Consider the following 127175-nt stretch of genomic DNA (forward strand, 5'->3'; position numbering starts at 1 on the left):
CCCCATGCATCAGGCCTGAATGGCTAGAGAATCCCTGTAACTACTTTGAGAAAGTTAACAGTGAATGACTTACCCAGAAAAAGAAGTATCACAAGGTCCATCATTGTCCAATATGACTGAGACCGCTATGTATAGATTATATCTTATTCTAGGAAAGAAAAAAAGAAAATGTTGTTATTATCAATATTTACTATTTTTACTTGTTCAATGATTTGTATTTGTCCCCGACTTACAGACGGCCCCTAGTTACAAATGGACCTTTCATCCAACTGTGACTTTCGGTTGAAGCTCTCTGGATCCTTTACTTTAGTCCCAGGCTGCAATGATCAGCCAGACCCCAGTATATAGACAGCCTCTAACCCAGTATATAGCTACCCAGCCAATGTCCCAAGTATATTGGTGTCTGTAATTAAGTATAATTCATCATTTCTGTTCCCATGCCAGCAAGAAAATTTGAAAATCCAATTGTCACTGGGACAAAAAAAAGTTTTTGAGCTACAATTATAAAATATACCTGTTACGACTATCAGTATGTACAACTTGTATCTTGTATGTAACTTGGGGACTGCCTGTTCTTTAATTTTTATGTGAATAAACCTATTACCGGTATTATTCATAAAACATTGATATTCTGGAAAAGAAAAATCAGCGATTAAGGTTACAGAAAATCTACCATCAATATGATTAACCCGGGGCAGTTACTTAACCCCTTATCACCGACACTAGTTTTCAGCTCAATGACCAGACTCGATTTTTCAAATCTGACATGTCTCACGATAATTGGTTATAACTTCGGAACGCTTTAATATATCCAGGTGCTTTTGAGAATGTTTTCTCGTGATAAATTTTATAACTAACATGAAGTACAATGTAAGTGATAAGTTTTGCGTTTCGTTCTGAAAAAAAGTGAAAATTTGGCCAAAGTTTGTAAAAATTCTTCATTTTCCAAGTTTGAAATGTTCTGATTTCCAGACAAGATGTAAAACTACCCAAAAAGTTTGATAATTAACATTTACGGAATGTCTGCTTTATGTTGGGATGATATTTTATGCTTCCGGTCATTTTTCTAGGATGTTATGAGGTGCAGAACTTTAGGTGCGATTTTTCTTATTTTCATGAAAATTGCCAAAACTCACATTTTGAGGGACAACTCAGCTTTCAAGTGACTTTGAGAGGCCTAAATAATAGTAAAACCCCATAAATTACCCCACTATAGAAAGTTCACCCCTCAACCTATGTAAAACAACTTCTATTAAGTCTATTAACCCTTTAAGTGTTTCACATGGGTTAAAAAATATGGACCTGCGATTTAGAAACTAGAATTTTTTTGGAAAATACATTCATTTAGGCCAAACTGACAGTTTCAGAATAAATTAAATGATGAAATGCACTGCAACGTTTGACCCTGGTTTATCATGATGATTTATTTTGATGGTAGATTTTCTTGAAAGGTCAAATTTCCAATGGTAATGGATATGACTATTGACAAAAGATAAGGATTACAGAGGAAGCACTCAGGTGTCGTTGACCTTCCATGATACTTTATATTCAGATTTGATTTGGTGGTAAGATTCGTACCAAATCAAGAAGTTGATGAATAGATTTGCTCTTTTCTAGATTTAATTTGGGCTTTTAAAACGATTTTAAAACTCAACTCTGGGGATGGACTTGTAGTCTCCTCTCATTCTTCAACGGTTTCGTTGATTTAAAAAAAAAACAAACAAAAAAACGCATATACTCGAGTATAAGCCAACCCAAGTATAAACTGAGGCCCCCTAATTTTACCACAAAAACCTGGGAAAACCTATTGACTCGAGTATAAGCCAAGGGTGGGAAATGCATTGGTCACAGAATCCCCAGTATATAGCCTGCCGGACCCTGTCCCATAGTATATAGTCTGCCCCATTATATAGCCAGCAGCGTGGGAAGCCGGAACGGTGAGTTTTGATATATTTTTTTCACTCAAGTATAAGCCGAGTTTGGGGTTTCAGCACATTTTTTTGATCTGAAAAACTAGACTTATACTCGAGTATATATGGTAATTCTATTGCAAGTAAAAATAGCCATTTGTATTTTCTCCAAGAATTTTAACTTGATATTTTTTATTTTTTTTGTAATCAAACCTAGGCATCCAAAAAATATCAATAATTTAAATAAAAAAAAGAAGAATCAATAACTTGCCTTGTCTTTCTAGATACCTCTAGATCAGCGGTTCTCAACCTGTGGCTCATGACCCCGGCGGGGGTCGGTCGACCAAAACACAGGGGTCGCGATTCTATTACTATTATTATTATTTTATTATTATTATTATATTATTATTATTATTTGCTGCGATTCGCGGCAAAAACGCAATGATAAAACGTGTAATAAGAACTCACTGCTTGAGGACTCGTTGGTTGCTGTATACAGGGAAGGCTGGAGGACCTGGGGTGATGTTATCATCACCTGACCCTCTGACTTCTCTATACAGACTCCCGCGGAACAGGACTGCTCTGCTCACAGTTAGTAGAAACTAAAACTTGAAGCAGCAGGGGGGACACACCAAAACTGGGAGCAGGAAGGGGGGAACTAGAACTGGGGGGCAGGAATGGGGGCACTAGAACTGGAGGCAAAATTGGGGGCACTACAACTGGGGCAACAAATGGAGGAACTAAAACTGGGGGCAGCGGGGGGAACTAGAACTGGTGCCAGTTATGTACAAGAATATAACTACTATAATACTGCCCCCTATGTACAAGAATATAACTACTATAATACTGCCCCCTATGTACAAGAATATAACTACTATAATACTGCCCCTATGTACAAGAATATAACTACTATAATACTGCCCCCTATGTACAAGAATATAACTACTAATAACTAGAGATGAGCGAGCACTAAAATGCTCGAGTGCTCGTTATTCGAGACGAACTTTTCCAGATGCTCGAGTGCTCGTCTCGAAAAACGAGCCCCATTGAAGTCAATGGGAGACTCGAGCATTTTTCAAAGGGACCATGGTTCGGGAATAAAATGTGTTAATTAATTGAAAAAGAATGACTTCTGATAAGTTAGCAGATGTATGCAAACATCTGCAATCTATTCTTCACTGCTCCGCGCGTATATTATCTCCCGACAAGTTAGCAGATGTGAAGAACAGTGAAGAATAGAATAAAAACAGTGAACACAGGATCATTTAAGTGAAAAACACAGTGAAGAATAGATTACAGATGTTCTGCACATCTGCTTACTTGTCGGGAGATACGCTGTCCCGGGATCCGCTGCTCTTCTTCCACTGAAGTCTCCCCGATGTCTCCGTGCCCCTCGATGTCTCCGTGCCCCTCGATATCTCCGTGCCCCTCGATGTCTCCGTGCCCCTCGATGTCTCCGTGCCCCTCGATGTCTCCGTGCCCCTCGATGTCTCCGTGCCCCTCGATGTCTCCGTGCCCCTCGATGTCTCCGTGCCCCTCGATGTCTCCGTGCCCCGATGTCTCCGTGCCCCGATGTCTCCGTGCCCCTCGATGTCTCCGTGCCCCGATGTCTCCGTGCCCCGATGTCTCCGTGCCGCTCCCTGATGTCTCCGTGCCGCTGCCCGATGTCTCTGTGCTGCCGCTGCCCCATGTCTCCGTGCCCCGCTGCTCTCCGTGCCCCGCTGCTCTCCGTGCCCATGTCTCCGTGCCCCATGTCTCCGTGCCCCGCTGCTCTCCGTGCCCATGTCTCCGTGCCCCATGTCTCCGTGCCCCGCTGCTCTCCGTGCCCCGCTGCTCTCCGTGCCCCATGTCTCCGTGCCCCGCTGCTCTCCGTGCCCATGTCTCCGTGCCCCATGTCTCCGTGCCCCATGTCTCCGTGCTGCCGCTGCCCCATGTCTCCGTGCTGCCGCTGCCCCATGTCTCCGTGCTGCTCCCCGGTGTCTCTGTGCTGCTCCCTTGTGTCTCCGTCCTGCTCACCGTGTTCTGCAATGTCTTCTTCACACATATATATTGTTCTTCACATGCTATTTTGTTCGCACCGTTCCGCGCGTATCTTCCGACAAGTAAGCAGATGTGCCGAACATCTGTAATCTATTCTTCACTGTGTTCTTCACTGTGTTTTTCACTTAAATGATCCTGTGTTCACTGTGTTCACTGTTTTTATTCTATTCTTCATTGTTCTTCACTGTGTATTTTTAATTAAATGCTCGATCTCGAGCAGGGGAAATACTCGTCCGAGCAACGAGCCGTCTCGAGTACCTTAATGCTCGAACGAGCATCAAGCTCGGACGAGCATGTTCGCTCATCTCTACTAATAACTACTATAATACTGCCCCCTATGTACAAGAATATAACTGCTATAATACTGCCCCTATGTACAAGAATATAACTACTATAATACTGCTCCCTATGTACAAGAATATAACTACTATAATACTGCGCCTATTTACAAGAATCTAACTACTATAATACTGCCGCCTATGTACAAGAATAGAGTAGTTATATCCTTGTACGTAGGGGGCAGTATTATAGTAGTTATATTCCTGTACATAGGGGACAGTATTATAGTAGTTATATTTTTGTACATAGGGGACAGTATTATAGTAGTTATATTCTTATACATAGGGGGCAGTAGTATAGCAGTTAAATTCTTATACATAGGGGGCAGTATTATAGTAGTCATATTCTTGTACATAGGGGGTAGTATTATAGTAGTTATATTCTTGTACATAGGGGGCAGTATTATAGTAGTTATATTCTTGTACATAAGGGCAGTATTATAGTAGTTATATTCTTGTACATAGGAGGCAGTATTATAGTAGTTATATTCTTGTACATAGGGGGCACTATTATAGTAGTTATATTCTTATACATAGAGGGCAGTATTATAGCAGTTATATTCCTGTACATAGGGGGCAGTATTATAGTAGTTATATTCCTGTACATAGGGGGCAGTATTATATTAGTTATATTCTTGTACATAGGGGGCAGTATTATAGTAGATATATTCTAGTACATAGGGGGCAGTATTATAGTAGTTATATTCCTGTACATAGGGGGCAGTATTATAGTAGTTATATTCCTGTACATAGGGGGCAGTATTATAGTAGTTATATTCTTGTACATAGGGGGCAGTATTATAGCAGTTATATTCTTGTACAAAGGGGGCAGTATTATAGTAGTTATATTCTTGTACATAGGAGGCAGTATTATAGTAGTTATATTATTGTACATAGGGGGCAGTATTATAGTAGTTATATTCTTGTACATAGGGGACAGTATTATAGTAGTTATATTCCTGTACATAGGGGGCAGTATTATAGTAGTTATATTCTTGTACATAGGGGGCAGTATTATAGCAGTTATATTCTTGTACATAGGGGGCAGTATTATAGTAGTTATATTCTTGTACATAGGAGGCAGTATTATAGTAGTTATATTATTGAACATAGGGGGCAGTATTATAGTAGTTATATTCTTGTACATAAGGGACAGTATTATACTCGTTATATTCTAGTACATAGGTGGCAGTATTATAGTAGTTATATTCTTGTACATAGGTGGCAGTATTATACTCGTTATATTCTAGTACATAGGTGGCAGTATTATACTCGTTATTTTCTTGTACATGGTTTGGGGTCACCGCAACATGAGGAACTGTATTGCGGGGTCACAGCATTAGAAAGGTTGAGAACCACTGCTCTAGATACAACAAACAAACCTTTATGAATATAATACAATATAATTGTTGAAGTCTACCAAAACTGCACTTTTACATTGAAAAATCACATAATGTAGAAACAAAAAACATAACTGCTCCTGCCGCATCTATTACAATTTGTACAATAAATCTTCATGGTGAATTGCTACAAAAATATACAGGAAAAACTTCCCTGTCGTAGGATTGTGCAAGCACGCAGCTGGATCTATCAGGAGGCCTAAGACTCTTGGGAGGGGCATACCAGTATATGATTAATCCCCCTCCCCCCCTTACAAGTATTATTTTTAGGATATGTGGTGAATGGTAAAAACAAATTATAACAATCCATTGATGATTTTCTTTTCCTAGACCTATAAAGAGTTAATACAATCTCCACAATAAGCTATAGACACAGCGACGTGAAGCATCTGTAATGTACATCTCTTCCTGACCTCATATTACTGCATTAAAGAAAAATTTTAGTGCCCTTCTGTTTGTACCCATGCAGCCGTTTGCTCAGGAGAAATCGGGTATCAAACTTTGCAGATTCATTTTAGCATTTAATCCATTGTGAATGTATCATTTTTAGGGCTCTATGAATGGATTCTCCCCAAAAAAAAAAATCACAATTTCTCAATCGCACCTCCATTTCTTTTAACCATGCAATGCACTTAAAATGTTAACAAACGTCTCAAGTTGTTTTAAATACTTTGAGGAGTTCAGTTTCTTAACTTGAATAATTTAGGGATTTTTCTATTATATAGTCACTCGAACAAATCCCTCAAAATGTATGTTTGTAAATTTTTTTTATAAAAATGTGAAAAATTGCTTCAAAAGTTAGAAGCCATATACTGTAATTACAGTTATTATTATTTGTATTAAAATTTTGTGGTTATTATTGGTAGTGTTAATATTACTATCACTTCTAAAAATCAGAAATATTTAATATGGTTATCAAATGCTGGATTAGTCTTTCAATCCAGACTCTACACATAGTTTCAGTCTGTGTCAGTCACTGTGCTGGTTGCCCTTCACCTTCCACATCTACGGTAATTCACACTAATCCCAATCATCCACAAACCTCTGCACACCCCCTAACTCTGCTCCTTATCTCATTCTATGTCCAGCCATGTTCTTCAAACCTCCAGATCCTTAGATCAATCCTGATCTAAGATTATTCTCCTCTTTTATTCAAATGTCCCAGTCAGATCTCCAGGACTTCTCCAGAGCTGCACCAATTCTCTGGAATGCTGCACCTTGGACTATCATACTAATATACAACTAGAGAGATTTCAAACATGCCCGAAAAACATTTCATGCAGGACTATACCTTACTACATGTAACTATTTCTCTAACCAACCCTTATTTATTCAGCAATTGTCACCTACATGTTATAATTACAACAGTGGCGTATGATATGGTGGAATTTACTCAATCCCTGCAGTTTGTAAAATCTTAATGTTTAGAATCACCCACAGTTAAAATCATAAAATACAATCCTTAAATTATCTGAAGAGGGTCTTGCACTTGTTCTCTTACCAGTTATCCAAAAACAAAGTGCTAGATGTTAGTATTCATGTAGGAATATTTTCTATTTGGTTCGGGTTCTATAAGTGTATCTTCAAATGAGAAAGTAAGAAAAAATCTCACAAGTGATAAAAGCTGAAAGTAGTTGAAAAGTGAGAAAAAATGAATAAATAAATATAGCTAAAAATTAAGTACGTAGAGAAGACGCCTAAAGCTCAGCCAAAAATTCTCATCCCAGTAAAAGCCCCTTTAACTCATAATTTTCTAGCTCGGTGGCTCAGTGGTTATCACTACAGCCTTGCAGTGCTGGGGTCCTGGGTTAAGTCCCATCCAGGCCAACATCTGCAAAGAGTTTGCATGTTCTCTCCGTGTTTGTGAGGGTTTCCTCTGGGTCCTCTGGTTTCCTCCCACACTCAAAAACATACTGGTAGGTTGATTAGATTGTGAGCCCCATTGGGGACAGTGAATAATTTGGCACAACTCTTTGTAGCACTGCGTAATCTGTGTGCGCTATATAAATAAAGAAAAGGAATTATCCAGGTTAATATTCTCAGCACTGATATTAAACCTGGGATGACTATGAACAAATAATATAATCAATTAAATTTTCTCCCACATGATCCTATTACAATATGGAATTGGGTTATGTTGGAATTTAGTAAATCCCCGCAGTTTTCCAAATTCAGTTGTTTAGAATATCCCAAAGATTATTAAAAATATAAAGTATAATACTTACACAATCTGAAGAAGGTCCTGGTTTTGTTCTCTCCCCAGTCATCCAAGGAACAAAATGCTAAGCGTTAGGTTAACGTTCATTGTCCACTTGGTGTTGTAGGTGTGTCTTAACATGCATATCTAAAATATTTCAAAAAAGCTGAAGTGTATTTAGAAAATAGCCAGTATAGTAGTAAGAAAAGGTCTCAAGGCAAAAATATGTAAGAACTTGTGTTATCCGGATGCAGGAAGCTGGAGGCTACGAGGGGGCGGCAGAAGTCCGGAGTTAGATAACCTGTCTACAACTTTAAATAAAATCTGCCTTTCTCATTCTCTCATAATGGTTCTCCTTCTAGAGGTGAACAAAAAGGGTAACAAAGAAGAAACAATACAAATTTGTTAAATTTGTTTGTAAAGATGTTCTAAGACCTCAAAGATATTTCTTATAAGATTGCTTACACATTTTTCTCTAGTCATTAAAGAGGTCGTCCACTTTCAGTAATGAATGGATATGGTTTATGCACGGAAAAGTTATACAATTTCCCATTATACTTTCTGTATCGATCCCTCACAGTTTTCTAGATCTTTGCTTGCCGTCCTCCTATAGGAAGCTTCTATGTTTACTTCCAGTGCATAGAAATCTGTCCAGTGATGGTACCGACCCAAAGAATAAAGAAAGAGGTGTCATTTGAAGCTTAAATTCAATTCCATAAATACAAGAACACGTCGACAAGAAAAGCTGAAAAGAAAATCTTTTTTCCTGCATTTGGAATTATTTTCCTACTTTCCAGTACATGGCATGGAATAATAAATATCATCACCAGGAAGTACATTTTTTTTAGGCAGAAATCCAACCCTTATTCTGAACAATGAAAAAAGAAGTTATGAATTTTTTGAAGGTGGGGAATGAAAAATTGGAAACACAAATTCGAATACATGTATAGACATAGCTGAATAATTAAGCAAATTTTAACGAGATTTAAACCTAGAAAAATTGCGAATTATTTTTAGAAGCCTCTCATCATTATCATCACTATTATCAATTTTCAAGTTTTGGATGCCACAATTAAAGAAAAGTGGTCAAATGGAATAACCATTGTTATTAATTTTAATGATAATAATAGTTGTGATAGTAATAGTTGTAGACAATACACAGATACCTCCAGTCTTTGTCAGTGACTTCACTGCACTGGTTGCCCGTCATCTTCTCAATTCAGTTTGAACTAATAACCCTCACCCACAAAGCTCTGCACAGTGCTGCACCCCTTAACTCTCCTCCCTCATCTCATCAACCTGTGTTCTTCGATATTCCAGTGAGCTTTAATTCAAACCTTCTACTCAAGTCTCCAGGACTTCTCCCGAGCTGCACTAATTCTCTGGAATGCTGTACTCTGGACAATCATACTAATATACAATCACTGAGGTTTCAAAAACCATCCTAAAACCATCCTAAAATACCATCTTATCAGGCAGGACTATTACACTCCCATACTGGATGTAAATTTTACTCCCATTTCTCAAACCAACCCTAATTCCTTCAGCAGTTGTCACGCCCAGTTTTACATTACTATTATAGTACCAATTTTTTTTTCCACAAAAAATTAATGTCTCTGTCTCGTTATTTAATTCTGTGGGGATTATACCATTTAAATTGTAAATCCATTTACTTTCAACCCATGACATCTTGTGTACAATATTTCCTCCCCTCCAGTCCGGTGTAACCTTTTTAATGCTGTAAACGCTTGTACCTACAATGGAACCCGCATGTTTTTCTAAGAAATGCAGTGATAACGGATGTACTTTTTTTTCCTATTTTTTTTTCTATTTCATAGATGTTCATAATTCCTACATACCATGGGGCGTTTAATTCTGCCAAGGTACATTTTATTTCAGGAACCTTTTTATGCCACATATAACTATCACTATCACTGGTACAAAACTGTAGGAATTAAATCATACAGATATTGTATCCCCTCAAACGGTTGAATCTGTCAAAAATGTTTGTAAAAACACCCTTTTATTAGGTGTATATAAACACACACACATATATATATATATATATATATATATATATATATATATATACCATATATACCCAAGTATAAGCCTAGTTTTTTCAGCATATACTTGGCTTATACTCGAGTTAAAAAATATAGGTTTTACCAGGTTTTTGTGGGCCTCGGCTTATACTTGGGTTTGGCTTATACTCGTGTATATACGGTATATATATATATATATATATATATATATATATATATATATAAAATACTAGAGCACGTCAAATATTATTAGACAATGATAGATAAACAATGATAAAAACTGTAAAAAACTAAGATATAACAATGATAGAACAATATGATGAATATCAATGCTATTGATATATTGATATAGATGATTGCCATTGAGAACATTTTCAGCACTTCTACTATCGCTGTGGACTCGCAGAAGTTCATGACCGGTTGGTCATAAAAAAGCAAGTATAAAGCAATCACAGTCTTTACCTAACTCTGAAAATAGGAGAAGATAAAGTTTTACAACCGTTGCCACTAACCATTACAGCTTTTATGGTGCTGTCCGACACCATTTGTCACTAATTAGCAGTGCGGACTGCTATTGGATTTCCACGACTTTTGTGGTGCGCCGAAAATTGGTAGTGCGCAGGTGTGGAACCAGTGATTGTTGCACTAGAAACCACAGAACACAGTGAGACACGAGGGGCAAAAACTAAACTCATTAGTGAGTAAATACCTTTTTTATGGCATCCATAGCTACACTGCTAGGTTGTGAATTTACTGCGAATTATTTTTGACTTGTTCTAGTATTATATATATATTTCTAATAAAAGGGTTTTTACAAACATTTTTGCCATAAACCCATTTGAGGTGCTGAATATCTTTATCGTTTCTTCGCGATCTCATACCGCAATAGTGTTAATGGGTTTTTGTGACTTTTTTTGGTAGTTGGTGCTATTAAATTAGGGATATTTCTTGTTCCCCTAAATACAATTTTAGGATTTTGTAATAAAAGGTCACCGCTAATTTTATCTTTCTTCAAAATATACTGATGTTTTTTTTTTATAATTTTCTTAAAAAGCCCCCAGTTTATAATAAAATTAACTGTGAACTGTCCCCTTGGAATACTGCTTAGCAGAATCGGATAGTGACAACTACCTTATGGGATAAAGCTATTACAGGCGGTCCCCTACTTAAGGACACCCGACTTACAGACAACCCATAGTTACAGACGGACCCCTCTGCCCACTGTGACCTCTGGTGAAGCTCTCTGGATGCTTTATTATAGTCCCAGACTGCAATGATCAGCTGTAAGATGTCTGTAATGAAGCTTTATTGATAATTCTTGGTCCAATTACACCAAAAATTTTGAAACTCCAATTGTCACTGGGGCAAAAGAAAATTTTTTTTCTAGAACTTCCATTATAAAATATACAGTTTCGACTTACATACAAATTCAACTTAAGAACAAACCTCCAGACCCTATCTTGTATGTAACCCGGGGACTGCCTGTACTGTCTGTTGGTTTGTTGAATGTTTATGTTAAAATCTGATTTTCAATTAAAATAGTCAAATCCAAATGTATTGGAATGTGTCAATTGGAAATAAAACTAATGTTAGTAATATCTTTAAAAACTCCATTAATGTTTTTTCACTTTCCTTCCAAATAAATATAATATCATCGATAAAGAAACACCAGAGGACTAAATTTGTCCGTCCCCACTCGTTCACAAAAATGGTAGGCTCCTCCACAGGGCCGGTTCCAGTTCCGGGGCCCTGGGCAAAACTAAAAGTGGAGATCGAAAATAAAACTATTTTATGAGCAGTCACAGTCAATAAGAGGCTCCTTTAGTATAGTAAAACAAACTGTAATATGGGACAATTTTATAGGAGATAGATGATAGAGAGATTGATGGGCAGCAAGGAGCCTCAATGGTTAGCACTACAACCTTGCAGCACTGGTGAACATCTGCAAAGAGTTTGTATGTTCTCTCCGTGTTTGCGTGGGTTTCCTCCAGTTACTGGTAGGTTGATTAGATTGTGAGCCCCATGGGGACAGGGACTGGTCTTGCAAGCACAGTGCAGAGCTGGGTTATCTGTGTGCACTGCATAAATAAAGGAATTTAACCAGTTCGCAACCGCCCGCCGTGTATTCACGGCGGTGGTCGGGTCGCGCTGCATGGAGAGGGCTCACAGGCTGAGCCCTCTCCATAGCTGGTAAGTCTTTGCTGCATATTGCAGCAAAGGCTTACGGGTAACACCCGCGATCAGTGCTAGCACCGATCGCGGGTGTTATCACAGCGATGGCTGCCGGCAACGCTGCCGGCAGCCTCAAAAAGATAACGGCGCATGGGCGGCGCCATCTTGCCTGGGATTGCCGCTCCCCGGAACGTCATCAGTGAGCGGCAATCCATTTCCATGGTAGCCTCGGGTCTTCAGATAGCACATTATAATGAATGAGGAGGAAAATCCCCATATACTGCCATACTGTAGTATGGCAGTATATGATAGGATTGATCAGACAATCTAGGGTTAAAGTACCCTAGGGAGTCTGAAAAATAGTAAAAATAAAAATAAAAAAAAGTAAAAAAATTATAATAAAAAAACCTAAAATTTCAAATCACCCCCCTTTCCCTAGAACTGACATAAATAGAAATAAACAGTAAAAATCATAAACATATTAGGTATCGACGCGTCCGAAAATGCCCGATCTATCAAAATATGATAACGGTTTTTCAATGTGTTTAACCCCATAACGGAAAAATATAAAAAAATCTATAAAAAGTGATCAAAAGGTCATAGAGTCCTAAAAATGATATCATTGAAAATATTATCAAAGTTCGCAAAAAATGACACCACCCAAAGCTCCGTACACCAAAGTATAAAAAAGTTATTAGCGCCAGGATTTGGCAAAATCAAAAAAATAATTTTTGTACAGGGGGTTTTAATTTTTGTAAATGTATGAAAACATTATAAAACCTATACAAATTTGGTATCCACTTAATCGTACCAACCCAAAGAATAAAGTAGATCTGTCATTTGGGGCGCTCAGTGAAAGGCGTAATATCCAAGCCCACAAGAAAATGGCGCAAATGCGTTTTTTCACCATTTTCACTGCATTTGGAAATTTTTTCCCCGCTTCCGAGTACATGGCATGGAATATTTAATACCATCAGTATGAAGTGCAATTTTGTTATGCAGAAAACAAGCCGTCACACAGCTCTTTACGTGTAAAAATAAAAAAGTTATAGATTTTTGAAGGTGGGGAGTGAAAAATGGACATGAAAAAACAGGAAAGGGCCCGAAACACACGAAAGAAACACAACTGGATGAGATAAGGAAGGAGAGGTAGGGGGTGCAGCACGGTGCAGAGCTTTGTGGATGAAGGTGATTAGTTCAAATGGAATTTAGAAGATGACGGTCAAACAGTGCAGTCACTGACAGACTGGAGCCATCCGAGTAGTTCCTAGACTGAAAGACGAGTGTGGCTGCTAATAACTACGGTAAATAGTTATGACTAGAGATGAGCGAGTATACTCGTCCGAGCTTGATGCTCGTTCGAGTATTAAGGTACTCGAAACGGCTCGTTGCTTGGACGAGTATTTCCCCTGCTCGAGATCGAGCATTTAATTAAAAAACACAGTGAAGAACAATGAAGAATAGAATAAAAACAGTGAACACAGGGAACACAGGATCATTGAAGAATAGGAACACAGGAACACAGTGAAGAATAGATTACAGATGTTCGGCACATCTGCTTACTTGTCGGAAGATACGCGCGGAACAGTGCAAACAAAATAGTATGTGAAGAACAATATATATGTGTGAAGAACACATTGAAGAACAGGGTGAGCAGGACGGAGACACCAGGGAGCAGCACAGAAACATCGGGGAACAGGACAGAGACATCGGGGAACAGGACAGAGACATCGGGGAACAGGACAGAAACATCGGGGAGCAGCACAGAGACACCGGGGAAGCGGCAGCACGGAGACATCGGGACAGCGGCAGCACGGAGACATCGGGACAGCGGCAGCACGGAGACATGGGGCAGCGGCAGCACGGAGACATGGGGCAGCAGGGAGGCATCGGGCAGCAGGGAGGCATCGGGCAGCAGGGAGGCATCGGGCAGCAGGGAGACATCGGGCAGCATGGAGACATCCGGCAGCACGGAGACATCGGGCAGCATGGAGACATGGGGCAGCAGCAGCACGGAAAGATCGGGCAGCAGGGAGACATCGGGCAGCACGGAGACATCGGGCAGCAGGGAGACATTGGGCAGCAGGGAGACATCGGGCAGCACGGAGAGATCGGGCAGCACGGAGACATCGGGCAGCACGGAGACATCGGGCAGCAGGGAGACATCGGACAGCAGGCAGCACGGAGAGATCGGGCAGCACGGAGACATCGGGCAGCAGGGAGACATCGGACAGCAGGCAGCACGGAGAGATCGGGCAGCACGGAGAGATCGGGCAGCACGGAGACATCGGGCAGCACGGAGACATCGGGCAGCACGGAGACATGGGGCAGCACGGAGACATGGGGCAGCACGGAGACATCGAGCAGCAGGGAGACATCGAGCAGCAGGGAGACATCGGGCAGCAAGGAGAGATTGGGGAGACTTCAGTGGAAGAAGAGCAGCGGATCCCGGGACAGCGTATCTCCAGGCAAGTAAGCAGATGTGCCGAACATCTGCAATCTATTCTTCACTGTGTTTTTCACTTAAATGATCCTGTGGTCACTGTTTTTATTCTATTCTTCACTGTTCTTCACATCTGCTAACTTGTCGGGAGATAATATACGCGCGGGACATTGAAGAATAGATTGTAGATGTTTGCATACATCTGCTAACTTATCAGAAGACATTCTTTTTCAATTAATTAACACATTTTATTCCCGAACCATGGTCCCTTTGAAAAATGCTCGGGTCTCCCATTGACTTCAATGGGGCTCGTTATTCGAAACGAGCACTCGAGCATCTGGAAAAGTTCGTCTCGAATAACGAGCACTCGAGCATTTTAGTGCTCGCTCATCTCTAGTTATGACAATAACTTCTTATAATAATAATATTAAGCTAATATATTGTATATTATGGTTACCGGTATATTATAATTATACATTTGTTCAGCATGAACTTTGGCAGCAAAATCTTGGAAATTGAGGATGATAAAGACGAGAGCTTTAAAAACTTTATCCTGATGATCATTATTACCATTATTATCATTAGTAGCAGTGGTTGTTAAAAAAAATAACAACTATGAGTAGGTATAATAATAATAGAGGTCAATTTTTAAAAAAAAAAATACTACATTTATTTAATTGTGGCATCAAAAACTTGAAAACTAATAAAAGTGATGATAATGTTGATAATTGTTGATAATTCTTTTAGATTAAAATCATGTTAAAAATAAAAAAAATAGCTAAATGATTCTGGTGTGTCTATACATGTATTGAAATGATTTGATTGTCACAAATGCAAATATTTATATTAGCATCTATTGCTATTTTTGGTGCCTTTTGACTTGATTTATTCCCGTGATCACACTCACGCAAGGAATAAAGTAGACTTGTCATTTGTGGCGCACAGTGAAAGCCGTAATATCCAAGCCCACAAGAAAACGTTGGAAATGCGTTTTTTCACCATTTTCACTGCATTTGGAATTTTTTTCCTGCTTCCCAGTACATGGCATGGAATATTAAATACAGTCACTATGAAGAGCAATTTATTACTCAGAGAACAGAGCTTTTTACATGTAAAAATAAAAAAAAGTTATAGATTTTTGAAGGTGGGGAGTGAAAAATGGAAATGAAAAGGGCAAGGTCGTTAAGGGGTTGCAAGAGGAAAATCGCACAGATGAGTAATGTCCTCACATACATATCTACACATTCCAACACATTCTAAAAAGGACTGTCATGTTTTGACGAAAATACCAACATGTTTAACTCTATACGTGCACAAATGGACCCCTGCACAACCAATGGAGAATGCCAACACACTAACTATTACTATCCAAAATCCAAAAAAAAGATGTGTCTCAGTAGGGAAGCAGGTAAATAAACAAACAATGACTTTATTAGAATAGCAATCTTGACACAAAATACATGGACATGTAAAATCACTTAAAAAAATAACAAGCAACTAGTTGAACTGGCTAGGTAGGGCCAATCAACAAAACACCCCCTCAAAAGAAATTGTGAACATCTACCCCTCCTAGTGGAAGGCATGTAAACATGTATACCATACAACATCAGCCATCTAGAGCAGTGATGGCGAACCTTTGAGAGACCGAGTGCCCAAAGCCAATGTTTCTATCGCGAGGTGCCAACACAGAAATTTAGCCCAATGGTGCCACAATACCACCTAACAATAAGACAAATAATACTGCCATATGATGCTGCCACCTTTACAACCACATAAATAGCATCATTCTTTTAATAAAGACTATAGAAAGGCCAATGTTACCCATAGTACTGCTATACTATGCTATACAAATATAGCAATGAATATCATATTACTGCCATTCAGTAAGGTATATTACCGCCATATACTGAGTAACATTACCCCCATACAGTGACAGCAGTCCTGAGTAGATGCAGGGACTAGGGGACTGTGATAAGGGGACCAAATACTGCCATCTTTACCCCCTTTTTGTTTTTGCATTTCCATTTTTTACTCCCCACCGTGAAAGAGCTGTGCGTAAAAAATTGCACTTCATAGTGATGGTATTTAACATCTAATTCCCTGTTTTGGGAAGTGGTAACAAATTCCAAATGCAGTAAAATTGGTTAAAAAAATGCCTTTGTGACATATTCTTGTGGGCTTGGATTTTACAGATTCCACTGTGCACCCCAAACGACATGTTCTGTGGGTCGGTATGATCACAGGGATAATATATTTACATGGGTTTAATAATGTTTGTATACATTTACAAAAATTAAATCCTCCTGTACTAAAAAAAAAGTCATTTTGCCATCTTCTGGTGCTAATTATTTGGGCGCTTTTTTCATACTTTGGTGTACGGAGCTGTGTGTGGTGTAATTTTTTGTGATATGAGATGCGCTTTCAGTGCTACCATTTTGAGGACTGTACAACCATTTGACCACTTTTCATAACATTTTATTACATGTTGCAAAATGACAAAAAAGTAGCATTTTGGGAGGTGGTTTGTAGGACAAAGTGGTTGTTGTGGGGTGGAGGCACAGGTAGATCTGTGGCCACATATACACTTGCCTCTGTCCACAGCGCTCATCACCTGCACGACCCGGCCAGTGATGCAGCTTAGCACCTGCTTACATTGTACATAGGGTGGTTTCTGTGGGGTTGTCCTGGCTTCACTGGCCGCCTTGTGCAGGTGATGAGCACTTCAGATACAGGCAAGGTGGCCACAGACAGCTGTCATACAGGGGGATTTGGGACACTAAACCACAAGTATGTATAGTTGGTTTAGTGTCACCTGCCAGAACCTCTGTAAGTGAGCAGCCCCAGCAGATCCTGACCTCATATCTCTGCTCTGCTGCTGTCAGCTCCATTCTGTGAGCTGCCTCACTCCGTTCTCTTCCCACTGTGTCCCGGGCTGAAGAGGAGGAGGGACAGGCACTGATCAGCTGCTCTTGTCTCACTAAGGCATCACTAGTGAGAGCAGAGCCGATCAGCTTCAGGAGCTCCGACTTTGATGAGAATGGAGAGATGGTACGCGTGCCTGCAGAGAGGGCTCTGGGTGCCCTCTCTGGCACGTGTGCCATAGGTTCGCCACCGCTGATCTAGAGTATTCTCTAAGATATGTATAAGTATTAGGTCTCCGTGATACATTACTGGTTCAGGTGAGTCTAATGGCGATGTGCCCCATCGTTAGAAGTAAAATAGGTCAAAAGAGGCAGGTAGGGAATAGGTAAAGAGAGGGTGGAGGGCTCCCCACGCGTCCCGTCCCTTCTCGGGGACTTCTTCAGGGGTAAAGATGCCCCCATTGTGTGTGGCTCCCATAAATACCACTCACCCCCAGATGCAGCAATCAAGTGGGTCAGCATGGAAGAACTCCAGCGGACCAAGTGCTTCACGTGTGTGTCACTGGAAGTGACACGGCGCAACAAGAAACTAGATGTGTCACATGATACATGGTAACCGTGCAACGCTATAAACAATGCAAGTATAAGGACATTTGCTCGGAACCAAGACACTGCCGGATTTAATCTTCTATATGTATAAGGAAGATATGTATCCTGGTCAAATCAACAAGTAGTACAAAGAATCAGGAAAGACTTAAACAGATCAAGTGCTTGTTTCCAAGTCAAGCAACAAATGAAAACTTCATGGTTTAATAAGAATATAGCCCTCTATATATATAAAACCAAATATTGATGCACAGTTGATCCAAATAATAATAAATAGAGATGAGCGAGCACTAAAATGCTCGGGTACTCGTTATTCGAGACAAACTTTTCCCGATGCTCGAGTGCTCGTTTCGAGTAACGAGCCCCATTGAAGTCAATGGGAGACTCGAGCATTTTTCAAGGGGACCAAGGCTCTGCACAGGGAAGCTTGGCCAAACACCTGGGAACCTCAGAAAAGGATGGAAACACCACGGAAATGGACAGGAAACAGCAGGGGCAGCATGCATGGATGCCTCTGAGGCTGCTTAAATGCACCATTATGCCAAAATTATGGGCAACAGCATGGCCATGACAGAGTGACAGAATGAAGCTAGATAGCATCTAAAACATCCAATAATTGACCCTGACACTATAGGGGACGGCATGCAGAGGCAGCGGCAGCAGCGGCAGGCTAGAGAGTGGCATGGCGACATACCCTAAATGGACTCAGGCTTCAAACCAATGGGTGGCAGAGAGGAACCAAAGGAGGTGAGCAAGAAGCGCTCAAATAATATCGGTAAATGATAAAAGTTTGCCAGTATATTTTGTGGATTACACAGCAGGGTGGCGACAAAGTTAACATGGAAGCCATGAAAACAATCCAAAATTCTGCCTGACACAGCTCGTTTGATAAGGGGACCATGTATGGAGGCAGTGAACTAGTAGTAGATTAAAGGTGCTGCAGTTAAAACTATGTTAGTTGGTTCTTGGCATGGAGCTGGCGCTCCGCTGCCAGGCGAGCTTTCGCCAATCCAAGCCCCTGTCTGTAGGCTACTCCCCAAACAGCACTTCTAAGAACCTTTTGTATAAGATCAAGTGTAGTAGCGTTCTTATAAGTTTAGGATATGGCGGGTGAGGGGAATGTAAACAGATGCGCAAGAAGCGCTGAAATAATATCCGTAAATGGTAAAAGTTTGCCAGTATATTTTGTGGATAACACAGCAGGGTGGCGACAAAGTTAACAACTTTGATGTGGAATCCATGAAAACAACCCAAATTTCGGCCTGACACACCTCGTTTGATAAAGGGACGATGTATAGAGGCAGCTATATGGACGACTTTTGGAGGTAGCAATGGAGACAACGTGTGGAGGCTGCTATGGAGACAATTCAATTTGGATAGTGCCTGTATGTGGCAGTCCAAAAAAGTTTTCAAACCAGAGGAGCAGGTAGGTGGCCCTCCAGAAAAATGGAATAGATTGTGTGCCTGTATGTGGCAGTCCAAAAAAGTTTTCAAACCAGAGGAGCAGGTAGGTGGCCCTCCAGAAAAATTGAATCGATTGAGTGCCTGTATGTGGCAGTCCAAAAAAGTTTTCAAACCAGAGGAGCAGGTAGGTGGCCCTCCAGAAAAATGGAATAGATTGAGTGCCTGTATGTGGCAGTCCAAAAAAGTTTTCAAACCAGAGGAGCAGGTAGGTGGCCCTCCAGAAAAATGGAATAGATTGAGTGCCTGTATGTGGCAGTCCAAAAAAGTTTTCAAACCAGAGGAGCAGGTAGGTGGCCCTCCAGAAAAATTGAATAGATTGAGTGCCTGTATGTGGCAGTCCAAAAAAGTTTTCAAACCAGAGGAGCAGGTAGGTGGCCCTCCAGAAAAATTGAATCGATTGAGTGCCTGTATGTGGCAGTCCAAAAAAGTTTTCAAACCAGAGGAGCAGGTAGGTGGCCCTCCAGAAAAATGGAATAGATTGAGTGCCTGTATGTGGCAGTCCAAAAAAGTTTTCAAACCAGAGGAGCAGGTAGGTGGCCCTCCAGAAAAATTGAATAGATTGAGTGCCTGTATGTGGCAGTCCAAAAAAGTTTTCAAACCAGAGGAGCAGGTAGGTGGCCCTCCAGAAAAATGGAATAGATTGAGTGCCTGTATGTGGCAGTCCAAAAAAGTTTTCAAACCAGAGGAGCAGGTAGGTGGCCCTCCAGAAAAATTGAATAGATTGAGTGCCTGTATGTGGCACTCCCAAAAATTGTTTAAAACAGAGGACCGGGTCGGTGGCCCTCCAGAAAAATTAAATGCATAAAGTACTATAGCTAGAGCCAGTGGGCCCTGTCAAAAAATAGCCAGTTTCCTCTGCTTTACTGTACAAAGAGGAGGAGAAGGAGGAAAATGAGGAGGAGGAGGAGTGGATAAATTATTCAGGTTGAGCTTCCTTCACCTGGTGGAGATTGGAAATTAGGAGAAATCCAGGCTTTATTCATCTGGATAAGCGTCAGCCTGTCAGCGCTGTCAGTCGACAGGCGTGTACGCTTATCGGTGATGATGCCACCAGCTGCACTGAAAACCCGCTCGGACAAGACGCTAGCGGCAGGGCAGGCAAGAACCTCCAAGGCGTACAGCGCCAGTTCGTGCCACATGTCCAGCTTTGAAACCCAGTAGTTGTAGGGAGCTGTGTGATCATTTAGGACGATGGTATGGTCAGCTACGTACTCCCTCACCATCTTTCTGTAAAGATCAGCCCTACTCTGCCGAGACTGGGGACAGGTGACAGTGTCTTGCTGGGGTGACATAAAGCTGGCAAAAGCCTTGTAAAGCGTACCCTTGCCAGTGCTGGACAAGCTGCCTGCTCGCCTACTCTCCCTCGCTACTTGTCCCGCAGAACTACGCACTCTGCCGCTAGCGCTGTCAGAAGGGAAATACTGTTTCAGCTTGTGCACCAGGGCCTGCTGGTATTCATGCATTCTCACACTCCTTTCCTCTCCAGGGATGAGAGTGGAAAGATTTTGCTTGTACCGTGGGTCCAGGAGAGTGAACACCCAGTAATCGGTGCTGGAATAAATTCTTTGAACGCGAGGGTCACGGGATAGGCAGCCTAGCATGAAATCTGCCATATGCGCCAGAGTACCAACGCGTAAGAATTCACTCCCCTCACTGGCCTGACTGTCCATTTCCTCCTCCTCCAACTCCTCCAACTCCTCTTCTTCTGCCCATACACGCTCAACAGTGAAGGACTCAACAATGGTCCCCTCTTGTGTCTCGCCAACATTCTCCTCCTCTTCCTCCTCATCCTCCTCCACCTCCACCTCCTCCGATATGCGCTGAGAAACAGACCTAAGGGTGCTTTGGCTATCAACAAGGGAATCTTCTTCCCCCGTCTCTTGTGACGAGCGCAAAGCTTCCGACTTCATGCTGATCAGAGAGTTTTTCAACAGGCCAAGCAGCGGGATGGTGAGGCTGATGATGGCGGCATCGCCACTGACCATCTGTGTTGACTCCTCAAAGTTACTCAGCACCTGACAGATATCAGACATCCACGTCCACTCCTCATTGTAGACTTGAGGAAGCTGACTGACCTGACTACCAGTTCTGGTGGAAGTTGACATCTGGCAGTCTACAATCGCTCGGCGCTGCTGGTAAACTCTGGATAACATGGTCAGTGTTGAATTCCACCTCGTGGGCACGTCGCACAACAGTCGGTGAGCGGGCAGTTGGAGGCGGCGCTGCGCTGCCCTGAGAGTGGCAGCATCTGTGCTGGACTTCCTGAAATGCGCACAGATGCGGCGCACCTTCGTGAGCAAATCAGACAGATTGGGGTATGTCTTGAGGAAACGCTGAACTATCAGATTTAACACATGGGCCAGGCATGGCACATGTGTCAGTCTGCCGAGTTGCAGAGCCGCCACCAGGTTACGGCCGTTGTCACACACAACCATGCCTGGCTTCAGGTTCAGCGGTGCCAGCCACAGATCATTCTGCGCCGTGATGCCCTGTAATAGTTCTTGGGCGGTGTGCCTTTTATCGCCTAGGCTCAGCAGTTTGAGCACCGCCTGCTGTCGCTTAGCGACGGCACTGCTGCTGTGCCTAGAGCTACCGACTGATGGCGCCATGCCCACGGATGGTCGTTCGGAGGAGGAGGTGGAGGAGGGGTGGGAGGAGGAGGAGGCATAGTAGGCCTGAAACACCTGGACCGAGGTAGGCCCCGCAATCCTCGGCGTCGGCAGTATATGACCAGCCGCAGGGTCAGACTCGGTCCCAGCCTCCACCAAGTTAACCCAATGTGCCGTCAGAGATATATAGTGGCCCTGCCCGGCAGCACTCGTCCACGTGTCCGTGGTCAGGTGGACCTTGTCAGAAACGGCGTTGGTCAGGGCACGGATGATGTTGTCTGACACGTGCTGGTGCAGGGCTGGGACGGCACATCGGGAAAAGTAGTGGCGGCTGGGGACCGAATACCGAGGGGCGGCCGCCGCCATGAGGTTGCGAAAGGCCTCGGTCTCTACTAGCCTATAGGGCAGCATCTCCAGGCTTAGCAATCTGGAGATGTGCACATTAAGGGCTTGGGCGTGCGGGTGGGTTGCACTATATTTGCGTTTCCGCTCCAGCGTCTGGGGTATGGAGAGCTGAACGCTGGTGGATGCTGTGGAGGATTGTGGAGGCGACGATGGGGTTTTTGTGGCAGGGTCCTGGGCAGGGGGCTGACTATCAGCTGACACAGCGGAAGAAGCAGTGGTGTGCACGGCCGGAGGTGAACGGGCTTGTTGCCACTGAGTGGGGTGTTTAGCATTCATATGCCTGCGCATACTGGTGGTAGTTAAGCTATTAGTGGTGGAACCCCTGCTGATCCTGGTTTGGCAAATGTTGCACACCTCAGTCCGTCGGTCATCCGGTGTTTCCTTAAAGAACCTCCAGACTTCTGAAAATCTAGCCCTCGCCGCAGGAGCCCTCGCCACGGGAGCTTCACTAGTTGACACATTTGGCGCTGATGCACCAGCTCTGGCCCTGCCTCTCCGTCTGGCCCCACCACTGCCTCTTACAACCTGTTCTGGTCGAGGACTCTCCTCCGTCTCAGAAGCACTGTGTTCACCCGGCCTATCAACCCAGCTTGGGTCTGTCACCTCATCATCCTCCGATCCCTCAGTCTGCTCCCCCCTCCGACTTCCTGCCCTGACAACAACTTCCCCACTGTCTGACAACCGTGTCTCCTCATCGTCGGACACCTCTTTACACACTTCTTCCAGTACGTCAACAAGGTCATCATCACCCACAGACTGCGACTGGTGGAAAACTTGGGCATCGGAAAATTGCTCAGCAGCAACCGGACAAGTGGTTTGTGACTGTGGGAAGGGTCCAGAAAACAGTTCCTCAGAGTATGCCGGTTCAAATGCCAAATTTTCCTGGGAGGGGGCAGACTGGGGGGGAGGAGGCTGAGGTGCAGGAGCTGGAGGAGTGCCGATTTCGGTGACATGGGTGGACTGCGTGGAAGACTGACTGGTGGACAAATTGCTCGAAGCATTGTCGGCAATCCACGACATCACCTGTTCGCACTGTTCTGGCCTCAACAGTGCTCTACCACGAGTCCCAGTAACTTCAGACATGAACCTAGGGAGTGTAGCTCTGCGGCGTTCCCCTGCTCCCTCATAAGCAGGTGGTGTCTCACCCCGCCCAGGACCACGGCCTCTGACCCCTGCAGTAGTTGGACGCCCACGTCCCCGCCCTCGTCCTCTACCCCTAGCCCTCGGGTTAAACATTTTGAAAATGAGAGTTATAACTTGAATTTTTTTTTTAACTTTTTTTTGTTTTTTTTGTTTTTTTTTGTGTTTTTTAGTTTTTAAAACCAAACAATGCTATCCTATTGCTATGGCTATTTTCTAGCCAAGTATGAAAGCACACTGCTATGCCAGATGAGATGACGCTGAGTTATGAAAAAAATAAACGTAAAATAAAAAAGGAAATGGCAGACTGTGCCTAATTGAAATACAACCCCGGGCCCTAATAAATTTTCCCACTTCGGTCTTTGAGATGGATATGTGCGTCACTAAGCGCAAAACACAGTGGTTGCAAGTCTCACTCCAAATTGCTCACAATTTGCTAGTAGATGCACTGCAGCAAGTACAGCCACCAGCAGATCAACCAGAAATCAAATATATAAAACGCTACTGTAGGCGTAAGTAAGCCGTTTGGATTCTCCTATGGCTATTTTCTAGCCAAGTATGAAAGCACACTACTATGCCAGATGAGATGACGCTGAGTTATTAAAAAAATAAACGTAAAATAAAAAAGGAAATGGCAGACTGTGCCTAATTGAAATCCAACCCCTAATAAATTTTCCCACTTCGGTCTTTGCGATGGATATGTGCGTCACTAAGCGCAAAACACAGCGGTCGCAAGTCTCACTACAAATTCCTCACAATTTGCTAGTAGATGCACTGCAGCAAGTACAGCCACCAGCAGATCAACCAGAAATCAAATATATATAACGCTACTGTAGGCGTAAGTAAGCCGTTTGGATTCTCCTATGGCTATTTTCTAGCCAAGTATGAAAGCACACTACTATGCCAGATGAGATGACGCTGAGTTATTAAAAAAATAAACGTAAAATAAAAAAAGAAATGGCAGACAGTGCCTAATTGAAATCCAACCCCTAATAAATTTTCCCACTTCGGTCTTTGCGATGGATATGTGCGTCACTAAGCGCAAAACACAGCGGTCGCAAGTCTCACTCCAAATTGCTCACAATTTGCTAGTAGATGCACTGCAGCAACTACAGCCACCAGCAGATCAACCAGAAATCAAATATATATAACGCTACTGTAGGCGTAAGTAAGCCGTTTGGATTCTCCTATGGCTATTTTCTAGCCAAGTATGAAAGCACACTGCTATGCAAGATGAGATGACACTGAGTTATTAAAAAAATAAACGTAAAATAAAAAGAAACTGGCAGACTGTGCCTAATTGAAATCAAACCCCTAATAAATTTTCCCACTTTGGTGTTTGAGGTGGATATGTGTGTCACTAAGAGCTAAACACAATGGTAGCAAGTCCCCCTGCTAATTCCTCACAATATGGTACTAGCTGCACTACTAGTGCCAGCAAGCCCAGCCACAAGCAAATAAAAAAAAAAAGTATAACGTTATTGTAGCCCTAAGAAGGGCTGTTGGGTTCTTGTAGAATCACTCCTGCCTAACACTATTCTAATAGAACACCCTAACGCTTTCCCTGACCAGCAGCAGCTCTCTCCCTAGCGGCATCCAGACAGAGAATGATCCGAGCAGCGCGGGCAGCGGCTAGTCTATCCCAGGGTCACCTGATCTGGCCAGCCAACCACTGCTATCTACGTGTAAGGGTACCACGTCATGCTGGGTGGAGTGCAGAGTCTCCTGGCTTGTGATTGGCTCTGTTTCTGGCCGCCAAAAAGCAAAACGGCGGGAGCTGCCATTTTCTCGAGCGGGCGAAGTATTCGTTCGAGCAACGAGCAGTTACGAGTACGCTAATGCTCGATCGAGCATCAAGCTCGGACGAGTATGTTCGCTCATCTCTAATAATAAATTATTGAGAAAAAACCCCCCAAAAAAGCTATCTACATAAAAATAAATCAAGTGGTAAAAAGAATCCTATATAAATAAGGTGTAAATTACCACAATTACCAACCCTCAGTTATTACATAAAAATACTAGTGCAAAATAATTAGTGGGATTAGAATTTTTAATCAGCATAATTGATGGTGTAGGATTTAGAAAAAACGTGTCAAATACTTGTTTCTAAATCAAGCTGCCAATGAAGATTTCATAATTCAAAATGGATATGACCATGTGTGTCCAAACAAATTATTGGTGCTTACTTAAAGCATGCTTGAGAATGGCTGCATAGAGTCAGCCGAAACGTAGCTCTTACCACTGGTGGAATAAACATTCACTATTTATCTTGGAGTGCTGCTTCCTTCCTTGGAGTTTGTATGTATATGGAATCCTGAGTCAGTTCTTGAAGCCTGCACCCACATTGGATTTAATCCGGTTATCCACAGTGCTGCTCCTTCTACCTATTTATTTGATATATAGTAATCGAGTAGCATGATTAGTGAGGTACATGGTATGATACTGGATAGATACAGATACTACACATAATAATTGAACAGGTTACGATCGAATACAAGATGTCCAAGACAACGGCGACGTCCATGATATATGATGCTAGATAGATTCAGATACTACACATAATAATTGAGCAGATTGCAGTCCAATACAAGATGTCCAAGACAACGGCGACGTACATATGTAAAGGTCAGCAGTGGTTGACGAGTGATAACATAAAAAATAGCACATGTCTGTACTGAAAGGAAAATGAGAAGAAGATAACGGACACAAAAGTTCAACCCATGGGTAAGTGGGAAATGCCACTCATCCTTAGTATAGCAGAGAGTAAATATGGCACAATTACAAAAAGCGACCAATGCAAGTCACGCCCGGTCCTTGGTGAAGATCAGTATCATGACAAAAAGGAGTCTCTAAGACTGAAGTACTTCAAAATAATGAGTAGCAAAGATGTGCATAGACCCTTCCAAGAAGGAAATAGTCAGAGCCACTCAGGACATATATGAAACCCCAAATATATCAATCTAAGTAATTGTAAAAAAAAAATATATATATATATCTGTAAGATATAATGCACAAAACGACTGCTAGGCAAATGGAAATGAAGGACAACACGCCGCGGGATCGCGACGGGACCGGGTAAGTAAATCTGCCTCAATTGTGTCAAGCTCAATCAGGCCTATAATAGGTATAGTTCACTTGCTTCAATATATTATTATTACATCTCTAGAAAAAATAAATAAAACGTGAGTCACTTAAGGTCCACTCCATGTGGGAGGTAAGTCCAATGTTGTATAACAAGAGTTCAAATATGGGAATAACTCATATGTTAAAATAATTGGGTGTTTGAAAAAGTTCACAATTCAGCCATTAGATGCCTCAAGGGCTAAAAACTTGAATTTCCAGGGACAGCGGTTTAACCCTTGGACACAACAACCTTATTTGTTTCCATTTTATATTTTGATAGATCGGACATTTTGGGGCTGCGGCGTTAACTAACGTGTTTATGATTTTTTACTGTTTATTTATATCAGTTCTTTTATTGGATTATCAAAATCAATCAAATCCAATATTGGAGGGTGTGTGCTGGAATATGCAGCAAACACCCACCTAGTGTAGAGAGGGCTTAGCCCGTAAGCTAACGTCACACATCAGTAAGGGGTTAATATTCCAGGTTGTGTACTGAGAAATGAGCTTGAATGGATCAAGAAACGCATTTGCAACATTTTTTTGTGGATTCTGTATTTATGGTAATCAATTTGAACTTCAAATGACAATCTTTCAGAGAGGAACGCTGGCTGGTGGATATACCCCTGCAACTGCAGCTCTGACAAGGACCCACTTTCCCAGATGAGTCACAGCTCCAGGAAGGCAGATTTGCTAATTTTTAATAACAATCACTAGAGATGGGCGAATTTGTTGAAATTCAGTTCGACCCGATTGGCTGAATTTTTCGATAAAATTCGATTCAACCCAAATCAAACATGATGACTCACATTAAAAAACATTGTTTGGGCTTCAAACAATGCTGTGTTTTAGTATGACACGCACATGACAGCCGCCGCTCTTAGAATCGTTTCACTGTTCAATTCCATGGGCACTTACATAGGCTAACTTGACCAAATAAGTGCGCTTCAGGAACGCAGCCTGACAAGGTAACGTCTGTGCCAGCTCGAAAGGACTGAGTGTGGGGGTGGCAGCAGCAGTAGGAGGTCAGAAAGTGGCACAATGAAAGAATGGAGGTGCCGGCAACATGGTAGGCCACAGAGTGGCACAAGGACATAGTGTGGAGGTGGCAGCAACCTGGTAGGCCACAGAGTGGCACAATGACAGAGTTTGAAGGTGGTAGCAACCTAGTAGGCCACAGAGTGGCACAATGACAGAGTGTGGACATGGCAGCAGCAGGAGGTTAGAAAGTGGCATAATGACAGAGTGGAGGTGGCAGAAACCTGGTAGGCCAAAGAGTGGCACAATGACAGAGTGTGGAGGTGGCGGCGGCAGCAGCAGGAGGCCACAGAGTGGCACAATGACAGTGTTGAGATGACAGCAACCTGGTAGGCCACAGAGTGGATCAATGACAGAATGTGGAGGTGGCAGCAGCAGCATAAGGTCAGAGAGTGGCACGATGACAAATTCTTTAGCTAGCAACAACAGGGGAGGCCACATTGTGGGTCCTACCCTCCCTTGGGTTTTGTATAGAGGACCTTTGTTTCCTTTTTAAATGCTTTTATTGGTTTTTTGGTTTGGTGTGTAATATTTATGTTGTGTTTATATTAAATAAAGATTGTGCAAATGGCATTAGGCATCAGTTTCGTGTGTTTTCCCTTTTTTTTTTTTTTTTTTTTTTTTTTCTTTCTCTCCTGCTGTGGGGTTGGGGAGGGAGGGTGTGGGGAGGTTAGAGGAGTTGCTGCTGCACAAGGCAAGGCCCTCAGCTATTGATAACTCGGGGACCATGCCGGTTTAAGTGTTTTTTGATTTATAACATAGGTAAAAATATAGGGAAGCAATGCAAAATGTTTGTATGATTAACATTTCTGTATAAGTATTGGGTTAATAGCCAACTCAAGATGTAATGTACGGCTGTTTTATATAATATGTTAAACACTGTTAAATATTGAATAAATGTTCATCTTGTATCATTGTGCATTTAGTTTTTCATGTGCCCAGTTTGCTACCATTTTGTGTAGTTCCTCCTCATTAATTTTCACATTGTGGCAAAATGACAAAGTGTGAAAAGAGTTTGTCGTTGAAATGTTCCATTAAAATTTGAATTTGAAGATTAAAGATCCCACACGTATCATACATTACAGCTTTCCTGAAAATATCATACCTTTGCCAAAAAAGATCTGCAAAGGTGGCACCAGCATTAGCATGAGGTCAGAGAGTGGCACAATGACCAATTCTGGAGCTGGCAGCAACATGGTAGGCCCCAGAGTGACACAATGACAGAGTGTTGAGGTGGCAGCAGCAGCAGGAGGTCAGAGAGTGACACAATGACAGAGTGTGTAAGTGGCGGAAACATGTCTTAGCCACAGAGTGGCACAATGACAGAGTGTGGAGGTCGCAGAAGCATGGTAAGCCACAGAGTGGCACAATGATAGAATGTGGACATGGCAGCAGCAACAGCAGAAGGTCAGAGATTGGCACAATGATAGAGTGTGGAGCTGGTAGCAACATGACAAAGTTCGGAGCTGTAGCAGCAGGAGGTCAAAGAGTGGCACAATTGGAAATTCTTTAGCTGGCAGCAACATGATGGACCACCGAGTGGAAAAATGACAGAGTGTGGAGGTGGGTGACAATTCCAGTCCCTGGTAAAGATGGTGGGAGTTAGATTGAGCAACTGGCAGCAGATGTGTGGCATCAGGCGGGTGGCAGCATCAGAATAGTGGCTAAGGCAGGTCGTTAGAATCCAGACTCATTTCTTTTGGGGGAGGCGTCATGGCTGAACTAATCTGATGCATAAGGCATTGGTGTGTTGAAATCCTGGCCGATCCACACCTGATTCATCTTGACAACGGTCAGTCTCTCCACATTATGGGTGGATAAGCAGGATCTCCTTGGGGTAATGATGGCTCCTGCCGCACTGAACACACGCTCTGATGCCACACTACTGGCCGGGCAGGACAGCTTCGCTAATTCAAACTCTCCAAGTTGCATCCACGCATCAAGTTTGGCTGCCCAGTAGTCCATGGAATCCTCTACCTGGGGTGGTAAAGTGCTGTCCAACTAGGCCACCACCTCCTGGTGCAGGGTCTGTTCCATGTTCTGATTCTGCTGGTGTCAGCTACACTCCTCACTAGGCGCGTGAAGGAAGCTGCTCATTAAGGACTCCAGACTTAAGCTGCTGCTGATGGAGCTGCTACTGTTCCTACCCCCCATCTCCCCACATCAGCCATGGCAGTAGTACGCGAACGTTGACTGCCAGGAATCCACCGGTCAGACCTGACAGAGGATGGACAATGTCACACATAGGCAGCGGCCAACTTTGTGCACAGTATTTCTCTATAGTATGCCAGTTGTTCCTCCCTCTCTGCAGCTGGAAAAAAGTCACCCCTTTTTGACCTGTAGCGAGGGTACAAGAGGGTAGAGAGCCAAAACTCAGTGCTTGTGCTTGGCTTTGTAAGAATGGATGTATTGCATGCACAGTTTCCTGGCCATTTTAGAATGTCTTGCAGATGGGTGGAAGATTTGAGGAACCTGTTGATAATCAGATTGAACACGTGTGCCATGCAGGGAGCATGGCCAATCCCTCATCAATGCAGTGTGGACACCATTTTCCTGTCACCATGGTTCCGATTGGCATGTGTGCCACTAGGTGTTGCTGCTGTTGCTGCAGCGGCAGGATCTCTACATCTGTTCCACATTTCTCCCAGGCCAATGGATGTGTTCACGCAGGACCGTGGTGCCAACATTAGCTCCCTGGCCACGCTTCAATTTATGCCAGCAGATTCTACATATACGCACCTCTGGTGTCTTAACAAAAAACTGCCACAATGCCGAGGTGGTGATTTTACTGCCAACACTCTGCACTGAGAGACTACTAACGCCAATGTCTCGCTGAGCCCCTGTGCCACTGCTAACTTGGACCTGCAAAGCGGGGTGGACTCTACAGGCAGCACATACAGTGTGAAGTGCAGAGATTGAAAATAGCTGCTAGTTTTTATAGGGGTGTGTAACATCGCATAAGCCAGCCGCTCACTGATTGGCTTACAGGTCTGCACATGTGATTGAGGGTGTTCTATTCTCCTTCCCAGAGTTCTCTGCCCCATGTAACACATTGGGGCAGATTTACTTACCCCGTCCTGTCGTGATCCCGCCGTGCGTTGTCCCACGAGGATTCAGGTCTGCCGCGATTCACTAACATTCTGCGCCCGAGTTCACCTGCTTCTTCCTGGTGTATGTGAGTGCTTGATCTTGCGACACAATTCTTTTTTTAAATTCCGCGGTTTGTCTGAATCAGTCAGGTTGACTGCCGGCCACGCCCTCCATTTTCTGTCGCATGCAAGCCGCCGCCGATGCACCACAATCCAATCACGTGCCAAAATCCCAGGGCAATTTGGCGTAAAACTGAAATATTCGGGAAACCCGGTGAAAGTGTGGCGTTCAGACCCTTAGTAAACGTGCTCGTGCCCATTTTGGTAATAAAGGAGAAAAAAAAAGTTTATTCTCAAGAATCACAATAAACTTCAGATTCGTGGCAAACCAAAGTTTTCCCGAAATTCTAAACGAATTTCAGTTTGTTAGAATCAATTCGCCCATCTCTAATAATCACCATTATCATAAAAAAATTAATATATAATTAAAATATATCATTGAGAAAATCATATAAACATAATGCTTCCAAGATACATCACTGGTCTCTAATCGCTGTCAATATTGATTACAGACATGTGACCACTACAGGCAAATTTTTTGGCTTTTAGGTTTATTTTTATAGACATCAGCATAACCTTCACTCATAAATATGTTTCAAAATTTGTTTCCTGGTTGTTAAGGTTTGCTCTCAAATAAAGATTAGGTTAATTTTCTACTCTCTCGGCTTTGGTCTAAGACAGGGGTACTCAACCTTTATTACTCCAAGAGTCACATTGTCAGACCACTCAACTTCAAAGGGTCGCAACAGTACCCTAGATACGTCAACAACCACGGTACAGCACAAATGCCACCTCAGAAACCAAATACTGCATTTGTAGAATAACTAATAAAGACCCCAGAGCAGATTACATACACATTGCACAAACCAGATAATAATGATGGAGAACCCAACCCCAGGACGGCTGTTACACTGTCTCATTCTCCCTGATGTAATCTCAAGCAGGACGGGGAGGTGCTGCTGCACATTGTAGGAGTCTGTGAGTCTACAGCATGGAGGAACTGTGGAAAAACCCTAGGACCCTTCAGGCTTAGTAAAAGGGCATCCTCATTTCAGCAAACATTGAATATTGGTTAAATAATAAAAAGTTCTACAATTTTCAATATACTTTCTGTATCAATTTGACTTTGTTTATTTAGGAAGTTTCTATATATACTTCCTGTGGATAGAAATCAGACCATAGTCACACAGGTATCATAGTATCACAGAATATAAGGAAAATGATGCAAGTCCATCAATACCAACCTTTAAGAATTTAATTAATGTTTTTCCCCATAACCAATGATATTTTTTCTCTCCAGAAAGTCATCCAGGCCTTTCTTGAACATGTACATAGAGTTCGATGTCTATGGTTATGGTAGAACCTTCTCTCCTCTAGGTGTAGAGGATGTCCCCTGTCTATGGTGATGGTAGAATCCCCGCTCCTCTAGGTGTAGAGGATGCCCCCTGTCTATGGTGGTGGTGGTAGAGCAGTCTCTCCTCTAGGCGTAGATGATGCCCCCTGTCTATGGCAATGGTAGAATCACCTCTACTTTAGGCGTAGAGGATGCCCCCTGTCTATGGTGATGGTAGAATCGCCTCTCCTCTAGGTGTAGAGGATGTCCCCTGTCTATGGCGATGGTAGAATCGCCTCTCCTCTAGGTGTAGAGGATGTCCCCTGTCTATGGTGATGGTAGAATCGCCTCTCCTCTAGGTGTAGAGGATGTCCCCTGTCTATGGCGATGGTAGAATCGCCTTTCCTCTAGGTGTAGAGGATGCCCCCTGTCTATGGTGATGGTAGAACCTCCTCCCCTCTAGGTGTAGAAGATACCCCCTGTCTATGGTGATAGTAGAACCGCCTCTCCTCTAGGTGTAGAGGATGCCCCCTGTCTATGGTGATGGTAGAACCTCCTCTCCTCTAGGTGTAGAGGATGCCCCTGTCTATGGTGATGGTAGAACCTCCTCTCCTATAAAAAGATCTTTGGAGAGATCCTTGTACTGTCCGTTCAGGTATTTGCACATTATAATGAGGTCTCCCCTCAGTTATCTTTTTTCTAAACTGAATAATCCCAAATTTTGTAATCTGTCTTTGTATTCTAGTCCCCCATTCCCCTAATAATCTTGGTTGCTCTCCCCTGCACCCGTTCCAACTCTACTTTGTCCTTTTTATACCCTGGTGCCCAAAACTGTACACAATATTCCATGTGTGATCTGACCAGGGATTTGTATAAGGGCAAAACTATGTCCTTATGGTGAGAATCTATTCCTCTCTTTATACATACCATAATTTTATTTGCTTTAGCAGCAGCCGCCTGGCTCTGGTCACTAAAATAAAGTTTATCATCCACCAATACCCACAAGTCTTTTTCAGCTTCAGTTTTACCAAGTAATTGACTGTTTAGAACATAATTATACATTTTGTTTCCATGGCCCAAGTGCATAACTTTACATTTATCTACATTAAACCTCATCAACCATTTCTCTGCCCACTCCTCAAGCTTTCACAAATCCCTTTGTAATGCTAAACTATTGACCTCAGTATTCATTACTTTACACAGTGCACGGCTCTTCCATGGTTTTTCATGCTGAATTTTGGTGTTAGATTTCCTTTATTCTAAGTCTTCAATATTTCCTCTAAAAATGTAACCCTTCCACCTTCTACCCTGTACATTGCCTCTCATGACCTCAGGCTGTTATCTTAAAGTAGTATCAACTGCCATCTATTTGAGAGCTAGAATTATTGGGTCCTGTGAAAACCATATTAAAATAGTAAAAATGTTAAACAAATGGATGTAATCTGTAAACTTTACGATGACCCTTGAGGGTCAATTATCTGTGGGGGGTGTTGGGTTTGTTTAATGTATCTTAGGGGGTAATAAATCTGGCATCTGTGCAGCCCCAGTAGCCGAGTCACAGTGTTCCTCCAGTAACCGACTCACAATGCAGTAGCCAAGTCACAGTGCTCCTACAGTAGCTAAGTCACAGTGAATCTCACTCACATTGACATACTGGGATGCATATATAGCACAGAACAATGTACCAACAACATCAGTGCAAATCACACACAGCGCACCGTGTCTAATGACTGTGACGAAATGCTGGGGCATGAAGCTGGAGCAGTCAATACAAGTCCAGGGACTGGATTCAGCCCAGGGCACTTATGTTTGACACCTACGGTTTAAAGGAAGAAAATCTGCATTTAGCTGCACGCCTACCATAGAAAAGGCATAATTGATGATTCATTTCCAAAATATACAATATTTCGATACCAGTTCAAGCATTTTTAAAATAATGTGTTAGGGAAGGGCCGAGAATATTTTTGCAGTATAATGTATTGTTCTCGGCAATGCTCTAACTGAACATTTCTAAGCAGTTTCTGTTTTAGGATGGCCACCGGTAAAAGATGTGAAGGATCTTTAACGTTTCTCAATGCTGCGTATATATACTTTTTTTTCAATAACAGTTTTTATTGAATTTTCCACATTTTAACAATGCAGTACAGCAAGACATAATAGTGAGATACATAATAATAAGCGTATGGAGATACAGTAGATCATTTCAATTACATTAACAGAGAAGCTTGTAGTCTGCATTATAAATGACTAGTAAGAATCATTAGGATTACATAGTTGGGCTTTGTCCGGTGCTTAAAAGATACGGTCGGCGTAAAACAGAAAAAAAAATCAGCAATAGAATACAAAAAACAAACATAACTTGTGACTAGGTTGGTTCGTTATTATTCACGCTTTCCCACTCTATTTGTCTGCCAGCACTTCAAATGTTTATAAAGTTATATTACCTGGGGGGGGGGGCGTTAATTCTCCCCTTGAGATAGTGTATTCTTCTGTGTCATGATCTAATATTCCTAAAGCCCATCTCCTACCGTGCATATTGGATTTTTTTGCCATATAGCTATTGGGAGGATCTGGGATTCGGATGTGTTCATTTTGGTATAAGACATAGCACCATAGTCATGAATAATATTAAATATTGAGGGAAGAGATTTGGAGGGGTTTGTGGAGATCAGGATAATGTCATCCTCAAAAAGCGCAATTCTATGCTCTATAGAAATTAGGGTCGGATCTCAAAAGTTCCAGTTCCAGTGGCTCTATTGAAAGAATGAAAAAATATAGGGGATAAAGGGCACTTGTGCCATTTCTTAGAATGAATTCTGTAGAGAGTAGTCCATTTGTGTAGGCCCGGGCCATAGGGTATGAGTATAAGGATTTGATAGCTTTCTGGATAGGATCAGGCCAAACTTAGTGAGAGCTGAGAAGGCAAATGACCAGTTTACTCGGTCGAATGCCTTCTCGGCATCAATGATCATAAACGTAGAAGCCACATTGTGTCGCTCGCAAAATTGCATAAGTGTAATTAAGCAATGGGTATTGTCTCCCTAATCTGAACCCCACCTGGTCATTTTTGACCAGAGCTGGGATAATGGCTTGTAATTTTTTACACATTTTTTAAATATTTACATCGTAATTGATTAGCGAAATGGGTCAAAAATTTGCAGGGGAGGTGGTGGGTTTACCCGGTTTAGGGATGGTAACTATGAGGGCTGCTAACATGTCTTTAGGGAATTCCCCAGAGGAGAAGGCTAAGTCAAAGGAGGTTTTCATGTGGTGGATTAATCTGGCTATAACTTTTTTGTAGTAATCTGAGGGGAGGCCATCTGGGCCAGGTGCTTTGCCCATTGGGATCGCTTTGATAGTGTTCCTAATTTCTTCAAGGCAAATGGGATTTTTGAGAGACTCTAGTTGATCTTGGGGATATTAACTCTATGAAGAAAAGTGTCTATCATATCCTGAGTGGGTTGTATGGGTTATTGATGGATCTTCTAAGAGATTGTATAGTCTTTCATAATAAGATTTAAAGGCTTCTATGATGCCCCAGGGAGAGATAATTTTTTCCCTACTAATGGGGTGATTGATAAAGGGGTTTCCTATTGAATGTATCAAAAGAGGGGGTCACTAATAGCATTAAAATCACCCGTGATGATTACTGTGCCTTTTTTAACTTTTGCAATTAATTTTAAGAACTTCTTAGTAAAGGAGCATTGTTTTTTATTTGGAGCATACACTGTAACAATTATGTATTGGAGATTATTGATTGAACATAAGAGAATAATGAAACGGCTCCCTGGGTCAATTATTTGATCTTGTATCGTTAATGCTAATGATGAGCTAAATGCCCCCCCCCCTCTTCTTCTTGTGGAATGTGGATGTCACCACCATGGTGAATTTGTGGTGAGATAGTTTGAGGAGGTGTCTGCTAGAGAAGTGGGTCTCCTGAGCACGAAGTGTATCTGCTTTCTGCTGGAAGGCCTCCTTCCACAGCAGATACCTTTTAAAGGGGCTATTTAATCCCTTCACATTTATAGAAACAATCTTAATCCCCATTTTGTCAGATTGGAAGAGATGATCCCCCTACATTTGCTATGTGATTACTGGTTACAGGATTACTTGTGAGATAGTTATAATTAAATGTCGACTTGGTCACATATAACAACAAACCTGTAAAACAAACAACTGAATCGGTAGGCACTTTTGTGGTACCAAACTGAATAACACCCGGTACACCTTTTGGGTAATACATCAATGGTGCAATTTCAAGTGGGGAGAGAACACTCATGGGTGATCATGGAGAGGAGGATCGACCAGATCACGTCTCCACTTGAAAAATATACATTTATATTACCTCTGGAGAAAGTCTTATTTGTCTCCAACTTTCTGCAATTATCGCTCCATGAGTATGGGGGGGATCTTTTCTCGCGGGCCAAGCAGGGTTTTCCAACTGGATCTGCCATTTTTCTAGGAGAACCAGTCCTTCCTCAATGGATTTTGTGATGTGCACAGCATTGTTTCTGCGAATGAGGGGTTTCATGGGGAATCCCCACCTGTAGGGTATTTCGTGCCTTCTTAGTGTTGAAGTGATGGGTTGGAATGGTTTCCTGGCTAGGAGTGTAGCTGTTGAAAGATCAACGAAGAGTTTGATTTCCTCGTAGGGAGATGGGAGGACTTGTATCTTCCTTGTTTGTGATAGCAGTTGATCCTTATCATGAAAGAAGGAAAATTTGGCCAGGACGTCTCTTGGAACTGTCTCTGGTAAGTTGGCCGCTAGCTATGTGTGCCATTGTCCATTCTCTGTTAGGTCTGACAGGGGGATTCCTGGCAGTCATCGTTCATGTACTACTGCCAATGCTGCTGTGGGGAGCTGGGGGTGTACGAACAATAGCTGTTCCATCAGCGGCAGCTTAAATCTGGATTCCTTAATGAGCAACTTCCTTCACCCGCCTAGTGAGGAGGGTAGCCACCACCAGCAGCAGCATCAGCAGCAGGACATGAGTGCTGTCCAGGTGGTGGCCTACTTGGACAGCACTTTACCACCTCAGGTAGAGGATCCCATGGACTACTGGGCCGCCAAACTTGATGCGTGGCCACAACTTTCGGAGTTTGCAGTAGAGAAGCTGCCCTGCCTGGCCAGAAGTGTGGCATCAGAGTGGGTGTTCAGTGCAGCAGGGGCCATCGGTACCCCAAGAAGAACCCGCTTGTCCACCTGTAATGTGGAGCGACTGACCTTTGAATCAGGCTTGGATCGGCCAGGATTTCAACTCACCAATGCCTATTGCATCAGATTAGATCAGCCATGATGCCTCCTCCAAACGTTGAGAAATGAGTCTGGGTTCTAACTACCTGCCTCAGCCACTATTCTGATGGTGCCAACCGCCTGATGCCACACATCATCTGCCAGTTGCTCCATCTGCCTCCTACCATCTTTACCAGAGACTAGAATTGTCCGCCACCTCCACACTATATCATTGTGCCACTCTGTAGGCTCCTACTGCTGCTGCTGATGCCACCTCCACTCTATATCATTGTGCCTCTCTGTGGGCTCCTGCTGATGCTGCTGATACCACCTTCACACTATATCATTGTGCCACTCTGTGGGCTCCTGCTGCTGCTGATACCACCCTCACACTATATCATTGTGCCACTCTGCGGGCTCCTGCTGCTGCTGATGCCACCTTCACACTATATCATTGTGCCACTCTGTGGGCTCCTGATGCTGACGACACCATCACACTCTATCATTGTGCCACTCTGTGCCCTACCATGTTGCTGCCACCTCCACACCTCCGACCTCATTATGCTGCTGGTGCCACCTTTGCAGTTGGTTTTTGGCAAAGACTTGATATTTTCAGGAAAACTGTAATGTATTATGGATGTGGCGTCTCTAATATTCAAATTCAAATTTAAATTGAAAATTCCAACTTCTAATTAATTTCAAACATCATTGTGTCACAATGTCCCTCCTGTGCTGTCTATGTGGGCTCCTGCTGCTGCCACATCCATACTCTATCATTTTGCTACTCTGTGGCTTTCCATGTTGCTGCCACCATGTTGCTGCCACTTGTGGGCTCCTGCTGCTGCTTCTGCTGCCACCTTCACACTTCATCATTATGCCACTCTGTGGCTTTCCCTGTTGCTGCCACCTTGTTGCTGCCACCTGTGGCCTCCTGTTGCCGCTTCTGCTGCCACCTCCACACTCTATCATTGGGCCACCCTGTGGCTTTCCATGTTGCTACCACGTGTGGGCTCCTGCTGCTACTTCTGCTTCCGCCACACTCTTATCATTGTGCCACTTTGTGGCCTCCTGTTGCTGCTGCCACCACCTCCGCGCTTTGTCACTGTGCCACTCTGTGGCCTACCATGTTTCCACCACCTCCATAATTTATCATTGTGCCTGTAAGTGCAGCGGCGGCTGTCATGTGAGTGTCATACTAAAACACAGCATTGTTTGAAGACTAAACCACACTCCCTATGCATATTTAAGCTTGGCACAAAATTCGACACCACCCTGCAGGCTCTCTGCAGCCAGGAAATACCTGTTTCTTAAAGTGATTCATCATGATTCGATTCGGGCTGAATCTAATTTTTTCGAAAAATTCTGCGAATTAGGTCAAACCAAATTTTAACAAATTCGCCCATCTCTAGTGCTCAGCCAAACATGAAGAATGTCCCAAAGACAGAATCCTCTTCCGAAGAGCTGGTCTAACATATGTCTTGCCGGGAAGTAGCTGATGAAGATCCACTGGAGTTGCAACAACAAGCTGGTCAGGAGAAATGATGTGCCAAAGAGCTGGCACTTCTCCACCAACATCCGAAGAACAAGACAATGCATCAGCCTTGATATTTTTGTCTGTAGGACGGAAATGAATCAGCACATTAAAGCAAGAGTAAAACAATGACCAACGAGCTTGCCCATCATTCAGGCGCTGGGCTGTCTGGAGGTACAGTAAGTTCTTGTACCACCATTCCTCCAGAGAAAGTTTGGCCAACAGTTCTCTGTCACCAATCGAATAATTTCTCTGCGCGGGAGAAAAAGTCTTAGAAAAGAAGCCCCATGCATATGAAACCCCTTTACAGGTTCTTCTTGATGTACTCGGACATGGCAGCCATCTCAGGAACAGAAAGAGGATAGACACAGCCTCTGGAAAGAAAGGAGATCCACAGGGCAATTAATTATGACAATGTGGTGGCAAAGTCTCTGCTTGTTTTTTGGAGAAAACATCCAAAAAGTCATCCAAAAAGGTGCCAACATGCAACGAGAGTGGCATTCAGGGCCCCAACACAGGATCTTGCCAGTTTTTAAATTGAGGACCAGAGTATGGAGTTGCAGCCATGAAAGACCCAGGAGAAGAGATGATCTGGAACGAGGACATAGGAGACCAGTCTTCCTTTCTGTCGGGATCCGATTTGAAGATGTGATAGGCTCAGTGCCGGGAGACAAGAGCGGCATCCACAAAGTTCACTGCGGAACCAGAGTCCAAGAAGGCCAAGACTTGCACTGAAGCACTGGTACCGACACTGAGGAGTACTGGAACATTCGGGCGAGGAGAAGCTGAATTCACACCTAGGGACACTTCTCCCAGAAGCTGGCATTTCCTGGACATTGGGGACGGACTGGACAAGTCCCAATGAGGTGATTGGGACTGGCACAGTACAGGCAGAGGTTTTCTTGACAACGTCTGGAACGTTCCCCAGCCGTGAGTCAGGCTCTGTCCGTCTGCATTGGCTCCACTGTAGATTGTGCGGCTGGAGCGGCTTTTGGAAAACCGGAGCCAAGGGAGACAGACGTGGAAGCCGGACTTGATGTTGCTTGTGGCGCAACTCTTCAGCACACTCCGTGAACCACACGTATATCTGAGTGGCTAGGGTGATAAAACCACTCAGAGTAGCCGGCAGGTTATGGTTGGCCAGTGCGTCTTTGATCTGTGAAGACAGTCCTTTTTTGAAGGTTGCCGACAAGGCCGCATCGTTCCAGGAGAGCTCAGAAGCCAGGGTGCAGAACTTGACAGCATACTCGCCCACAGATGAATCTCCTTGGCGCAGGTTCAGCAGCATCATTTTAGCTGAGGATGCTTATGCAGGTTCCTCAAACACGGAGCGTAATTCAGCCAGAAAGGTAGTATGGGTAGCTGTGACTGGGTCGTTTCTGTCCCATAGAGGGGTAGCCCAGGCCAGGGCTTTCCCGAAAAGGAGGCTGAGAATGAATGCCACCTCGGAGTGTTCAGTGACTATATGCAGAGAGCACTGTGTGATGAAGCCCCTGCACAGTTTGGGGTAGCCATCATATTTATCAGACATAGAAAGTCTGAGCCTTGGTATTGCTGCTGTTGGACAAGCCGGGGTGACTGGAGAAGTCGCAGGGTTAGTCGCTGGAACTGCCACAGGAGTAGTCACAGTCACATGCTGGTGCTGGGAAGCTGTTGAAGCACGGTGGTGACTTGGCCCAGTAGTTCTCCTTAAGAACCAATCTGTTGAGACTGTCGGGTGACAACGCTGCAAAGTTCAGCCATAAACCAACGTGGCTTCCTTGGAGGGGTCCCTGGCCAGATCTTACTGTCAGGGTTCTGAGTCTGTGTACCCTCTGGAACACCAAGGGAGATGGTACTAGCCGACACCTTGGACCGGAGTCTAAATGGCACCTGGTCTTCATCAGAGCCCACCACAAAGCGGGATAGTCTTGCTGCGGCGGGGTACCACCAGGGTGTTCCACAGGTGTAAATAGCCCCCGGTGGCAGCCAAGGTATTAATTCTGGGCACAGTCCGAGCCCGGGGTGACAGCAGGAGAACAGCGATGGAAGGAACACTGGAACTCAAAGCAGGAACACAGGAGCAGGCATACAGAATAGGAACACAGGGAAGACTCAGGAGTACAGGAACACTGGAACGTAGGAGAGCTTTCACTTCACAGGGAATGGCTTGAAGATCCGGTGGGGACTGATGGGAGCCACCAGATTAAATTCAGACCAAGAAGTGACTAGCGCCAATCACCTGTGTGACCTGTGTGACCTAGAAGTGACTAGGCCGGATGCAAGCGGGAGCATGGAGAGGTAAGTCCGGAGCCGGGGCAGCGACTCGGAGAGGGGCACGGCTATATATGCATTTATCAATTTTATGTCAACATGATTGTTAACATCTTGTTTACATATGCATTTTGTAAACACCATGTTGACAGCAATGTAATTAGGCAAATCTCCTCTTCTCTGCTGTTTTGATGTGTTTGAAAATGCATGTGTTAACACCAAGTATGACCACAGCCTTATATGTCGTCATCTCAGGGTCAGGGTCAGGGGCTCAAATCGGAAATTTACAGTACTATCCACTCGACCTCCATGACCCCCATCAGATTTCTTGATTCCATGTGGATTTTGCAACAAAAAGTCTATAAAGAAGCCAAAAGTTACTGCTAGAACAGTAACAACTAAACATATATCACACGAAAAAAGACATGATTATTCATAAGGACTAAAAATGTCTCAATTATTCACCAAAGAAAGAGAAACTAATATACATGTCCCTCAAAATTGGGGGGACATATGGTTTTTTTTGGAGAAAAATTAATTATTAATGTATTCATTTCCATGGCATATTTCTGCTCTTCTCCATTGTATTTAATGCAGATCCATTTGTACAATACCTGTTTTTCATTTTTCATATTTAGTTTTTGTTTGCGTTGTAGATGTCATAATATGAAAAAGTAATTGCCATCAGAATACTTTTTTTTTTGTACAAAATGTTTTCATTTATTTTAAAATCTATGAATCTAATAAAACCTATTTAAACAGTGATGGTACTGACCCAAAGAATAAAGCAGAGGTGGCATTTGAAGATCAAATTGAACTCCATAAATACAAGAAAAGTTGACAAGAAAATGTAACAAATGCATTTATTCATCATTTTTACTGCATTCGGAATTTGTTTTATTATTTATTATTATTTTTATTATTTATTATTATTTTCCTACATCCTACATTCCTACATGGCCTGGAATACTAAATACCATCAAAATGATATACGCAGAAATCCAGCCCTTGAGCAGTTCTGAACAATGAAAAAAGAAGTTACAAATTTTTTGAAAGTGGGGAATGAAAAACGGAAATTAAAATAGAAAGGGCTGTGGTGTAAGGGGAAAAACAAGTTGGTATTTTTTTCAGAACACGACAATCTTTCTTACAATGTGTTGGAATGTAGATCTTTACTAGAGTTATAAAACAACGCTGCCCCCTAGATTTATAAATTGTGCATTGTAAAAACTGAAAAATCCCGCTCTAATTACAATCAGCACCGAAATAGCAATAGATGCAAAATATTTGTATTTGTGACAAAACAGAAGATCATTTTAAGAATAATTTAGCACATTTTAAGATTTTTTTAAACAAGATTCAAATTTAAAAGAATTGCTAATTATTTTTAGGAGCCTCTCCTCATTATCATCAATATTATCAATTTTCCAGTTTTTGATGCCACAGTGAAAGAAAAGTGGTCAAATTGAATAAATATTACATAACCATTGTTTTTCATTTTAATAATAATAGTTGTAATTATTTTAATAACCACATAATACTAATGATAATAATGGTAATATTGATTGTATTTTATAAACATGTATTATAATCTATTATATAAAGCTGAGTTTATGTGTGTGTGCAGGGTCGGACTGACCCACCGGTGTACCGGTGTAAGCACCGGTGGGCCCCAGACTTCGGCTGGCTCTGCCCCCTCATTGCTCTGACCCCGCCGACCTCTGTCAAGCCGACCCTGCCTCTTTTCCCATTCGGGACTTTAACTGTGCCCCATGGAGTGAGAGCAATTATGATGGAGGGAGCTACTGCTGTGTATAGTAGGTGGCAGGCGTGATTTGATGATGTCATCTCCTGCCGGCTTGTTCTACACAGCAGCAGAGAAGAAGAGGAGCTGCTGGGGAACCTGGAAAGGTGAGGTATGTGGTGTTTGTTTAATTTTAACACTGTTACAAAGAGGAGAGGGCACTACACTAAGATGGAGGAGATAAGAGGGGCCCACAAAAATATGGAGAGATAAGAGGGGGCCACATTAAAAAGAGGGAGATGAGAGGGGCCACAAAAAAATGGGAAAAATGAGTGGGGGCCCAGAAAATGGGGCCAACAAGATGGGGGACCCAAAATCAGAGGTGTAGTTGAGAGTGGGTCTAAAAAGAGGGGGGGATGAGAGAGGGAGATACCAGAGGCTTCACAATAAGAGGAGGGAAGTGAAAGGGGCCATACATGAGGATGTGAAAGGGGGAACAGAAGATCAGGGGGGGCAACAAAGAGTGGGAGAGACCAGGGGCACACAATACGAGGGGGAGATACAAGGGGGACCACAATAAGATGGGGAGATACAAGGGGACAGCATTAAGAGGAGGGAGGTGAGAGGGGCCATAAATGAGGTGGGTAAAAGATGGTACAGAAGATCCGGGAGGCCCACAAAAAGAGGGGGAGATACCAGGGGCCCACAAATAAGAGGGTGAGATAAAAGGGGACAGCATTAAGAGGAGGGAGTTGAGAGAGGCCATAAATGAGAGGGGTGGTGATAAAGGGGGTACAGAAGATCAGGGGGCCCACAATAAGAGGGTGAGATACCAGGGGACACACATAAAGAGAGGGCAGATGAGGGGGATACAAAATGAAAGTGAAATGAAAGGTGGACATGATAAGAATAGGAGATAGAAGAGGAAACATTAAGAGGAGGGAGATGAGAAAACCATAAATGAGAGGGGGAACAGAACAGAAGGGGGGCAACAAGATAAGGGGAGATGAGAGTGGGTTAGAAAAGTAGGGAGAGAAGAGGGGGGAGATGAAGGGGCAACATTAAGAGTAGGGAGAGGCGGCAAAGAAGATGTGGGGGACCCACAATAAGAGCAGGTCAGAAAAAGATGGGGGATACCAGGGAGCTCACAATAAGATAGGGGGAGTTGAGGGGGTACAAAATGAGGGATGCATAAAAGGGGATCCACAATAAGAGGGGTATATACAAAGGGGCCCATAATTAGATTGGGGAAATAAGAGGGGACCCACAATTTTTCAGTGTGGCCTAAAAATGTACTCTATATACTCGAGTATAAGCAGATCCAATTATAAGCCGAGGTACCTAATTTTAACACAAAAAACTGGAAAAACCTATTGATTCCAGTATAAGTCTAGTATATAGCCTGCCAGCTTATGACCCCACTATATAGCCAGAAGCACCTTCTCCACAGTATATAGACAGCCAGCTCATGCCCCCAATATATGACCAGCAGCCCCTGTCCCCCAGTATATAGCGTGCAGCCCTTGTACCCCAGTATATAGTCTGTAGCTCCTGCCTCCAGTATATAGCCTGCTGCACACCCCCATTATATAGCATTCAGCCCCTGCCCCCAGTATATAGCTCGAGCCCCTGCGCCCAGTATATAGCCTGCAGCCCCTGTCCTCAGTATATAGCCTTCAGCCTCTGCCCCCAGTATATAGCCTTCATCACCTACAGATAGCACAGACAGATTTAGAAGTAGAGGGCATCCAATACAGTTGGATTGAAAACATTTCAAAGAGCCAAAAAGAAACACAAGACATAACTCCTTAAATTCAAACAAAGAAGTGTATACCGGTGTTAGAGTTTAGTGCAGTATCTTTATCGCATCTACAGCAATAATGAAGAAGCAATAATGAAGAAAGTCGGAGGTTCTCATCAGAGAGTGCACCAAGCATCATAAAAATAGATCAAAAGTGAAGCGGCACTCACTGAAATCGTTCTTCTATGCTTTTAATTTGTGCACGGACAGTGTGGGAAGCCGACATGTGGAAAGGTGATGGGCCGTTTCGCGCTACACTTGGGCACATTTGAATGGAGGGGAGTGGCACTGGCTCACATGAGTGACCTCTAATTTGGATGGACGGGACAAAAAACTTGGGTGATGGTTACCACATGTTGAATATAAGATATCTAGTTGAAGATCACTAGGTGACCGCTGAGATTTCCATGCACCGATGTTGGCAATGGGGTAGTGAAGCAAGTTGACCCAACCAATTAGGATGAGATGTGCATGTGTCGCTATTGATAATTCATTTATATAAGGTAAAGGGGAGCCTACATCTTAAGACTTCAAAGTGTTTTGAATGTGCAAATGCTCCCACCCAGCCAAATGTAGACCTTACTCTTACCCTTCCCCTCTCCGGAGTGAGTTGAGAAACCCCGCCGGAAATCAGGGCAGGATTGGGAACTGCTCTCTCTGTGTCTGTATACAATGCAAATCTATGCAGTGAGCTACATGCCATCTTTGCGGCTAGTTTACGAATGCTTTGTGCCGACGTGTGATTTCACACTTACTCTGTGCCAGCTGAATTATGCTGGATGATATATCTGGAGTAGTTTAGAACTGTGGAGTTGTACTTTGGACAAGCTATTAGTTGTTCTAATTAAAGATGTTTTCCCATGAATTCAAGTTAGGCCATATCCATAGGATTGGGCCTAACTTGCTGATTGGTGGGGTTCTCAATGATGAGACCCCCGCAGATCACAAAAAATAGGGGTCAGAACGCCATTAATGGGACAGTAATGGAGCAGCCGTCTTCTCCATTACTCTCATGGAGCAAAGAGGGGTCCGACGGAGGTAAGTGGGCCCCATCGGACCTCTCATTTTCATGATTGGAGACCACCACTGTTCAGCAAGTTAGGCCCTATCCTGTGAAAAGTCCCTAACTTGTATTTGTGGGAAAACCCCTTTAAAGACTGAATTTACTAGTGCCCAAAAATGCTCTAAAACAGGGGTCCCCAAACTTTTTACATAGGGGGCCGTTCACGGTCCCTCTCAGACCGTTGAAGGGCCGGACTAAAGTTAAAAAATAAAAAAAAAATAAGAAATTTCTCTGTACACTGCACATATCCTATACTGCCCCTCCATCATTGATTATTTCCTATACTGCACCCCCATCATTAATTATTTCCTATGCTGCTCCTCCATCATTAATTATCTCCTACACTGCCACTTCGTCATTAATTATTCCCTATACTGCCCCTCCATCATTAATTATTCCCTATACTGCCCCTCCATCATTAATTATTCCCTATACTGCCCCTCCGTCATTAATTGTTCCCTATACTGCCCCTCCTTCATTAATTATTCCCTATACTGCCCCTCCATTAATTATTCCCTATACTGCCCCTCCATCATTAATTATTCCCTATACTGCCCCTCCTTCATTAATTATTCCCTATACTGCCCCTCCATCATTAATTATTCCCTATAATGCTCCTCCACCATTAATCATTTTATTTAATGCCCCCATAATTAATTATTTTTTTTATATCCGGGCCCCCCCGACCGGCAAAATATATTTGCTGCTGGTTAAAAAAAAAAATCCTATACTCACCTCTGGCAGCGGCTCCCGTGTCTTCTGTCTTCGGGCTGGTGTCGGCCGGGAAGGGGTGCGCGGCCGCGTCATGACGTCATCACGCGGCCGCACACTCAGGTTCACGAAGCGATGTGCGCCGGGGTCGTCTTCCGGCCACATCGCTCCACCTGTAATAATAGTGCTCGAGCGGGCGTATCGGCCGCGTCGAGCACTATTCAGTGACGGGCAGGAGCTTCCTGTACAGACGGACGGAGGCTCCTGCCCGACTGCCACGACCTGCCGGAGGCATCAGCAGGAGCTGCTGGCGCTCCAAGCGCTGAATGCGGCGGGGGCCGGATAAAAACGGTCCGCAGGCCGCATGTGGCCCGTGGGCCGTAGTTTGGGGACCACTGCTCTAAAACATTCACTAAATGTGGCAAAAGGCATTTTATGTGCAAAATATTGTGGCATAGACGGATTTATATTAATGTTATTCTACCACAAGACTCCCTTAGAGATTTGTACACTTTATTATAAAAGTGGATAATTGTAACATTTTATCCAAATAAATGGGATATTGTGGGACATAAATATTATTCCAAAACATAATAAATGCAAAAAACACAAAATTTCAGCTTTCAGTGTATGCGTTCTGCTTTCACCAACTTTATTTAAACCATACAAGTATTTCTTTTTACTTACAGTAGTTTATAAAGAATAACAGAGGTGTAATAAGTCTGAAAATAAGCCAACACCAATAATCTACAATGCGCTAGAGATATCTACTCACAAAGATGGAGAATAATACATAAGGAACTGTAATATCATTAGTAGGTTTATGTGTATATTTGGATAAATATAAAGGGTTGGATGATGAATAGTGTCATCCCTACGAGGGTGCATTGTAATCTGATACACTTATCATATGAGAAGAATAGAGAACAAAACTACCACTTATACTATCACTATGACCTGCTCTGTTGTAACCGTTGTTGTTGTAGTTGTGCTTGTAATATTAGCGTCATCAACCGTAAAAGTCTGAGTTGTAGTTTTGGTCTGAGACGGCTTACTAGAGCACAAATTAGGCTGATAAAGCTGCTGATTTGGTGTAACAGTAATATTTTCTGTGCTTTGGGATGCTGGGCTGTTAGCAAATGTCCTTAGAAGACCAGAAACCATAGTCATTCCGGAGTGATATGATGTGACTGAGCTGCTGATGTTGGTTACAATAGTGTTGGGACTAATGGTCTTAACTTCCACGTAGGTTGTTTTAGTCTTATTCAGCTCTAAAGTTTTTAACTCTGTTGCGTTTTCCAATCTGGTCGAGGAAGTCACACTGATGATGCTACTGCTTCTTAGTGTTGTTATGGTGATATTTTGTGCCAGCTGATTGGTAGTTTGTAGTGGTGTTGGTGTAATTAGTGTGGTAGTTGGTGTGGTAGTGGTTGGAGTTGTAGTAGTAGGGGTGGTGGTGGTTGGAGTTGTAGTAGTAGGGGTGGTGGTGGTTGGAGTTGTAGTAGTAGGGATGGTGGTGGTTGGAGTTGTAGTAGTAGGGGTGGTGGTGGTTGAAGTTGTAGTAGTAGGGATGGTGGTGGTTGGAGTTGTAGCAGTAGGGGTGGTGGTGGTTGGAGTTGTAGTAGTTGAGGTAGTAGTTGTTGTAGTTGGAGAAGTAGTTGGAACAACAAATGGATTTGGATCTGAAATGAAATAAATTATTTGATTATTTATAATAACACTATACAGAATTATACCACTTAATATTAAATGTATTGAATTGTAATCTTTTTGCAAAATACAAACATCACACAGATAACCTTCTAAAGACAATGGGGGAGATTTATCAATACTGTCTGAGAGAAAAACTGTGGCAACCAATGCCATGAGCAACTAGAACAGTTCTTCTCTCAGACAGTTTTGATAAATGAGGGCCAATGTTCCCAAACCCTTCATTGCTGTGCTTCAGGCAACCCCCAAACCTGAGGGATCAGGAGCTCCCTACCATCTAACATACAGAAAGGGACTTCCCCCTGTAATGTCAGGAGCTGCAGAACCTCTTTACTCTGATTGTGACCACAGACAAGACACAGATCCCCAACACACAGCTCGAATATGACATCCCGGCCACATTCTCATGTTCCACCCCTGCAGTCCTGACCATAACACCCTGGATATGAAGATTATAGTATTAGTGCTTTCCCGAATTAAATCAATTAAAGCAGTTGCGTACAAGCAGAGAGCATAGACGTGCCTCTACCCACAGTGCCGGGAATCTGAGGAGAGATGAAGTCTGGGCCGTGGGTAAAGAAGAGCGCTGGAGGTAAGTATCAATTTATTTTTTTTCCCAAGTGTCATATATCAACGGTCTTCAACCGCCGGACCCCGGCTTGGGATCAGGTGTTCCATGGCCCCATTTTGGCCCGCGGCCCGCCGGTTGAAGACCACTGAATTACAACATTTACCAAATGTTATGCTGATAAATGGGTTATCAGAGACTCCAGAGTTGTTAACTTGGAGGCAATAAACCATCACACGGCCCAAGTCATGTAATTAAAGACCTGTTGTCTTAACTTTGTCATTTTTATTGTCTATTTGTTTACGTTTTTTGCATCACTAACATCACTTCATTGTATATTGAAGAAAAACCCGAATGGAGGCAGGAGTGGTGGCGCTTAGAAAATCCTCGATAGGTAGGTATAAATGGCTCAAAAAGAGTACTTTTTTATTTTACAAAATAAAAGATATTTCTTTTAAAAGATTGTTAAAACAATAAAATAAAAATGCTAAGCGTTTCTGCTCCGTAACGGAGCCTTCGTCAGGCATGTATTGTATATTAAATCTGTGGCACTTCAGTAACCCTGTTACACCTGACTGATGAAGGGACCATAGCTGCCCCGAAAGCTTGTAACATCTTATATTTCAGTTAAAAGTTGTCACAATCTCAGGAAGGCTCCTTTATTTGACCTATTAAAAGCAACATCAAGTGATGCCTTAAAGAGGTTTGCCCACAAGTTAAAGTTGGGCCCTATCCACTGGATAGCGCTTAACTTGCTGATTAGTGGGGGGTCTCACTGATGAGACCTCCCAGGTACCTCAGTTGGACCCCTTGTCGCTCTATGAGAGTAATGATGCAGACATCCATGAATGACCCATACTTGAGACCCCACTGGACCCCTCTTTTTCGTGATCATCATCAATGAGACCCCCACTGATCAGCAAGGTAGATGAGACCCCCACTGATCAGCATGTTAGGCCCTATCCTATGGATACTGCTTAACTTGAAATTGTGGGAAAACCCCTTTAAACAGCCAATGAGAGGAGTGACGGGCAAAATGTTAATAAGTAAAAGTAATGGATTTTTGTTGCAGATACTGTAAATGGGAGTCACTACTGACATGTTGCTATACAGCACTTTTCTAGACTTGCCCTTGTTGAAATGTCTTTCTTCTCCCTTATAGTAGGGATTTCAAGTAGAAAACTACTTACACACACTATACCACCATTGGACTCTGAATTTGCCGGCTCTGTTCCCTTTTTATTTGTTAATGAACAACATCCTCATTTACCTCTCCCTCTTCCTGCATGCTCTGACGTTCCTGCTGTGGAAGAATTGGTCCGAGATCTGAGATCCATTTGGGAGTAAAAGCGTCAGTCTCTACTCTGGGCATTTGCCTGCACGAAGACCCAGGCTGACAAGAATTGCGGGTCTACTCCAGTATTCTCTACGGGTGATAATGTGTAGCTGTGTTCTAGATATGTCCAGCTGAAGATTCCCAGCTACAACCTAGGTCCATATGAGGTGCGAAGACGCACCAAACTAGTGGCCTGTATACTCAGTCTTTCTCCCACCATCCGCATCATGAAGTCCTTCCATGTCTCTCTTCTAAAGCCAATCATCCTAAACCACTTCTCCCGGCAAGTGCATCCTACTGCTCCTGCGGCTGACTCCCCCAATGTATTCGAGGTAAAGGAGGTCCTGGATATGGTGACGATTAGGGGGAAGCGGTTCTTTCTTGTTGACTGGAAGGGGTTCGGAACCAGAAGAGAGATCATGGGAGCTTGAGGATAGCATCCTGGACCGTACTCTCCTTCAAAGGTTCCTTCTTATTAAGAAGAGGGGGAGGTTGAAGGGGGGGGATACTGGCACGGGGGCTCCTAAAACCCCTCTAGATTTTTATAAATAGTTGGCCACTTCCTGCAAGCCCCGCCGGATCTTTGCACCTAGTGCCCTAGAGGAAGCTGGTTCCTGATGCTATACGCTGATATTCCCGTTATGCCCCCAGTTCCGTTCCTGACTCGCTACTCTGCTACCTGCCTTGACTTTTTATCTAGCTCCTAAATCAGAACCCGTGCCACCTGTCCTGAGCTCCTGCCTGTCCCCATCCGTGATTCTGTCTCAGGCTCAAGGTTGTTTAGGCTCAATGTGGGAGATTTATCTGTAGGCAGGATTTTGCACAGATATTTATGGGAGAGATTTATCGCTAGTGGTATGTTGCTTCTTGGCATAAAATTATTGCAAATTTTTCCGCAGACTCTGGGGGTTCTTTACTAAGGGCCCGAATCGCGTAGTACCGGCGGGTTACGCAAATATTTCCGTTTTGCTACGATTTTTCTCGGTATTGCCCCGGGATTTTGGCGCACACGATTGGATTGTGGCGCATCGGCGCCGGCATGCACGCAACGAAAATCGGGGGCATGGCCGAACGAAGACCCAACGGATTCGGAAAAACTGACGCATTTAAAAAAAAAAAAATTGTCGCGGGACATGCGCTTACCTGCACCAAGTATAGGATCGTGCATTCCGGCGGGCCTCGGGGAACTTCAGCGCAGCAGCGACACCTGGTGAAAGTCGGAGGAACTACCTTAGTGAATTGCCGGAAGACCCGAATCCACTGCAGAGAACGCGCTGCTGGATCACGAATGGACCGGGTAAGTAAATCTGCCCCAATGTTTTAGCATTTTCTTTTGTGAGAAAAAAAAACCTAAATTCTAAAAACTAGAATTCGCAAAACCAGACCACATATGATGTGATATATGTGGGTCCATCTATAGGTGGTGATGCCCTTGATACAAGCCCATTACATTCTTGAAATTTGAAAGGACTCATAATGATACACAGTAGTTGGTGCTGCTGCACATTCAGCATTGGATCCCGTTAACTCCTAATTAGCCACAATTTTGAGCGACTTAAGCAACTTCATACTGCCTGCTTACTATGTATCTAAATAGTGCTAGTAAAAGATTAGCCCTAAAAAGGGTTCTAATGGCAGATCTAATAGGTAGATCCAAGTTGGAAGGTTTCCTTTTAAGAGAAATTTTTACCTTAAGGTTGAAATTTTCTTTTTTAAGATTTAACCCCATCAACACGCAGCCATTTTGTAGCTTAAGGCTCAGCCCCATTTTTTGTATTCTGACATGAGTAGCTTTATAAAGTTATAACTTTTGAACACAGTTACTTATTAAAACAATTCTGAGATTGTTTTATTCCTCACATGTTTTACTTCATTTATGTGGTACATTTTAGCGTTTATTTATAAAAAAAAAAAAGAAAATATGCTGAATTTTTTTGAAAAATTTGCCATTTTCAAAATTCTAAATCATTGTGATTTTAGGTAGATAGTTCTACCACCTAAATTAGTGGCTGAATTACATTTACCATATCTGTCTGCTTTACATTTTCATAATTTTTTAAATGCTTTACATTTTCATAATTTTTGAAATGTCTGAGTAACTTATTTTAATGTCACGCGGCTTAGAAATCAAATATCGGTTTTCCGTATTTTCCGAATTGACTATTTTGGGGATAATTACTGTTTTGAATGAAATTTTAAATATATGAAATCAAACCCCCCATATATTTTCAACCCATTTTCATATCTGCGCCCCTCAAACTATCGAAACAGCTTTTAGGAAGATTGTTAACCCCTTGAGAACTTCATAGTAATAAAATCAAAATGGAGGTAAAATTTAGAATAGTCAAATTTTGTCGGTTATACGTTCATTTAGCCCTAAAATGTGCACATTTCCAAAAGACAAAAAGAGAAAACCCATCTTAAAATTTGTTATGCAGTTTCTCCCGAGTACAGAGACCCCCCACACGTGGCTGTTACTTGTTTTATGGGCGCACAGCGAGGCTCAGAAGGGAAGGAGCGCCCTGCAGCTGCCAGGATTTTTAACATTTTGGGGTTGGGATCTCCAATTGTTCAAAATTTATGAACATTTTTTTGAGGGCAGGAGTTGAAAAGCATCAATTCTGTACTGGATTTTTAACTTTTTATATTTTGTGTGCACCGTATAGCCTAATAATCATGTTATCTAATCATGATATCTATTCTATGGGTCAATACGATTATGGGGATAACATACTTAGATATATTTTTTCTTAAGTTTTACTAAATTTGCCAAATACAACCCAAATGTGGCAAAAAATCTATCATTTTTGCATCGCCATCTTCCAAGTGGCATAACATTTTTACTTTTTTGGCTATGGAGCTAGTTGATGGCTTGTTTTTGCAGGACTTGTTGTACTTTGCATTAGTATAATTCTGAAATACATATGTTTTTTTATCCTTTTTTATTGTGGGATGAAATATGTAAAAATCATAATTTTTGGTGGGTTTTTAATATTTTTTTCTCTACGGTCTTCATCAAGCGGATTCAATAATGATTTTTTTTAAATCTCTTGGTTATTATGGACGCGGTGATACTATATATGTGGGGTTTGTGTTATGATTTTGACATTTTTTGTGTTAAATGTCTCTTTTTATGTTATAGTGCTTATGGGCATCTTTATTAATTTTTTATTGAACATCATTTTTTTAAAAACTTTTTTACTAGTTCCACCATGGGACATGAACAAGCAATCATCTGATTGTTTGTTAATGATAATACCCTGAAATACTGATGTATTGCAGGGTATTAGCTGTGTCAGTGTTAGACTGGCAGGTGTCCCGAAACTCTGATTTATAGTCCGGTGCATGTGGAGTTTTAAATGTCCTCCGATGTGAGTATAAGCTGTGAGTGCTGTGTCCAAATAGACTGCACCAGTCACACATATGTTTAACATCTGCTCAATTTCTGCCTTTTTGCAATGTTTTTGCAGAGGAAATTCACTGATACCTCAAAACCTAAAATTGCGCAAAAACATTGAAATTGAGCAAGTTTGAGATACGGCAAACTGTATTGGTGTTTTCGGGATAAACCTTAGCCCTGATCAAGAATAGGATTTATGCCGGAACGTGTCGATCTTGTTGATCAATGTTGTTACCCAATGTATTGCATGGATATATGGATGTATCGCTGGAACACCAATAAAAAGGACAGAGGACATCAAGCTGGTTTTTATATTCTTCATGTTTTTGCTTCACCATTGAGCAGTATGAGTACAGTCCATTGGCCCAGCAATGAGGGGTAAGAGAGCGGATTCTGGAACTAAGTAGATACATTGCTATACTTATTGAGTATCTATGAGGTCAGCTGACGCTACACCTGGAGCTTCCATGTTCTCATGGAAAGAGACCGTCACCTACACAATATGTCTATCCTGCTATAAGGGCAACTACTGATAAGTACTCAATGGTTCACATGACACTTGGCCGAGTGGTCTTTGTTTATTTTCTTACCTCGAGTTGAATGTGCATCAACACAACTATCCTTGTGGCCTATAATGGACTATGTCGATGATGTACAAGAAATATAGATAATATTTGCATAATTATCTCAAGTTTTCCAGGAGATCAGTTCCTCACTGGCTTGCACTACGATTAACACATAAGTATAGCTATATATCTACTTACATCACTGTACTGTATAAAGTACCTATATCAATTGAAAAGTCCATTGAGTTGGGGTATGTATATTTTTTAAGATATGCGTTGTTTGCCCTTTTGTTTTGCTGTGCATTTTCTAGTGATGTGTCTTACCCCCCTGCGGAAGAATTCTACTCCCACACAAATTATATATTTATAGATGCCCCTGAGGAGCCCTAGATTTAGGGTAAGGTATGGTGTAAGCTTAATGTTGTTTCCCTGATTAATATTTAGACACACTTCACAATATTTGTTTTATGTTTGTTTGTAGAATTGTGTTGGATGCTCTCTTTTTTGTAAAAGAAGCAACCCAGCTCCAAAAGATAGAATCCACCAGGAAAATTGGATTAAAAAACATTCTCTTTTTGGACCTATTGAACCACAATGTCTCCTTGTGATTCTCATGTTGTAACTATAAAATTATTATTTTCAGGAACAGGAATTATTACATATTAACTATTGCAAAGGATGTGAATTTGCATAGACAATTGTAAGGTCTATTTGGAGAATTGCCACTAAGGATACATAGATGGCTGACTTTGGTAAACTTTGTATTACAATTTCCTATGGAGAAAAGTTCCTCATTAGTTGTTTTCAAGTCTTAGGCTATATTCACATTAACGTGTGCCCACCATACTATATCACACATCGGAGCAGCTCACCCCCGCCCCTCTCCGTAATGAAACATGGCCCACATCGCCATATTCCAGGGAAAGATAGGACATGTCCCGTACGATGCCTTGCGCCCATTGCAGTCTATGGGGTGTGCATATATGCGTATATACGTCAGCCGTACATATACGTCCCCTATAAGGCAGCGTGAATGTAGCCTTAAAACGATGTGTGTGGTCAAAACAGTTTGGACTCACTTTGTGGGATGATGATTGATTTATCCACTTCAAAAAACCAGCGTCCGGGAAAGTTGACGTTACTGGTGGAGGAAATATTGATCATGGCCGGTGTCATGGAGCCGGGGATTGTGTAATAGATGCTACCATCAATGTTGTTTAATCCAGCCTGAAAAAAAAAAAGAGAAAGAAATATGTTAATTTAGCAGCCAAAATTAAAGGACAAAAGTAAAGTTGTTTTTATCCACAAATCAAAAAATCTTGGGATGTAGAACAACTTTGCCTATTATCTCCGATATCCAGCAGTTTCTTTGCTATAACACTCAGTTTATCTCAGTGCTAAAGTAGCTCCTTCCTCTGCCTGTGCTGACAAGCCCTGGAGTACTTCTGAAAAACAAATCCACAAATCTATTGTGTCACAAGAGGGGGCAAAGCTGCTTCCTGCTCGCAGAGGAGGAGGTCATGTGACAGAGATCTCTCTGTATATGTAGCAGGGCCAAGTGTGTACAGGACTGTGGATACAGATGCCTTCTACACAGAATAGTGAGGTACAAGATCTCCCCTGTTCCCTATCAGTTTCTCCATTTCAGCCTTTGATTCTACATAACTTTCTATGTCTCTCTCATAACCTCATGCAGCACCCTTTCTCCACTTTGTACTTGTAGCTATTCACCCTTAGTGCTCACACATCACATGGTATACATTTCATGTAACTGGTTTACTTATGATTTCTTCCACTTGTCCCCTGCTCTTCCATGTGATGGAAGCTTCCAGGATAGTCATCATATACATCCTGTATGTGCACTGTTCAGTGTTCAGTGGATTTACTTGTGGGAAACTAAATGGATTTACTACATTACTTTGAAAGAGAACACAAAGTAATCATGGGATTTGTGGGCAAGCTAACTGGACTCAGCGTGAGGGCACAGACAGACAGATATTAGTCTCCGCCCACTTCACCTTCACTAAGTCAAAACAAACACTGAAAAATAATCTTTTAAATATTTATTTTCCTAGACAGTTGTAGCTGTGTATTAAATAAGTTTCCTTAGACCTTATGGATACACACTCCATGTTCTTTATGTTAGATGCTTGTAAAGCAGTAAAGATCAGTTGTCTGCCAATAGGATCAGCATAAGAGAAAGAAGCTGCAGGCTGTCACCCTCACTAATTCATGACTTCCTCATAAGTTGTTTATTAAAGAAGTGAAATGGGGAAAGGATCAATCATGAGGATGGCTGAGATTTTGGTGTGAGACATTGATTACAATAAATGTTGTTCCATTCACTGGATACTCTTATTATTCTGTCACAGAGTCCCCAGTAGCCAAAATTCCCGGAGCCCCAATTAGCTCATAGTCAGGGAGCCCCCAGTATCCACATAAATACATAAATACTGTGACGGGCTGGTCTGATACAATACATGAACATACTTCAAGAAAGAGCAAGAAAGATAAAATATACAAAACACAAAGGGAATATTTTGCCTGTTTGCTCTGAGTAGTTTAATAGTTAGATTAAAATAATCCTCTAATTTTGCTATTAATGCTTTAAATTAGACTTTATTATTTGAATTAAATGTAACTGTGTTATCTCTCCTTATATAAAAGCTATTTCACCAGTTTTACCTTTAGCTACTCGAAGCAGCATTACTATTGGCTAATTGGGCTATGTGACTTGGCTGGCTGACTATTGGCTATGAAGGGCAGGGTGACTATTGGCTATAAAGGGCAGGATGACTATTGACTATAAAGGTAAGGGTGACTATTGGCTATAAAGGGCAGGGTGACTATTGGCTATAAAGGGCAGGGTGACTATTGGCTATAAAGGGCAGGGTGACTATTGGCTATAAATGTAAGGGTGACTATTGGCTATAAAGGGCAGAGTGACTATTGGCTATAAAGGGCACGGTGACTATTGGCTATAAAGTATAGGGTGACTATTGGCTTTAAAGGGCAGGGTGACTATTGGCTATAAAGGGCAGGGTGACTATTGGCTATAAAGGGCACGGTGACTATTGGCTATAAAGGATAGGGTGACTATTGGCTTTAAAGGGCAGGGTGACTATTGGCTATAAAGGGCAGGGGGACTATTGGCTATAAAGGGCAGGGGGACTATTGGCTTTAAAGGGCAGGGTGACTATTGGCTATAAAGGGCAGGGGGACTATTGGCTATAAAGGGCAGGGGGACTATCGGCTAATGGGGCTGTGTGACTATTGGCTATAAAGGTCAGGGTGACTATTGGCTATAAAGGGCAGGGTGACTATCGGCTAATGGGGCTGTGTGACTATTGGCTATAAAGGGCAGGGTGACTATTGGCTATAAAGGATAGGGTGACTATTGGCTATAAAGGGCATGGTGACTATTGGCTATAAAGGGCAGGGTGACTATTGGCTATAAAGGGCAGGGTGACTATTGGCTATAAAGGGCAGGGTGACTATTGGCTATAAAGGGCAGGGTGACTATTGGCTTCAAAGGGCAGGGGGACTATTAGCTTATGGGGGCTGAATGACTGTTGGCTAGTTTTTGGAGGCTGTGTATCTTGGCTTTATAAAATGCCTTTTTGTATGTAACTCAGTGTTAGATTTTTCTTAGATAGTGGAACTATTTCATTCACACAGGGAAATGTAGCTACAGCAATAACCACTACTTACACACATTGTCAGTTTTTGAAAGTTTTTAAAAGTCATGCCTTCCATAACATAGTGTGAGAGTCTCGGTAGTATTGATGTGTGTATATATATATATATACATGATTAGGATGTATATACACAAACAAACCTAAGCTTCCATATTGTCTGCTAAAGAAGTGTCTTATCATCTTTACCCCAGGACATTCCATGAGGTTATTGAGGCACCAAATGTCTCCTTTTTATATCTAACTTCAGAACTGAAACCACAACTTGATGTCTGAACCTCAATATATGGCCAATATGCTATCACATGTAATTATTTACACAGCCACGTATCATTATATAAAATAACTCCTGTTTGTATCCACCTCAGAAACTCCCATCATATGGAAATGTATTAACAAAGATTTTTGGGTGACGTATTTGGAGATCTTCTGTAAAATGTAACAAATGATGTCTGTGCTTTTTTGTATCATTCTTTATTAAACAATTGTGGCATTGACATTGCACGAAATGGTATTTTTGGAATTATAGGACACGCAGGTCCGTACAGTATAAAGCCATACTTAAATACACTTTAAACGATAAAGCATGTATTAAAACAAGAACCTCATTAACAATCAGTTTACTTGGACATCATCATCTTAATGAAGTCAATGATAGGTCATATATTTGTAGGAGTGATAGTTATCAACGTCTCATATAAAAAAGTTTTGTAGATAACAATATTACTAACATTGAGGGGGAAGGTAATACAAACTCAGAAAGACAGGAGGGGGGGATACAGGGTAAAATTAGTTGTCATCTAGAGCTGATTAGATATAAAGGAAAGGGTGAGTGTGCACTATTACGAAAAGGTATTGAACTCTGACGATTGCCTAAAGGTGAGCCAAGGGCCCCAGAGGGTCGTGTTATCGGTACTGGTATTTTGTTTGGCGGCAGTAAGCTCTTCCATCCGGTGTAGCAGAGTTATTTCTCCGAACCAGTCTGAGATCTGAGGGACTCTGGTTGTCTTCCATAACCTAGGGATGAGGGATCTTGCAGCAATGAGCATAAATCCCATGAGTGACTTTTTGGCCTTGGTTATTGATGAAGGGAGAATTAAAAGGAGCAGAGTCGAGGGATCGTCCCCCAGCTGGTGTCCCGTCAGCTTATTGATAAGCCTACGAACTTGCGACCAAAAGGGGCGGAGCAGTTGGCATCCCCACCACACATGGGACATTGTGCCAGGGGCCTGGTGGCATCGCCAGCATAGGTCTGAACAAGTCGGATAGATTGACCTCAACTTAGTGGGAACCCAATACCAGCGCGACAAAATTTTATAATTTGTCTCTTGGGACTTACATGAGACAGATAATTTGTGGCATAGTTCAAACGCTTTTGCCCACTCTTCCTGTGTGAAGGACTTGTCTAACTCCCTTTCCCAGGCCTTAACATATGGAATTTCCGCTTTGCCCCAATTGTCCAGTAGCAGCCCATATATCTGTGAGATTGTGTGTGAGATTGCACCTTGGTCGGTACACAGTAGCTCAAAGGGCGTTAATTCTCTGTGTAGATTTATCTTATGTTTAATAGCCTGATAAAAATGTGCTAGTTGATTGTATTCCCACTGTGCCCGGGGGTTACGGAGGTCGCTAGTAAGAATCTCCTCATATGGGATGAGAGAACTAGCTTTGATGACTGACTTAAATCGGAGAGGGCCCTGGCCTCGTATTGCAGCAAGGAAATCTGTAGACATTCCTGGAGGAAATTCTGGGTTGTCAGATATGGGTGTCAAAGGACCATCTGAGGTGAATAAGTGCGTGGAGTCCAAAGAGCGTTTCAGTGTTCTCATAACTTGAGCGGCTACAAAAGGCAGCTCCTGAATTGAGTGTGATGTTGTTAGATAACTACTAGACCATGGAAGTGTTGTAAGGGGTACCTTAGCTAACTTTTCTTCTATTTGGACCCAGAGCTTATGTTCCCTATTATGGAACCAGTCCAGTACTCTTGCTAGAGATGAGGCAAAGAAATATCCTCTGAAATCCGGTAATCCCAGACCTCCCTGTTGTTTTCTGCATATCAGGGTTGTCCTAGCTATGCGGGGATGGGATGAAGCCCAGAGAAACCGGTTGAGTATACTGGTAAGTTTACTGAAGAAAATTTTTGGGATGGACAGTGGGATCGTCTGAAATAGATAAAGGAGCCTGGGGAGAATTGTCATTTTAATACACCCTACCCTACCCACCCATGATATTTTTTTGGTAGTCCATTTAGCAAGATCAACTTTAAGCGATTCCAATATTGCTCCATAGTTTAGTGGGTAAGTTTTGGTAAGATCCGACGGGATTTGGATCCCCAGGTAGGATATCGCCTCCCTCTTCCAAGTGAATGGGTATTGGCTGCTCAGAGTCTGCGTGGTCACCGCATCCGTTCCCACCCCCATTGCAACACATTTAGAGAGATTAATCTTGTGGTTGCTAAAAAAGCCGAACTCATTGAGTGATTCCATTACTGCAGGGAGAGATGATAGGGGGTCAGCCAGATACAGTAGAACGTCATCCGCAAAGGCAGAACATTTGTGGGTGGTCCCCCCTATTTTTATTCCCCGTATGGATGAGTTTTTGCGAATTGCGATAAGTAGGTGTTCAATTACCAACGCGTATAATAGTGGGGATAGCGGACATCCCTGTCGTGTGCCGTTACTTATCAAAAAAGGGTCGGAGAGGGATCCATTTACCCTAATTTGGGCTCTCGGGGAGTGATAGAGGGATTTAATGCGTGCCATCATCAAGGGGCCTAAACCAATTTGGCCTAGTGTCGCCTCAAGGAATCCCCAGTCCACCCGATCGAACGCCTTCTCGGCGTCAAGTGAGAGCGCCAAGAATGGAGCTGAAGAGCGTTTTGCGTAATGGATCAGTGAGAATGTCTTTAGGGTATTATCCCTAGCTTCTCTAGAGGGTATAAACCCTACTTGATCTGGGTGGACTAGGGAACCCACATAGCGAGACAAACGAATTGCAATCATTTTGGCATAGATTTTGACGTCCGTGTTTATCAACGAAATTGGCCTGTAACTGGGGCACAGCTGAGGGTCCTTACCCTCTTTTGGGATCACGGTTATATGCGCATGTAGCAGAGAGGAAGGGAGAGACTTCGTGGTGGAAATAGAATTGAAGACCTGTAGCAAAGGAGGGGAAAGTTCAGTAAGTAGGGATTTGTAGAAAATTGCAGTAAACCCATCGGGGCCAGGGCTCTTGCCGGTTGGTAGGGATTTCAACACGTACTGAAGTTCCTCTGGTGAGAAAGGAGCCTCAAGCTGTTCTACCCCAAGCTCAGGAATAGTGGGCAAAGCGGTATCCTTGATATATTGCTCAAGTGTCTGCATGGGTCTAGGTGGGGGGAAGGCCGTAGAGGGAGGGGGGAGATTATACAGGGAGTGGTAATATGTTGTAAAAGCCTCAGCAATGTCCTCGGTTGTGTGCACCTTAATACCTCTGTGATTTCTGATAGAAGGTATATATGTAGATGCCTGTCTATCCCTTAGAGCCCTAGCTAAGAGTCTGCCCGGTTTGTTGCCCCACTCATAGAATGAGCGGGCACATAGGTGTTTTAGCTTCTGTTGTTTCGCTTCTAAAAGGGAATTGAGCTCATGTCGCACCGAGATGAGCTGCCTCAGGGTGGACTCTTGTAAGGATTGTTTATGTTGGGCCTCCAGGTGTTGTAGAGAGGCAAATAGGCATTCTATTTTAAACCCTGTTTCTCTCTTAAGCCTGGAGCCATGCTTCATGAGTATGCCCCTTAGGTTTGTTTTTAGCATCTCCCATTTTATAGCCTCCGAGGTACTATCAGTTAAGTGTGTTAAGTTGAAATCCAGGGTATACCTTTTCAACTCCTCCACACATAGGGAGTCATTTAGGAGAGACTCATTTAGTCTCCAATTAAATGGTCTTTTTTTGGAAGGCGACAGAGATAAGGTGCAAAAAATTGGGGCATGGTCTGATAGGAGGATGGATCCAATATCAGTCTGTATTGTAGTTGACAAGAGACCATGTTGGAGGAGGACATGATCTATCCTACTATACGAATTGTGGGCTGGTGAAAAATAGGAATAATCACGGAGATCAGGATGTTGGATTCGCCAAGCATCACACAATTGTAAAGAATGTAAGCTTTTCCTGAGCCTATTGATCTTGCTATAAGGGATGGAAGAACGGCCTGTGGAGGAGTCAAGTAGAGGATTGAGTACCATATTGAAATCGCCACATAGGACTATGGAACCCCTGGCGAATGTACATAAATGATCTAGAGTTTTTATCAAAAAATTAGTTTGACCAGTGTTAGGTGCGTATATGTTGGCAATTGTGTAGATAGAACCTTGGATGTCACACTTTAAAAACAGATACCTCGCGTCCTGATCAATTACACTGTCAAGTATTCTACATTGGGTGTTTTTATGCACAAAAATAGACACCCCTTTAGACTTTCCATTTGGGTTAGTGCTATGGATGTGGGTGGGGTAATACCTGCTGTTAATATTCGGCTCATGCCCCGTCTTAAAGTGGGACTCCTGTATGCACAGAAAGTGGACTCTGCGTTTGTGAAAAGTGTACAATACCTGCGACCTCTTTTCAGGGGAATTGAGGCCTTTCGCGTTAAAGGAAGCAATATTTAGAACCGACATGTCAGTGTCAGATGGGTATCAGCTCTAGTAAGTTATGAAGAGTGCTACTATAGAGGATTAGGGATAGGGAAGGGGGGGTAGAAGAACCGATCCCTCAGTAAACAGGGGAGATCGGAATTTAGCTAAACAACTGAGATGCAATTAAGCAAAAAAAGGAACTGAGATGCCGTATCACAGTTCCACCTATTTGGGGGGGTATTAAGGCAAAACCACGAACAACAAAACAAGTTGCTATTATCCCGGAATTAAAGAGGGGTGATCCGGGCCATGTAAGTATTAAGTTACTGAGAACAAAATTTAACTAAGCAGGACTAACATATAGTAGTAGGTGGGGGAGATCGTTTACATATCAATAACGCTCAAGACCACTGCCCCGCCACCGTGGCGAGTATGCCAATAAACCAGTCAAATCCACAGACCACAACCAGGCTCGGGGCAGTGGAATCGAGCAAGGAGATAGGAACACAATGTAGAGGGTCAGTATATCAATAAAGACATTTCAAAAACAACTTTTGGAGCATCACATACGTAACTCTGTATGAGCTGTTCCCGTCAGTCTTCTTGGAGCTGCTCCTCAGGACGGTTTCCGCGAGGTCTCTGTCTCTGAGGTCTCGGTGAAGCGACAAATGGTGAAGCGTCCACATTCCACTGCGTTCGCCTTTTCTGCGGTAGTTGGTTCTCTGGTAGCGGAGCGTTCCAATCTGGCAGGCGTATATCCGGCAAGTCCAACGCCTGTAGAAAAGGCTGGAGCTCCTCGTAGTGAGTGAGAGTCATTGTTTTAGTTCCCAAGCGGACATGAAGCGCAAATGGGAATCCCCATCTGTATGGTATGTTTCTCTCTTGCAGTAGGGACAGCAATGGACGAAGAACAGCTCTTTGGCGAAGTGTCCTCCTGGACAAGTCGGGGAAGAGTGTGATCGTGGCACCATCAAAGTCCAAATCGCCTTTCATCCTAGTTTTTGCATGATCTGTTCCTTAATGGTGAAATGATGAATTCTGCAAATGATATCTCTTGGGCGAGATGGGTCGGAGCTCTTCGCTCTGAGTGCTCTATGAGCTCTGTCCATTTCAATGGGCGTATCCACAGGTCGATTCAGTAGAGTATTGAATATTCCCGTTAGTGTCGGGATTATGTCTTGAGATTGAGTAGCCTCCGGCATGCCTCTAATACGTATGTTATTGCGCCTGTTCCTGTTCTCCAGGTCGTCCATTTGCAGTACCAACTGGCGTTGTTGAGAGATAGTTGCTGTCATTTGGTCTCGCATATCTGTAAGCGTGGAGGAGACTTCAGTCTTGAATGTTTCCAGATCGTCTACCCTCTCCTGCAAATCAGAGATCTCCTCCTGTACTGTTTGTAGATCGTGGCGCCATGCACCTTTCAAGTCAGCAGCAAGCACATCCATATCCCTTTTAGAGGGAAGGAGGGCCAGTAAGGCCTGTAATTCGGGGTGACCCTTGAGAGTATGAGCTGCAACCTCAGGTGGAGGGAGATCAGAGTGAGGAGGGATATTTTCAGTTAGAGCGATAGTGTCTGATGGAGGGGAGTTAGTTCCCTGTGAAAGTTGGTTTCGTATGATAGGAGCTGCATCTCTAGATGCTTCAGGAACTGAGGAGGCAGAAGGGTTAAATAAAGACCTTTTAGATGGTGGGCTGTTCCTGGATGTAGGCTGTGTCCCCTTTCTGGAGGAATTTGGTGTGGGGCTCGTTTGTGGGCCATCCTGTGCCCTATTTTTCACCTTTTGCGGAGGTGCCATGTGCACTGATGAGGCAGGCGGGCTTTGTGACCCTGGGGCTCCGTCCGGCGGCCGCAGAGACCGGGACGCTGCGAGAGGCAGTGATTGCGGCGATCCGGTCCGTGTAGAGGCTGGCTGGTGTGCCCGATGGTCCGGGCAATCGGCGAGGGAGCGGTAACCTCCGGCACTTTTAGTGGAAGGCTGTAAAGACCGGGGCGCCGCGAGTGGCGGTGGTTGCAGCAATCCGGTCCCCGCAGAGGCCGGCTGGTGTGCCCGATGTTCCGGGCGATCGGCGCAGGAGCGGTGACCGCCGGCACCTTTAGTGGAAGGTGCCTGCCGTTTCAATGCCGGCGCAGCCGCGCGGCAAGATGGCGTCGCCCGGGGTCTAAGCTGGCGGGAAGCGCTGTCTGCGGAGGGTGAGCGCTGTTGGAGGGGCTGGAAAAAGTTATAAATGGGGGTAGCCGGAGCAGACCTCTCCCGTAAGTTTGTGGAAGACCTCCGGTGACCCGATCTCCCCATCAATAGCCAGAGGTAAGTCCTTTATGCTGGGCCCGGAGCGGAGCACTCCTCAGACGCGTCCGTCCTGTTGCATGGCTAGCCACGCCCCCCCCGATGTCTGTGCTTTTATTGTCGGCCGTTACATAATTTAATGTACCTGTTGTGCATTACTCTAACAATAGGTTGGAAGAGCATGCATATTGCTTGAAACATTGTACCTGTCTTTAAATGTAAAACCTTAAATGTATTTAACCCCTTCCCGACACGCACGGTACTAGTACGGCGCGCGCGAGTCCCAGTGCATAGGGAGGGCTCGCGGGCCGAGCCCCTGCCGTAGCCAGTAAATCTTTGCTGGATATTGCAGCAAAGGCTTACAGGTAACACCCACACTCGGTACCAGCACCAATCAAGGGTGTTTTCCCGCCGCTCGCCGCCGGCAACAGTGCCGACGGCTTCAAATTGCACAATTGCACATTGTAATGAATGAGGAGGAAAATCCCCATCTACTGCCATACAGTAGTATAGGATAGTATAGGATCGATCAGACAACCTAGGGTTAAAGTACCCTAGGGAGTCTGAAAAATAGTAAAAGTAAAAATTAAAAAAAGGTAAAAAAATATATATATAATAAAAAAAAACCTAAACATTCAAATCACCCCCCTTTCCCTCAAACTGATATAAATATCAATAAACAGTAAAAATCATAAACACATTAGGTATCGCCGTGTCTAAAAATGCTGGATCTATCAAAAAATAACAACGGTTTTCACTGCGTTCAACCTCTTAACGGAAAATAGAGCCAAAGTCCAAAATGGCACTTTTTTGCCATTTTGAAAAATATAAAAAAATCAATAAAAAGTGATCAAAAGGTCGTACAGTCCTAAAAATGATAGCAATGAAAATGCCATCAAAAGTTGCAAAAAAATGACACCACCCACGGCTCTGTACACCGAAGTATGAAAATGTTTTCGTAAATGTATGAAAACATTATAAAACCTATATAAATTTGGTATACCCGTAATCGTTCCGACCCAAAGAATAAAGTAGACCTGTCATTTTGGGTGCACAGTGAAATCCGTAAAAGCCCACAAGAAAACGGTGCAAATGTGTTTTTTCACTATTTTCACTGCATTTGGAATTTTTTTTCCCGCTTCCCAGTACACGGCATGGAATACTAAATACTGAAGTGCGGTTAATTATGCAGAAAATAAGCCATCACACAGCACTTTATGTGGAAAAATAAAAAAAGTTATTGATTTTTGAAGGTGGTGAGTGAAAAATGGAAGTGAAAAAACCCCAAAAGGGCCAGGTCGTTAAGGAGTTAATTCATACGTTATGTGATAGAAACAATATCAAATATTTGTGAGGTATAAACATAATTACTGGCAGTTTTGCATATTCTCATAATTGTAAGAATTGTAAACTTGCCTATGTACTCAGCCCCCTGTACCCCAATATCCCTACATAAATCTAGGTGCCGTGAGAAATCACCCGATTAGAAGATATTGTGACAGTTAAAATAGTGAATAGATTAAAACATTTATTTAGAGTAAATTGTGGGATTCATGTTTCTGGCAACGTATATGGAAATCTTTAAAAATATCTTTTATCTTGATGTATAAAAAACATTGTTTAATTATAATATTACCAGTGCTGGAGTTCCTCCAAGTCCTGTAGAACTGTCACCCCCATCGTCTGTGCCCGTCGTCCACTGGATGTCCGCATAGTTATATACAGTATAAGTAGAATATCCATCAGTGATCAGCACGGCCTGAAAAGTGTTCACCTAAAATGGAGACATTTTTTTTAAAATAAATAAACAATAACTGGATGTCATGTTTTATAGAACAGAAACACTGGACTTAGTTACTAAGGGTCCCGCGGCCGCATTTCCGTCGGGTTTTCTGATGTTTTCAGGGATCGTGCCGCTAGGAAAGGGATTTAGGAGGGGATTCTGTCGCACGCGATAGGATTTTGGCGCATCGGCTTTCATGCGACAGAAATGGGGGGGGCGTCGGACTGATTCGGACTGAGCACGGGATTTAACTTTAAAATTGTGCCGCAAGATCAAGCACTTACATACACCGGGAAGAAGATGGTGTATGGCTGTGCAAGAGGCTATTGACAATGGTCAGAAAGTATCGTACTCCAGCTCAAAAAAAGATGTTAGCGGGTGAAATTGCTTCCTGGCTTGTAGTGTAGCTTGAGATCGATCCGCATAAAGATGGATGTCCTCATAGTGAGAGGGAAGAATCTTCTGCTCACGAGATGCATTCATTAAAGCTTCTTTCACATGAAAAAAGTGCACTCAGATAATAGAGTCTCTTGGCACCACCTCAGAAAGGGTCCTCGGTTTTGGTGGCCTATGGGCCCTGCTGTAACCACATGGGAAGATGTCTATGAGCTTATAAGGCCCAATATTTGTAGCTCTACGTCTTGTCACCATCCTCTCTCTTGTGAATGATGTGTGGAGGCAGTCACACGTTGGCTCCCGTACACGGTGGGCCCATCATACAAGGTGGGTGTTTGCTGCATATTGCATCAAACAAACACTGGTAACACAGCTGTCGGTGCATTGTATTAGATGATGTGTAAGATCCCCATATACAGGTCGGTCCCCTACTTAAGTACACCCGACTTACAGACAACAAATAGTTACAGATGGACCCTCTGCCCACTGTGTCCTCTGATGAAGCTCTCTGGATGCTTATACATAGTCCCAGGCTGCAATGATCAGCTGTAAGGTGTCTGTAATGAAGCTTTATTGATAATTCTTGGTCCAATTACAGCAAAAATTTTGAAAATCCAATTGTCACTGGGACAAAAGAAAAAAAATTGTCTTGAACTTCAAATATAAAATATACTGTTTCGACTTACATACAAATTCAACTTAAGAACAAACCTCCGGACCCTATCTTGTATGTAACCTGGGGACTGCCATATGGTATATGGTAGAATCAATAATAGTAAAATAGTAGAAAATAGTAAAAAAATTTAATAAAAAACCTAAAAAATTCAAATCACTCTCCATTTCCTAGAACTAATATAAATAAATAGTAAGAATCATAAACATGTTAGGTATCGCCGTGTCCCAAAATGCCAATTTTTTGCCATTTTGAAAAATCTAAAAAATTCAATAAAAAGAGATCAAAAGGCCTTACAGTCCTTAAAATGGTAGCATTAAAAACATCATCAAAAACCACAATGAATTACACCACCCACAGCTCCATACATCAAAGTTTGAAAAAATTATTAGCACCAGAAGAAAGGCAAAATGAAGAATATTGCACAATGAAAGCCATATCCAACCACACACGAAAATGGTGCAAATGCATTTTTTCACCAATTACATTTAGAGTTCTTTCCCCCGTTCTAAGTACACATGGAAATTTAAATAGGGTAACTATAAAGTGCAATTTGTTACGCAGAAAACAAGCCCTCCCACAGCTCTGCACATGGAAAAATAAAAAAGTTATACATTTTTGAAGGTGGGGAGTGAAAAATGGAAGTGGAAAAAAAGGGCCTGGTTGTTAAAAGGTTAATAGGTCCTTTAAGCTACATATCATAAATCTTACCCTATTACTGATTGATCCATGATATGCAACATGGTCCCACGTAGCCACAAACACCCACTGGGCCTGGAAGTTCTGATCCTGGGTGTAATTTCTAATGTCCGATGTTGCCCGAGCCAGAAGTCCTGTGTCCATGCTCTGCCGATAATAGATGTTACCACCTCTTCTGTTGTCAGCATCTGCCCAGAAAACGGCTAGGAATGGATTATCAAGTGATGTTGGGAGCGGTTGTGGTGCCCAAAATGAAATTGAGTTTATGAATGACAATAATCCATTGTTATTCACCTGTTAATATAAAAGCAGTAATGTTACACAACTTCCACTTACATGATTCTCTGAGATCAACTGAGTTTCTACGATCCATAGATACGTATAACATAATGTCCCGTCACTTTATCTTAGCAGATCTATCAATGAGTACATGGAGAAAGCAGCAGCACTCCGGTACAGAATAGAAAAACAAATGTCATTATTCCCCCGATGGCTTGGCAGAGATGTTTTGATTCAACATGAGCCTTTGACATGCATTTTTTGTTGCTGATATTCCTATACTGGAGTACTGCTGCTTCCTCTATGTATTTGTTACTTGAGGATCCTTGCACCTGGATCGTCGGTGGCGTGCCACTAATTTAATCAGTTGGCCACTGAGAGTGGAAAACCTGGGTTTGCTGTCCTTCTTCCTACTTTGGCCGATAGTAATCTATTCATTATAGTACAGTATAATTAAGCAACTGATCCAAAGTGAATATACCATATATACTCACATAAAGATATGAATAATGGTGTCCAAACAAAGGGAGAGCTGTAGAGAGAGGTATAAGTGGTGACGACCGGTCATCATCTACTGGACATAAAGCATCAAGAGCAGGTCCATACGGGTAGAGAAGATCTGGTAGGAAAAAATAATTCAATGAGATTGAAGCTCTTTATGCTTCATGTGTTGCTAAAGGACATCTACCACCATTTTCTTGGTGGTAGACTGTCCCATAACTCACCCTCGTTACCTCTAGGGCATGAGGGAGCCTCTTTTAGCTTCCTCCGGGGCCTCCATTACAGAGAGAAAATAGTGTTTAGAAATATTCAAATGAGCCGAGGCGCTCAGGGTCCCATCCGGCGAGTGCATCCTGGCTCCTCCGAGACCTCATTTATGCACGCCCCCCGCCTCATTGTTATTCACTGCTCCCATGTCTCTCTGTGGCCAGCAGCCGATGACCTCATCTGGCTTGAATTTTGCTTGATTTCTTTCGCAGCCACAGTGGATACCTGCGAGCTGCCCAAGACAGAAGATCGTACAGCGTATTTTCTCGCTGTAACAGAAGCCTTGTAGGAAGCTAAAATAGGCTCCCTCATGCCATCCCGGTAACGAGGTTGTGTTATGGGACAGTCTACCACCGAGAAAATGGTGGTAGATGTCCTTTATCCTCAAGAAAAAGTACATAAAGGGGCACCTTTAATTACCCGGTCCAGTCGTGATCCGATGCATATTCGGATCTGCCAGGACTCACTAAGCTCCAGATATCCAGCAGGTGTCGCTGCTCTGCCGCAGTTCACCTTCTTCTTCCCGGTGCATGTGAGTGCTTAATCTTGCGACATAATTCTTTTTTTAAATTCCGTTGTTTGTCCGAATCCGTCGGGTTGTCTGACGGCCAGGCCCCCCGATTTCCGCCGTGGCGTCGATGCGCCACAATCCGATCACGTGCATCAAAACCCGGAGCAATTCAGCGCAAATTGGAAATATTTAGGAAAACTGACGGAATCGTTACCGCAGGACCCTTAGTAAATGTGCCCCAACAAGTCAACTTGTTGACAAAATGTTTTGCTCAAAAGCCATTTAACAAGGGCATTTTGATTGTTTTAATTGTGAAAAAGTCCATTTCTGATCATCATGACCATTTTTTTTTGTAATATTTGCAGAAGATAAAATGTTGATAACATGACCATGTAGGACACTCATGCCAGAACTAATGCCAAAACTTCAAAAATTTGTCCAGCGAAATCCAATAATCACTTGGGATTGGAGATAAAATAATTTCTTCTTTATTAGATCACAAGATCAGATCATGATTAAGACGCACTGCGTCGAAACGCGTAGACCGGACTGGTGCTGCTAACTGCATGTGACTAGTTGCTGTTTTTATGGGAGAACGTGTGATCTAATAAAGAAGAAATTATTTTATTTCCAATCCCAAGTGATTATTGGATTGCGCTGGACAAATTTTTGAAGCTTTGGCATTTCTACCCATTGGCTGCGGTGTGTCCATGTACGCGATACCATCATGGGACACTGAGAGTATTTAGGAGTTTGGTGAGCTGAACTACATTTCGTTTTTTCATGTATATTACTTAAAGAAGACCTTACGATACTTCACTTATATGGACATTATCATACCGCGTAATCGCAACTGGCACGAATTGCGCGTAATCATAATTGGCGCAAACGCGGCGTCACTGCAACTGGAGCAAACGCAGCATAATTGTAACTGGCAGAAACGTTGCATAATCATTACTGGCGCAAACGCCGCGTAATTAATACTGGCGCAAATGCCGCATAAATGCGCCCACAAGCAAAACTGCCGAAACATTGTAAACATAATGGGGCAGATTTATCAAGTGTCTGAAAGTCAGAATATTTCCAGTTGCCCATGGCAACCAATCACAGCTCAGCTTTCATTTCACCAGTGCTCATGAATATTTTAAAGGGGAGCTGTGATTGGTTGCCATGGGCAATTGGAAATATTCTGACTTTCAGACACTTGATAAATCTGCCCCAATGTCAACAGTATATTAGCGGAATGTGTTTGAACACAACCATTAGATGAACATAGAAAAAAATCACAGCTCAATATTCGTAATCGATTCTCTGCCTCTAATTGGACAATATGAGAGAAGATTAGCATAACACACGCCTCCAGCTCCAGTCCTAGCTCCATCTCTCTGACCAAACACAGATTACAATGGTCAGAACTTCGGAATGATATCTCCGCAACCGTAGGGGTTAGAAGGAAAATTCCAAGTGCGCCTGAATCTGGATTTTATGATCATCTCCACATGTGTGAGGTGGTGAAAGGTCTTCTTTACGAGCTAATGGTTCAGACTCATCAATCTACTATATGGAATGCAAATGAATGTAGAGACACAAAGCAATAAGCACAATGACTGTGATAAATACTATACATACCGCTGCTAAAAAAAGAGGAGTTTGTCCTTATATCTGAAAAATAAAGACAATATAATTATTGTATAAAAATTAATTACAATGCCGTCAATATGTGATTAGCCTCCAATATTTCCAAAGATCAATAGAACTAGAAGGTCACCATAGTGAATCACCAGCACCTTATTATTTCAGATTCCAAGGTATATAAAGTGACAAAGAATATCCTGAAGAAAAACTGTCTGAAAATGATATTTAAGCTGCAAAAACATATGTAGAATAACTCTTGCGATAGATATGTGTTGTAATCATGAAATTATTTGTTTAAAATAAAAATATAGTTACAATATTGTGTAGGCATATTATTAGTGGCGAACATACCCAAACTGCAACATTCGGATGCATTCCGAAATTGATGTGTTGGGCATCTCTGGACTCAGAGACCAAAGCAGCCAATCAATCAGCTTGCAACAGCTTAGGAGAGGAATGTCTCTGTATAAGCAGAGGACATTACACATAGCAGATAGAGCTAGGAAGAGGTTTCTGCTCCTCATGGGTGAGTCAAACAGGTAGGGACTTCTGAGAAAACAACAATTGCCCTTTTCAGGGTACTTTGGTGTATGTTATGCTATTAGGGACAGGTGGAAATCTGAAATAATTGCCCTTATATGGGCATTATGAAGAATTGCATAAGTACAGGTATATTCCTTTTTTTTTTAAAACTCGGTTTTATTAAAGTTTGCTACAAGAAAAGTGTCGTACATTGTTACAGAGATTAAATGTTTGCAAATATGCTTGCAACATGACATGCGATTACATGTGGATATACAACTAATCGAGTTTCGGTGCAGGCATATTATTACTGATTAAACAGCAATACTTGGAAAGACAAAACATAAATATTAGCATTTACTGCATCATTCAGCAGGGTACTGTAATGTTGTTGCCATTAAATAGTGCACACTAATACATGACTTATAAATATATTGTTGTCAATGAATAGAGCACCATAAAATGTGAATAATTAAAGTGTTTTTGTTAGCGAAGAAGGCGCAGCAATAAGTAGATCATGAAGTGTTGATATCAGTGAAAAATGTGCACTATTACATTGATCATAAAAGTGTTGATGTCAGTTAATAGTGCACACTGATATGTTGATCAAAAATGTTCCTGTCAGTAAGAAGTGTGCACAAATAAGTGGATGGTAAAATTACTCTTCTCATTGAAAAGTGTACATAAATACGTGGATAATCAAAGTTCTCTTCTCAGTGAATAGTACACACATATACGTTGGATCATAAAAGTGTTGTTGTCAGTGAATAGCACACACTCATACAGGGATCATAAAAAAATGTTGACGTCAATAAGTAGTGTGCAGTAATAAGTAGATCTTCTCATTGAATAGTGAGCATGAATAAGTGGATCATAAAAGGGATATCAGTGAATAGCGCACACTAATACGTGGATCATAAGTGTTGTTGTCATTGAATAGAGTGCACTAATATATGGATCCTGAAATTGATCTTCGTAGTGAATAGCATGCATGGATACCGGGATCATAAAAGTGATGTTGTTAGTTAATATTGTTCACTAATAAGTGGATAATTTAAAGAGTAACCATCATTTAATAAAACCTTTTAGATGTTGTAGGGCATGCAATAGCTTACAAACAAGCACCCAAACAAGGTTTGTCAAAGAGAACTAGTATTTTCAAAAGCTAACCATCAAATATTCTCAGTTATCCTCAAAAAGGTATCACCTGATTTCTTCACTCTTTTTCTGCTCTCCAAATCTACAGTACTATGAAGTGTAAGTTCACACATGGTTATGGGGTGAGGTACATCTCGTTTTTAGATGTACAGTTTATTGGGAATAAAGATAATTTAATCTCTTTTCCATACAGAAAGGATAAAGCTAGCAACTACTATTGACTACTTCATGCCATCCAGCACATGTGGTGGGCAACATATAGTGAGATGATCTGTTAAAGTTGCAATGGTACTATAGATATAGACCTCCAATACAGTTACCTATGTTACATTCTCAATGTCTTATAGCAGACTGTTTAAACAAATCACTAGGATAGAAAGAGGTACCGTATATACTCGTGTATACGCCGAGATTTTCAGCACAAGAAATGTGCTGAAAAACCTCGCCTCGGCTTATACACGAGTCAATGAAAAAAATAAATACATTAATACTCACCCTCTGGTGTCCCCGATGTTCCTCGCGGCTCCCGATCCCTGTCGCGGCTCCCGGCGGCTTCTTCACTCTTCACTGGCCGGGAGATCGTACTGGCCGTCGCACATTGTGTCGACGTCATCATCGGCGACAGCGCGGCATCACAGTGTGCGACGGCCAGCGCGATCTCCCGGCCAGAGAAGAGTGAAGAAGCCGCCGGGAGCCGCGATGGGGATCGGAAGCCGCCGGGAGCCGCGACGAACATCGACGACAACGGAGGGTGAGTATTAAGTTTATTTCTTTATCTGTATAGGGGCTGCTGTATACTACTGAGGGCAGACTGTATACTGATGGGGACAAGCTGTATACTACTGGGGGCTGTGCTGTGTACTACTAGGGGCTGTGCTGTGTACTACTGGGGGCAGGCTGTATACTACTGGGGGCAGGCTGTATACTACTGGGGGCAAGCTGTATACTACTGGGGGCAGGCTGTATACTACTGGGTGCAGGCTGTATACTTCATGGGGGCAAGCTGTATACTACTGGGGGCAAGCTGTATACTACTGGGGGCAAGCTGTATACTACTGGGGGCAGGCTGTATACTGCAAGGGGACAAGCTGTATACTACTGGGGGCAGGCTGTATACTACTGGGGGGCAGGCTGTATACAACTGGGGGCAAGCTGTATACTACTGGGGGCAGGCTGTATACTACTGGGGGAAGGCTGTATACTACTGGGGGCAAGCTGTATACTACTGGGGGCAGGCTGTATACTACTGGGTGCAGGCTGTATACTACGGGGGGCAAGCTGTATACTACTGGGGGCAGGCTGTATACTGCAAGGGGACAAGCTGTATACTACTGGGGGCAGGCTGTATACTACTGGGGGGCAGGCTGTATACTACTGGGGGCAAGCTGTATACTATTGGGGGCAAGCTGTATACTACTGGGGGCTGGCTGTATACTACATGGGGGCTGGTTGGCTCTATACTACATGGGGGCTGGCTGTATACTACACCCTCGGCTTATACTCGAGTCAATAGGTTTTCCCAGTTTTCGGAAGTAAAATTAGGGGTCTCGGCTTATACTCGGGTCGGCTTATACTCGAGTATATACGGTACATCCCCATATTGATGCAAGATACTTCTATTAGACCTATAGTATCTTAGGTCATCAGATGTGTTTCCAAAGAAGCAACTACATTAAGCTCAAATCTCTCTCCATCAATTTTTCTGCGATTACTCAGCCCCCCTCAGGGGGTTATAAACAAGAGAGGATACAAGCCATGTGAGGGGTTATATACAGGAGAGGATACAAGCCATGTGAGAGGTTATATACAGGAGAGGATACAAGCCATGTGAGGGGTTATATACAGGAGAGGATACAAGCCATATGAGGGGTTATATACAGGAGAGGATACAAGCCATATGAGGGGTTATAAACAGGAGAGGATACAAGCCATGTGAGGGGATATATACAGGGGAGGAAACAAGCCATGTGAGGGGTAATATATACAGGGGAGGACATAAGCCATGTGAGGGGGTTATATACAGGAGAGGACACAAGCCATGTGAGGGGGTTATATACAGGAGAGGACAAAAGCCATGTGAGGGGTTATATATAGGAGAGGATACAAGCCATGTGAGAGGTTATATACAGGAGAGGATACAAGCCATGTGAGGGGTTATATACAGGAGAGGATACAAGCCATATGAAGGGTTATATACAGGAAAGGATACAAGCCATATGAGGGGTTATATACAGGAGAGGATACAAGCCATATGAGGGGTTATATACAGGAGAGGATACAAGCCATGTAAGGGGTAATATACAGGAGAGGATACAAGCCATGTGAAGGGTTATATGCAGTAGAGGATACAAGCCATGTGAGGGGTTATATAAAGGAGAGAATACAAGCCATGTGAGGGGGTTATATACAGGAGAGGATACAAGCCAAGTGTGGGGTTATATACAGGAGAGGATACAAGCCATGTGAGGAGTTATATACAGGAGAGGACACAAGCCATGTGAGGGGTTATATACAAAAGAGGATACAAGCCATGTGAAGGGGTTATATACAGGAGAGGACACAAGCCATGTGACTGGTTATATACAGGAGAGAATACAAGCCATGTGAGGGGTTATATACAGGAGAGGATACAAGCCATGTGAGGAGGTTATATACAGGAGAGGACACAAGCCATGTGAGGGGTTATATACAGGAGATGATACAAGCCATGTGAGGGGTTATATACAGGAGATGATACAAGCCATGTGAGGGGTTATATACAGGAGATGATACAAGCCATGTGAGGGGTTATATACAGGAGATGATACAAGCCATGTGAGCGGTTATATGCAATAGAGGATACAAGCCACGTGAGGGGTTATATAAAGGAGAGGATACAAGCCATGTGAGGGGTTATATACAGGAGAGGATACAAGCCAAGTGTGGGGTTATATACAGGAGAGGATACAAGCCATGTGAGGAGTTATATACAGGAGAGGATACAAGCCGTGTGAGGGGGTTATATACAGGAGAGGATACAAGCCATGTGAGGAGTTATACACAGGAGAGGACACAAGCCATGTGAGGGGTTATATACAAATGAGGATACAAGCCATGTGAGGGGGTTATATACAGGAGAGGACACAAGCCATGTGACTGGTTATATACAGGACAGAATACAAGCCATGTGAGGGGTTATATACAGGAGAGGATACAAGCCATGTGAGGAGGTTATATACAGGAGAGGATACAAGCCATGTGAGGGGTTATATACAGGAGAGGATTCAAGCCATGTGAGGGTATTATATGCAGGAGAGGACACAAGCCATGTGAGGGGTTATATACAGGAGAGGACACAAGCCACGTGAGGGGTTATATACAGGAGAGAATTCAAGCCATGTGAAGGGTCATATACAGGAGAGGATACAAGAGATGTGAGGGGGTTATATACAGGAGAGGTTACAAGACATGTGAGGGGGTTATATACAGGAGAGGATACAATCCATGTGAGGGGGTTATATACAGGAGAGGACACAAGCCATGTATGGGGGTTATATACAGGAGAGGACACAAGCCATGTGAGGGGTTATAGTCAGGAGAGGATACAAGTAGAGATGAGCGAACACTAAAATGCTCGGGTACTCGTTATTCGAGACGAACTTTTCCCGATGCTCGAGTGCTCGTCTCGAATAACGAACCCCATTGAAGTCAATGGGAGACTCGAGCATTTTTCAAGGGGACCAAGGCTCTGCACAGGGAAGCTTGGCCAAACACCTGGGAACCTCAGAAAAGGATGGAAACACCACGGAAATGGACAGGAAACAGCAGGGGCAGCATGCATGGATGCCTCTGAGGCTGCCTAATCGCACCATTATGCCAAAATTATGGGCAACAGCATGGCCATGACAGAGTGACAGAATTAAGCTAGATAGCATCTAAAACATCCAATAATTGACCCTGACACTATAGGGGACGGCATGCAGAGGCAGCGGCAGCAGGCTAGAGAGTGGCATGGCGACATACCCTAATTGGACTCAGGCTTCAAACCAATGGGTGTCAGAGAGGAACCAAAGGAGGTGAGCAAGAAGCGCTCAAATAATATCGGTACATGATAAAAGTTTGCCAGTATATTTTGTGGATTACACAGCAGGGTGGCGACAAAGTTAACATGGAAGCCATGAAAACAACCCAAAATTCTGCCTGACACAGCTCGTTTGATAAAGGGACCATGTATGCTTACAGTTCATGCCAGTCGCTGCACTGGCTGCCAGTCTCCTTTCGAATACAGTTTAAAATAATAATAACCCTCATCCATAAAGCTCTGTATAATGCTGCACCCCCCTACCTCTCCTCTCTTATCTCAGTCTATCGCCCAACCCGTGCTCTTAGATCCGCCAGTGATCTTAGATTAACCTCTACCCTAGTGCGGACCTCCCACTCGCGTCTCCAAGACTTCTCTAGAGCTGCACCAATTCTATGGAATGCTCTGCCCCGGACTATCAGACTAATACCTAACCTCCAAAGTTTCAAACGTGCTCTTAAAACCCATTTCTTTAGGCAAGCCTATAACACTCATTAACTGCATGAAGTTTTAACTCTTCTACTAACCCGTCCTGTGTCGTCCTCCCATCTGTTATCCAGCAACCAACAGGCACCAGACTTCTCTGCAGTCCCATTCACCCTGGACCTGGTATATAAGATGACGGCTGAGTGGTTCAAGCGACAGCAATTCCATTTATTATATTTTTTTCTATTCCCTAAGAAGAATGGCTTGACCATTAAATATTCTTTTACCTCGTGTTACCCCATCATCTTCATAAACCGTAAGCTCTGGCGAGCAGGGACCTCACTCCTGTTGTTCCATACAAATGTTGTGCTCTGTTACATTACATTTGTATTTGTTTCCTATGATTTGTAAAGCGCTACAGAATATGATGACGCTATATAAATAAAGATTATTATTATTATTATTATGGAGGCAGTGAACTAGTAGTAGATTAAAGGTGCTGCAACTATGTTAGTTGGATCTTGGGATGGAGCTGGCGCTCTGCAGCCAGGCGAGCTTTCGCCAATCCAAGCCCCTGTCTCTAGGCTACTCCCCAAACAGCACTTCTAAGAACCTTTTGTATAAGATCAAGTGTAGTAGCGTTCTTATAAGTTTAGGATATGGCGGGTGAGGGGAATGTAAACAGATGCGCAAGAAGCGCTGAAATAATATCCCTAAATGGTAAAAGTTTGCAAGTATATTTTGTGGATTACACAGCAGGGTGGCGACAAAGTTAACAACTTTGATGTGGAATGCCCTATAATAGCTCTTGGGCGGTGTGCCTTTTATCGTCTAGGCTCAGCAGTTTCAGCACCGCCTGCTGTCGCTTAGCGACGGCACTGCTGCTGTGCCTAGAGCTACCGACTGATGGCGCCATGCCCACGGATGGTAATTCGGAGGAGGAGGAGGTGGAGGAGGGGTGGGAGGAGGTATAGTAGGCCTTTGAGACCTGGACCGAGGTAGGCCCCGCAATTCTCTGCGTCGGCAGTATATGACCAGCCCCAGGGTCAGACACGGTCCCAGCCTGCACCAAGTTAAGTGTAGTAGCGTTCTTATAAGTTTGGGATATGGCGGGTGAGGGGAATGTAAACAGATGCGCAAGAAGCACATGATGCGCATGGAGCTGGCGCTCCGCTGCCAGGCGAGCTTTCGCCAATCCAAGCCCCTGTCTCTAGGCTACTCCCCAAACAGCACTTCTAAGAACCTTTTGTATAAGATCAAGTGTAGTAGCGTTCTTATAAGTTTAGGATATGCCGGGTGAGGGGAATGTAAACAGATGCGCAAGAAGCGCTGAAATAATATCCCTAAATGGTAAAAGTTTGCCAGTATATTTTGTGGATAACACAGCAGGGTGGCGACAAAGTTAACAACTTTGATGTGGAATCCATGAAAACAACCCAAATTTCTGCCTGACACACCTCGTTTGATAAAGGGACGATGTATGGAGGCAGCTATATGGACGACTTTTGGAGGTAGCAATGGAGACAACGTGTGGAGGCTGCTATGGAGACAATTTAATTTGGATAGTGCCTGTATGTGGCAGTCCCAAACATTTTTCAAACCAGAGGAGCAGGTAGGTGGCCCTCCAGTAAAATGGAATAGATTGAGTGCCTGTATGTGGCAGTCCCAAAAAATTTTCAAACCAGAAGAGCAGGTAGGTGGCCCTCCAGTAAAATGGAATAGATTGAGTGCCTGTATGTGGCAGTCCCAAAAATGTTTCAAACCAGAGGAGCAGGTAGGTGGCCCTGCAGTAAAATGGAATAGATTGAGTGCCTGTATGTGGCAGTCCCAAAAATGTTTCAAACCAGAGGAGCAGGTAGGTGGCCCTGCAGTAAAATGGAATAGATTGAGTGCCTGTATGTGGCAGTCCCAAAAATTTTTCAAACCAGAGGAGCAGGTAGGTGGCCCTCCAGTAAAATGGAATAGATTGAGTACCTGTATGTGGCAGTCCCAAAAATGTTTCAAACCAGAGGAGCAGGTAGGTGGCCCTGCAGTAAAATGGAATAGATTGAGTGCCTGTATGTGGCAGTCCCAAAAATTTTTCAAACCAGAGGAGCAGGTAGGTGGCCCTCCAGTAAAATGGAATAGATTGAGTGCCTGTATGTGGCAGTCCCAAAAATGTTTCAAACCAGAGGAGCAGGTAGGTGGCCCTGCAGTAAAATGGAATAGATTGAGTGCCTGTATGTGGCAGTCCCAAAAATTTTTCAAACCAGAGGAGCAGGTAGGTGGCCCTCCAGTAAAATGGAATAGATTCAGTGCCTGTATGTGGCAGTCCCAAAAATGTTTCAAACCAGAGGAGCAGGTAGGTGGCCCTGCAGTAAAATGGAATAGATTGAGTGCCTGTATGTGGCAGTCCCAAAAAATTTTCAAACCAGAGGAGCAGGTAGGTGGCCCTCCAGTAAAATGGAATAGATTGAGTGCCTGTATGTGGCAGTCCCAAAAATGTTTCAAACCAGAGGAGCAGGTAGGTGGCCCTGCAGTAAAATGGAATAGATTGAGTGCCTGTATGTGGCACTCACAAAAATTGTTTCAAACAGAGGACCGGGTAGGTGGCCCTCCAGAAAAATTAAATGCATGAAGTACTATAGCAAGAGCCAGTGGGCCCTGTCAAAAAATAGCCATTTTCCTCTGCTTTACTGTACAAAGAGGAGGAGAAGGAGGAAAATGAGGAGGAGGAGGAGTGGATCAATTATTCAGGTTGAGCTTCCTTCACCTGGTGGAGATTGGAAATTCTGAGAAATCCAGCCTTTATTCATTTTAATAAGCTTCAGCCTTTCAGCGCTGTCAGTCGACAGGCGTGTACGCTTATCGGTGATGATGCCACCAGCTGCACTGAAAACCCGCTCGGACAAGACGCTAGCGGCAGGGCAGGCAAGAACCTCCAAGGCGTACAGCGCCAGTTCGTGCCACATGTCCAGCTTTGAAACCCAGTAGTTGTAGGGAGCTGTGTGATCATTTAGGACGATGGTATGGTCAGCTACGTACTCCCTCACCATCTTTCTGTAAAGATCAGCCCTACTCTGCCGAGACTGGGGACAGGTGACAGTGTCTTGCTGGGGTGACATAAAGCTGGCAAAAGCCTTGTAAAGCGTACCCTTGCCAGTGCTGGACAAGCTGCCTGCTCGCCTACTCTCCCTCGCTACTTGTCCCGCAGAACTACGCACTCTGCCGCTAGCGCTGTCAGAAGGGAAATACTGTTTCAGCTTGTGCACCAGGGCCTGCTGGTATTCATGCATTCTCACACTCCTTTCCTCTGCAGGGATGAGAGTGGAAAGATTTTGCTTGTACCGTGGGTCCAGGAGAGTGAACACCCAGTAATCGGTGCTGGAATAAATTCTTTGAACGCGAGGGTCACGGGATAGGCAGCCTAGCATGAAATCTGCCATATGCGCCAGAGTACCAACGCGTAAGAATTCACTCCCCTCACTGGCCTGACTGTCCATTTCCTCCTCCTCCAACTCCTCCAACTCCTCTTCTTCTGCCCATACACGCTGAACAGTAAAGGACTCAACAATGGTCCCCTCTTGTGTCTCGCCAACATTCTCCTCCTCTTCCTCCTCATCCTCCTCCACCTCCACCTCCTCCGATATGCGCTGAGAAACAGACCTGAGGGTGCTTTGGCTATCAACAAGGGAATATTCTTCCCCTGTCTCTTGTGACGAGCGCAAAGCTTCCGACTTCATGCTGACCAGAGAGTTTTTCAACAGGCCAAGCAGCGGGATGGTGAGGCTGATGATGGCGGCATCGCCACTGACCATCTGTGTTGACTCCTCAAAGTTACTCAGCACCTGACAGATATCAGACATCCACGTCCACTCCTCATTGTAGACTTGAGGAAGCTGACTGACCTGACTACCAGTTCTGGTGGAAGTTGACATCTGGCAGTCTACAATCGCTCTGCGCTGCTGGTAAACTCTGGATAACATGGTCAGTGTTGAATTCCACCTCGTGGGCACGTCGCACAACAGTCGGTGAGCGGGCAGTTGGAGGCGGCGCTGCGCTGCCCTGAGAGTGGCAGCATCTGGGCTGGACTTCCTGAGATGCGCACAGATGCGGCGCACCTTCGTGAGCAAATCAGACAGATTGGGGTATGTCTTGAGGAAACGCTGAACTATCAGATTTAACACATGGGTCAGGCATGGCACATGTGTCAGTCTGCCGAGTTGCAGAACCGCCACCAGGTTACGGCCGTTGTCACACACAACCATTCCCGGCTTGAGGTTCAGCGGTGCCAGCCACAGATCAGTCTGCGCCGTGATGCCCTGTAATAGCTCTTGGACGGTGTGCCTTTTGTCGCCTAGGCTCAGCAGTTTGAGCACCGCCTGCTGTCGCTTAGCGACGGCACTGCTGCTGTGCCTAGAGCTACCGACTGATGGCGCCGTGCCCACGGATGGTAGTTCGGAGGAGGAGGTGGAGGAGGGGTGGGAGGAGGAGGAGGCATAGTAGGCCTGAAACACCTGGACCGAGGAAGGCCCCGCAATCCTCGGCGTCGGCAGTATATGAGCAGCCCCAGGGTCAGACTCGGTCCCAGCCTCCACCAAGTTAACCCAATGTGCCGTCAGCGATATATAGTGGCCCTGCCCGGCAGCACTCGTCCACGTGTCCGTGGTCAGGTGGACCTTGTCAGAAACGGCGTTGGTCAGGGCACGGATGATGTTGTCTGACACGTGCTGGTGCAGGGCTGGGACGGCACATCGGGAAAAGTAGTGGCGGCTGGGGACCGAATACCGAGGGGCGGCCGCCGCCATGAGGTTGCGAAAGGCCTCTGTCTCTACTAGCCTATAGGGCAGCATCTCCAGGCTAAGCAATCTGGAGATGTGCACATTAAGGGCTTGGGCGTGCGGGTGGGTTGCACTATATTTGCGTTTCCGCTCCAGCGTCTGGGGTATGGAGAGCTGAACGCTGGTGGATGCTGTGGAGGATCGTGGAGGCGACGATGGAGTTTTTGTGGCAGGGTCCTGGGCAGGGGGCTGACTAGCAGCTGACACAGGGGAAGGAGCAGTGGTGTGCACGGCCGGAGGTGAACGGGCTTGTTGCCACTGAGTGGGGTGTTTAGCATTCATATGCCTGCGCATACTGGTGGTAGTTAAGCTAGTAGTGGTGGAACCCCTGCTGAGCCTGGTTTGGCAAATGTTGCACACCACAGTCCGTCGGTCATCCGGTGTTTCCTTAAAGAACCTCCAGACTTCTGAAGATCTAGCCCTCGCCGCAAGAGCCCTCGCCACGGGAGCTTCACTAGTTGACACATTTGGCGCTGATGCACCAGCTCTGGCCCTGCCTCTCCGTCTGGCCCCACCACTGCCTCTTCCAACCTGTTCTGGTCGAGGACTCTCCTCCGTCTCAGAAGCACTGTGTTCACCCGGCCTCTCAACCCAGCTTGGGTCTGTCACCTCATCATCCTCCGATCCCTCAGTCTGCTCCCCCCTCGGACTTCCTGCCCTGACAACAACTTCCCCACTGTCTGACAACCGTGTCTCCTCATCGTCGGACACCTCTTTACATACTTCCACTACGTCAAGAAGGTCATCATCACCCACAGACTGTGACTGGTGGAAAACCTGGGCATCGGAAAATTGCTCAGCAGCAACCGGACAAGTGGTTTGTGACTGTGGGAAGGGTCCAGAAAACAGTTCCTCAGAGTATGCCGGTTCAAATGCCAAATTTTCCTGGGAGGGGGCAGACTGGGGGGGAGGAGGCTGAGGTGCAGGAGCTGGAGGAGTGGCGATTTCGGTGACATGGGTGGACTGCGTGGAAGACTGACTGGTGGTGGACAAATTGCTCGAAGCATTGTCAGCAATCCACGACATCACCTGTTCGCACTGTTCTGGCCTCAACAGTGCTCTACCACGAGTCCCAGTAACTTCAGACATGAACCTAGGGAGTGTAGCTCTGCGGCGTTCCCCTGCTCCCTCATCAGCAGGTGGTGTCTCACCCCGCCCAGGACCACGGCCTCTGACCCCTGCAGTAGTTGGACGCCCACATCCCCGCCCTCGTCCTCTACCCCTAGCCCTCGGGTTAAACATTTTTAAAATGAGAGTTATAACTTTATTTTTTTTTTAACTTTTTTTTGTTTTTTTTTGTGTTTTTTGTTTTTTTTTGTGTTTTTTGTTTTTTTTTTGAGTTTTTAAAACCAAACAATGCTATCCTATTGCTATGGCTATTTTCTAGCCAAGTATCAAAGCACACTACTATGCCAGATGAGATGACACTGAGTTAGTGCCTAATTGAAATCCAACCCCTACTAAATTTTCCCACTTCGGTCTTTGCTATGGATATGTGCGTCACTAAACGCAGAACACAGCGGTCGCAAGTCTCACTACAAATTGCTCAGAATTGGCTAGTACATGCACTGCAGAAAGTACAGCCACCAGCAGATCAACCAGAAATCAAATATATAGAACGCTACTGTAGGCGTAAGTAAGCTCTTTGTATTCTCCTATGGCTATTTTCTAGCCAAGTATCAAAGCACACTACTATGCCAGATGAGATGACACTGAGTTAGTGCCTAATTGAAATCCAACCCCTACTAAATTTTCCCACTTCGGTCTTTGCTATGGATATGTGAGTCACTAAGCGCAGAACACAGCGGTCGCAAGTCTCACTACAAATTGCTCAGAATTGGCTAGTACATGCACTGCAGAAAGTACAGCCACCAGCAGATCAACCAGAAATCAAATATATAGAACGCTACTGTAGGCGTAAGTAAGCTCTTTGTATTCTCCTATGGCTATTTTCTAGCCAAGTATCAAAGCACACTACTATGCCAGATGAGATGACACTGAGTTAGTGCCTAATTGAAATCCAACCCCTACTAAATTTTCCCACTTCGGTCTTTGCTATGGATATGTGCGTCACTAAGCGCAGAACACAGCGGTCGCAAGTCTCACTACAAATTGCTCAGAATTGGCTAGTACATGCACTGCAGAAAGTACAGCCACCAGCAGATCAACCAGAAATCAAATATATAGAACGCTACTGTAGGCGTAAGTAAGCTCTTTGTATTCTCCTATGGCTATTTTCTAGCCAAGTATCAAAGGACACTACTATGCCAGATGAGATGACACTGAGTTAGTGCCTAATTGAAATCCAACCCCTACTAAATTTTCCCACTTCGGTCTTTGCTATGGATATGTGTGCCACTAAGAGCTAAACACAACGGTAGCAAGTCCCCCTGCTAATTCCTCACAAAATGGTACTAGATGCAAATTAAAATAAAAAAAGTAGAACGTTATTGTAGCCCTAAGAAGGGCTGTTGGGTTCTTTGAGAATCACTCCTGCCTAACAGTAAGCTAATAGAACACCCTAACGCTTTCCCTGACCAGCAGCAGCTCTCTCCCTAGCGGCATCCAGACACAGAATGATCCGAGCAGCGCGGGCAGCGGCTAGTCTATCCCAGGGTCACCTGATCTGGCCAGCCAACCACTGCTATCGACGTGTAAGGGTACCACGTCATGCTGGGTGGAGTGCAGAGTCTCCTGGCTTGTGATTGGCTCTGTTTCTGGCCGCCAAAAAGCAAAACGGCGGGAGCTGCCATTTTCTCGAGCGGGCGAAGTATTCGTCCGAGCAACGAGCAGTTTCGAGTACCCTAATGCTCGACCGAGCATCAAGCTCGGACGAGCATGTTCGCTCATCTCTAGATACAAGCCATGTGATGGTTATATACAGGAGAGGACACAAGCCATGTGAGGGGGTTATATACAGGAGATGATACAAGCCATGTGAGGGGTTATATACAGGAGAGGACACAAGCCATGTGAGGGGTTATATACAGGAGATGATACAAGCCATGTGAGGGGTTATATACAGGAGAGGATACAAGCCATGTGAGGGGGTTATGTACAGGAGAGGACACAAGCCATGTGAGGGGTTATATACAGGAGAGGATACAAGCCATGTGAGGGGTTATATACAGGAGATGATACAAGCCATGTGAGGGGTTATATACAGGAGAGGATACAAGCCATGTGGGGGGGTTATATACAGGAGATGATACAAGCCATGTGAGGGGTTATATACAGGAGAGGATACAAGCCATGTGGGGGGGTTATATACAGGAGAGGATATAAGCCATGTGAGGGGTTATATACAGGAAGGGATACAAGCCATGTGATGGGTTATATACAGGATAAGATACAAGCCATGTGAGGGGGTTATATACAGGAGAGGATACAAGTAGAGATGAGCGAGCACTAAAATGCTCGGGTACTCGTTATTCGAGACGAACTTTTCCCGATGCTCGAGTGCTCGTCTCGAATAACGAGCCCCATTGAAGTCAATGGGAGACTCGAGCATTTTTCAAGGGGACCAAGGCTCTGCACAGGGAAGCTTGGCCAAACACCTGGGAACCTCAGAAAAGGATGGAAACACCACGGAAATGGACAGCAAACAGCAGGGGCAGCATGCATGGATGCCTCTGAGGCTGCTTAATCGCACCATTATGCCAAAATTATGGGCAACAGCATGGCCATGATAGAGTGACCGAATGAGGCTAGATAGCATCTAAAACATGCAATAATTGACCCTGACACTATAGGGGACGGCATGCAGAGGCAGCGGCAGCAGTGGCAGGCTAGAGAGTGTCATGGCGACATACCCTAAATGGACTCAGGTTTCACCAAAGGAGGTGAAATGATTTCCTATGTGAACAAAAGGTTGACGGTATATTTAGTCGATAACACAGCATGGTGGCGACATAGTGACCAAGTTCCATAACGTATCTGGTGAAACACCCTAAAAATGAGCCTGACACAGCTCTTTTGATAAGGGGACAACATGTGGCGGCAGCCATGGAGACGACTTCCATGATTAAGAGCGACAGTATGGGGCATTCATATTGCGCTGCTATGATTGCAACTTCAGGTCTCCAGCATGGCGGCGACAGATGGGCCGAGTTCCACTATGTATCTGGTGAAACACCTGAAAATTCTGCCTGACACAGCTCGTTTGATAAGGGGATGATGTGCTGCATATCCTCTCGTGCTCCAGCGTCTGGGGTATAGAGAGTTGAAATGAGACATTGGTGGACGCTGTGGAGGATCGTGGAGGCAAAATGGACAGAAAACAGCAGGGGCAGCATGCATGGATGCCTCTGAGGCTGCCTAATCTTGGGATGGAGCTGGCGGTCCACTGCCAGGCGAGATTTCGCCTGTCCAAGCCCCTGTCTCTCGGCTCCTCCCCACCCAAAATGGGCCTGGGGGCCAGAAGCGTTTACTTTGAAAAAATTATAATTTTCAAAGCAGGCGGGGTCGTTTGAATATTTCACCTAGGAATAATGGAATAGCATAGTGGTTCTATTTTTAATTGTTTTTACGGAAATGGTTCCTTGATTAAGAGCGACAGTATGGGGCATCCATATTGCGCTGCTATGATTGCAACTTCAGGTCTCCAGCATGGCGGCGACAGATGGGCCGCGTTCCACTATGTATCTGGTGAAACACCTGAAAATTCTGCCTGACACAGCTAGTTTGATAAGGGGACGATGTATGGAGGCAATGAACTAGTAGTAGATTAAAGGTGCTGCAGTTAAAACTATGTTAGTTGGATCTTGAGATGGAGCTGGCGCTCCGCTGCCAGGCGAGCTTTCGCCAATCCAAGCCCCTGTCTCTAGGCTACTCCCCAAACAGCACTTCTAAGAATCTTTTGTATAAGATCAAGTGTAGTAGCGTTCTTATAAGTTTAGGATATGGCGGGTGAGGGGAATGTAAACAGATGCGCAAGAAGCGCTGAAATAATATTGGTAAATGATAAAAGTATGCCAGTATATTTTGTGGATTACACAGCAGGGTGGCGACAAAGTTAACAAGTTTGATGTGGAAGCCATGAAAACAACCCAAAATTCTGCCCGACACAGCTCGTTTTATAAGGGGACGATGTATGGAGGCAGTGAACTAGTAGTAGATTAAAGGTGCTGCAGTTAAAACTATGTTAGTCGGATCTTGAGATGGAACTGGCGCTCCGCTGCCAGGCGAGCTTTTGCCAATCCAAGCCCCTGTCTCTAGGCTACTCCCCAAACAGCACTTCTAAGAACCTTTTGTATAAGATCAAGTGTAGTAGCGTTCTTATAAGTTTGGGATATGGCGGGTGAGGGGAATGTAAACAGATGCGCAAGAAGCGCTGAAATAATATCGGTAAATGATTAAAGTTTGCCAGTATATTTTGTGGATTACACAGCAGGGTGGCGACAAAGTTAACAAGTTTGATGTGGAATGCCCTGTAATAGCTCTTGGGCGGTGTGCCTTTTATCGCCTAGGCTCAGCAGTTTGAGCACCGCTTGCTGTCGCTTAGTGACGTCACTGCTGCTGTGCCTAGAGCTACCGACTGATGGCGCCATGCCCACGGATGGTAATTCGGAGGAGGTGGAGGAGGGGTGGGAGGAGGAGGAGGTATAGTAGGCCTTTGAGACCTGGACCGAGGTAGGCCCCGCAATCCTCGGCGTCGGCAGTATATGACCAGCCCCAGGGTCAGACTCTGTCCCAGCCTCCACCAAGTTAAGTGTAGTAGCGTTCTTATAAGTTTGGGATTTGGCGGGTGAGGGGAATGTACACAGATGCGCAAGAAGCGCTGAAATAATATCCGTAAATGGTAAAAGTTTGGCAGTATATTTTGTGGATTACACAGCAGTGTAATCAACAGATGCGCAAGAAGCGCTGAAATAATATCGGTTAATCATTAAAGTTTGCCAGTATATTTTGTGGATAACACAGCAGGGTGGCGACAAAGTTAAGAACTTTGATGTGGAATCCATGAAAACAACCCAAATATCTGCCTGACACACCTCGTTTGATAAGGGGACGATGTATGGAGGCAGCTATATGGACGACTTTTGGAGGTAGCAATGGAGACAACGTGTGGAGGCTGCTATGGAGACAATTCAATTTGGATAGTGCCTGTATGTGGCAGTCCAAAAAAGTTTTCAAACCAGAGGAGCAGGTAGGTGGCCCTCCAGAAAAATGAAATAGATTGAGTGCCTGTATGTGGCAGTCCAAAAAAGTTTTCAAACCAGAGGAGCAGGTAGGTGGCCCTCCAGAAAAATGAAATAGATTGAGTGCCTGTATGTGGCAGTCCAAAAAAGTTTTCAAACCAGAGGAGCAGGTAGGTGGCCCTCCAGAAAAATTGAATAGATTGAGTGCCTGTATGTGGCAGTCCAAAAAAGTTTTCAAACCAGAGGAGCAGGTAGGTGGCCCTCCAGAAAAATTAAATGCATAAAGTACTATAGCTAGAGCCAGTGGGCCCTGTCAAAAAATAGCCAGTTTCCTCTGCTTTAGTGTACAAAGAGGAGGAGAAGGAGGAAAATGAGGAGGAGGAGTGCATAAATTATTCAGGTTGAGCTTCCTTCACCTGGTGGAGATTGGAAATTATGAGAAATCCAGGCTTTATTCATCTTAATAAGCGTCAGCCTGTCAGCGCTGTCAGTCGACAGGCGTGTACGCTTATCGGTGATGATGCCACCAGCTGCACTGAAAACCCGCTCGGACAACACGCTAGCGGCAGGGCAGGCAAGAACCTCCAAGGCGTACAGCGCCAGTTCGTGCCACATGTCCAGCTTTGAAACCCAGTAGTTGTAGGGAGCTGTGTGATCATTTAGGACAATGGTATGGTCAGCTACGTACTCCCTCACCATCTTTCTGTAAAGATCAGCCCTACTCTGCCGAGACTGGGGACAGGTGACAGTGTCTTGCTGGGGTGACATAAAGCTGGCAAAAGCCTTGTAAAGCGTACCCTTGCCAGTGCTGGACAAGCTGCCTGCTCGCCTATTCTCCCTCGCTACTTGTCCCGCAGAACTACGCACTCTGCCGCTAGCGCTGTCAGAAGGGAAATACTGTTTCAGCTTGTGCACCAGGGCCTGCTGGTATTCATGCATTCTCACACTCCTTTCCTCTCCAGGGATGAGAGTGAAAAGATTTTGCTTGTACCATGGGTCCAGGAGAGTGAATACCCAGTAATCGGTGCGGGAATAAATTCTTTGAACGCGAGGGTCACGGGATAGGCAGCCTAGCATGAAATCTGCCATATGCGCCAGAGTCCCAACGCGCAAGAATTCACTCCCCTCACTGGCCTGACTGCCCATTTCCTCCTCCTCCAACTCCTCCAACTCCTCTTCTTCTGCCCATACACGCTGAACAGTGAAAGACTGAACAATGGTCCCCTCTTGTGTCTCGCCAACATTCTCCTCCTCTTCCTCCTCATCCTCCTCCACCTCCTCCGATATGCGCTGAGAAACAGACCTGAGGGTGCTTTGGCTATCAACAAGGGAATCTTCTTCCCACGTCTCTTGTGACGAGCGCAAAGCTTCCGACTTCATGCTGATCAGAGAGTTTTTCAACAGGCCAAGCAGCGGGATGGTGAGGCTGATGATGGCGGCATCGCCACTGACTATCTGTGTTGACTCCTCAAAGTTACTCAGCACCTGACAGATATCAGACATCCACGTCCACTCCTCATTGTAGACTTGAGGAAGCTGACTGACCTGACTACCAGTTCTGGTGGAAGTTGACATCTGGCAGTCTACAATCGCTCTGCGCTGCTGGTAAACTCTGGATAACATGGTTAATGTTGAATTCCACCTCGTGGGCACGTCGCACAACAGTCGGTGAGCGGGCAGTTGGAGGCGGCGCTGCGCTGCCCTGAGAGTGGCAGCATCTGTGCTGGACTTCCTGAAATGCGCACAGATGCGGCGCACCTTCGTGAGCAAATCAGACAGATTGGGGTATGTCTTGAGGAAATGCTGAACTATCAGATTTAACACATGGGCCAGGCATGGCGCATGTGTCAGTCTGCCGAGTTGCAGAGCCGCCACCAGGTTACGGCCGTTCTCACACACAACCATGCCTGGCTTCAGGTTCAGCGGTGCCAGCCACAGATCAGTCTGCGCTGTGATGCCCTGTAATAGTTCTTGGGCGGTGTGCCTTTTATCGCCTAGGCTCAGCAGTTTGAGCACCGCCTGCTGTCGCTTAGCGAAGGCACTGCTGCTGTGCCTAGAGCTAGCGACTGATGGCGCCATGCCCACGGATGGTAGTTTGGAGGAGGAGGTGGAGGAGGGGTGGGAGGAGGAGGAGGCATAGTAGGCCTGAAAGACCTGGACCGAGGTAGGCCCCGCAATCCTCGGCGTCGGCAGTATATGACCAGCCGCAGGGTCAGACTCGGTCCCAGCCTCCACCAAGTTAACCCAATGTGCCGTCAGCGATATATAGTGGCCCTGCCCGGCAGCACTCGTCCACGTGTCCGTGGTCAGGTGGACCTTGTCAGAAACGGCATTGGTCAGGGCACGGATGATGTTGTCTGACACGTGCTGGTGCAGGGCTGGGACGGCACATTGGGAAAAGTAGTGGCGGCTGGGGACCGAATACCGAGGGGCGGCCGCCGCCATGAGGTTGCGAAAGGCCTCGGTCTCTACTAGCCTATAGGGCAGCATCTCCAGGCTAAGCAATCTGGAGATGTGGACATTAAGGGCTTGGGCGTGCTGGTGGGTGGGTTGCACTATATTTCCTTTTCCGCTCCAGCGTCTGGGGTATGGAGAGCTGAACGCTGGTGGATGCTGTGGAGGATCGTGGAGGCGACGATGGGGTTTTTGTGCCAGGGTCCTGGGCAGGGGGCTGACTATCAGCTGACACAGGGGAAGGAGCAGTGGTGTGCACGGCCGGAGGTGAACGGGCTTGGTGCCACTGAGTGGGGTGTTTAGCATTCATATGCCTGCGCATACTGGTGGTAGTTAAGCTAGTAGTGGTGGAACCCCTGCTGATCCTGGTTTGGCAAAGGTTGCACACCACAGTCCGTCGGTCATCCGGTGTTTCCTTAAAGAACCTCCAGACTTCTGAAAATCTAGCCCTCGCCGCGGGAGCCCTCGCCACGGGAGCTTCACTACGTGACACATTTGGCGCTGATGCACCAGCTCTGGCCCTGCCTCTCCGTCTGGCCCCACCACTGCCTCTTCCAACCTGTTCTGGTCGAGGACTCTCCTCCGTCTCAGAAGCACTGTGTTCACCCGGCCTCTCAACCCAGCTTGGGTCTGTCACCTCATCATCCTCCGATCCCTCAGTCTGCTCCCCCCTCGGACTTCCTGCCCTGACAACAACTTCACCACTGTCTGAGAACTGTGTCTCCTCATCGTCCGACACCTCTTTACACACTTCTTCCACTACGTCAAGAAGGTCATCATCACCCACAGACTGCGACTGGTGGAAAACCTGGGCATCGGAAAATTGCTCAGCAGCAACCGGACAAGTGGTTTGTGACTGTGGGAAGGGTCCAGAAAACAGTTCCTCAGAGTATGCCGGTTCAAATGCCAAATTTTCCTGGGAGGAGGCAGACTGGGGGGGAGGAGGCTGAGGTGCAGGAGCTGGAGGAGTGCCGATTTCGGTGACATGGGTAGACTGCGTGGAAGACTGACTGGTGGACAAATTGCTCAAAGCATTGTCGGCAATCCACGACATCACCTGTTCGCACTGTTCTGGCCTCAACAGTGCTCTACCACGAGTCCCAGTAACTTTAGACATGAACCTAGGGAGTGTAGCTCTGCGGCGTTCCCCTGCTCCCTCATCAGCAGGTGGTGTCTCACCCCGCCCAGGACCACGGCCTCTGACCCCTGCAGTCGTTGGACGCCCACGTCCCCGCCCTCATCCTCTACCCCTAGCCCTTGGGTTAAACATTTTGAAAATGAAAGTTATAACTTTAATTTTTTTTTTACTTTTTTTTTGTGTTTTTTTTTTTTTTTGTGTTTTTTAGTTTTTAAAACCAAACGATGCTATCCTATTGCTATGGCTATTTTCTAGCCAACTATGAAAGCACACTGCTATGCCAGATGAGATGACGCTGAGTTATGAAAAAATAAACGTAAAATAAAAAGAAACTGCCAGACTGTGCCTAATTGAAATCCAACCCCTAATAAATTGTCCCACTTCGGTCTTTGCGATGGATATGTGCGTCACTAAGCGCTAAACACAACGGTCGCAAGTCTCACTGCAAATTCCTCACAATATGGTAGTAGATGCACTACAGCAAGGCCAGCCACTAGCAGATCAACCAGAAATAAAATATATAACGCTATTGTAGGCCTAAGTAAGCCGTTTGGATTCTCCTATGGCTATTTTCTAGCCAAGTATGAAAGCACACTGCTATGCCAGATGAGATGACACTGAGTTATGAAAAAATAAACGTAAAATAAAAAGAAACTGCCAGACTGTGCCTAATTGAAATCCAACCCCTAATAAATTTTCCCACTTTGGTGTTTGAGGTGGATATGTGTGTCACTAAGAGCTAAACACAACGGTAGCAAGTCCCCCTGCAAATTCCTCACAATATGGTACTAGCTGCAAATAAAAAAAAAAAGTATAACGTTATTGTAGCCCTAAGAAGGGCTGTTGGGTTCTTGTTGAATCACTCCTGCCTAACACTATTCTAATATAACAGCCTAACGCTTTCCCTGACCAGCAGCAGCTCTCTCCCTAGCGGCATCCAGACACAGAATGATCCGAGCAGCGCAGGCAGGGGCTAGTCTATTCCAGGGTCACCTGATCTGGCCAGCCAACCACTGCTATCGACGTGTAAGGGTACCACGTCATGCTGGGTGGAGTGCAGAGTCTCCTGGCTTGTGATTGGCTCTGTTTCTGGCCGCCAAAAAGCAAAACGGCGGGAGCTGCCATTTTCTCGAGCGGGCGAAGTATTGGTCCGAGCAACGAGCAGTTTCGAGTACGCTAATGCTCGAACGAGCATCAAGCTCGGACGAGTATGTTAGCTTATCTCTAGATACAAGCCATGTGATGGTTATATACAGGAGAGAATACTACTATTTTCAGGATGCTATAAATGTGGTCACAGGAATTGCATTGCCTATGCCCATATTATGGTTGGTGTATCTTTTCTTTCTTGTATCACATCAAAAGAACATCCTAAATAAATTGCAACACTAGCAATGCCATTTCTGTAGCAGAATGTATTATTTGCATTAAAGTGAGAAACAATATGTAGGACACACGTTTGGATCCTTAAAATCAGGTTCAGACGCTATATTTCAGATATCACCAACGATTCAGTAAATGTTTCAGCAATTACACTTCATTTTAGGGAGGTTCATGCAAAGGATTTAGATGAGAAGGATCGAAAGGGTCTTTAAGTCACCGCAAGGTGGAGACAGGAATCATAAGCTTCTTAGTAGAGAGGTGTACTAGATGTTTGTAGTTGTGAGTCACCAGCCCCAGGCTTTGAATACAAGACAAGATCTAATTCTTACATATTGAATATCAGTCACCCCATTCTATCAGTCAGTATATATCTTTACATGTATACTGTATATTTGGAACTAGTGTATCAGGTTTTTCCTGTTTTACCTGTTTTAACATATTTATGATGGATGTCTCATTAAACAATCTACAGAAATTCATGATGTATCAGGTTTCGTATAGCTCCTATTGTTGGTATGCTTTTAACCAATTCTGATACGATCACATTATCATGAAGGAGGTGTATTCTCATCACATGATCATGAGGGTGGGAATTATAAATATGGACAATTCTTTATATTTTAAAGGGATTTTCCCAGGAAACAAGTTAGGCCCTATTTACAGGATAGAACCTAACTTTCTGATCTGTGGGGATCTCAGTGATGAGAACCCCACAGATAACGAGAACACGCTAAGTAGAGATGAATGGAGCAGAATGGTCATGTGTGGCCATCTGCTCCATGAATCTCGGGGAGCAACGAAGGGTCTGACAGAGGTACCTGGGATCCTATCTAACCCCTTGTTCTTGTGATCTGTGGGGGTCTTATCACTGAGACCCGCACCGATCGGCAAGTTAGGCTCTATCCTGTGGATAGTGCCTAACTTGCTTGTTGGGAAAACTCCTTTAAGACCATCAATAAGGCTCATTAGCTGAAAAATGTAGGTCATGTTGCTGCCTATTAGGTGGTAGGTCTTGTGCTTGACCATGTCTTTTAACTCAATATCAATAAAGCGGAAGTTAATTTTTGCACCTTCCACCTCTGCCAGTCTTTGCCCGGATCATCTGTCTTTTCCAGGTTAGGCTCTCCGGAACTTCGGAGTGATCAGCATGTGCCTGTGATGTTTGGGTGGCGCATATGCATTTCTTCACCAATTTCAAAAATAAATACAATTTGCAAAAATAAAAAGGGCCTGGTGGTTATAGGGTTAAATGGTAGTGAGGTGGATAGCTTTGCACAAAAGAGGTGGAGGAATTTAATGTTTGCAATCTAATTGACTAATGCCTTAACTTAGTCTGGCTTCTCCATTCTGGTAATAAAGTACTTGACACTGCCTCGAAAAGGCCAATTGTTTAAAATTTCTAGCTGCCCCTCAATGTCACTCTAGCTGCTTCCAACCCCACATACAGTGCCGGTCAGGTCCACTCCTCACCCATTTTGGGATTTATAATTCGGGACCCCATTGAATTTAATGGAGTTTGTGTTTGGCACAAATTTTGACATAAAGTCAGTGTTCCCAACCAAATCAAAGCCTTAAACTGTCAAATCCTTATTTTGACCAACTTGCTCATCTCTACATGACACTAGAATGAGAATGACGAGAGATACTCAGATATGTGTCCCTTTGACCTGATTTCATAGATGACTTGACAACTGACTATTAAACTTTGTTTTGCAGTCATGTATGAGAAAGTTTTATCTTCATGTCCTAAAATTATTTAAAGGTGTTTTCCATGAAAGAAAATAATCAAATTTTCGATTCCCTTTACTTTACAATTTTACTCAGTTTTATTGCTGTTTTAGCTCCTATCGTTACCTAGGCTGGTCAGTGAAAAATTCCAGCAGACACATTATGATCCATCTAGTTCTGTGAGCTGAAAATGTGGTTAGATTATCAGGGTACAAGGTTTATCTACACATTCATTTAGCTTCTGAACATTCACTAGTATCTGACACATAGAACAAGACACTGCTAGATCTGCTGTGCTTTCCATCCCCTCCCCAGATAAAGAACTTATAGTGTAGCTTTATAGTGTAGCTTTACACTCGTCACGCTGCTGGCAGGAAGTCAGTGTCTGTGTAGCAGTGTGAAAGCTCTGCCCTGGAATGCAAGGGGAGGGGCTAGAGGCAGAGAGCAAAGAGAGACAGAAATCTAAGCTCCACGGCCATCAGACAAAAAACAAAGATGTCTTCCCCGACCCTAAGTCAGAAGTTACAGGGTCGTGTCTAGGGGCAACTAAAATTGTATACACCAGGACTGAGACAGGTTTGACTTCTATCTGTGAAATGCTGTATTTTTTGTTAATTACAGTGAATTAGAGAATGTGTTATTTTGTTATCCTGAGTACATATAAGAAACTTCTCTTTGTGGGAGGAATACCCCTTTAAGTTGTCAAGACAGGTTGGACTCACTTTTATCAACTTCAAAAAACCATCGTCCGGTAAAGTTGACGTTACTGGTGGAAGAAATATTGATTATGGCCGGCGTCATGGAGCCGGGGATGGAGTAATAGCTGGTGCTGTCAGCATTGTTAAACCCAGCCTGAAATACACAATATAGACTTTAATTATATAGGTTGTAGGGGTTCAGCTCAAACGTGGGGGTCGGCAATGACAAAGCTCTCTTGGACAGCAGGATTAAAGTTGAAACTGTGCATTTATTCCAGCAGAAACAGCAGTAACAAACAAAACATCAAATAAAAATCCTTGCCTGTCTGGCTCTAACTAAACACTTGGCAGCCTCACTAGCCACTGGAGGGCTTCTCCCTGCCAGCATGAAACATACGTTCAGTAACCCTGTGTCACTCACGTGTGGCTCTCACACAGTCCAGCCTCTGTGTCTCCAGGTAGAGAGCCACTTCTGACTGCTCCACACCCATCTTTAAGGGATTGCACACCTGGTGCATTGTTAGACCCATTGCATTGTTAGACCCATTGCAGTGTGGAAGCTTTGGTCTGGAGCAGTGATCACACTTGTCTCCACTCCAGCAATTAGGGTCCTGTACCAGGTCTTCCCAGAGACCAACACATGGAGAACAGCTTCCAGTTTGACCCAATTCACACTGTGGTCGCTGTAATACACAAAAACCTTAAATTTCTCGCCAATTCAATAGTGACTTTGTCACAAGGTAAATACAGTAATTTAGCAGCCAACATTAAAGAAGTAAACCAACTCAAAACAAAGACCTTAACATAATCTTAAAAATATTTCTCAGCAGCGTGACTTTTGGCTATTTGGCACTAGGCCGCCTAACTACTGGCTATTGAGAAAAGCTTGACTATTGGCTAAGGGGGTTGTGTGACTATTAGCTACTGTTCGTGAACGACCATTGACTACTGTTTGGAGGCTCGGCTTTATATATGCCCCTTTGACTTTAAAACTGGTATATAGTTTTAGATTTCTCTTAGCTAGGTGGACATTTTGGATCGCACACACAGAAGTGTGGTAAGTTCAATAACCACAACTTCTAGACTTAACAGTTTTTGAAAGTGATTCTAAGTCATGCCATCCATATAATGGGTTGCAACAGTATTCGTACTGCTTGAACTATTCCTCATTTTGAAATGTTAAAACTTGACTGAATTTCATTTGTATTTTATGTGATAGAAACACAAGAATCAAGTATTTGTGATGTGTAAACAAAATTAAAGGCAGATTTGCAAATACAGGCAGTCCCCGGGTTACATACAAGATAGGTTCCTTAGGTTTGTACTTAAATTGAATTTGTATGCAAGTCGGAACTGTATATTTTATAATTGTAGATCCAGACAAAAACAATTTTTGTCCCAGTGACAATTGGATTTTCTAAATGTTTTGATGTAATGAGACTAAGGATTATCAATAAAACTTAATTACAGACACCTTACAGCTGATCACTGTAGCCTGGGACTAAAGAAAAGCATCCAGAGAGCTTCACTAGAGGTTACAGGGGGCAGAGGGGTCTGTCTGTAAGTTGGGTATCCTTAAGTAATCACAAATTTAAAAACTGTGACATATGCATGTACTCAGCCCCCAGTACTATGAAACCCTTTAACAGAATCTAAGTGTCATAAGAAGTCACCCAAATAGAATATATTGTGACTGTAAGTTAAAAGAGGGAATAAGTGAATATATTTGGCTAGAATACATTGTGGGATTCTTGTTTCAGTTAATGTTACGTACATGGGAACATTTATAAAGAACAGTTATCTTGTCTTTATTTAACATATAATAAACAATGTGTTCCTATAATATTACCACTGCTGGAGTTCCACCAAGTCCTGTAGAACTGTCGCCTCCGTGGTATGTGCCCGTTGTCCACTGGATGTCCGCATAGTTATATAGAGTATAAGTAGAATTTCCATCTGTGATCAGCACAGCTTGAAATGTGTTCACCTGAAAAGGAGAAATTATTTTAAAAAATAAAAAATAAAAGGAGGTTGTGTTTTATGAAATAAAAATATGTGCCCGTTCAGACTTCAGTATCATCCTCTACCCATAAGGTTGTGGCAGAAGATGCATTACCAAATTTTTACTCCTGCCCTTAATTGATTTCCCCCCACACCCATCTGTCCCCTATTGACTTTGTTCTGGGCTGCAGACAGTTGACCTAGCTGTGATGGACAGAAGCCTCCTCCACTGACATTCCTCCAATTCCCATCTGGATGTCAGGGAACCACCTTCTGGACTCTCATTTCTGTATGCTTACAAGAAATTGTACTGGAAGCCTTCTAGTGTTCACCAGACCTATTGGGGCTCATTTACTAAGGGACCGCGATTCCGTCGGGTTTCCCGAATATTTCCATTTTGCCCTAAATTTCCCCGGGTTTTTTGCGCACGCTATCGGATTGTGGCGCATCAGCGCCAGCTTGCATGCGACAGAAATCGGAGGCCATCGGACAACCCAACGGATTCGGACAAACCGCGGAATTTAAAAACTGAATTATGTTGCAAGATCAAGCCCTCACATGCACCAGGAAGAAGAAGGTGAACTCCAGCGGATCTCAGCGTAGAAGGGGCACCTGCAGGAAATTGGACACACGACCTTAGTGAATCGCGGCAGAGCTGATTCATTGGACAATGCACCACAGGATCCCGACAGGACCAGGTAAGTAAATCTGCCCCATTGTCTGTCTTCTGAATATCTGTTTGCCTTGTGAGTCTTACTGCATTGTCTCCTTGGTGTTAACAAGTATATGTACAACCATCTTTCTGTGTTTACTTTTTCCTGTGTCTCTCTATTTTCCCTCTCGCAGCTTAATAATTATATTTTATCAAACAAAAAATGGTAAATCCTATTAGCAATCCTATCCTAAATGCTATCTCTGTGGCCTTATATTTTAAATATCATTTGTAACAGAAATATCACACTATGTTTAAAGGGTTGTCCACTTTCAGCCAATAATTGATCTAGATCTCTGCTCGTGTCACGGGTGCTCCTGCGAACCATGTCCCGGGTCGCAGGCGCACCCATGTGCTTCAGTGTTTCCCTAGATACGTGTTTGCAGCCTCACTTACCTTCCATGCCTCCCAGCGCATGCAGCTCTGTAAGATTTAAAGATTTAAATTGCCAGCCCATTCCTGTATCCCCTGTTGGATCTTTGAGCCGCGTGTCTTAGAAAAAGCTTGTTCCTTCTGTGATTTCCCATTGTGACATCAATTCCATTCCTGACTTCGATCCCGTGCTGCCTGTCCTGACCTCCTGCCTGTCCACAACTCCGATTCTGCCTTACAATTCTGTATCTTGCCTTGCCCACCACCGCAGACAAAGTCACGCCTGTGTAGCGGCCTGGTGGTAACATGCCGCGGCAAGTCCAACCCGCTTTGCGGTGCGCTCTGGTGAAAACCGGAGACCACTTAGACTCTGCTCCTAGGTGTCGTGGTGGTTCATTGGGTCCACTACCCCTGAATCCTGACAGCTTGCTTTCCTGCTATAGAAAGCTTCTGTGTATATTTCCATTCTATGGAAATCCGTCCATGGTTACACAGGTGCACAGCTCACAAGTATCACAGAGAGTTATCAGAGCTGTGCATCTGTGTGACCATGGACAGATTTCCATCGAATGGAAATAAAAGCAGTCCTCGCGTTACATACAAGAAAGGTTCTGTAGGTTTGTTCTTAAGTTGAATTTGTATGTAAGTCGGAACCGTATACTTTATAATTGTAACCCCAGACAGAATTTTTTTGGTCTCTGTGACAACTGGATTTTAAAAATTTTGGATTGTCATAAGCACCAGGATTAGCGCTAAAGCTTCATTACAGACATCTTTCATTACTGCTATAGCTGTTTATTGTAACGTAGGGCTAAAGTACAGTAAATTACCAATTACCACAGGTCTGTTTGTAACTAGGGGTCGCCTGTAGGTCGGGTGTTCTTAAGTAGGGGACTGCCTGTAAACATAAAAGCTTCCTATAGGATGACAGCAAGCAGAGATATAGAAAACCGTAAGAAATTGATACAGAAAGTAACTTTTCACCTCCTGACACTCTCTTCTTACTAGAGCAAATATTATAACATAAAAATAATCTGCGATATCCGGAAGTGGCTTAATAAAAAGCTAGATAAAACTGATTTTCATTGTTCCATTGTGGAGCTGGCACTTACTCATAAAGTTACTGATAAAATGAGTAGAGGGTGAAAAATTTCTCAGATTTTGCTATCTTAGTAGATTCCATCACCATTTACAATGCATTAGGATTGGATAAAAAAATCAAGAATCAAAAATATAGAACCCTGTTCATGTTCTGCCTGTATGTATGGTAAACCCCTTCAAATTCAAATGATCCATTAAGATACATATCATAAATCTTACCCTATTACTGATTGATCCATAATATGCAACATGGTCCCACGTAGCCACAAACACCCACTGGGCCTGGAAGTTCTGATCGTGGGTGTAATTTCTAATGTCCGATGTTGCCCGAGCCAGAAGTCCTGTGTCCCTGCTCTGCCGATAGTAGATGTTACCAGCTTTTGGGGTGTACACATCTGCCCAGTAAACAGCTAGGAATGGATTATTAAGTGATAAAGGGATCGGTCGTGGTGTCCATAATGGAATTGGATCTTTGAATGACAAAAATCCATTGTTATCCACCTGTTAATACAAAAGCAGTAATGTCACACAACCTTCACTTACACAAGTCTCTAAGGGACACTGAGTTTGTAGGATCTATTGATTCCTAGAAAGAATCCCTGTCACATTTACCTGACAGATTTAGAAAATGATTCATTATAAGTACAGAATGAATAATATATGGTGTCAATGCACATCTACAACAAGGGCATAAATCGTATATACTCACATAAAGATATGAACATTTTTCACCAAATAGAGGAAGAGTCACAGAGAGATTTATACGTGGCGAAGACTCATAAACTTCTACTGGGCATAGGGTATCAAGATCCGATCCATATGGGTAGAGAAGATCTGGTGGGAAAAATGAATCACTGACCAATGAGATTACAGCTCTTTATGTTTTGTATGTTGCTAACTTAAAAAAAATGTAGCCACAAAATGTTTTGCTCATAAGCCACTTAATAAGAGGATATTGATCAGTTTGGTACTAAATGTAAGAAAGTCCATTTCTGCTCCTCATTATCTGTATTCTAGTACTAGTTGTAAGAAGATGAGTTGTAGGACGCGTAAGAGCTATTGGTTCTGATTAGAGATGAGCGAGCATTAAAATGCTTGGGTGCTCGTTACTCGAGTCAAACATTTTCCGATACTCGAGTGCTCGTCTCGAATAACGAGCCCCATTGAAGTCAATGGGAGACTCAAGCATATTTCAAGGGGACCAAGGCTCTGCACAGGGAAGCTTGGCCAAACACCTGTAAACCTCAGAAAATGATGGAAACACCACGGAAATGGACAGGAAACAGCAGGGGCAGCATGCATGGATGCCTCTGAGGCTGCTTAATCGCACCATTATGCCAAAATTATGGGCAACAGCATGGCGATGACAGAGTGAGCGAGTGAGGCGAGATAGCATCTAAAAACCCAATAATTGACCCTGACACTATAGGGGAAGACATTAGGAGGCAGCAGCAGCAGCGGCAGGCTAGAGAGCGGCATGGCGACATACCCCAAATGGACTCAGGCTTCAAACCAATTTTAAAAATTCCTTTTGGCGAGGATAACGTGTAGCACTGTATGTATCAGTATTTTGCCTGGTTATGGCAGCAGAGAGGAACCAAAGGAGGTGAGCAAGAAGCGCTGAAATGATTTCCTATGTGAACAAAAAGTTGATGGTATATTTAGTCGATAACACAGCATGGTGGCGACATAGTGACCAAGTTCCAAAATGTATCTGGTGAAACACCTGAAAACTGAGCCTGACACAGCTCGTTTGCTAAAGGAACGACATATGGAGGCAGCTATGGAGACGACTTTAGGAGGCAGCTATGGAGACGACATGTGGAGGCTGCTATGGAGACAACGTGTGGAGGCAATGGGGATGGTTTTGGCACCCGAGGTGAACATAAGGAGGTAAGAAAAGAGGAGTGAAAAGATAGATTTTAGAGGTAAAAGGTTGTAGGTTGAAGGTTGCTGCAGTTCAAACGATGTTAGTTGGATCTTGGGATGGAGCCAGGTGAGCTTTCGCCTGTCCAAGCCCCTGCCTCTCGGCTCCTCCCTACACAAAATGGACCTGGGGGCCAGAAGCGTTTACTTTTAAAAAAATTATCATTTTCAAAGCAGACGGGGGCTACAAACAGCATTTCTAAAAACCTTTTGTGTAAGATCAAGTGTAGTACTGTTCTTATAAGTAATTGGCCTGGTTATGTAGGGGGAGGGGAAACCTTTTGTGTAAGATCAAGTGTAGCACTGTTCTTATAAGTAATTGGCCTGGTTATGGAGGGGGAGGGGAACAAGTGTAGTACTGTTCTTATAAGTAATTGGCCTGGTTATGGAGGGGGAGGGGAACGTAAATAGATGCGCAAGTAGCGCTGAAATAATATCGGTCAATCATAAAAGTTTGGCAGTATATTTTGTGGATAACACAGCAAGGTGGCGACAAAGTTAACAAGTTTGATGTGGAAGCCGTTAAAACAACCCAAAATTTTGCCAGACACAGCTCGTTTGCTAAGGGGACGATGTATGGAGGCAGCAATGTGAACAACTTTTGGAGGCAGCTATGGAGACAATGTGTGGAGGTAACAATGGAGACAACGTGTGGAGGCAGCAATGAAGACAACGTGCGGAGGCAGCTATAAAGACGACGTGTGGAGGCTGCTATAAAGATGACGTGTGGAGGCTGCTATGGAAACAATTAAATTTGGATAGTGCCTGTATGTATGTGGCAGTCCAAAAAGTTTTCAAAACAGAGGAGCGGGGAGGTGGCCCTCCAGAAAAATTAAATAGATAGAGTGCCTGTATGTGACAGTGCAAAAAGGTTTTCAAAACAGAGGAGCGGGTAGGTGGCCCTCCAGAAAAATTAAATAGTTTGAGTGCCTGCATGTGGCACTCCCAAAAATTGTTTAAAATAGAGGACCGGGTAGATAGCCCTCCAGAAAAATTAAATAGATATAGTACTATAGCTAGAGCTAGTTGGCCCTGGAAAAAATTAGCCAGTTGCCTCTGCTTTAGTGTATAAAGAGGAGTAGAAGGAGGAGAATGAGGAGGAGGAGTGCATACATGAGAATTATTCAGGTTGAGCTGCTTTCACCTGGTGGAGAATGAAAATCATGAGAAATCCATCGGTGATGATGCCACCAGCTGCACTGAAAACCCGCTCTGACAACACGCTAGCGGCAGGGCAGGCAAGAACCTACAAGGCGTACAGCGCCAGTTCAGGCCAGATGTCCAGCTTTGAAACCCAGTAGTTGTAGGGAGCTGTGTGATCATTTAGGACGATGGTATGGTCAGCTACGTACTCCCTCACCATCTTTCTGTAAAGATCACCCCTACTCTGCCGAGACTGGGGACAGGTGACAGTGTCTTGTTGGGGTGACATAAAACTGGCAAAGGCCTTGTAAAGCGTACCCCTGCCAGTGCTGGACAAGCTGCCTGCTCGCCCACACTCCCTCACTACTTGTCCCGCAGAAGTACGCCCTGTCAGATGGGAAAGACTGTTTCAGCTTGTGCACCAGGGCCAGCTGTTATTCATGCACTCTCACACTCCTTTCCTCTACAGGGATGAGAGTGGAAAGATTTTGCTTGTACCGTGGGTCCAGGAGAGTGAAAAAATTCTTTGAATGCGAGGGTCACGGGATAGGCAGCCTAGCATGAAATCTGCCATATGCGCCAGAGTCCCAACACACAAGAATTCACTCCCTTCATTGGCCTGACTCTCCATTTCCTCCTTCTCCTACTCCAACTCCTCTTCTTCTGCCCATACACGCTGAACAGTTAAGGACTGAGCAATGGTCCCCTCTTCCGTCTTGACAACATTCTCCTCCTCTTCCTCCTCATCCTCCTCCACCTCCCCCGATACGCGCTGAGAAACAGACCGGAGGGTGTTCTGGCTATCAACAAGGGAATCTTCTTCCCCCATCTCTTGTGACGAGCGCAAAGCTTCCGACCTCAAGCTGACCAGATAGTTTTACAACAGGCCAAGCAGCGGGATGGTGAGGCTGATGATGGCGGCATTGCCACTGACCATCTGTGTTGACTACTCAAAGTTACTCAGCACCAGACAGATATCAGACTTCCACGTCCACTCCTCATTGTAGACTTGAGGAAGCTGACTGACCTGACTCTCCAGTTCTGGTGGAAGTTGACATCTGGCAGTCTACAATCGCTCTGCGCTGCTGGTAAACTCTGGATAACATGGTTAATGTTGAATTCCACCTCATGAGCACATGGCACAACAGTCGGTGAGCGGGCAGTTGGAGGCGGCGCTGCGCTGCCCTGAGAGTGGCAGCATCTGTGGTTGACTTTCTGAAATGCGCACAAATGCGGCGCACCCTCGTGAGCAAATTAGACAGATTGGAGTATGTCTTGAGGAACCACTAAGCTATCAGATTTAACACATGGGCCAGGCATGGCAAATGTGTTAGTTTGCCGAGTTGCAGAGCCGCCACCAGGTTACGGCCGTTGTCACACACAATCATGCCTGGCTTCAGGTACAGCGGTGCCAGCCACAGATCGGTCTGCGCCGTGATGCCCTGTAATAGCTCTTGGGCGGTGTGCCTTTTATCGCCTAGGCTCAGCAGTTTGAGAACCGCCTGCTGTCGCTTAGCGACGGCACTGCTGCTGTGCCTAGAGCTACCGACTGATGGCTCCATGCCCATGGATGATAATTCGGAGGAGCAGGTGGAGGAGGGGTGGGAGGAGGAGGAGGCATAGTAGGCCTGAGAGACCGTGACCGAGGTAGGCCCCGCAATCCTCGGCGTCAGCAGTACATGAGCGGCTCCAGGGTCAGACCCGGTCCCAGCCACCACCAAGTTAACCCAATGTGCCATCAGCGATATATAGTGGCCCTGCCCGGCAGTACTCATCCATGTGTCCGTGGTTAGGTGGACCTTGTCAGAAACGGCATTTGTCAGGGCAAGGATGATGTTGTCTGACACGTGCTGGTGCAGGGCTGGGACGGCACATTGGGAAAAGTTGTGGCAGCTGGGGACCGAATACCGAGGGGCGGCCGCCGCCATGAGGTTACGAAAGGCTTCGGTCTCTACCAGCCTAAAGGGCAGAATCTCCAGGCTGAGTAATTTGGAAATGGGGGCATTGAGGGCTTGGGCGTGTGGGTGGGTGGAACTGTATTTCCTCTTGCGCTCCGGGGTCTGGGGTATAGACAGCTGAACGCTGCACATGGAGACATTGGTGGACGCTGTGGAGGATTGTGGAGGCGAAAGAGTGGGGTGTTTAGCATTCATATGCCTGCGCATACTGGTGGTGGTTAAGCTAGTAGTGGTGGAACCCCTGCTGATCCTGGTGTGGCACAAGTTGCACACCATAGTCCATCAGTCATCCGCTGTTTCTTTAAAGAACCTCCAGACTTCCGAAAATCTAGCCCTCGCCATGGGAGCTTCACTACATGAAACATTTGGTGCTGATGCAACAGCCCTGGCCCTGCCTCTCCATCTGGCACCACCACTGCCTCTTCCAACCTGTTCTCTTATAGGACTCTCCTCCATCTCAGAAGCACTGTGTTCACCCGGGACAATCAACCCAGCTTGGGTCTGTCACCTCATCATCCTTCGATCCCTCAGTCTGCTCCCACCTCGGACTTCCGGCCCTGACAACAACTTCACCACTGTCTGACACCCGTGTCTCATCATTGTCCGACGCCTCTTTACACACTTCTTCCACTACATCAACAATGTCATCATGACCCACAGACTGCGACCCTGGGCATCGGGAAAGAGCTCAGCAGCAACCGGACAAGTGGTTTGTGACTCTGGGAAGGGTCCAGAAAACAGTTCCTCAGAGTATGCCGGCTCAAATGCCAAATTTTCCTCGGAGGGGGCAGAGCTGGAGGAGTGTTCACTTGGGTAACATGGGTGGACTGTGTGGAAGACTGACTGGTGGACAAATTCGTTGAAGCATTGTCCGCTATCCATGACATCACCTTTTCGCACTGTTCACACTGTTCTGGCCTCAACAGTGCTCTACCACGAGTCCCAGTAAGTTGGGACATGAAGCTAGGGCGTGTAGCTCTGCAGCGTTCCCCTGCTCCCTCATCAGCAGGTGGTGTCTCACCCCGCCCAGGACCATGGCCTCTGACCCCTGCAGTAATTGGATGCCCACGCCCTCGTCCTCGACCCCTAGCCCTCTGGTTCAACATTTTCAAAATTAAAGTATATTATATAGACAGAACAGAAATATAAACTGTAATTTTTGGGGGGTGGTTTTTTATTTATTTATTTATTTAGTTTTTTTGTGTTTTTTTATAGAACAAAACGTGCAGAAGAAATCAGACAGCAACCACAGAAAATGATTGCTATGACTAGTTTCTAACCTACACTGACAGCACACAAAAGGATTTTGTGCTGTGACTGAGTGTGTCACTTTAACTTTTGAAAAACGCTAATGTAGCCCTAACAAGGGCTGTTGGGTTCTTGTAGAATCACTCCTGCCTAAAAGTAATCTACTAGCACCCTAATGCTATCCCTGACCAGCAGCAGCTCTCTCCCTAACGGCATCCAGACACAGAATGATCCGACCAGCGCGGGCAGGGGCTAGTCTATTCCAGGGTCACCTGATCAGGCCAGCCAACCACTGCTATCGACGTGTAAGGGTACCACGTCATGCTGGGTGTACTGCAGAGTCTCCTGGCTTGTGATTGGCTCTGTTTCTGGCCGACAAAAATCTAAACACTGCAAGATGCCATTTTCTCGAGCGGGCGAAATACTCGTCCGAGGAACGAGCAGTTGCAAGTATGCTAATGCTCGAACGAGTGTGTTCGCTCATCTCTAGTTCTGATCCATCAATCTAAATGCGATGCAAAGCAATGTATAGAAGCAAAGTAATAAGCAGAGAAACGGTGATGTTTACATACCATGAGATGAACTTGCAGACACTGGGGATGCTGTGCTCATACCTGAAAAATGAAGACAAATCCCTTTAATTATTTTAACAGAATGGGGATTTTTTGGATGTAGATACAAATAAGGTGTCAACTGTGAATTTAGCCAAGAGTGCTATTTCCCTATGCTGCTGTCTCTTCTGCAAATTGGAGAAACATGAACTCCTGCTTCATATATCAAAATTATGCACCAGATATCAGTCCCCACCAGATTGATCAGCACTTTTCACAATCCGTGATCAAAGACAAATGTGAATCCAACATAATCATTTTGCTGTTGATGATTATGTACTTGCCAAGCTATTTCGTATATGTGTGTTAATAATTACCCGATGTTGGTTTGTGATGTTTGCGGATTTTGTGGAAATTGTACCATCATCTGTGTTACCATACCTAACCTTTTCCTGCTAGAAAAAAATGCTTCAGGCAATGACAGAGGATATAGTGAAGGAAGAGGAGTCCACACATGGCTCACAGGGTAGGTTTCTGGACCAACAGCAGACAGGTACTCAACTGCCCAGATTTGGAAAAAGAGAAAGCGGAGGAATAGAAGGAGTTTTGCTCTTGGCAGGGTGGCACCCAGCTCAACTCATGGTCATGAATGAAGTACAGCTGTCATTTTGCGCTGACATGCGCCTGCCGTGCTACTGTGAATTCGCTCTAAGGGGAAGGGGGGCCCAAGGCAGAAGTTTGTCATGGGGCCCTAGTTACTCCACTGGTGACAAGTATTCGGTCCCTGGTGATAAGTATTCAGCCCCTTTGCTCAGTATTGAGTAGAAGCAGCTTTTGTGCTAGTACAGCCATTATTCTTCTTGGGAATGATGAAACAAGTTTTTCAAACCTGGATTTGGGGATACTCTGCGATTTTTCCCGTTTCTCATTCAGATCCTCTCCAGTTCCCTCAGCTTGGATGGTGAACTTGGGGAAAGCCGTTTTCCTATAACTCTGCCCTTCACCTTGCTAAACAGGTCTATTTCACTACTTTAATATCCTCTTTCTCCCAAAAAGTTCTTTGATATCTTCACTTATTGCTAACAGCAAAGGCGCACCCACCTAGCATACGCCTTGGGGCTGAAGAACTCAATCCACCTACTCTATTACACTTGCTAATGTGACTTTATACTGGGAATCAGCGAAAATGATTGTCCATGGTCATATTATAGCATATATGATCGGACTTACCAAAGAAGGCAAGCGAAATACACAGATTTAATGAAACGTTTTGCAGAGCATAGACAGAAACACCTACACCACAGGGCTGCATCTGTCATGAGGCAGGATTAAGATCCTACCTCAAGTAGCAGATGACAAGGGCCTGAGGGGGCGGCAGTTTGAGTGAAGTACGGAATTGCCAAATGCCAAAATGCTAATTATGTTTAGAATGGCACATCACTGACAAGTCAGTTGTGTCGCTCTGTATGACACAGGCATCATACTAGAATGGAGATATAAATGGAGTAAAGGGGAACTCCTATATTGTAATATTGTAGTATATTGGAATTAGTATCATAAATTGGTATTGGTATTATAAACAGCTGTGCAAAAATGAAACTTGAGCTCTGAGACAGTCAGTCGACAGACAGTCACTGAAAGAGACTTCCGGAGTCAGAGAGTCACTAAAAGAGACTGCCGGCCACAGACACAGTCACTGAAAGACACTTCCGGCGACAGACAGACAGTCACTGAAAGAGACTGCCGGCCACAGACAGACAGTCACCGAAAGAGACTGCCAGCCACAGACAGTCACTGAAAGAGACTGCCGGCCACAGACACAGTCACTGAAAGAGACTGCCGGCCACAGACACAGTCACTGAAAGAGACTGTCGGCCACAGACACAGTCACTGAAAGAGACTGCCAGCTACAGACACGGTCACTGAAAGAGACTGCCGACCACAGGCACAGTCACTGAAAGAGACTGCCGGCTACAGACACGGTCACTGAAAGAGACTGCCGACTACAGGCAAAGTCACTGAAAGAGACTGCCGGCCACAGACACAGTCACTGAAAGAGACTGCCGGCCACAGACACAGTCAGAGACAGTCTATTAAAAATATTTATGCTATCTTTGATCCTTGTCCAACAACAAGTATGTATTTGAAAATTCCTAAAAAGGCGGCACTCCCATTTGATGAGAAGAAGTAGATTTTCTTTTATTATATCTCATGTACAACGTTTCAGCTATACGAGCTTTTCTCAAGCATATGGGGCACTCCATATAATTTTATGTTGTGCAAAAGAATGAAATATTACGTATAGACCATCCACTGTCATACGCTGATAGACTAGGGCTGTGTGTACTTTCCACGCATGTAACATATTAGGGGATCAAAGAAGGATCATTTGAGTTCTTTATGCTCATTAAACTATTCCTCTCTATTCCAAAAAATCAAAACTTAATTGGAAAGACTTTCCCCCCCGGATACATCTGATGAAGATAAATTCTGCAAAACTGTTATATCCCCTGCAGACAATCCCATTGCTTTTCAAAAGGTAGGATGTAGCACACATACATTCATGGTTCACACAATCTGTATGACTGGGGAAAGAGGAAGAATCGCTGATGCGACCACTTGCGGTAGGAAGGATTAATTTTCATCACTTACCTAATATGGTTAACGTACCTCATATGGTTAACCAATATTGGTTAAATAACACAAACTATTACCCCAACTTATCCCTAAAAAGTCAATTAATGTTCATAAGAAGGAAAAAAGCTGGCACTCACCCAGTTAAAATCCAAGGCTTTATTTCGTCAAGATTAAAAAGACATAGTTGCGGGAGGGAAGAGCATAAACTGCAGGAGCCCACAGAAGGCCTTAGGTGCAGGTGCCAGCTTATTTCCTTCTTATGAACATTAATTGACGTTGCTACTGTTTTTTTTGTTTTTTTTTTAGCTAGAGCACCGCCCCAGCATATACACTGACAGGTACCCCTGCAACAATTTTTTGTGCAAAGCGCAGTCTTTTGCCACTAACGTGCAACGGCTGTCTAAGTGCAGTGCCCCCCTATATTTACCTTAACAGTGACTTATCCCTAAAAAGTGATGGTGGAACCATATGATCTATGGTAACAATAGATAACAATAGGTCTTACTACGAGACACAATAGTTGCCTGGAAGGTGCTTGGGTAAGAATACAAATTGTTATTTAACCTTTCAAAGCATGCGTCACTCCAACATCATGAGTGTAAACCAGAAATTACCAGTAGAATTTATACCATGAGGAAGCAAAATGGGATCGCCCCGGTCAGGCACATTTTACACACGATAGAGGGGAGGTTGGAATCAATGGTAGAGATTATCCAGGAGTTCAACTTCCCTCAAACCAACAGTTTCCGTAAATGCAACTACAATCTTTCTGTAGAAGAAGACTACAACAACTGGCAGGCGAGACAAGACAATGGCGCAAATTAAAGTGTCTGTGCTGGTTTTGCTTCTGAGTTTGCACTGAAAAGAATGTGCAAACTGCTTGGACATGTATTTATAAAGTGTTCCAGTTTTGTGTCGGATGCACCACAAAATTCTGCACATAAAGGGGTGTTCCAGTGCACCACATATATTACTGCGACTCAACAGAGTTGACCTGCATGCTCGCAAGATCTTAAAGGTGTCCCCCCCCCAAAAAAAATTAGTCTGGTGCACCATGCACACCCCACAAGCAAAGTGCACTTAGTGCAGTTATAACTACTTTTGATAAACATGGCCCAATCATACATCGACGCAGCTGCAAACATTAAGAGATTTCCAGTGGTGCCGAGAATTTTACGACCCGCATCGGCCCACTCTTCTGCCAGCCGAGCCCCTCTTAATAAAAGGAAAAATCATTGCAAGTGCTAGCGATAAGCTAACATTTGCACTTATGGAAGGTTTCTACACCACTTTTGTGGCATAGACGTCATGATAAATACTCCCCGATATAGGATAATACTGATCTGACATACATACCTATACACTACTGAGTATAAAAATTGAAGAAACAAAATGTAACAGAACAAATCCACAAGGGTGGTCCTTGACTAGTAAGTATATCATAAATGAGAAATGGAGAGAGACACATTATAAACAGATGAATCTACATGAGATTGTAGACCCGAACTCTCCCCATGTATCAGGCCTGAATGGCTAGAGAATCCCTGTAACTACTTTGAGAAAGTTAACAGTGAATGACTTACCCAGAAAAAGAAGTATCACAAGGTCCATCATTGTCCAATATGACTGAGACCCCTATGTATAGATTATATCTTATTCTAGGAAAGAAAAAGAGAAATGGTTGTTATTATCAATATTTACTATTCTTACTTGATCAATAATTTGTATTTACTTTCCAATACAAGAGGTCCCCGACTTAAGGATACTTGACATACAGACAACCACAAGTCACAAACGGACCTTTCATCCAACTGTGAAGCTCTCTGGATGCTTTACTTTAGTCCCAGGCAGCAATCCATCAGCCAGCCTCCAGTATATAGCTACCCAGCCAATGTCCCAAGTATATAGGTGTTTATAATTAAGTTTAATTTATGTTTTGTTCCCATGACAGCAAAAAAAAAAGTTTTTGAGCTACAATTATAAAATATACAGTACTTACAACTCAATAACCTATCTCGTTTGTAACTTGGGGACTGCCTGTTCTTTAATCTATATGTGAATAAACCTACCGTATTATTATCCATAAAACTTTGATATTCTGGAAAAGAAAAATCAGTGAGTAATGTTAAAGGAAATCTACCACCAATATGATAAACCAGGGGCAGTTACCCAGGATCCAGGACTGTGATGATGATCTTATATTTGTTATCACTGGCCTCCTTCCTTCTAAAATCAACTTTTAAAATTATGCTAATGAACCTGAAGGGTTACGGGAATATTATGTTATACCTTTGGGTTCTGGATTCACAAGCTGATATAACACTGTAGCAGCAGATCTATGTCTCACCCTCCCGCCTGCGCTTCCTGTAACCTCAGCAGCAGGACACAGGGGGAGGGGGAAGTGCTCTTCAGAATCTAAAAGCCTGTGAATCTGCAGCATGGAGGGGCTCTGATAACAGACCAAGAGCCCTTCTGGCTTACTAGCATCATTTTAATGTTTTAGAAGGAAGGAGGCCATGTATGACAAATACAAGAAGATTACCATAGTCACAGTGCCTGGATCTATGAGTAATGACCCTGGTTTATCATGATGATTGATTTTGATGGTAGATTTTCTATAAAGGTGAATTTTTATTTTCTCCAAGCATTTTGACTTCCTGTTTTTTACATGATAATTTATATAATCAAACCCGGGCATCCAAAAAATATGAATAATTTAAATTAAAAGAAGAAGAATGAATAGATCCATCATGATGGGAGGTTCAGGGTTAAATCATACCAGTATATCATTAATTCCCCCCCTAAAAGTATTATTTTTTATGGTTGTACGGTAAAAGTATTATTTTTATGGTTGAATAGTAAAAAAAAAATCCAAAGCAAGAATTGATGATTTTCTTTTCCTCCACCTATAAAGAGTTAATAAAATCTCAGCGATAAGCTATAGACACAGCAATGTGCAGTATCTGTAATGTACATCTCATCCTGACCTCATATTACTGCATTAAAAAAAAACTTTAGTGCCCTTCTGTTTGTTTCTTCTTGTGTACCCATGCAGCCGTTTCCGCAGGAGCAATCGGGTATCAAACTTTGCATTTTATCATTGAATCCATTGTGAGTGTGTAATTTTTAGGGCTGAATGAATCATTCTCAAAAAAAAAAAAATCACAATTTCTAAATCGTACCTCCACTTCTTTTAACCATGTGATGCACTTAAAAGGTTAATAAACTTCTACTTTGAGGAGTTCAGTTTCCAAATTTGAATAATTTATGGATTTTTCTATTATATAGAAGTCAATTGAACAAATCCCTCAAAATATATGTCAATTTTTTCATGAAAATGTAAAAAATTCCTCAAAAAGTTAGAAGCCATATACTGTAATTACAGTTATTATTTGTATTAATATTGTTGTGGTTATTATTAGTAGTGTTACTATTACTAGCACTTCTAAAAATCAGAACTATTTATTATGATATGACCAGATTAGTCTTTTAATCCAGACTCTACACATAGTTTTCAGTCTGTGTCAGTCACTGTGCTGGTTGCACTTCACCTTCCAAATATAATTCAAACTAATCCCAATCATCCACAAACCTCTGCACAGTGCTGCACCCCCTACCTCTGCTCCTTATCTCATTCTATGTCCAGCCGTGTTCTTCAAACCTCCAGATCCTGATCTAAGATTATTCTCCTCTTTAATTCAAATCTCCCAGTCAGATTTCCAGGACTTCTCCAGAGCTGCACCAATTCTCTGGAATACCACACTTTGGATTATTATACTAATATACAGCTACCGAGGTTTCAAGTGTGCCCTAATAAAATTTCCTCAGGCAGGACTATCCCTTACTACATGTAACCATTTCTCTAACCAACCCTTATTTATTCAGCAATTATCACCTACATGTTACAATTACAACCGTGGCTTAAGATATGATGGAATTTACTCAATCCCTGCAGTTTGCAAAATCCTATTGTTTAGATAATCCACAGTTAAAATCATAAAATACAAGAAGAGTGTCTTGCACTTGTTCTCTTACCAGTTATCCAAAAACAAATTGCTAGATGTTAGTATTCATGTAGAATATTTTCTATTTGGTTCTGGGTTCTGTCTGTATCTTCAAATTAAAAATTAAGAAAAAATCTCACAAGTGATAAAAGCTGAAAGCTTATTTAAAAAGTAAATAAACAAATAAAACAATAAATCAATATGGCTAAAAATGAAGTACAGGTGGTCCCCTACTTATAGATAACTTATAGATGACCCCTAGTTACAGACGGACCCCTCTGCCTATAGGGACCTCCGGTGTTTAAAACACCCAGGCTATAGTTTCCCATCCCAGTAGAATTTCTTTTAACTCATTATAATTTTCTAGCACGGTGGCTCAGTGGTTAGCACTACAGCCTTGCAGTGCTGGGGTCCTGGGTTAAGTTCCATCCAGGCCAACATCTGCAAAGAGTTTGTATGTTCTCTCCGTGTTTGGGTAGGTTTCTTCTGGGTCCTCGGATTTCCTCCCACGCTCCAAAACATACTGGTAGGTTGATTAGATTGTGAGCCCCATTGGATACAGGGAATAATTTGGCAAAACTCTGTGTAGCGCTGCGTAATCTGTAGGCGCTATATAAATAAAGAAAAGGAATTATCTTGCTCTCCAGGTTAATATTCTCAGCACTGATATTAAACCTGTGATGGCTAGGAACAAATAATATAATCAATTAAATTGTCTCCCACATGTTCCTATTACAATATGGAATTGAGTTATGTTCGAATTTAGTAAATCCCTGCAGGTTTCCAAATTCATTTGTTTACAATATCCCAAAGATTATTACATACCTAAAATAAAATCCTTACACAATCTGAAGAAGGTCCTGGTTTGGTTCTCTCACCAGTCATCCAAGGAACAAAATGCTAAGCGTTAGGTTAACGTTCATACTAAAATATTGTCTACTTGTTTCCTGGTTTTAGAGGTGTGTCACAAAATGAATATCTAAAATAGTTCAAAAAAGCTAAAGTGTATTTACAAAATAGGCAGAATAGAAGTGAGAAAACGTCTCAAGGCAAAAATATTTAAGAACTTGTGTTATGCGGGTGCAGGGAGCTGGAGGCTACAAGGGAGAGGCAGAAGTCTGCGCTGCTCATCAATCCAGAGTTAGATAAACTTTCTACAACTTTAAATAAAATCTGAATTTCTGATTCATTCACTCATAATGGTTCTCCTTCTAGATGGGAACAAAAAGGGTTACAAAAAGGAAACAATAAAAATTTCAATGCTCTTAGACCTCAAAGACTTAAAGAACACAAGTGTGTATATTTTGCATTTTTAAAGATTGCTTACACAGATTGCTTACACATTGTTCTCTAGTCATTAAAGGGATTGTCCACTTTCAGTAATAAATGGATATGGTTTTTGTAAGGAAAAGTTATACAATTTCCCAATATATTTTATGTATCAATTCATCACCGTTTTCAAGATCTCTGCTTGCCATCCTCCCATAGAAATCTTCTATGTTTACTTCCAGTGGACAGAGATCTGTCCATGATCATGTGATGTCACAAAGGTTCACTTAGATTTAAGGTTCAAAAAGATTTAAAGGGCCAGCATGACGTTAATTGGCGCTGGCCAGGATTCTTGAAAACCCGACTTCTCCCGGCAACCCCCGCCGGTTCTTTGAGCCTATGCTTCTGAGTGATTCTTGTATTCTGACCTCCTGTTGTGACCCCGGTCCTGACCCTGACCTCGCTGCTTCACTGCCAGCCCTGACCTCCTGCTTCGTTCCTGTTTCTCTACCATTGCTGCCTGCCTTGACTAACAGCCTTTGAACTCACCTGGAATCATGCGGCCCTGTCTGCAACCTTTAAAAAAGGACTTTCGCCTCAAGATAAGGATGCATTAGCCACTTGTGACCTGCCATCTACTCTGAGTGGTCTTATCAAACTAGCCACTAGGATTGCTGTGTGGTTTATGGAGTGTGCTGAGGAGTTAAATAACGAGCATACACAAGTCCGAGCTCGACATCTACCTCGCTCGGCACCCGCCTTCCAAAGGCTGCTTCAGCCTCTGGCCATACCATCTGCAGAGGAGGCTATGCAGGTGGACAGAGCCCAACTCTCCCTCCAGGAACCTTCCAGATGACATCAGGAGAATCTTTGCCTGTATTGCGCCTTAGCACTTCATTTGGGCTTGTCCAGTTAGCACCCAATGTCCAGGAATCGCCAGCACCAAGGGGTTTTTGGGAGAGGTGTCCCTAAATGTGAGCAAAGCTTCTCCATGCCTATGCCTGTGCTCATCAGCTTCAGCACCTGCACTCAGATTTAAACATAGAAGAGAAAGCAGCAGCACTCCGTTATCCTCGTCCAAGATATGTTTATTCACATGTGGTAACAAAGCTACGTTTCGGCTAGCTCAATGTAGCCATTTTCAATCACTGCTTGAAAATGGCTACATTGAGCTAGCCGAAACGTAGCTTTGTTACCACATGTGAATAAACATATCTTGGACGAGGATAACGGAGTGCTGCTGCTTTCTCTTCTATGTTCATGCCTTCAGGGTCTTGGGTCAGACCTGCGCAGCTAGCACCCACACGGATTGAATCCTTTGCTGTTTCTCACAGTGCTGCCTACCTGTACTACACTTGCACTCAGATTTAGGTCTCGGCTTTCTTGGTTTTGGTTCTGCAGGGAACTTTGTGCATGCCACCCTGGTCTCCCGGAATCACATTCCAGTGGTTCTTCCCAAGAAGCCTCTGTTCATCTCCTCAGTCAGCAGAAAAATTCTCTCTGATACGGTCTGGTACCGCACTGAGCCAATCTCGCTGCAAATAGGAACGCTCTTCATAAAGAAAGACTGTCCTCTTATGTCCTGCTATGCTCCACCTCGTCTCTCCTGCTAGGTCTTCTGTGGCTGCAACTTCACACACTGATCCTTAACTGGAAGGAAGGGGAGATCCTATGTTGGGGACCAGAGTGTCTAGCTGCATGGTGGCGCCTCTACCTGTCTTGGCCTCCTCTGTGACTCCCATATCCTCAGAGGACTTACCTATGTTTTACCAGGACTTTGCCGATGTTTTTTCTAAAAGACAAGCAGAGACTTTGCTACTGCACCGTATCTATGACTGCTCTGCGGATCTACTGCCAGGTGCCTCTCCTCCGCTGCTGCTATGTCGGAGTATATTAAAGAGAACCTGGAGAGAGACTTTATATGCAAATTGTCCTCCCTGGCTGGAGCAGGCTTCTCACGTTTTTTTTGTCTTGGGGATATTCTTCATATCTGACTGGGAACTCAGGGGGGCAAAGCTTCATGGCTCTTATCTCCCGCTACATCTTTGACTTGACCTGGTCAAAGTGTGGTGTGGTTATCTTCTAGATACGCCCCACTGAATATTCCTAGCTACAACCTTTGTCCACGCTTTCTTGGTCCTTGTGAGGTGATAAGACGCATAAATCCTGTGGCGTATAAGCTCCACCTTCCTCCTACGATGCGCATCACAAACTTCTTCCTTGTCTTCCTACTGAAGCCTGTCATCTTAAACCGCTTCCCTCAGCAATCTCCTCCTTCTGCTCCAGGGCTGACTCCACTGACATCTTTGAGGTTAAGGAGGTAGTGGACATGAAGACCATGAGAGGTAAGTAGTTCTTCCTTGTTGACTGGAAGGGGTTTGGGCCTGAGGAGAGATCCTAGGAACCTGAGGAGAATATTCTGGACTGTAGCCTCCTCCAAAGGTTTCTCAGGACCAAGAAGAGGGGGAGGCCCAAAGGTCGGGGTACTGTCACATGTGCCTCTGTGAACCACGTATCAGATCACAGGCACACCTGTGCAACTCTCCGTGGTGGTGCCTTGTCATTGCCCTCTCTGCGTTCCTGCACTCACAGATTTAAGTGGCCATCGAGCGGTTGCTTGGGGCTGGCCACTGAACTCTGAAAATAGGATAAGATAAAGTTTTACAACCGTTGCCACAAACCATTACAGCTTTTATGGTGCTGTCCGACACCATTTGTCACTAATTGACATTGCTAATGGTCGTGCGGACTGCTATTGGATTTCCACGACTGTTGTGGTGTGCCGAAAATTGGTAGTACGCAGGTGTGGAACCAGTGATAGTTGCACTAGAAACCACAGAACACAGTGAGACACGAGGAGCAAAAACTAAACTCATGAGTGAGTAAATACCTTTTTAATCTCTTCCAAAGCTACACTCTTATGTTGTGAATTTACTGCGAATTGTTTTATCATTGTTTATCTTTCATTGTCTAATTATTTTTGAATTGTTATATATATTTTTTTTTGCCTTAAAGGAAACCTACCACTGCTCGCATGATAAAATCATGCGAGCAGACCACCTGGTAGGCTATTTTATACTGATGCCGGCACATACTTTAGTTAGGCACGGCGATCGTTAGTTTAGCTAAAAAAATGTTTTACTTACATATGAAAATATTCCTCCGGTGCTACCCTAAGTCATCTTTGGAAGGGAGATGCCTTCCGATCTTTAATTATTCCCGCCTCCTTCATTGTAGCCATCCTCCTTCAGGTGCCAAGAGCTGTGACGTCACCAAGCTCTCGGCACCTATCGCACATGCGCAGATACTAACTCTCACACAGCCGGCCGGCGATAGGTGCCGAGAGCTTGGTGACGTCACAGCTCTCGGCACCTGAAGGAGGACGGCTACAATGAAGGAGGCGGGAATAATTAAAGATTGCAAGGCATCTCCCTTCCGAAAATGACGTAGGGTAGCACAGGAGGGCTCATTTACATATGTAAGTAAAACATTTTTTTAGCTAAACTCACGATCACCGTGCCTAACTAAAGTATGTGCCGGCATCAGTATAAAATAGCCTACCAGGTGGTCGGCTCGCATGATTTTATCATGCGTGCAGTGGTAGGTTTCCTTTAAACCCATTTGAGGATATCTTTATCGTTTCCACACGATCTCATGCCGCAATAGTGTAAATGAGTTTTTGTGACTTTTTTGGTAGTTGGTGCTATTAAATTAGGGATATTTCTTGTTCCCCTAAATACAATTTTAGGATTTTGTAATATTAGGTCACAGATAAATGTATCTTCCTTCAAAATATACCGATGTTTTTTTTAAAATAATTTTCTTAAAAAGAAAATAAGATGAACTGTGAACTGTCCCCTTGGAATACTGCTGAGCAGAATCGGATAGTGACAACTACCTTATGGGATAAAGCTATTACTCTCTGTTGGTTTGTTGAATGTTTATGTTAAAATCTGATTTTCAATTGAAATAGTCAAATCCAAATGTATTGGAATGTGTCAATTGGAAATAAAACTAATGTTAGTAATATCTTTTAAAAAACTCTGTTAATGTTTCTTCCGTCCCCACTCATTCGCAAAAATGGTAGGCTCCTCCCCAGGGCCGATTGCAGACAAAGTGGGGCCCTGGGCAAAACTAAAAGTGAGGCCCCAAAATAAAACTATTTTATGAGCAGTCAGTCAGTAAGAGGCTCCTTTAGTATGGCAAAGCAAACTGTAATATGGGAGAATTCTATAGGAGATAGATGATAGGGAGATTGATGGGCAGCATGGTGGCTCAGTGGTTAGCACTACAGCCTTGCAGCACTAGTCAACATCTGCAAAGAATTTGTATGTTCTCTTTGTGTTTGTGTGGGTTTCCTCTGGGTCCTCCGCTTTCCTCCCACTCTCCAAAAATTCACTGGTAGGTTGATTAGATTGTGACCCCCAGGAGGACAGGGACTGATCTGGAAAGCTCTGTGCAGCGTTGCATAATCTGTGTGCGCCATAGAAATAAAGGAATTTAAGGAACACAACTGGATGAGAGGAAGGAGAGGTAGGGGGTGCATCACTGTGCAGAGCTTTGTGAATGAAGGTGATTAGTTCAAATAGAATTTAGAAGATGACGGGCAATCAGTGCAGTCACTGACAGACTGGAGCCATCCAAGTAGTTCCTAGACCAGTCATGGCTAACCTATGGCACTGGTGCCCGAGGTGGCACTCAGAGCCCTTTCTGTGGGCACTCAGGCCATCACCAGAGATGACTCCAGGTATCTTCCTGCAGTCCCAGACAGCCCAGGACTTGCTGTGCACAGAGCTATTTTAAAGTGACAGCTGTACCTGGGACTATTTTCAGCCATATTGGTGTCCTCATGTGCTGGTATCAATGAAAACTGTGACAGAGAAGGGAGTATAAATCACAAATTACATTTCTGTGTTGGCACTTTGCGAAAAAATTAGCAGGTCTTTGTTGTAGTTTGGGCACTTGGTCTCTAAAAGCTTTGCCATCACTGTCCTAGACTGAAAGATGAGTGTGGCTGCTAATAACTACGGTAAATGGATATGGCAATAACTTCTTTTAATATTAAGTTAAAGTATGGTATATTATATTATGGTTATTTTACAATTATACATTTGTTCAGCATGAACTTTGGCAGCAAAAACTTGAAAATTGAGGATGATAAAGACGAGAACTTTAAAAACTTTATCCTGATGATCATTATAACCATTATTATCATTAGTATCATTAGTAGAAATGAGAAAACAAAAAAGGCTACCGGTCGTTAAGGGGTTGCAAGAGGACAACATTCAGATGAGTAATGTCCTCACACACATATCTACATTCCAACACATTCTAAAAAAAATTATCATGTTCTGAAGAAAATACCAAAATGTTTAACCCTTTAACACAACAACCTTGTTTGTTTCCATTTTATATTTTAAAAGATTTTGGGATGCGCCGATAACTAACGTGTTTATGATTTTTGCTGTTTATTTATATCAGTTCTAGGGAAAGGGCGGTGATTTGAATTTTTAGGTTTTTAGGTTGTTTATTTATTTTTTTAACTTTTTCAATAATAATGGTTGTCTGAATGATATTAAAGTACTACAGTATGGTAGTGTGTGAGGATTTTAAAGATCCTCTATTACATCTTTGTATGAATGGAGGCTGTCATGGCTACCGATTGCTGTTCCCCAATGACTTAGGAGGGGGCGGCAATTAAATCCAATATGGCGGCGCCCATATGCCACCGTGATTTAAAATTTAAACTTTGCCGGGGCCATTTACAGGGTTGACTCCTGCGATCAGTGGCAGCACCAGCTGCAGGTATAACTGGAAGGTGTGTGCTGGAATATGCAGCAAACACCCACCTTGTATAGAGAGGGTTTAACCCATGAACCCTCTCCATACACCCACAGCTGCCATGTGTCGTACAGAAACAAGACACAACTTCAAAAGACAATCTTTCACGGAGGAGCTAGTGGCTGGTGGATATTCCCCTGGAACTGCAGCTCTGACGAGGACTCCAGGAAGGCAGATTTGCTCATCTTTTATAATAATCACTAGAGATGGTCGAATTTGTTGAAAATTCGGTTCCAAATTTTTCATAAAAATTTGATCGGACCCGAATCGAATCATGAAGAATCACGTTGAAAACAGGCATTTTCTGGCTGAATAGAGCCTGTAGGGTGTTGTAGAACGCTGTGCCATGCTTAAAGAGGTTATCTGGGTTTTAAAAATGTCTTATGGCCAGGCTGGGGAGGGCTATTTAAACATAATAAACATGTACTTACCTCCTCTGGCGCCGCCGATGTCCCACGACGAGGTCCCTTCGATCCGTGCCCCTGTTTGTTTACAGGGGCACGGAAGCCGCACACAAGGAGCTTCCAGTCCGCGATGTGGCCGGCTCCTCCCATCCGTCCCTATCTCTCAGCGTTGGAAGCGCTGGGAGATGGGGTCGGATGGGAGCTTCTGGCCGACCGGAAGCTCCTTGTGCGCCCTTGTAATGAAACCGGCGCACCGGAGGAGGTAAGTACATGTTTATTATTTTTAAATAGCCCTCCAAAGCCCGGGCCTCAGTTATTTTTAAAACCCGGATAACCCCTTTAAATATGCCATGGGAGCGGGGTTTGGTCTTCAAACAATGCTGTGTTTTAGTATGACACGCACATGACAGCCTCCGGTCTTAGAATCATTTCACTCTTCAATTCCATGTGCACTTACAGGTGCCAACTTCACCAAATAAGTGAAATGGGAACGCAGCCTGACAAGGTAACATCTGTGCCAGCTTGAGAGGAATGAGCTGAGGGCCACTATAACATCAAAGAGTGCACTCTTTTTACACTGACATCAGATTATTCTATAGATTACGAATGAACCTGTTCTCTTAAACCCTGATACATGTAGAAACCCTCCCCCAAAAGAGTGTAGAGGGTGACGGCAGTAATTTTGCATTGACGTCACTGAGCATTTTGCCCTTCATTTCATCCGTCAGTGTCTGCTTTCAATTGGTCAATAATCCATCATCCGTATTGCTAAAGCCAAAAACAAACATGAGTGGACCCAAAACTGAGATGACCAGTAAATGGGATATGTGCATGTCCTCTGTGTTCTGTATCCACTCCTGCTTTTGGCTATCAATCCTGAGGCTTTTAATTCCTTTTGACAGATGAAATGAAGGGGAAAACCAAACATAGTGGTAACATCATAGAGCGGTGGAGAGTGAAAACAGTATTATGGAAATCACAGGTTGTTCCAGGGAGACAGTGGTCAGTTATAAGCAGCATGAGTAGGCCACAGAGTGGCACAATGACAAATTATGAAGGTGGCGGAAACATGGTAGGCCACAGAGTGGCACAATGACAGAGCATGAATGTGGAGGTGGCAGCAATATGGTAAGCCACAGAGTGGCACAATGATAGCGTGGAGGTGGCGGCAGCAGCAGGAGGCCAGAGTGTGGCACAATGACAGAGTGTGGAGTTGGCAGCAACATGGTAAGCCACAAAGTGGCACAATGACAGAGTGTAGAGGCGGCGGCAGCAGCAGCAGCAGGAGCCCACAGTGTGGCACAATGACAGAGTGGAGGTGGCGGCAATATGGAGGTGGCTTATCATATTGCTGCCACCTCCACACTTTTTTAGAATGTCTTGCAGATGGGTGGAAGACTTGAGGAAACTGTTGACAACCAGATTGAACATGTGCGCCATGCAGGGTGCATGGACAATCCCTCCTCGATGCAGCGCAGACACCATGTTCCTCCCATTGTCTGTCACCATGGTTCCGATTTTCAGAGAAAGCCACACATTGATTTCTTCTTGCATGAAGCGGAGCAGTTCCTGCCCGATGTGACTTCATTCGCCCAGTCAAACCAGGTGTAGAACTGCTTGACAACGCTGTGCCCTCCACATGTGGTATGATGGAGCTGACTTGTGAAGGTAGAGGTGGTGGTGGAGAAGGAGAAGGAGGAGGCGGACACTGGCACATGTGCAGCAGTTTGACAACGTGGAGGAGAAAGCGGCGTCTCTTGTTCAAGTTGTTGGTATGGCTGGGCTGGAAGCACATTCAGCCAGTGGGCCGTAAAGGACATACACCGGCCCTGGCCGTATTTACAGCGCCACACATCCGCGCTGCCATGCACCTTGGAATAAGCCGATAAGCTCAAAGACTTGCCCACCTTCTGTTGTACATATTGGTGAAGGGCTAGCCGTGCCTTTTTGGAAAAAAAATTGCAGCTTGGAACTCTCCACCTTGGTTTGGCAGAAGCCATTAGTTCTCTGAAGGGTGCAGAGTCCACGACTCGACTGCAGTACCCACAACTTGGACAAGAGCACGGTCAGCTTCTGCACCTTAGGATGGCTGGACACATACAGTTGTCTCTTTGTAATCACCTCTTTCAACGACTGCTGACGCCATGCGTAGCGAGGAGCAGAAGCATCTGGAATGGGAGACAAACATTTCCCTTTGGCAGAAGTGCTGGAGCCTTGACTGGCACAAATTTCTTCCTATTCACTTCAGCAGCAAAAAAGAACTGCTATTTGGGGTATACAGATCCCTCAAAATGGACACGCTGGAATTGGAGCAGAAATCACTATAGAAAGTATGCAGATTTTACACATAATTCTTCCTATTCACTTTAGAAACAAAAAAGAACTGCTCTTTGGGGTATACAGATCCCCCAAAACGGACAACCTTGGAGCAAAAGTCACTACAGCACAGTACAGTAGAAGCAGCTAGACGTTACAGACAGCACATGCAGTGTGAAATGCTGCGATTGGAAATTGCTGCATGCTTTTATAGGGCTGTATGACATCACATAAGCCTGCCGTTTGTTGATTGGCTTTCAGGTCTGCACACGTGATCGAGGGTGTTCCTTTCTCATTCCCAGAGTTCTCTGCCCCATGTAACACGTTGTCCTCATGCCCATTTTGGTAATAAAGGAGGAAAAAAAGACTTTGTTCCCATGAATCACCGTAAACTTCGGATTTGTGACGAACCAAAGTTTTCCTGAAATTCTAACCGAATTCGATTTGTTAGATTCGCCCATCTCTAATAATCACCATTATCATAAAAGTTTTATATCAAATTAAAATAGGATATATTATTGAGAAAATCATATAAACAAGATTATATAATTTAATTTCCTCACCTTTGTGGTTCTGATGCTTCCAAGATACATCACTGGTCAACCCGTGATAATCTCCTGCAGCAGAGAGTTCCATAGTCATGCAGTAAAGAACCTTTGACTAAGGTGATGGTGGAACCTCCTCTCCTCTAGGTGTAGAGGATGCCCCCTGTCTGTGGTGATGGTAGAACCTCCTCTCCTTTAGGTGTAGAGAATGCCCCCTGTCTATGGTAATGGTAGAACCTCCTCTCCTCTAGGTGTAGCGGATGCCCCCTGTCTATGGTGATGGTAGAACCACCTTTCTTCTAGGTGTAGAGGATGCCCCCTGTCTATGGTGATGGTAGAACCTCCTCTCCTCCAGGTGTAGAGGATGCCCCCTGTCTATGGTGATGGTAGAATCTCCTCTCCTCTAGGTGTAGAGGATGCCCCCTGTCTATGGGGATGGTAGAATCACCTCTCCTCTAGGTGTAGAGGATGCCCCCTGTCTGTGGTGATAGTAGAATCTCCTCTCCTCTAGGTGTAGAGGATGCCCCCTGTCTGTGGTGACAGTAGAACCTCCTCTCCTCTAGGTGTAGAGGATGCCCCCTGTCTATGGTGATGGTAGAACCTCCTCTCCTCTAGGTGTAGAGGATGCCCCCTGTCTATGGGGATGGTAGAATCACCTCTCCTCTAGGTGTATAGGATGCCCCTGTCTATGGGGATAATAGAACCTACTCTCCTTTAGGTGTAGAGGATGCCCTCTGCTATGGTGATGGTAGAACCTCCTCTCCTCTAGGTGTAGAGGATGCCCCCTGTCTATGGTGATGGTAGAACCACCTCTCCTCTAGGTGTAGAGGATGCTCCATGTCTATGGTGATGGTAGAACCTCCTCTCCTCTAGGTGTAGAGGATGCCCCCTGTTTATGGCGATGGTAGAAACGCCTCTCCTCTAGGCGTAGAGAGTGCTACCTGTCTATGGTGATGGTAGAACCATGTCTCCTCTAGGCAAAGAGGATGCCCCCTGTCTATGGTGGTGGTAGAGCAGCCTCTCCTCTAGGTGTAGAGGATGCTTCCTGTCTATGGCGATGGTAGAATCGCCTCTCCTTTAGGCGTAGAGGATACCCCTGTCTATGGTGATGGTAGAATCGCCTCTCCTCTAGGCGTAGAGGATGCCCCCTTTTCACAGGCCTAGGTATAAAAAGATCTTTGGAGAGATCCTTGTACTGCCCATTCAGGTATTTGTACATTGTAATGAGGTCTCCCCTCAGTCGTCTTTTTTATAAACTGAATTATCCCAAATTTTGTAATCTGTAATTGTATTCTAGTCCCCCCCATTCCCCTAATAATCTTGGTTGCTCTCCTCTGCACACATTCCAGCTTTCCTATGTCCTTTTTATACACTGGTGCCCAAAACTGTCCACAATATTCATGTATGGTCTGACCAGTGATTTGTATAAGGGCAAAACTATGAGGCAGATTCACTAAGGCAGTTTCTCCGACATCCACCAGGTGTTGCTGCTGCGCTGAAGTCCACCGATGCCCGCCGAAGTTCACGATGCTATACTTGGTGAAGGTAAGCATGACACTTTTTTTTAAAAAAATGCGGCGGTTTCTTCCGAATCTGTCGGTTTTTCATTCGGCCACGCCCCCGATTTCCGTTGCGTGCATGCCGGCGCCGATGTGCTACAATCCGATCGCGTGCGCCGAAATCCCGGGGCAATACAGTAAAAATCGGCGCAAAACTGAAAAATTTGCGTAACCCGCCGGTAAAACGTGATTCGGGCCCTTAGTAAATGACCCCCTATGTCTTTATCCTGAGAATCAATTCCTCTCTTGATACATCCCATAATTTTATTTGCTTCACTAAAAATAAGTTTACCATCCACCAATACCCCCAAGTCGTTTTCAGCTTGAGTTTTACCAAGTTATTGACTGTTGATAACATAAGTATACCTTTTGTTTCCATGGCCCAAGTGCATAACTTTACATTTATCTACATTAAACCTCATCAACCATTTCTCTGCCCAATACTGAAGCTTCCACAAATCCCTCTGTAATGCTAAACTATCAACCTCAGTATTAATTACTTTACACAGTGAACGGCTTGTTATAACACTCAGCTCTGCTTACTCTCTGTGATATAAGGAGCCGTGCACCTGTGTGACATCTCTGTGCGACATTTCAGAATTCTGTCCACTGAAAGTAACATAAAAGCTTTCTATAGAATAACAGCAAGCAGAGATCTAGAAAACTATATACAATACAGAAATTCTATTAAAAAATTGTATTATTTTTATCATTCAAATAATAACATTAATTTGCTGAAGTGGGAATATCCCTTTAACACAATTTTATAAATAGATTTTAGAAGGAAGGTGGCCATGGATAACAAATATTAGATGATTACCACAGTTACGGGTCTTCGGTTTTCTGGCCTTTCATGCTTGATTTTGGTGGTACATTTCCTTTAATCTAACTCTTTATGTTTCCTCTAAAAATGTAACCCTTCTACCTTCTACCCTGTACATTGTCTCGCAGGACCTGATGCTATTATCTTAAGGTAATCCTGTATGCCCCTCCCACATTTAAGCATAAAAGTGCAAAAGATTCACTTATTTTTTTACTTAGTTTTTTTTTTACTTTATTTTATGTTCTGTTCTGTATTACTTTGCCCACTCACAGTGCTCCTCTAGTAGCCGACTCACAGTGCAGTAGCCAAGTCACAGTGCTCCTCCAGTAGCCGACTCACAGTGCAGTAGCCAAGTCACAGAGCAGTAGCCAAGTCACAGTGCCCCTCCAGTAGCTAAGTCACAGTGAATCTCACTCACATTGACATACTGGACTGCAAAGATAGCGCAGAACAATGTATCAACAACGTCAGTGCAAGTCACACGCGCAGCGCACAGTGTCTGAAGACTGTGACGAAATGCTGGGGCATGAAGCTGGAGCAGTCAATACAAGTCCAGGGACTGGATTCAGCCCAGGGCACTTATGTTTGACACCTATGGTTTAATGGAAGAAAATCTGAATTTAGCTGTAGGCTTTCCATAGAAAAGACATAATAGATGATTCATTTCTAAAATAAACAATATTTCAATACCAGTTCAAGCATTTTTAAA

The 127175-nt window shown here is 43.9% G+C and overlaps 1 protein-coding gene across 2 annotated transcripts; it reads right to left on the reverse strand.

Annotated features, from left to right (window-relative positions):
* Positions 1–47247: 47247 nt before the first annotated feature.
* Positions 47248–114621, reverse strand: LOC140065533 (uncharacterized). Of its 2 annotated transcripts, none has more exons than XM_072113130.1 (14): positions 114535–114621; positions 113741–113818; positions 111289–111363; positions 107090–107131; positions 100952–101076; positions 100462–100743; positions 97906–98043; positions 96081–96210; positions 71524–71556; positions 69110–69234; positions 68349–68630; positions 66422–66559; positions 55269–55416; positions 47248–48291 (listed from the first exon to the last, which is right to left on the reverse strand). In XM_072113130.1, the coding sequence occupies exons 3-14, from the start codon at positions 111317–111319 to the stop codon at positions 47549–47551; spliced, it is 2217 nt and encodes a 738-aa protein (XP_071969231.1). In that variant the 5' UTR covers positions 111320–111363; positions 113741–113818; positions 114535–114621; the 3' UTR covers positions 47248–47548. The 2 variants fall into 2 exon arrangements, with proteins under 2 accessions (XP_071969231.1, XP_071969232.1); XM_072113131.1 differs by having other exon boundaries at positions 114553–114567.
* Positions 114622–127175: the final 12554 nt, after the last annotated feature.

Source organism: Engystomops pustulosus, chromosome 6 (assembly GCF_040894005.1).
Source record: "Engystomops pustulosus chromosome 6, aEngPut4.maternal, whole genome shotgun sequence".
NCBI lineage: Eukaryota > Metazoa > Chordata > Amphibia > Anura > Leptodactylidae > Engystomops > Engystomops pustulosus.

What these genes read in the sequence shown, in the direction of transcription:
- LOC140065533 (XM_072113130.1), bottom strand. Translation starts at nt 111,319, where the DNA reads ATGATGGACCTTGTGATACTTCTTTTTCTGG. An exon ending in TGTGATACTTCTTTTTCTGG is followed by an intron (nt 107,132 to 111,288) that starts GTAAGTCATTCA and finishes TTCATTTTTCAG; the next exon opens with GTATGAGCACAGCATCCCCA. An exon ending in GTCTGCAAGTTCATCTCATG is followed by an intron (nt 101,077 to 107,089) that starts GTATGTAAACAT and finishes TTTTCCCACCAG; the next exon opens with ATCTTCTCTACCCATATGGA.